This window comes from Triturus cristatus, chromosome 1_2 (genome assembly GCF_964204655.1).
Source record: "Triturus cristatus chromosome 1_2, aTriCri1.1, whole genome shotgun sequence".
In the NCBI taxonomy this organism is placed as follows: domain Eukaryota; kingdom Metazoa; phylum Chordata; class Amphibia; order Caudata; family Salamandridae; genus Triturus; species Triturus cristatus.
Genome location: NC_140580.1, coordinates 1,086,648,219 through 1,086,792,397, shown reverse-complemented (window position 1 = coordinate 1,086,792,397; position 144,179 = coordinate 1,086,648,219). Strand labels below are relative to the sequence as shown.

Below are 144,179 nucleotides of genomic sequence, written 5' to 3'. Positions count from 1 at the left end.
ACAGCCGTATAACTGAGGCTGAGCAGCGCATCTCCACCCTCGAGGACACCACCTCAACAGGCTGAGAGCAACTCCAAGGTATGGAAAAACTCCTGAAAATTATCACAGCCAAAAGTGAGGACCTGGAGGCAGAATCACGCAAAAATAACGTGTGCATAGTGGGTGTTCCAGAGTCCACTGCCACAGGCCGCATGGAGGAATGTGTTGAGGGTTTGCTGCTGTAGCTCTTCGGCGTGGAGGCATTCTCCAAGGTGCTGGTGGTAGAGAGGGATTATCGCTAACTTTATGCCAGGCTGATACCAGGAGCACCTTCTTGCCCCATTCTGGCGCGCCTACTTAACTATAAGGACCGGGACACAGTATTGAGATGGGCAAGGTACAAGCGTGAGCTTGTGCACGAGGGTAACAATATCTCCATATACCCGGACTTTACTATTGCCGTGCAAGAAGCGCGTAAGAAATTTGTGCCGGTCAAACGTAAGCTCCAGCAAGCTAATATTTTATTCTCTATGCTATAGCCTGCTCGTCTCCGTGTCCCATATCATGGGAAAATACACATATTCAATAGCCTGCAGCAAACTCAGGACTTTCTAAAAACCATAGGATGACATGCTCCCACCACCCAGGATGACGATCCTGATTCCAGAATGCCATCTCCGTCACCAGAAGAGCAATAAAGGAGCCGTTCACACAGACTGCGAGGACATACTCACCTGCTGGGATTATAGGACTAACTTACTGCATGCCTGTCAAGGCTGCGACCTTCACTCCACTGGAACACTCCTAGATACCTCCTGCTTGGCTTCACGTCGACGCCGATGCTGAGGTCAGCTAGATGGCCACGTAACACTGACTTCCCGGGCACCCTCGCACCAGCGAGGCGCAATGCCAGCCTCTCAGGCACATATCCCCAGTGGGAATTCCCTGGACAATCCAATAGTTTGACTTGGATCTCCCTCCCCTCTCTTTCTTTCCTGCTGAGGCCTATCTTGTCAGCTCCCTGTTTATACACTTCTATTTTCCCTTCCTTCTTCTTCCCCTGTCCCTATCCCTTTATATCCTTTTTCAAAGCTCCTCTTCAGAGTTTACCCCACTTTCAACTATTTGTTGGGATTCTGGGTGGGTCGATGTTCGCCTGCGGGATTGGGCCGTGGGTGTGGGGGGGCAAGCGGACTCTTTCATTGTATACAGCAGCATTGCACGCCACAGTCCTGTTTCTGCTTAGAATAGACTGGGCACAGACAAACATTTAAGTTCTAGCCATAGTGGACATAACAAGTCCTTGCAGTCAAAAGGGTACATTCGGATCAGTAGATGCACCTAAACTGAATACACACCTTTCCTATAACTTCCTGACATGGAACGTACGAGGTCTCCGAGATCCCCGCAAGTGCAGGCAAATCCTTAGCTACCCTGATAGGTACCATGTGCAAGTGGCAATGCTAGAAGAAATGCACCTAGATCCTAAGATGCCACCCAATTTCGGAAGGAAATGGGCTGCACACAGGTGCTTTTCGTCCTATTCAGTATATGCGGGAGGCACGGCAATCCTAATCAAAGATAGCATAAAATGCTGCCAGATTGGTGCTTATCAAGACATGCAAGGCAGATAGAGAGTGATGAGGGGCAGACTGGTGGATCACTCTATCTCGTTAGTAAACTGTTATGCCCCAACATTGATGATGCTATTTTTTTTACAAACTCTGAGGGCACATCCTGGACATCGGCCCCATCTACCTCATATGGGAAGGAGACTTCAACATAGTACTAAACCTCAAGATTGACCGCTCACACGCAATCCCCTCTCTGCATTCAAAAGCAAACAAGCACCTCAACGGTATTATCGCAGATCATCAGCTATTTGACGCTTGGAGGTCCCTTCACCCCAAACAAAGAGAGGACACCTTCTATTCTAGTGTGCATTCCAGTTGGTCCCGCATTGATTTCTGGTCACTCTCAAAAGGCCTGAATACATGGCTTCGAGACATGTCACATTTGGCACGCACTTTCTCGGACCATTCCCCTGTATTGATGAAATTGTCCCCTCCAGGCAATGTATCCCTGTATCGCTCCTGGAGGCTCCAACCCACCGTGCTACTAGATGACTGCTTCCACAAGGAAATTCACCAGGAAATTCTTCAGTTTTTTCCTCGAAACATAGATAGTGTCCCATCGCTGGCTTGTGTTTGGGAAAGCTTTAAGGTCACTATTAGGGGACTCTGTATAGCAAAGGGAGGGGGGATCTTGCGGGATATCAGAGGGACTTTGCACAGACTGAAAAGTGACATTAAAAGAGCAGAGACTGTCTGGCTGGTGACCCAGCCCCTCAGCAGTGGGCACACCTCAAAGAACTACTAATAGAATACTCTGACAAGACAGAGCGCCAATCTCAGTTCCGATCTAAATATCACCTTGCCCGGGCATATGGAGAGGGTAAACACCCTGGTAAGGCCTTAGTTGAGGCAACTCGCACTCCTAGATTTGTCAATCAGGTTCTTGAAATAGTAGACGAGGACGACACTAGGCATACTGATTCAAGGAAGATCCTCAGTACCTTTGCTGATTATTATGCGCAGCTATACAGCACACATAGAGGGACCACACCTGACATGGCTTCTTACTTGGAAGACATGACTCTTGGCTGGATTAGCGACTCCCGTAGAGAGTTTCTGGCAGCCGATATTGAGGAAGATGAGATACTGGCTGCCATAATGAACCTGCGCTCTGGCAAGGCCCCAGGCCCAGATGGTCTGCCTGCAGACTTTTATAAATGCTACATTGACCAACTAGCCCCTATTCTTAAACAAATCTACGAGGAGGCCAGGGAGAATGGCACCCTCCCCATGATGATGCAGCAAGCAATGATCATTTCCCTGCTCAAACCAGGCAAAGACGCCACCACATGCGAGGCCTACAGACCCCTTTTACTGATTAATTGCGACACCAAGATATTGGCTAAAGTTTTAGCTAACAGGCTGACAATGCCGATGGAGGAACTGGTACTATCAGATCAGGTGGGCTTTATACACCTGAGAGCAACTTTGCATGATCTGCACACCATATTTGCGCTGATGCACAATATAGATCCAGAGTTCTCAGCAGCGTTTTTTTTTTAGATGCCACAAAAGCCTTTGACTCCCTGGAATGGGACTATATGTTCATGGTACTGGGCAGAATGAGCCTCCTATCTCATTTTTTATCATGGATAGCATTACTTTATTCTCAACCAGAAGCCATCGCACAGATTAACGGCCTCGACTCAAATCCGTTCTCCATTTCAAGAGGCACCCGCCATGGGTGTCCTCTCTCCCCTCTACTTTTTGCATTGGCAATTGAACCCCTTGTGGCCAAACTCCGACAACATCGCAGAGAAAATGCGATACTGTATCCCTCAAGGCAAATATTAGTCTCACTGTATGCAGACGATATTACCCTCTATATCCGCGAGCCACACACAAGCGAAAACCCTATCCTCAGGGAGTTCATCCGCTTTGGCACCCTGTCAGGGATCAGTATCTACTGGAGCAAATCACAGATATTTCCCCTCACGCCCAACACCACCAAATTCCCCCTAGACTAGTCACTAAGCTGGTGCGCTTTGGAAGTTAGATACTTTGGTGTGGTGATGACGCAAGATCGAGAGGAAACACTCCGGGCAAACTAAGGCACAGTCATTGAAGCAGTGACAAATTGGATCGCTTGTTGGATTACACTGCCGCTAACACTAGCAGGCAGAATCTCCTTAATGAAGATAATCATCCTACTTAACTATTATATTTATTTCTTAACATACCCTATTGTACCAGCCGTCCCTTTTTCCGCACACTCCGGTCGCTGCTAATTAAACTTGCATGGGGCGGAAGGCAGCCCCGGGTATGCTGGCAGACTCTGACACAACCATTCTCCCAGGGTGGCTTCGAAGCGCCAGACATGGAACTATACTGTCTATGTGCCCAAGCCCATTATGCAATGTACTGGCTCCATCCACCACCATTCATGCCGCATATGGCCATCGAACAGGGATATATGGATCCCACACCTACAACCTCCTTCCTAGGAATGAGAGTCCCCTGAGAAGGGGTCGCCCATCACACAGTGACATGCACCAACCTAGCATGGGAACGGACAGTTAAGATAGTGCGTAAACCTGTGTTGTACTGTCCGCTTCTGCCTCTCCCATGCGCCAGTCACCCGTGAGACCGCATGCCAGGATATGCTCAGAAAAAGAGGCCTGACCACTGGGGGGGGGACCTCTATCATAAGGGTATTTTTAAAGACCGGCAGGCACTTCTGAGTGGCAAGAATGACACATCACTAGAGGATTTCTTATGTATCAGACTTAGGCATAAGGTCGGGCTAACATCCCTGGTTTCCCTCATGAACCTCCCATGCTAGACACTCTGCATACTATGCTGAAAATGGCAGGGCCAGCACACGCTGTATCCAGACTTTATCGCACTGCCCTGCTAGAGCATCCGCAGGCACAACATGACATCAGGAAGGCATAAGACCACAACTTAGATGAGCCGCTGACAGATAAACAGAGGGTGTACTGCTGTACGCTGACAGGTGCCATCACAGCAAGCAGTTGTTTGCGGATTATACATTTTCAGTTCTTACACAGAGTTTATTATACACCAGCGTGCCTATGCAAACACAAACTGAGAGATGATGACTGATGTGACAGGTGCCCGGCAGGAGGGAGGGAGCGGGGTTTTTACACCTAGCATGGCAATGCAGGGAGGTACATAGCTACTGGCAGGAGGTGATAACAGCCCTATCCACGGTGGTTGGTTCCCCTATCCCTCTGTCACCGGTGCTTTCACTGCTCGGATACATGGTGGACTTAATAACACCACATAAGAAGCTTGTTGCTGTAGGCCTATTACTGGTGAAGCAAAAAGTTGCATGCATTTGGGGCAGAGGGCGTGCCCCTAAGTTTTAAAGACTGTTTTTCAGATATTATATACTGTAAAGCAGTGGTTCCCAAACTTTTGACTCCTGAGGACCCCACTGAGTCACCACTAGAACTCGGGGACCCCCAAGCAATTTGTATGATTTAAATTTCAAACGTTAAAACAGTAATTCGAATAAAATAAACACGTGTGCACACAAAACAAATACTCGAAATACTAAGGATTTTAGGCGCATATTTACAAACCCCTACCACCATGTAAGCATCACTTTTTGTAACGTTCGCGTGTCGATAGGGGCTTCGCCTTATTTACAAGGCAGCGGTAAGCCACTTAATATGGCTTAATGCTGCCTTGTAAATAAGGCCCCCTTTCGCGCAATGCTTAGCGTTAAAGGGGTGGGTAGTGGGTTTTGCAGTGGGCATTCCACCGCAAAACCCATTGATTTTGATGCTGCCCCCTATTCACAGGGGCAGCGTAAATAGGAGGCAGCGCCAAAATTAACACCAGGGAAAACCAGGTCTTAACTTGGCGAAACGAGGAGGAATGCTTTATTTCTCCTCATTTTTGCTTTTTCCATGTGTGCTGCCTTGTGCAGCACACATGAAAAAAGCAAAACGCCTTGGATTGTTTATGTTCAGGAAGGTGACCCTTCCTGCACATAAACAATCATTAAAAAAATGGCATTTTGTAACTTCCATGTGTGCTGCATTAAGCAGCACACACACAAGTGACAAAACCCCATTTCAAGATTGTTTATGTGCAGGAAGGGGGGACCTTCCTTTACATAAACAATCTTCCCCTGCACACAGACACCCTTGCACTGTGTTGCAAGGGTGCCTGCGTTGGCGCTACACTGCTAAGTGTAGCACCAGCACAGGGCAAAATGTAGGGCTGCACCATATTCTTGTAAATATGGTGCAGCCCTGCGTTTCTGAAGTGGCGGTGCGTGTCGTTAAGCCACAGAGGCTAACGACACGCTCCACCACTTCTTTTGTAAATATCCCCCTTAGTATTTTATATTGAAAGAATTTGCAAACTAAAATTTTAATGGGAAGGTTGGTGTTGCATCTCTGTGACTAACTTTTAAATGGTTGGTTTTATTTCGCAGTACGAGGTTCCTACTCCTGCCAGGGCCAGACTGGAAACCCAAAGCTGCCCTGGCAAATGTTTTCAGACCAGTCCCCATACGGTGCACACCAAGTGCATTGAGTGTGCCTGACCACTACAAAGGGGGCTTTGGGAGGCTCTCCCCCCCCCCCCCACCCACCCCCAAAGAAATGTAGGAAACAATGGTGCAGTCTACAACACGTTTATCATTTTACATCACACACATATAGAGACAATTAATCATAAGTGTAAATCAGTGTATAGAAAATGTTACATAGAGCAAAGGGGACTACAAGGTGTAGGATTCACATGTCATTTATACTGGTAGGCATTTTTAAAGAGTGCTTTGTCTGGAGAAGCACAAAAAACTCGGGATTCAGAACATAAGACAGTGGTTAGCATTGACTTTAACAATAAAAATGTATTTCCACCCTAATAAAGCTTTTTAGCAGCATCGGGATAATGATAGACAGGGAAAAAACATACGTTACTAACTTGTAGCATGCAGTTTGCAAGCAGCTCTTTGATGACAGTTTATAGGTCACTGTGCTAGATTACGGTTGTCACTTATGTACTGCACAGTAACAAAATAATCTTTGTGACAAAAGCAGTAACCCACTCGCCTATGCACATAAAATACTATTATTTAAAATGCACAGTACACGTTCTTTGCAATAGGCATATTAACCCTCTGTGCTACATTAGGTAACTCAAAGCTGGCACAGGACAAAACTCTCATCTCTCTCCAGCAGGTACATTAATCACTGGTGTTATCTTGGCACTTTTATTGTTGCTGGAAAACTGCTAATTATACAAGTGCAGTGCTTTTTAAACTGCTGCCTGCGGACCCCCTGGGAAAGTGTCAGGGACCCCTGGGGGTCCCCGGACCACAGTTTGGGAAACACCGCTGTAAAGAGCAGCTGTCGGCTTATGCAGAGCTTCTACCAGCCTTATTTGGGAACCCCTTTTAGCATATCTGCATGAAAACTCAGATTGACAGATTGCATTTACCTGTTCAGATGGCTAAGATCCGTATCACAATTAATGCTTTCCATGTTAAGGTACTAATAAGGTCTAAGTAAATAGTATGCTAGCGGTGTTTTATATTGAGCAATAATGGAAGGCCTGAAGCCTCCGTTATGTTGTGAATGTGCCGGGTAGGCATCTATGTCCCTTAGGCCCTGCATGTAGATTTTATGATCTGCTGTAGGTACCACTCTAGGTGCGAAACTAAGATGTCTGTATGCCCGTTGACTGTGCTTTGCTCTTCTTGTTTGGTTTTTTTCTGTTACTGCTGTATGTTTTTGAAAAAGCTCAATAAAAATTTAAAAAAAACACATAGAAAACGTAATAGCTGAAGATTGGTTTGATTTGTGCATTAGCCACATGGTCTGTACATATTGGATTGACAAATTGGACAATAATAACATGCCTGCTAGAGGTGTTCATAACAAATTGGAAGTTTTTCCAAGTCCTCTTACATCTCAACGTGTATTAGAGCATTCTCATACAGACAGTGCATCCCTTCCTGGCAAATGTTAGAATGGAGACCACAATTAAGAAATGTCCTCCTTCTGAATTATTAACAAGTCTAATAGGTAATGTTGTGCATTTGCCTTTGACTATTACGGAGACTATTGAAAGTAGAGGTGTAGATCAAGAAGAAGAAGAATCACTAGTGGCTCTAGTAAATAGAGTGCTTACTAAAGACTTAAAAAATTGGCAGGAACTTGCAAGCATTGATAGGGTTAAGAAGCATTTGCAATATCTTAAACTAGAAAATGTGTTTTACAAAGATGTTGATGTGGAGGGACATGCTACATGTGTCAGAACAGAAAGTTCCACCTCAGCTGTGTCTGCTCAGTTTGAAAAACTTGACTTCGGTAAAGCAGAAGAAATATATGAGCATTATAGCATTCATCCAAGAGACATGATGGATGATGCTTTAGAACTGTACCAAATGAAGCAAACAAAAGGAGAATTGGTAAGTGCTTGGGAAAAGAGCTTAGAAGCACAGTGTTTTCCAATTATCTTCCCTACGGAAGAAGGCTGTTGTTATGATGAACATCCAGTAAAGATTCCTGTATCAGAATATAGATCAAGTAGATGATGTTTTGAAGATCCCCAGTTTAGGCAACCATTCCATAAATGTTCCACCTTTTGTTGAAAGTGTTCTGTCAGTGCTATCTCATGCTGTGGCCATGTTATGAGAACAGGGACATGGTTTCATGAAATCACTGTGAGCAATTTTGTGGAAAACGTACATGGGAAAGATGAGGTACTAGAGGGTAATTTGATGAATATCATGGCTTGCCAACGTGGTATGAATGAATGTTAGTTGCGTGCCATGGTTAGCTACAGTTTTTGCTAAGCAAGCTGGGTGCACCTACCGGGTTTGTCACCTTGATCTTTGCAGTTAAGCTTGGTGTTAGAACTGGGGGTCTCTAGTTGGCTGAGGTAGGTACCTTAGTCCAAATAGGGACCCTTGCTTCTAGTCAGGGAAAGGAGGGACACACTCTTAGATAACCCCTGCTCACCCTCCAGTAGCTTGGCACGAGCAGCCAGGCTGATCTCCAAAGCAATGTGTAAAGTATTTGCAACCACACTCCAAGTAACACAGTGATAACGCTACAAATGGACACCACACTGATTCAGGAAAATAGCGGTATCTTAATCAAGAAGAAATAAGATGAGACCAAACAATAAAAATATCCAGCATATGTATATTCGTAATATTTCACTGGGCCGGTTATTAGGCCAACAATCACTTGTAGGTTCGTGCGGTATTAATGAGCAGTTCACGATGATCTAATGCAGTCCTAATGCAATGCTATGCAGTTCGTAATGCAGTTTGTGATGTAGAAATGAGACAGTCCTTAATGCAAGTACTAATGCGGATTGTCAAACAAGTAATAATGTAAGTCCATAATGCAACTAATGCGGATCGTAAAAACAATTAATAAGGCAGTTCGTAGTGCAAGTGCCAATGTGGATCATAAAAGCAAGTAATAATGCAGTTCGTAGTGCAAGTACTAATGCGGATCGTAAAAACAATTCGTCACCAATCGCGTTGCTCCTGAAGTTCTCTATGCCACTCCTGGCTGACTCCCGGTCAGCGGTTGCCAAAATATGCCCCCAATCCTGTTACGAAGGAAACAAAGTTCAGCTCCCCAATCTGACCCCGGTAACTGCCACTCCACGGCGAGTACTGGCCGCGATACTGACTTGAGCGGAGGCTCGCGCTGCAAAGATGGGAAAGGCTGAGAGCGGTCTCTCGTAGCACGCACTCTGCCCCCGGCGGCGACACATGCACGCTCGCTGAGCTTTACCTGGGGGGGGGGTTGCAGTTTCTCTCGCCTCTCCTCGCGGCACGCTGTGCGGTTTCGGGTTGGCGGTGGCTGCTCCTCACAGTGCAAGTCGGGCTACCAGGCGATGGCCTCGCAGCTGATCGGCTCCCAGCACGACTCCGTTGATCTTGGGCAAAGGACCTCAGACCCACGATGGTGAAGGTTCACAGGTCTCTCCATGGCAAAGGCAGGCTCGGGCCGGTGGCGGTGATTTCTCACAGCTCCCCCTTGGGACGACAGTCCGGGCCGATGGCGATAATGATCACAGCACTTCTGGTCACGCTGTTGATTGAAGCAGAGTGCAAGACTGCTCCAGGGCACACGGTCACGGGCCAAAAAGAGCACACACACAGCATTGCTGAGACACACCTGGAAACTTTTATGTTCCTGAGTTTCCACAACAGGGAGCCAGCTCCTCTCGGGCCCTTGGAGACAAGTTACTTCAGGACACAGCACACAGCAAAGTCCTTTGAAGCAGGGGGACACACAGCAAAGTCCCTTGTCCTCTCCTTAGTCAAATCAACAAACCGCAGGCCAGCCCCAGAACACACAGCAAGGGCAGTCCTTCTCTTCAGTCTCTTCAGCTGTTCTTCCTTGGCAGAGGTTCCTCTTGATCACAAAGTAGTTTCAATCCTTTTTCAGGCTTGAGTTTAGTCTTGAGTTCAGGGGTTTCAGCTCTCACATTCATACCCCTAAATGCTTTTGAAGTCTTTGTGTTCAGGGGCCTCTGAGCCCAGTCCAAACCAGACCTGGGTGTCTTCCGGCCAGTGCACACCCTCTTCCTTTGATAGTCAGGGTCTGGGCCCCAGATGCTCGGCAGGAGGTGGAGTCATCCTTTGGTGGCAGCAACACAGCCCTCTTCACATCCAGGGGGCTACTCTTCCCCCCACGTCAAATGCAGGGCAGCCTGTTGCTGTCTCACCTACTCCTCCCTGGTGTGAGGACACTTCCCAGACCCTGTCACATCCAAACCCAGACAGGCAATACACAACCAGGCAGAGGCACACAGGATGGTTTAAGACAAGAAACCAGCCACTTCTAAAAGCGTGGTTTCTAAACACACAATTTAAAAATCATATTCACAAAAAGATGTGTTATTAAATTCCGAATTCGGCACACTGAACTCCATCTCTCCATCTTATGCCCATGGGAAGATATGCTGGAAACATGGGACGCAGCATTCCCCTTTCTGTCCTATGGGCAAGATGGCCTTGCAACTGTGAAAAACGAATTTGGCAGTATTTCACTGCCTGGACATGGTACACAGCTCAGTACATGTCCTACCATTCACATACTCTGCACCCTGCCCAAGGGGGTACCTTGGGCCTACTATAGAGGTGTCTGATGTGCATAAAAAGGGAAGGCTAAGGCCTGGCAATTGTGTGCACTTGTCAGGACAACAAGGCAGTTAACAAACTGCGTGCAGGCACTGCAGTGGCAGGCCTGAGATCTCTCTTTTTAGGGCTACTTGTGGGGGTGGCACAATTAGTGCTGCAAGCCCCTAGAGGCATTTGCATTACCAGCCCTGGCACACATAGTGCACTTTACTAGGGACTTTACTGTAAGACAAACATACCAATTATGGACAACCAATTACCATAACACTTTATACAGGGAGCACTTGCACTTTGACACTGATCAGCAGTGGAAAAGTGCCCAAAGCATCTAAGCCAGCAAAATGAAATCCATCACAGCATCAAAAATAGAGGAGGTAGAGGCAAAAAGTCTGGGGCAACCACGCCAAGAAATGCCAGGTCTAACACTTGGGATGATCATCATGAGTTTCTCAGGCAAGCAAATGCAAACTTCACAAGGATTAATTTTGAAGACTCCTGGTGAATTGTGTTTCATTGATCCTGCAAATACTTGTAGATTCTTTAAGCACAGATTTGAAGCCAGGCTCCATTTTATCTGCATGTATACAATAAGGAGCTCTAGAGGGAAAATAGCCCAGGTCGCCCTCCACTCAAATAATCTAACACAACAAAGACCTGGGTATCAGAAGGTATTTTGAGCCATACAGGTTGGTTCCAACCTTGTGGGTCTTAGGTAACGCCCCGAGTCAGAAGATCTTTTATGGGGTAGTTGCCAACTAGTTGGCTACCTTCACTTTCTTAAAAACCATAAAAAGATGAATGGTTTTACTCTCAGCAGTCTCTCCGATGATCGTAAAGGTGTCTAAACTTAAATGTGATACACCTAGGGTTTCTCAATACAGTAAACTAATGAGTAAACCGTGAAAAGAACACATAAATGTGAAAAAATGTGAAAGAGACGTGATGGCACCTCACGTGCGCAACCCCAATTGAGCTTGCTGGCTGGTACTCGTCAGCATTGCCCACTCTTCTCATCATCGGCAGCCATCACGCTCAAAAATAATAATAAAGAGGAAGTGTCCAGAAAGAAAAACAAGTTGTGTGACTAAATAGTGAGCGTTAAAAAGTGAAATAGGTCCACCCACTACAGGTTCAAACTTTATTCCTCCTTAGGAGTGCACCTACTTCAATGTTTAAAAAGGTTGCTAAAAATGCATACCCTCCTTAGATGCCAACATGTTTCATCGCCTGGATTCTTTAAGGCGATTTCGTCAGGGCAACAACAGTTGCTTGGCACACGATAAGGACACTTCTTAAAATCACATGCGGAGACCTCGTGGAGCCTTGGCCTCGCGTACCAGCTCTATGAATGAGGTATCCAATACCGACCGGCGGAGAGAAGGAGCTCCGTGAGGCTTTAGGTGGTTGGCATTACGGGGGAATGCCACACAGAACCCCGAGGACTCACATAGGGAGCCTATTGGATACCTCATTCATAGAGCTGGTACGCGAGGCCAAGGCTCCACGAGGTCTCCGCATGTGATTTTAAGAAGTGTCCTTATCGTGTGCCAAGCAACTGTTGTTGCCCTGACGAAATCGCCTTAAAGAATCCAGGCAATGAAACATGTTGGCATCTAAGGAGGGTATGCATTTTTAGCAACCTTTTTAAACATTGAAGTAGGTGCACTCCTAAGGAGGAATAAAGTTTGAACCTGTAGTGGGTGGACCTATTTCACTTTTTAACGCTCACTATTTAGTCACACAACTTGTTTTTCTTTCTGGACACTTCCTCTTTATTATTATTTTTGAGCGTGATGGCTGCCGATGATGAGAAGAGTGGGCAATGCTGACGAGTACCAGCCAGCAAGCTCAATTGGGGTTGCGCACGTGAGGTGCCATCACGTCTCTTTCACATTTTTTCACATTTATGTGTTCTTTTCACGGTTTACTCATTAGTTTACTGTATTGAGAAACCCTAGGTGTATCACATTTAAGTTTAGACACCTTTACGATCATCGGAGAGACTGCTGAGAGTAAAACCATTCATCTTTTTTCTGGTTTTTAAGAAAGTGAAGGTAGCCAACTAGTTGGCAACTACCCCATAAAAGATCTTCTGACTCGGGGCGTTACCTAAGACCCACAAGGTTGGAACCAACCTGTATGGCTCAAAATACCTTCTGATACCCAGGTCTTTGTTGTGTTAGGTCCATTTTATCTGCAACAAAAAGAACCCACCAATGGGTGAGGTTGTGCACTTTTTCTGCAGAAAAGAATGCCAAACTAGAGGTGCACCACATATACATATGCAATTGAGGGTAAAAGATGCACCAAAGTTTGGTCAAGATACTGATGAGTCAATGTTATCATTCATTGAGCAGTATATAACTTGTGGCATTCCAGAAGACTCTATCTCAGAACAGAACTCTTAGGCAGCAAGTCTTGCGATTCCAGTCCCATAAACGTGGCAAATATAGTCGGAGGAAATACTACACTTGGGGGGATATTCTCAAGAATGTGTGATAATTATCGCAAAATTAGCTTAACGCAACTTTGCATATCGCAGTCTAATGCGGGAAAATAACGCTGTGTTAACGTTGTATTCTCAACCCGGCGGCACCATGCGATAGTCTCACGATTACGCGTCAAATGACCATGTTAAAACTAATGCGACGCCGAAAAAACGCAGAACACGGACGCAAAAAAGTTGCAATGTGGTCAATCGCATTAGAAAAATCAGCGATAACCAGCGACAGGCCTGCAATTCACATGCGTCATGCGGCAAAATGCAGAACAAAAAAAAATGGGGAAAAAAATAAACTGCGTAGCACCATGGATGCCCCCGGACCGAGTGCAGAGGACAACGCGAACCCCACAAGCCCCACAGACCACCAGCAAGGAACCTCAGGGTCAGGGAAGGCCAAGGAGAAGAGGAAGACGCGGTTCAGTCCGCACGAAAACAGGATCATCGTTACGGAGGTGATAGAACACTACCAACAACTGTTCGGCACCTTCAACGTGTCATTGGCAACAAAGACGCAAATATGGCAGACCATCTTGGACCATGTCAATGCAGTTGCAGCGTTGAGGAGGACAATGGAAGAGGTCAAGAGGCGCTGGAATGATGTGGAGGGCAAAACCAAGAAGAAACTCAATGCCAACATGAAAGCAGCAACGCTCATTGGAGGTGGGGGTCCAGCAGCACACCAGGAGCTGGATGACCTTGAGAAAATGTTGGCCACAGTCATCAGTCGGGATATGGTGCCAGGAGTTGGGGATCTGGACACTGCCCAACATGACCTGACACAACTTCAAAAGGGTTAGTACCGACCAGGGACTGGGGGGACTGGGGGAGATAGGCACAATGGCACACATGCACAATTCAGTAGAGCACACTGCACGCCCACAATGATTCCGGACTATGTCCCTGATCCCCGTGGCACACTGCAGCACACATACAAACACCAAGAAGGGCCCCCGTATCCTATGCCCCCAAAGGGGTCCCACCCCACACATCACCAATCTCAACACCAACACATGCACACGTGTGAAACCCAGCAAAGATGCGTATTTGTGAGCCACACTGACAATGCAAGTGAAACTACATGACGATTAGCATGGCTGCAGGCCAATCATCATGACATAATTCACGCCATGACACTGAGGTGGCTGAGTGTGGACCACATGCGTTAAGTAGCAGGTCACACTCTGACACATCCACATGCATCAAACAACCCCAGACGGCGACAACACATCTGCGGACATACCATGCTCAAGAGTCACAGCTCGACCAAGAGCCCAATTCACCCAAGTCCGCTACATCTCAGCACTGTAGAAGCACAGAAGTCAAAGGCACACCACCTGAAGGGACAAGGGGCCACCAAATCAGAGCTGCAGGGGCGACTCACCCACAATGCAGCACACACACATGACAACAATGTGGTATAAACTGCAACACTTTCACAACAGAACACAGTATACAACTGGTGCCGCATGTGTGTACAAAATGGCCAATCACATCTGGCATAGCAGGAAACTGTGAGATGATAGGGTACGAGTACAACCTCACATCCCTGATGTAGTAGAAATGTCCACTGTCCAGCATCAAATAGGCATCTCCCCACAAACAGTCACAATGTACATCGTCATGCAGTCTGTATGTAAACTTCACCAATGCGTCACTTGCACTCTTACGGCACACCATTGTCATGCCTGTCTGTTCATGTCCACAAGCCTGAGAATGACACTGTGATGTTGTGCATAGAAGGTGAGCGGCCACGTGTGTGTAGGTCTATGGTAAGGATGGGACGGACACAGATGTAGAGTTCATGGCTGGCTGAGCTCGCGATGAACTCGCGATGCGGTTGAGGGTAGACCTTTGGCTAAGGCTGCGGTAACAGCGACACACACAACAGTTGGCATGTATGATACCGGAGCTCGAGTGGGCTTGCGCTCCCTCATTTTCCCCTTCAGCCGAGCCTGCACTCCGGGGGCATGCTACATTGCAACATTGTCCATTGCGGAACGGGTGGCACCGACACTATACCAGAGACACACGCATTAGTTACTGCCTTGGCAAGGCCATAACGTAAACAAGCCCAGAGCCCTGGGTTGATGAACCACACCCCTACGCTGGACGGTCGTACACCAGTCCACTCCGCTTAAGCTCATGGGGGGTACCACACAGCTACACGTCCCAGGTCTACCCCACTGCCTGAGATGACATGGTTGCGTCCGCTGTACACAGCACAATGTTATGTGGTAGGGCCCGGGGCCCTCATGCATACATAATGACCACACGGACACACTCAGATAGTTTGTGGAACTGGCTATGGGCACGTGCGCCCGGCCCCTTTTATTGCCAGATTCACATGTCCAGTGACGCCTGTGCTGGATGGCTGTGGGGTGAGTGTAAGCCAGCCCTCAGGGAGTGGTTGGTGCTGGCAACAACTACAACAGTGATCAGACAATCAGAAGTTCAAAGTTTAAACAGCAAGGGTCCATGACTAGAGCTGCACAGAGTTAGTGGCCCCAGATACACTGCAGCCGGCACAGGCACACCGCCACCGGACGGTGACTTGCGGTGCACTTAGGTAGGGACACGAGAGCTGAGCGGGTCCTCGTCGATGTCCAAGGTGAATGTCGCGGAGTGTTTCGGGGGACAGTGGAAGGTGTTCTTCCAGGGCATGATGCAGAGGGCGGAACCAAGCAGAAACAGGCAATATGGAGGAGATGAATGCTACAGACTTATTCTTAACACCAAGTCAGTATTAGCTACATGATGATGAAGACAACCCCCAGGCCATATACTCAGACGCCACCAAAGTTCAACCACAGAGTGTCCATGAATTTCGGGGCACAGAGTTAGATGCACCAGAGCTGAAAGGGGATGCAGTCTGCGATGAGGCCTGTACAATGACATAAACTCTGCCAAAAATAAATTAAGGCTCAGATCCAAATGTGTGCCCTACTCGACCGCAGTGTAGGCCAAAGGCAGTAGTCAGCAAGGGACCACAGACAGATGTTGTTCGAATGCTATGCACAGAGTTGGTGGCAACACATCGAAGGGAGTACAGTGAAATAAATGCTGCCATGAATATATGATCTCAGATATCATGAAATCAAGACTCAGTTCCACATGTGTGACCTTCTTGACCACAGTCTAGGCTGGAGGCAGCGGTAAGCAAGGGCCAACCGCTGTTCAGCCAGCTCCTCCTGGAACTCTCACACACGACGTTGGAATGGCATGTGGCGATGATTTGTGGTTGACGGAGGTAGAAGCACCAGAGCTGAGCGTGTGTGCAGCCTGCGACGATGCCGTGTCCTGCCTGGTCCATACAGTATTGGATTAGTGTGAGACCTGCTGGACCGCAGTGTAGGCCAAAGGCAGTAGTCAGCAAGGGCCCACAGACACGTGTCATTGGAATGCGGTGCACAGAGTTAGTGGCACCAGAGCAGTTGATGGTAGTTTTCGATCACCTCCGTAGCGAGGATCCTTTTTCCCTCCGGACTGAACCGCGTCTTCCTCTTGCTCCTCTCCTTGCGTACAATGAAATTAACTCTGCCATTAATGAATCAAGACTCAGTTCCAAATGTGTGACACACTTGACCGCAGTGTAGGCCGGTGGAGTACGTCAACGAGAAAGGAGGGCTGGGGGCTTGTGTCGCGGAGGCTGTGATGGTCTGAGGAGGCTGCCAAGGTCGCGGGCCTCGGGTTTGGAGCTTACACAGGCACATGGTGGACCCTCTTTGACACACGCAGGTGTCAGCAGGTGAGCGCTGTGGCCTGGTTGCACAGGGGAGGCCAAGACATGTCTGAGGACCTGCGGCCTGGGGTGCAGCAGGCACACATGATCGCAGGCACTGCCGCTCACGGCATCAGCCTCATGGCGGGGTGAGAGGCGCCGCCCTGGCAGACACGTTGGCTATTCCGGAAGAGGACCATGCCCAGAGCAACGGGCTTTTTATTCACACCCCTACGCTGGCCTGGTATATGCCGGACCAGCCACTCTGCTGACGCTTACGGGGGGACGTAACAAGCTACATTTCTGCATTCTTCCCCACTGCCAGGGGTAACATGGTTGCATCCACTGTTCACTACACTCCAATGACCAGCAGTAAATGTCGACATGGAAATGTCTGTGGCAGCACATCCATGCCACACTTGGCATTATGTACATTCTCATTCATGGGTCACTTGCCTCCTTCGCACATGCCTGGTTCCCACTTCTCACCACAATATGCTATTGTGTGGCTGAGGTGCCATGCCGTTGATGGCTTATGTACATGGCTATCCCAGGTTGCCACAGTAAGTTGTGCTGTTGTGTCTGGTAGGTAGGCATGTTGTTTGGCATGTTATATGTGAGTTTGTAACGTGTGCATTCCCAGAGTTGTGATTTGCATGATTGTAGAGTTGAGGTGTGTGGTGTGTTCATTTGGTACTTACCAACGAGCAATGCATTTGCGTAGGTGCCAGCCTCAAAACACTGGTTGATGATGGACTGTCGGACGATGAAGGAATCATGCACACTGCCTGGGTAGATGCCGACGACATTGGTAAAGAGTCCTAGGTGGTCCACTATTGCCTGCACATTGATGGAATGCGTGTGCTTCCTGTTGCGGTAATTGTGTGCGGTGGCGGCAAGGGGCACGAGGAGTACATGTGTGCAGTCGATTGCCCCCAACACGTGCGGGAATCCAGGTATGGTGTAGAAGCCTTGCTTGGTGTCCAGCTGTTCCTGCGCAGTGTGTGGGAAGTGAAGGTCCCAGAGGCCAACAGGTGCAGCAAAGCTAGCAGCTTTATCTGCGGTGGGATGTTGCTTGTCTGCTGTGTTGGTACCATCAGCCTGTGGGCAATGATGATCAGGATGCGTAGGATGGTTGTCCTTTTGAACCTGTAATGGGCAATGACATCCTCTGGTGTTAGTTAGGTCTGTGAGGCTGGTGCGTTTTTTGAAGGTCTGCTGTCTTTGTCTGCGCTGCCTCTGTGGTAGTGCGGGGGCGGAGCAGGGTCCCGGGGGGTGGTGGGCCTGGGGGTGGTGGCGGTGGGTGTTGTGGCCCTCTTGGGTGTCCGAGCTGCATGATCAGTAGCTCTATGGCATCTGTTGTTCTTCAGGTGTGGCTCTGGGCTGGGCTCCCATTCATACTGCAGGTAGTCGTCCGACTTAACACCAGGTAGGAGCAAGTGTTAAATCCCTACTGCTATTGCGCCTTATCGCATGTTTTATGATCTTATCGCTGATCTGACTGGTCATTGAGAATGTTGCAAAGTGGTGTTGTCGCTGCTTTTTGCGTGGGAATGCCTACTCTGCATATCATTAGCGTTAGTTGCTGGTGTCTTCCGTGGCGATGTTTTTTGCAGCAGCTATCGCAGGAAAACTGGTCATATGGGCTGTTAGCACCAGCTTGTGAATAGGGCGATAAATGTATCGCCACGTTGGCTGTGATAAAGTGCCGATAACTCGGCGATAAGTCCTTGAGAATATGCCCCTAAGTGTCATTTTGGATGCCCTAGTCCTGTCTTGTTCAAAGGGAGAGTGAACAGTTTCATGTCTGCAGTCATACACATTGTTACTGAAAAATCACCTAAAACACAAATAATCTAAAAAGAAGCGAGGCTTCAAAACTTATCAATGATCACGATCCAGTAATTCTGTCTATGTGGAATGCCAACATGGATATTCCGATTGTAGCAGACAATTCTATTACTGTAGCTCCATACGTCACTTCATATATCACAAAGACAGAAATTAAGGATGTCTGGCAAGAGATGGCAGCAGAGAAGTCTTTAAGTAAAAAGCTTTACAGTTTCAGTTTAAAAAATTTCCCACATAGAAAAATTGGATCTTATGAAGCTTGTGACAAGCTCCATTCTACTAGGTTAATCAGTGTTGGACTTGGCCCTTTTTGAAGGGTCATCTCTGAACTTTTTGCCTTCCTTCTAGTCTTTTTTCTGACCTGGTGCTGGTGGTTTTAGGAGTCTAGGCACTTTAGCACTGCTGTCCAGTGTAAAATGTGTGTTCTCTGTGGTAAACATGGTAAGATTGGTCTACACCTGTTTGTCTGGGCCCAAGGAGAGGGGCTCCGACCTTGCCTGTGAGGAGCACCCTTGTGTGAGGCAGCGCTGGTGGTCTACCTAGTGCAGGGAAGCATGGACCTGGTGTTGAGCCCCAGGAGTGGGCCCCATCTGCCACAGTGCGGCAGGCGCCGTGGCCCAAAAAAGGCACAATCGACAGAGACTTTCGCTCCGTGAAATTGCGGCGTGCAGGAAGCCATGCGGGCTGCCTGGTTCTGGGCAGAGCTGCGCCACGCACTGGAATGCAATCAGAGCCGACAGGTCTTGGAAGAGGTCGGGGCTCCCGTGTGCAAGAGAGAGCCACGTGTGTGGTGCCAAGTAGGCGGTGGGGTCAACGGAGACTTCACTCCGTGCTGAGGCGATCCCCGCGTGTATTGCCCAGAAGAAGCAGGAACTCGCAGGCTCTCCGCTGAAGTCACACTTGGTGGCCGGTTACATGAGAGGAGAAAGCAGGAAGTCAGGCAAGCTCGTGCCTGGAAGAGGGTGGGGCTCCCTGTTCTGAGGAGGAGAGGCCCACGTGCCGGCATTCGGAGAAGGAGCCTCGCGGGCTCACCGGGTCCCAGGAGAAGAGGACTGGAGCCTCACGGGCTCCCTAGGTGATCGCCTCCATTCCGCTGCCCGCATCAGCCACCCGGACAGCCCCGGTGAGTGGGGCTGGGAAGGCACATTGTTGGTGCCAGTCTGGGTTTACAGCTACACCGCCAGATCGCGGGTAGCTGCACCGTCCGAAAGAGGAGCCCCGGAATGGGGAAGCTCCCAAAGCACTTTTGGTACCAATTTTTCCAGCTGCACTGCCAGATTGTGGGCAGCTGCAACAACGGGGGCATCTCTTTTAAATAAGAGAGATAAGGGTGAGTTGCACCCTGGCCCCGTTGGAGTATGGGCCGGTGGAGGCCATGTGCTCCTAGAGTCCTGACTTTGTGGAACAAAGGACATACAGGACAGACCAGACGGGCCCCAGAGGAAGGCCAGTTGGCCTGGGATCACTTTGCGTCCTGGGGGGGGGGGGGGAGGGCGTAAGGCCCTCAGGCGATGTGGGTACCTTACTAATGGTACTATGGTGCACTGCTAAATGTGAATTATGCATAATGTATTTATGCCTAATGGGAATGCATAATGTGTTTATGCCAAATGTGAATGCCTAATGTAGTTTATGCATAAGTGCCAGTACCAGTAGTTGCTGGTTGTTTTATTTTGACTACTTGCATTCTAATGGTTATGACAGTGGCCCGATTGGCCATCATGTATATAATCCCCTGTAAAGTTATATCTCGTGGCAGGTGGCGCAGTGTACATATGTGATTATCTGCTAATTTGTTTATGAGTAATACAAAGGCTATTTTTTATATAACCTTGTGTGGAGTTTCTTTTGTGGTGTGCCAAGTGTGTTGCTGCTGTGTGTGTGTTTCGCGCAAACGCTTTACACATTGCCTCTGGGATAAGCCTGACTGCTCGTGCCAAGCTACCAAGGGGATTAGCAGGGGTTATCTTCAGCGTGTAACTCCCTTGCCCTGACTAGAGTGGTGGCTTCTGCCTGGCTTAGGCGCATGCCCTAGCCAACCCGAAATCCCATTTCTAACAGACGGGAAGTCCAAAACAATAATTTGGGCCAGTTTAGGCCTGGCATCAACACAAAAATGTGTGTTAAAACCCTTTCCTGAAATTGAGTACCTTGCTCAGTTTTTATCCAGAAAGTACTGAGCTACTTAAAACAAACATGATGGACACATATTAACCTAATCAAAGTGTCCATCAAGAAAACCTTTGTTTGTATAAAGTAGTACAGTACTATATATACAGAAATACTATAGATGAAAACATTGAACGAGGAAAGTTTGGTGTGACTGGCTGTAACAGAAGTTTAGTGGGACAATCAAAACCAAGTCTCATTAATCATTGTAAACTGAGCTGTGAAAAAAGGTGAGAAAAGAGAATTATTTTATCTGGTTCTTTTGCAACTTTTTAAACCTTGGCGTTCAGAGACTGAATTTGTAGGTGACTATGACCGTCAAGTTGTTTGTTTTGCCTGCCTCTCCGTCTCTTTGCCGCCACCGAGGAGTTTTAGGGACTCGCTGTCCCAGGAGTGCTATGGCCTAAGAAGGAAGGACCAGTTTACCATGCTGTGCATGTAAAAGGGCCTGTTGTCTCCCGTGGGCCAAGCCCGGGCCAAGGACAGGCCCGCCCCGTCAGCACCTTTAGAGACCGGAGGAGGCTGGGCTGACCCCCCTCTTGGTTCTCTGAGCCTTGGGGCATTTCAAAATTGGATACTTGGGTTCCTGCCCTCACTTCCATTATCAATGCCGCAGTCAGGACAGGCCGCCCGGATTCCTGGGCATTATCCACCATTGTTCCTGTTTTCAGAAAGGGAGTTCGGGACAGTACTCATTGTTATAGGCCCATCTCTCTTTTGGATTCAGTGGTGAAGGTGGTGGGACGTATGGTATTGGACAGGCTTTCGAGCTGAGTTGATGATAACAATAACATTGCCGACGTCCAATATGGTTTTTGCCCTGGTTGTTCTACGGTGGACCAGAGATTACATCTTTACATGATTGTAAATAAGTACACCGTCGTTCATTCTGGCACTAACTACCTAGCCTTCATGGACTTATCGTCTGCATTTGACTGCGTTAACAGGTCTAAGCTCTGGCAGATGATGCTCTCCATTGGTATCGATAAAGAAATAGTCTTGTTTTTAAGGGCTCTTCACAGAGACATCAAAGCAGTAGTTCTATATTCTAAAGATCTTAAAGTCACATGTGAGTTCCCTATCCAGAGAGGCGTCTGTCAAGGGTGCATCCTGTCCCCAGGTGGGAAAGCTAAGTTTGCCCATCCTATTGTACGCAGATGACACTGTCCTTATGGCAAGGACAGCGAGGGGTTTACCATCTTTGCTGGACTCCTTTGTTCATTTTATGGGGGACTTGGACTTACTGGCCAACTATAGTAAATCTTTTCATAATGGAGGTGGGCCTCCGCCCAGCTAAGCCCTACACATTTTTGGTAGGGTTTGTGCTGGGCCCTAGGACCGATGTTTTCGTTTACTTGGGGGTAGTGTTTGATGCAGCTTTGAACTGAGGCCCCCTGATAAGTCGCAAGAAAGGGGACTTTGTAAGGGCCATTGCCGCTGTTTTTAATTATGCCTCTAGACTGGGCAGTAAACCCATCAGGCCCTTCTGCAAATTTATAAGGCTAAATATATCTCCAAGGTAATTTATGGTAGTGAGATCTGGGGCTACATTAAGCATGATGCATTGCAAGTTGTTGAAAACCCTTTTTTGAGACGGTCAATCTGCTTACCACAGGGTACATCATCTTTTGTAGCCCACGAAGAATTAGGTATGGCCTTTCTCTCAGACACCTTGGCTTTTCGTCCCTTATCGTTGTGGTTGAAAATCTGTCTCAAGAAGGGAACTGCCCTAAGTAAGGATATCTTAAGGGACTTCTTTCTCTTGATTATTCCAACTGTATTTGCTGGCTCAAGTATGTTAGAGAAAGTTTTACCAGCTTGGGAAGGTAAGATCTGTTTGAGAACCCCGAGAAAATTTGCAGGAGGGCCCTGCATAGGGTAAAAGAGAATCTTTTAGAAAGCGCATTTGGGATAGAGAAAAAGTTGAGCTAAGGAAGCCCAGTGTCCAAGCGCATTACTTATTGAAAAACGTGCCTTTAACGGAGCCGTCTCTTTTATAGTCCAAAAGCATCAACGACTGTTTTCTATTGACCAGATTTCATTTGGATCTCTTTCACTACCTCCTGGCCCACCCTCGTGGGGCGCATAAAGGGCAGCACTTCCTACCTTGAGGCTGCAACAGGAAGTCACCACAGGACAGGATTCATTTTTGTAATGTTCTGTAGTTTTTATGAGGTACCAAGAAAGTCGTTTATTATTCCTATTCTTAAAAAAGCTAGTTTCAGGCAGGCCAAACCTGCTTTTATTTTTTTACATTTACTTGCAAACAATACTGTATTATATGTTCTTAGCTTTTTAAGGGCTGCAATCAGGCTCAGTTCCAGCTGTGACTAGCACTTCATGGACAAATCTTGGGCACAGTGTTGTTTAAGATGTTTCTTAATAAAGCCCTTGTTATTTATCTTGCTTTTTACGGGGCCGGGATGGTTGGTTATGGTTGTGACATGAGATCTCTTAGTTATTTATTTCACATCTTATGGGGCCATGATGGATGGTTTTATTATTTTGACGAGACTGTTTTTAACATAGTCCCTGCAATCCATCTTGTATTTTATGGTGACTTGATGAATGGTCTTACTGTGTTTGATATTATATTTTGTTCATTCCGCATTTTTTGGGGTTGTGATTATGTCATTTTATTTCCGGATTCGCTTACCTTTTAGATATAAGTGTTGGGGATATGATGGATACACAGTATTGCCTCTTTTTAGCATGTGATACTATTTTTTTAACTGTGTTTGCTTGGCTTTTATGGTTTCTTTGTAAAAAACGAATGAAGTTTTGTTGATTGATTGACTGAGTGACTGTTATGGAAATGCTTCCAATGTAGTTAAAGATAGTTTTCGATGTGAAGTGTTTCCCAAATATCAGAAAATGTTAAATGATGAAAATCAAACAAGATAAAGCAATTGCTAAAGGGGTTGCAAAGGACAGTTCACAAGACAGTCAGATCTCAGGGCCTAATAGTCAAGATCCAGTTGGCCAGCGCATCATCAGAAATGAGGCATCCATGGTTATGAATGAAGTGGAAAATGCTGGTGGCCTAGTGAGGAGTGAGTACATTGATTTAGAAACTTTGATCTCTCAGCTGAATTAAGAAGAGCTAGACATTATTCAGCAAATAGAAAAATCTGTAGCACGTGGACTCCTACATGATAAGTATGATCGTTTATGTAGATCATTTAAGCCTACACTTCTCAGGTAGGTACAGGAAAAAGGTTTGTGGTTACTTCATTTGTTCACAAGAAGACTAGTTGTGATCGTTCATGTGTTGTGACTGCTCCTACTGGACTAGCTACTCATGACATTAAAGAAATCACATTGCACAGACTACTGATGTTGCCTATGTAACATGACAACAAACTAGAGTATTTCAGTTATCCGGTGATGCTTGTCATGAAGTCTTCAGTGTTTTGAAAAAATTGAAAGTTCTTATTATTGATGAGGTTAGCATGGTATCAAACCTGTTACTAGCTTTCATTCATCTGAGGATGCAGGCGGTCCTTAGAATTGACTATGATGTTCTGTTTGGCGGTACACACAACAGTTTTTGGTGCTCTTCTACAATTGACTCTTGTTAAAGGTCAACCAGTTTTTAACAAACTGCTTCATGAAGAAACTAAAAAGTCATTAGGGAGTATTGGAAATGTTGCTATATGGTTAAAATTGGATCACTGACAGAAGATCAGAAACTGAAATATCTGGACATACTATAGTGTCAAATATATCAAGGACCAAAATATCTAAAAGGTCATTGCAATCAGGTAAGCATTGACTTATTATTTTTAACTCCACATCTACGTACCTTGGAGATATATCTCATCAAAGTATGTATATGTGGAGTTATAAATAGTAAAACTTAGCTTATCTATAGAAACATACCTTCACAATATTTATATTCTCGATACTTTTCACACAGCATTTTGGTCCACGATATGTCTGTTTCTGATATTCTGTATGAATACCGTAAAAATGTCAGTACACTGAGTTGACACAAAATATTAGACAAGCTGCAGATGTGCAGTATGGCACAAAATTAAAAGACATTGGGATAGGAATTATTAGGAAAGAAGGACAGAAGGCTCTTGATTCTCACATGTTTAGCTCTCTGTTCCCCCACAACAACTCACCAGCTTCTGTAATGCAACATATTATGGAAACTCATAGATTGTGTGTTTTGTGCCAACATTGGACGAGTGAGATCAATTTATCCTAGAAATGCTTAATTTGGAAAAACAAGACATTGTCCTTCGATAGCAACAGGTGCTGGCTTCTGAGCAAAACTTTGTACACCGGCATTTATTGCTTTACAAATTAAGCACTGCCTGCATTCACATTCAAAACTGTGTGGAGTCAGATGGACTGAGTGGGTTGTCCTTTATCGCAATCATATGTGTATGTAAAATGAATCCTGTTCTGTGTATGTTATTCAGTCTTTATGAATTTGAATACAACATTGTGCAAACATGTAAAGAAAGTGAAACAACTAATGTGTTCATAGACTAGGATTTCAATACATGAGACACAGATCGAACAATATTATCATTTATTATTCTGCATCTTCATGCGTATTTTCTTGCACATACAGTTTTTTAATGCTGCATGTTCAAGGGTTTGTGTAACAGTCCCCGCCTGTCACTGTGTGTGGTGCATTCTCACTCATGTGGATCCCTTGCATAAGTTTACAAACAGATTCAAAGTTACTTAATTGCAATGTATGCCATCCGCTCGCCGCCTCGGATCCAGCAGGACTTGTGACTCCCCGTGCAGCATGTCTCCAGGAACGGCACGCGCCCCTGCCACAACTCTGCAGCCACAGCCCTCGCTTCTTTTTTTTTTGATTGGTCCCCCGGGTTAGAGAGCTTGTGTTGCAGGTCTAGGTACTTGGTGGCAGCTCCGGTGGGTGCATGAAGGCTGCGGAGGTAAGGAGAGGGGGGGCCTTGATGTTTCTTGATGTTCTGTACCTATTGTTGCTGGTGTATGCCAGGTTTTGGGGAAAGCATTTTTGATGCTTGACTGGACCAGTTTGAACTTTAAATGAAAGATATAGGCAGACCCTCAAACCCCTTTCTAACTTTGGGTCATAAATGTTGAGGGCCCACTGCAATGAGAGATCTCTGACTCACAGTGGACCACTGCCCACAGATGCTCCTGGGGATAAGCGATTTTTGAGTCATGCACAACATTAAAGAAAAAACTTCACCTGCCAGATTGCAACGTGTTGCTACCTGGCGCGTCTTTCTCAAATGTATAAACCACGTGTAGTGCGTGTTCAGGTCCACTTTGGCTAACACGCCTGAATCCTCATAGGAAGCTGAGCCCTTTACCGCAGTATAGATTTTTTGTTGCTTTTCCCCTGCCCTTCTCTGTTTACATTTGCCTCTTTGTTTTTCTGCAAACTTGGCATTTTTAACTGATGCTTTGTTCTACCCATGTCTATATGAAATTACCTCTTGTCTATTTTCCAACGCCCGGGCTGACCCTTCCCTGCCCAAAGATTTCAGGTGTTTCCGTTTGAATCGTCGCTCTCTCCCTAAGCACCAGCTACTGCTATTTAACTTTCTCTGTGATGCTGACCCTGATGTGGTATTCCCAACAGAAACCCGGCACCACAACGCTTCCTCACCTGATATAAGTTCTGCACTTCCTGCCAATTTTGCCCTCTTGGGGATAAACAGGCCCCTCAGAATAGGTGGAGGCATTGCTATATTTTTTTTAAAAAAGGTATACAAGTGCAGTATTAACGACCTCCAGATCCCTAACCGTGAAGCCCTTCTATTTTCTCTCCTCTTCTCCCAGAAATTTACCTTTTCAGGGGCTCTCATTTATCATCCCCCTGGGCCTCCCAGTAATTGGTGCTTATCTTTACCTGATTTTTTGGCTCAACACATTTTGCAGGTAGCAAATTTTACCTTCCTCGGTGACATCAACCTTCATCTTGAGGATGCCAACAATAACCTAGCTTCGACCGTCATAGATGATTTGGGCTCCCTCAATCTTTCCCTTCTTAATTCTGCTTCTACCCATATTGCGGGGCACCTCTTACACCCCATTTTTTCCAATCTCACTACCCTTTTCATTGCTCCTCCGCTCCAACTTTGTTGGACGGATCAATTTGTAGGGTCATTCAGTATTATAGCTCCTTACTCGACCTGCTCTGTAACCTAAAATCAGGCACTGGTCTAAACTTTATATGGCTGAGTTAAATAAACTGCTTCTTAATAAAATCCCTACCCTCAATTCTCAACCTGACCAAATCTCTGTGCACCAATGGTTTACGGATGCTACTGTCTCGATCCTGCCTCTCATCTAAAATGCAGTGCAGGATGCACCCTCCTGCCCCTTGGTTCACTGAGGCCCTCCGACCTGAAAGAAAACCCTGTAAAATCCTTGAAAGGTGTTGGAGGAAACACCATGCCCCTGAGGCTAAGTCAGATTCTGTAGCTGATTTGAAAAGATGCCATGCCTCTTGTAAATCGGCCCTTGCATCTTATTACACGGAGAAGATTGCTAACTCCCAACACTGCCAGAAGACTCTGTTTAAAGTTATGAATGGACTTTCGGCAGCTAGCACCTTTCTGCCACCCCCATCCCTTTCTCAACAGCAATGTGACGACCTAGCCACATTTTTTTAAAAGTAAAGTAGAGTCAATTCACTGTCAAGTAGACGCTGATGCTTCTAATCTAGTGAATCTGGCATTTTCTGCCACCCAAGCGTTTAGTCACCTGGACCTAAACCCCTTTGACTGTAAGTCAGATGAACCCCTGAAAATTAGGGCTTGGCCATCCTTGGAGCGTGCGTTATTGCATACTATACTGGGTTCCATCAAGTCTGGCTTGCCGTTAGATCCCCTTCCTCCTTCAAAACGTAGACTCTTAGACAATGACGCCCTCACTGTAATTCTTGATCTCCTCAACTCATCCCTGAGTACAGGATACGTATCTCAGAACCGGAAGCACGCCTTGGTACTCCTCTGCTTAAGAAGGGTGGCCTTGACCCTCTATGCTGCTTACATTTTTGTCCAATCTCTCTTCTCTGTCTTCTCTAAGATCCTGGAAAGGCATGTCAATACCCAACTTTCCTCCTTCGCTGCTACCTGCAACTTACTCCACCCATCTCAGTCTGGCTTTAGAGCAGGTCATAGTACTGAATCCGCTTTCCTTGGGGACACTGAATGTGAGAAGTTGGCCTGGTATATGCTGTCCACTAATTAAAGTGGGCACCTTGCACCAGTCCAAACGACCCTTATTGATGATTAGGTTAAAGACAACCTTTATTGAAAGCTATCCTAGTGGTAGCTATGTTAGAGCAGCCTTCAGGCTAAGTCTCGAAGGAATGTAAAGCAGCTTGTTTTACCAGATCATAACCTCCTGAATGGCCAAATGAAAGGAGAACCACACAAGTGTTATTATAAAAATATGTATTTATTACTAAACACTCTTTACTAATTTCTTTATGAGATTAGAGCACAAGATATACCATATCAAGGGGCATATCAACAACGAGGCGATAGAAAATTATCGCCGCTTTTGCGTCCGTTTTCGGCCGAAAAGCGTCGATAATTTTATCACCTAATTAGCAAGGTCACGCTAACACGTAAAACCTTGCTTTAGCGTACGAAATCTTAACGCCCAGCTTTGCATCTCTAATGAGATGCAAAGTGTGCGTTCCAGACCTGACATGACAGGAGAAATGTCGCTAAGCGACATTTCTCCTATCATCAAGCCCCACGCTATGAAGCATAGCGGCAGGAAAAGTAGCGATAACCCCTGTTATCGCTTCTTTCCTTACGCCTGCTTCAGGACTGACTTAACCATGATATCCTATTGAAGGAGGATATCATGGCTAAGTTTGTGAGTCCCTATCAACAAGCTAACGCCACATTTCGTGAGATTATCGCTGGGTTTCCAGCGATAATCTCACTTTAGGCAGTTAGCGCTAGGTTTATCGCTTTTGAGATAAGCGTTGCTAATAGCACGCTATCTCAGCAATACAAATCCATGCTAGACGGTGATAATTATCCTAGCGCTAAGTGCGCTTAGCGATAATTATCGCCGGTTGTTGTTGATATGCCCCCACAATCACTAGAACAACAGTAAATAGCGCAATACACAGCAGGCTCAGGGGGAGACTGAACCACATACTAAGAAAGTGGTATACCAACCCTGACTTGACTAGACACAGTGCCTAGAGCACATAGAATCACTGGGACCCTAAGGAACCACCCAAGGTAGTTACACAGGGGACCCACGGAGGACGGGTGCAGAGTGGGAACACAGACGCGAGTTCCATACAACTCTATGGGAAAGTCGCAGTTGGAATTTTAAAGATTAAGGACACTTAGGAGAGGACTTCAAGCAAACCCTTTGGAACATAGATGGTTCTAAGGCCAGCACCCTTGAGAGTACCGAGGTACCTGTGTTACCTATCGTAGAGGAGCCGGGTGCATAGGGGTCAAGGGGTGTCGGAAACTCTCGTTGATTTCAATGGCGTGATGCAAAGAAGTGCTGCTGCCGGGAAGATGAAAAGTGCCCGGTGTGATCCAAGCCTGGATTAGAGCTAAGAACCTGAAAGCAGAGGGGACAGAGTCCAGGGGCACGATGGACGAATGCCCACCGATGTGGGGTGTTTCAGGTGAGAAGAGGTGAAGCTTGACTCTGCAGCCACGGGGACCAGGAGACGTCGACGATGACCCAAGTCTGCAGGTGAGCTGCCCCACAAAGGATGTTGAGTGCTGGGGGGGTCAATGTCCAGATTGAACACCAACAAGCCTTGGCATCTGCAACGCACACGGTCAGGGGAAAGATGCTTCGGTGAAGACCAGCAAGGTCCTGGGGACTCTCCAAGCAATGGAGAGTCAGGGCACGTCTGGTGCAACCAGAAAAGCCCACTGAGAGATAAAGTTGCCTTTTCAGGGACCCACAGGCCAACGGACCAGGGATCGCAAAGGGACCTCGAGCTGAATCACAAAATACCTGCCCACGAAACACTTGTGGAGTGTAGGTTGGAAATCTTTGACGGAATTACTGCTCGGGGTCAGGACTACAAGTAGCCCACAGCACAGCCTCAGGGATCGCCGAAAAGCATATGCTGCTGCAAATGGACACAGTGCACAGGAGTATGGGTTGCACAGTCCCCACGAGGGATGCGGGTCTCAGGATTGCTGAGAGCACTAGTCGACCTCTGGGATACTTGGGAACCCACCTCCTGTGTTGCAGAAATCTTCGGAGTCCTCAGGAGCTCGGGAGGTGCAAACCAGTCAGATGCGTTTAAGGTGCCTGCCTTGCAGGGGAGTAACTCCTTTACTCCAAGGGAGATTCTTCAGTCATCCAGCATAGTGCAGATAGTTGTAGTACTAGGGGGCATATCAACAAGGGCTGGCGATATAATTATCGCCGCTTTAGCGCCCGTTCTTGGGCAAAATGCGGCGATAATTATATTGCATTATTTACAAGGACACGCTAGCGCGTGTTTCCTTGATTCAGCTCCCGTTTTGTTTGCGCCTCGCTTTGCATCTCTAATGAGATGCAAAGTAGGCGTTCCCTGAAAAAACTAATGGGAAATGGTCGCTAACTGTCCTTCTCCGTATTTACAATACGGCCCAGGACACTCATAGCGATATTAAAAACAGCGCTAACCGATGTAATCGCCGGTTTTGTACGTCTGCTTTTTTTATGACTACCCTATCTTTGACATAGGAGGTGGAATCAGTGGCTTAATCCACATCTCCCTATCATCAAGAATCTCCCTAACGCCGCGGGAATATTGCTGGATTTCCAGCGATATTCCGGCATAACTCCGCTTTTGATGGATTATTTATCGCTCTGGAGAAACGCATTGTTGATAACGCGTTATCCAGGCGATAAATTCCAGCGATAGGCGGTGATAAATATTAAAGCCCTAAACGCGGTTTGCGATATTTATCGCCGTCTGTTGCTGATATGCCCCTTGGTTTCTGTAGCAGAGTTTCTTCCAGGTAAATCCAAAGTCCTGTAGTCAGGGGATCCTATTTTATACCCAAGGAAGGGGTGGGACAAACTCTGGTACCCACCTATGGGACGGTCAGGACAGAGGGGTGGCTACACCCATGTTCTTTGTCCAGTTTCGCACCAGAGCAGGGGCAAATGGCTCCTGCAACCGGTTTGAGCTGGACTATGCACAGGGACACCAAATGTGCCCCCAGTGCAGACTTTCGGGCACTCTAGTAGTGCACCCACCCAGCCGAAATACAAAAAGCCTGTCTGGGAGGTGGTCACACATCCCTGTGACAGGAAACCTATTGTCAGGCCATCCTCTGCTCGAGTTTTGTCCAGCAGCAAGAGGGCAGACTTGTGTCTGTGGCTGGCAGCATCCATTTTGTGATGCCAGGGTCTGTAAAGCTGGTACCGGGTGTACCAGTGTTGTCATATTTCTCCCTCTAGTAGGGTGGAATCATATCTCCCCCACCAGTTACTGGTGTGGAGGTCTGATTCCAAGGTGTTTGACACTGAACACGACATGTTTCCATGGAGCCGTTTTAAAGTTAGCATTTACTGCGAGGTTATAATGCACTGAAGTATATATGGTTGGATGCATCACAAACAACCCCGGAATATAGGTTCCGAAGGCTGCAGAGTGGCTCTGCTCATGCAGGAGCACCCTCTCACATAAAACCCACCACCCTGCCTTCAGGATTGATAAGACCTGCCATAGGGGTGACTGATAGGTTTATACGTACAGTGATACAGGATAGATATAAGTAAGGGGTGTATGCACCACCTAACACAGGCTGCTGTAGCAGACCTGTGGTGTAATTTTGAATGGTCTCCCAGGGGTGGCATAATAGGTGCAGAGCAGGAATATCGCCGGAGAAATTACGTGGGACATAAATATCGCCGCAAAAATATCGTGGGGAAGAAATATCGACAACAAAAATATAGTTGACACGAATATCGACTGACAGGTAAGTAATATCGATTACAAAAATATCGTAATAAATATCGTTTACAAAAATAAAGTTTACAAATATATCGATTTATTAATAATGTTATGTATTTTAGTGTTTTAATGAGAAATGTTTGTCATTTTATTATATGTTTTAGAATTTTACTAGTTATTAATTTATTTGAAGTTTAATTCTGCGTTTTTAGTTCCGTAGCAGGTTGTGGGTTTATAGGGGAATAGGGTGGGAATTAATTTAATTATATAGATTTAAATAATAATTTATAGTAGTTACTTTTGTTTTTTTAAATTAGAATTTTGCCTTTTTAGTTCCGTAGCGGGTTGTGGGTTTATAGGGGAATAGGGTGGGAAGTAATTTAATTATATAAAAATGATTGAATAATTAATGTGTTAATTGATTAATTAATAATAGTTTAATAATTCGTCGTTAATTAATTTCAATTAGTCAACTAATAATTAATTATGTTAATTGAATAATTAATTTTAGGTATGTGTTGTGGTGTTTATATGTGTAAATGGTGTGAAAGGTGATAAGAGATTAATTTTTTATCGATTAATTAATAAATAATAATAAATTAATTTTCATTAGTTAATTAGTAATAATACATTTAATTGTGTAATTAATTTTAGGTGCGTGTTGTGGTGTTTGTATGTGTAAATGGTGTGAAAGGTGATAAGAACTTAATTTTTTATTTATTAATTAATAAATAATAAATTAATTTTTCATTAATGAATTAGTAATTATTGAATTTAATTGTTTAAATAATTTTAGGTGTGTGTTGTTATGGTATGGGTATTTATAGAGCGCATGGCTGCCCGAGCAACAGGGCGTCCCAGCGCTAGCGGACAGGTGGGCAGAGGGGGTGAGGCTAGATGGAGGAGAAAAGACAGGTTTTAATCAATTTCCTGAAAGCCCAGTGGTCGTGGGTGCTGCGGGCAGCCAATGGGACAGAGTTCCATAGTGCAGGGGCCTGGGCTTTGAAGGAGCGACCCCCAGCTCTACACCGACGGACACGTGGGACACACAGCAAATGGTGTTCAGCAGAGCGCAGTGCTTGCGAAGGAACATAGGGTGTGCAGAGTCTCTGCAGAATTTTGGGTCCCTGGCCATGTACTCTTATGTGTAATGCAGAGGGTTTTAAACAGGACTCTCTGTTTGATTGGCAGCCAGTGGAGGCGGCGGAGGAGATTGGAGGTGTGGCATTTCCTAGGCAGGGAAAATAAGGTACGTGCAAGGGCATTCTGTACCCGTTGAAGTCTTGAAATGACAGTTTTATTAGCACCGATCAGAAGACCATTGCAGTAGTCAAGGCGTGATTGGACCACTGCTTGGATTATCAGTTGGCGGGTGGCTGCATCAAAGAATCACAAAATAGGTTTTAAGCCGCGCAAAAGGGCGAAACAGGTACCGGACACTTTTTTTGCATGGGGCTCGAATGAGAGGGTGGTGTCGATCAAGACCCCAAGATCTTTGACTGCATTTTTTGGTTGGGGAGCGGTGCCCAGGGTTGCTGACCACCATTGATCGTTGTGGATATTAAAATGTTAAATAATGTGTAATTAATAATTTTTCATTATCTTTGTTAATAATAATATATTTAAATTAATATATTAATTATGTTGATATTGGAAATTAAATTTAATAAAAATGTTGATGGTTTTGTTTTTTATTGTTTTGGGATCCAGCGCTTTCCCTACTGTTGCACTCACTCGAGTGGGAATAGTAATTTTTACCCCTCCGCTATCCAACGCTTTCCCTACTGTTGCACTCACCTGAGTGGGAATAGTAATTTTTACCCCTCCGCTATCCAACGCTTTCCCTACTATTTACTCACTGGAGTGGGAATAGTAATTTTTACCCCTCCGCTATCCAGCGCTTTCCCTACTGTTGCACTCACTGGAGTGGTAATAGCAATTTTTACCTCCTCGCTGTCCAACGTTTTAACTACTAATGTTTTTATTTTGTTATTAAATGTATGTATTTATTTTTTAATAGTTTAATGTGTTATTAAATATTGAATATTTTATTTTATTTAAAATTATTGATATATGTGTTTATTTTATTTTTATATAATTAAAAATGATTATAAATTAAAAAAGATAATAGCTAATAAAATGTATTTAAGTAAATATATGTATATGTACACTTTTTTGTGTTTATATTTATTAAATTAAGTGTATTTGTTATAATTAGTTACAATATATATTAAATTTAATTTATTTTGTTAATAATATTAATATTATTTAATTTATTACATTTAAGTTATGTTATATTTTAAAGTCAATATTTTTTACATCGATATTTTTGAGTCGATATTATTGTACTTACCTGTTTAAGTATAGGGATTCGATATTTATGTAATCGATATTTTTACATCTATATTTTTTTCATCTATATTTTTTTAATCAATATTTAAACATGGAACCGACATAATACATGCTGCAGCCCCTGAGGCGTCTCTGGGGTAGCTATGCCCTGGGTACATAGTATACCATATACTAGGGACAGATAAGTGTACCCCAGAATCCAATCGGAGTGTACTTAAAGTACATGCAATCAATTTAGAGGAGAAAGCAGCTAGACTGGGGTCCTTGATAGCATGATCCCAGTCAATCTAAGTCGAAAACAGTGAAACATCAGCAAAAAGTGGGGGTAACTCCTTAGGCTATAACTCGACTCTGGTGGTAAGGCCACCCTCATCCTACTTAACTTAAGTGCAGCTTTCGATACAGTTTCATATTCCATCCTGTTGGGACACAGTGGAGGCTTTAGGCATTGAAATATTGGTTTTGAGGTGGCTGACCTCCTTCTTAAAAGATCGTAATTTTCAGGTCTCATCAGCTAATATTACATCTAAGAACCTAGCACTCACCTCCGCTGTTCCTCAGGGATCCATTCTAAGCCCTCTGTTCTTCAACATTTATGTTCGCCCTTGGGCGGACGCGATTGAGAAGTCTGGTCCCAAGCTTTTCTCTTATGCAGATAATATTTTCATTATCAGATGCTGAAAATCAAGATCCCTCGCTACTCAGGCTAGGTCTGACAAATGTCGCCCTTCGGATGAACAGAAATGCTCTAAAGCTTAATGGCAATAAAACTGAGGACATGGTTCTGGGAAACAACCCCAAACTCTAGGGCATCAATTATTGGCCTGATTCTCTGGGGCCATTACCCACTCCGGTAAATAAGGTTAAGACTCTTGGCTTCATCATCTATACAAACCACTCCCTCAAGCTGCAGGTGTCCAAGCTCACAGCTTCCTGCTTCTCCGTTCTCAAGTGGCTCAAGAAGATCCTCTGGTTGATTCCTTCGGCTGCCCAGAGAACATTGTTGCAGGCCCTGGTAACATCCAGATTGGACTATAGGAATGTACTGTACCTAGGCGTTGACAAATCCTTGATCGGCCGCTTGCAGATCATTCACAACGCGGCTGCACACCTTCTTTTTCGGCTGCCCAGATATGCTTCTGTCTCTCCTCTGCTCCACAAAGTACACTTGCTTTAGGTCGATAAACATATTAAATTCAAGGCCTTATGTTACATGTTTCCGAGTCAGGCATGGCCTGGCCCCTTTACATATCCAAGGATTGGTGTCATCCTATGTGCCCACCCGATTGCTGAGATCATCCAACCTCTCACTGTTTATTACACCCAGGTTTCGTCTTGCCCTCATGAAGGGTCGTTCATTTCCCTACCTGAGCCCAAAACTCTGGAACTCTCTTCCAGTAGCTCTCAGCAACTGTCGCTCGGAAAGTGTATGCAGCACTCGTTTTTTTGCTTGAAAAGTGGTCATTATAAATGCGTGAAAAGCAGTATTTCAGTGGCTTCAAAATTGTCCCTTACCTGAAAAGTACAATCTGAAAGCTAGGAAGTAAGGATTGTGCACGTCTGCATCCAAGGAGATCCCAAATAGAGGAGCACCTCTCCATCACAGCAGTCTGGGCTTAGTGTCACTTGGCTCTTATATATGTTTTCTATGGGTTGTTGCATCTGTTGCTGTGATTGGTTGCTAGGACTAGTACTTCTATAGGACTAAGGGCCTAGGGTTTGTGTCCTGATTGGTTGTTTGGGCTAGGGTTCTGATTGACTACTAGGGTTAGGGTTTCCTATTGGACTGAGGGATTAGGGCTTTGGCTTTGATTGGCTGTTAGTGCTAGGGATGTGATTAGTTAATATGCCAGATGTCCCATTGGCTCTAGGGTCAAGGTTCTGATTGTTTAGGGTTAAGGCTAGGGTTCCATTGGCCAATAGGGCAATTCTAAGCATAGGGCTCAGGGTCAGAGATGCTGCCCAATGTTCACTTACGAGCTACCACCTTAAGCCCTCAACATCCACCAACATCTAAACACAGTATCAGCAAAGGCCTTCTTGTCATGCACCACAAACAAACCTCCTGCAGATTATAATGTGCATTGAACCACTACACAAACACTACAGAACCCCACAAACCACACCCAGACACAATTCTACCCCAACTACAACACAATGGCACCTTCATTCTCACACAAAACACAACTCTGTTCTATTCCACTAACACATCCACACATCACCAAGACAACACAAAGCCACATTATACATAAGTTTAATGCATCCAGACACACTCTCCCTGTTCAAGCAAAACACCAGCTCTATCCTCTACTTGCTCCTAACAGATCCTCTTTTATGATGATGAAACCTATACTCAGCCTTCCATCACACCATCAACCAACACCTGCCTCCTCTTTTTACCAATTACACACAACCATACAATCCTTGCATGCCACTCCAGCACATACATTACCTGGTCCAGTGATCAAATCTAACAAAAACACTCATAACTCTTGTTCATACACTCTTACACACCACATACTCTTCTCCAAAACACATCACCGCCCTTGTACTATTCTAATACCACTCACCAGCAGAGCTGCTCATACACATCTTTCACAGAAAGCCACTACATCAATATCTCCTCTCACTACTCCACAAAAACAAAACACACAAATCTCAATATATTATATTCCTTACACATATATTCCCTTACTACGCAAACATGTATCTATATATTTATTATTTTAGTCCTACTGTACAAGGAAACAAAAATCTCTCTAAAGCTTTACTCGGTCCTACTATCACCCTAAACCTCTATCAATGTATCCTCTATCTTCACTCTCTCTCATCTCAAACCCTTTCTACTACTATGATCTCCAAAATAACCCTTCCTAGACTCCTCCCTCCTCTACACCTCCTGGCTCACCCCATACATCAGTTTACTGCTATGATCTCCCAAGCAACCCTACTAAATTCTCCCACATGTTATCTCTCCTTTGTCTCATCCCAAACCTCATTTTTCTACTCTGATTCTCCTTCTCCCTAATCCCTTTCTACAGGCTCTTCCCTCCTCCATCTCTCCTTTACTCATCGTAGACCTCAACTCACAACAATGATCTCCCAATTAACACTTCTGCTTTTCTTCCCTCTTCTATCCCTCCATCACTCTAGTCAATCCAACTAAAACACCAACATGTCCTCCTCTCAAGTTAACTTGTACCGCGATATAATAATACGATACTCATATTTCTCTATACTAATCCTTCACTAATCCTTTTGGGTACCAGAGTAGCGTGCTACTCACCGAAAAGTGCTGTGATGCCTCATCAGGAGTTGTAAGTACTATATAAATAAAATTACAATACAATTAAAAAGCATTTCAAACAGAACAAAGTAGAAGTGCAAAACAAAATGTGCACAACACATGAAGACCAAATCATCAATGGGCTTCGCAAACACAAAATTGCAAATAAAGTAACATTGATAAAATTGTGTTTATTTAACGGCTATAAGGAAGTCACCTACCAAAATGTTTGATTAACGCCTATGTACAAAAGTGCGCTGTTGAACAGCCCCGTGCCGGAGATTGGGCCAGGAAGTTCTTTTCTAGTCTGAAGGCAACATTTTATATTTCACAGAAACATTTATATAAAACTATTTAATAATAATTGGTATTCTTTTACTATCAAATGGAAAGAGAGCGGCCAGAAATCAGTGTAATTTTTAAGGAAAAATCCAATATCAAGTGCCAGCCCTGTAAAAAAAAAAAAACGTCAAAAAATGAAATCTAATATGAGGGTATTAGGCAAGCCCTTTATCATTCATGGCAACATTTCTAGGAAAAGAAAATAACATTTGGCCAAGAAGAAAATGTTGGTCATCTTGGTCATTGCAGCCACTCACTTTGCTCTACTTTGAAGGCAGAGTCAGACATTGCTCGGTGGAAGAAGCAGCAACAGCCTCAGATCCTGGGTTGTGGCATGTCCTGGTTGTGCTGTCTTCAAAGACACATCAGTGGCTTAAGGAGCCTAGGAGGTGCTTCATGGGCGTGACGGAGAAGTCAGACTGTGGAGAAGACTATCCCGCCACCTCCAGCATGGAACGGCAGAAGATGACATTGGTTGAGTCTACTCTTGGTGGGGCAGAGCGTGAACATTATACTACATCAGACATTTGTCCTATGTCTCTTGTAAGAGCGTGTAAAATTGAATATTTTTTTACGATTGTTAGCGAAATTCCTTGAAAATTTGGGGAAATTAACCTTTGAGAATGAAACGTGGTTTGCGGTTATCTTGTGTGACTTTTCATTAAATAACATTGCACCTAGTGTTATGAGACATCGTCATGAGACTGGTTCGAGCAGAAAATATCTCTCGCAAGACATTTTCCAGTCTCCACGTTGCATCTTGCAAGATTTTTTTAATGTGAGGTACAAGCCTGTTTTTGAAATTACGCAAAATTGCCTAACACTCAATCTTCCAGAAATTTCACAGAATACAAAATGTAGGTACTTCACAAATCTCCGCGGTGCAGGGAGACGCTAGATCTCTTTATTCAGAACATATTCCCCTAATGGGAAATCCTGCAATACCAACACCTCCTGGCCACATGTTTTTCATCGCTGACACTACCTACAACTTAACTTTGCTACTGACTCACATGACTCCGCCTCACCCTTACCCCAAACTCCTCCCCATCCTTAGCCTTTGAATCAGATCACACTCATAACGATATGTACCATATGCATATACAACTGACACGCACCCCTCAAGGCTCACCCATATCCCTAACACCTATCGCTCCATGCCTTACCCACACATCAGCTTTCTAGTTTGACATAGCAATCCCTTGGCATAGTTTCAAGCACTTAACACTCTACGAAACTTGGCGATTACGGTCATAAGTATCTCATTGATGTAATGTCTTGACATTGATATTTACTTCTTTAACTTTTTATCCCCCCCCCCCTTTGTTTTACTCTCTCTAATGTTTTCCTTATTACTAAAAATGGCAATAAAATATTTTGAACACAAAAGAAAATATCCAAGGCCTTGCCTCTTGCTGATAATGGGTTAAACGTCGAATAAGTCTGGCTGATGGACAGTATTTTGACATAGGGCTGTGGAAGGTTGCCTGAGGTCAAGAAAGATACATTCTGGAAATTCTAAAGCACCCTTACTTTTTAAAAACAAAAATAGATTTCTTTTTAACTTTTTTCACACATTCAAACTCATGCGTAATGTGATGAGAGCTGAGGCTTAAGTAATTAAAATATGGATGTATTCTACTTGCAATTGAAATATTTTTCTGCATACTCTCTTTTACATCATTGACACATTCAAAAAAATCGATAACAACTTATGAAAAATATTTTCTCCCATGGCAGTTCCAATTAGATGATAGACGGCATAGCTGGTGGCAGCAGAGTTCAACCCTTTGTGGGATAATTTTCTGCCAAGGTGCTGTGGGGGGGGACTGGTAATTCTTTCACAGTAGCAAACCTAATAAAATACAAATGCCTTCATAGTGTTGCCAGACCTGTGTCCCGGTGCAGCATTGTGGAGCTAGGCGAAAGTTTGATGAGGTTTGAGAGATTGTTCAGAAATGGATGCAGCTCCTGCAAAAATGTATGAGTTTTTCTGTGTTAAACTATTGTAAACATCTCCTAAATGTTTCCAAATAGTTTGTAAATGTTTCCAACTATAGAGAACTATCTAAACCTTAATTCTACTGAAAGCGTAACTGTTGTATTCCGTTGCAGCATGACCACTCTTTGGGGACCAAGTCTGTTGAGCTACGATGGCAAACAAAGAGGGGATCATGGACGACATCCCCAAACGTACGTGTGGCCAGGTTTCACAACATGTCCTCTTTGAGGAGACACTGCATATCATTGTTCCTTCTGAACAAGTCCAAGTGAGGTTACTGGGTTTGCAAAAAGGGCCGGCTAGCCAATCTCTGCTGATGAGTCTGTTTCCATCTCTCTCTGGTCCACCTTCCATGATTCTCCACGACTTCATGCAAGAGGTCGATGAAGTTGTATTCATTGTTTTCAAGTAGCTTGTCATCCGCCGGTGAGCCTGTGTGACCTGCTCTCTCCTTTATCGCGTCATCTTCATAGGAACTGCCTTGTGACTCTGGTGGGCTGTGGGTTTTCTGCCTACTTCTCGTAGTCCCTGCACCTTTCGTTGCTTTCCTTATGGGTGTTGTGTAGGCCCTTTCTAGAGCATTTCCTGCCTTTACTCCCTTTTTAGTAGATGGTAAAAACTTACTTCTAATATTTGCCTGTTCTTTTGAACCTTGCTTTTCGCCAAGCTGAGATATCTGGAAAGTCTTTAAACTGTTCAATACCAGATCATAATCGGAGTGGTCACCCTCTGGAGAACGGAATGCCTTTTCCAGCTGTGTTTGGCATTCCGCTTTCTTTTCAGCAGTCAGTGCCATCATATCGTCTGATAGAGTTTGTTTCTTCAATCTGTCTGTGGGATCAAATTGTGTCTTCTCATATTTATTTAAACTTCTTTCAGCCAAATCAAAAACCTCAGTTTGTTTACCTTCTGGATCTGTTACTGCGTTCATTAATGGGTCTGGGTCTGTTACTGCATTTGCCATAAACTGACCCCATTGCTGACTCAACACACTATGCTTCGCCTTGAGAAAATCCTCTTCCAGCTGCATATGACCCTGGTCTTGGCTCTGCTGACGTCTCACTTGAGGCCATGTCAAAGTTCTCCTGATTGGACGAGCTCCAAGGACAGCACCTACAGGAGTTGCACTGTGGTCTACACCATCCTCAGTGTGTCTGCTTTCTTCAGGTTCGCGGTCAATGCTGAAGTACAGCAGAGGTTCTGTGTTGTCTGACTTTGTAATCGCTTCTTGACCATCACTCCTCAATCCCTCCTGAGGTGTTTGGGGGTGCATTGCAAACTGCCTCATTCCAGCAGGATCCTGCAGCAGGTAGAATTGTTGGACAATAGTTGTCAGATCTGCACCATCTCTCCCAAAGGGTTTTCTTTCCACTTCCTTCAAGCTGTTGAAGTACCACTCCTCCATGGAGTTGTCACGTCCCCCATGTCTCCCGCTGTGCTCCGTCGGCATCTCATTTGTATGTTTTAAGGGTTCCTCTTTCTCAGGATTAGGACTTTGTTGTCTCACACTTGCTTTTGGAAACTGAGATCTCAACAGTATGGCTGAAGCAGACCTGGCACGGCCTTTTGTTGTTCCACTTGGAGCATCGCTGACTCTCTGAAGTGCTTTCCGCACTCGTTTCTCTGGACCAGTGACGGCCAGAGGACCCTTTGAAATGATGAAAATCTCAGGCTCCTTTGACTTCTCTCCCATCCTTTTCCCCAAAGTGTGCTCTCGATCTGGCTGCACTTGTTTTGATTCCTGTTTTTTCTTCCAGAGCATGAGTAGAATCCAGAGAAATATGAGAAGTGCTGCAAGAAAAAAAAATAAGAGCAGATTGAGAATGAAAACTGCATAATTCGGAAGGCGTGCCTCAAACCAATCAATCAATCAAGTTTCCTGTTCAGCGCAATACTCACCCAAGAGGGTCTCAGGGCGTTGGGAGGGGGAGAGGTGCCTGGATACCCCGCACGGGTGATTAGACACACTCTACAAATTCACATTACATTTACAAAGATTGGCCTTCTGCTGGTGCCATCCCCCACAATCATGATGAAACAAGGCTGCCTTGCACAGTACATGCTTTACATTAGATGTGTGCGGGTTGTTTGTTTGTTTTTCGTTGAGAAATTAGCACATGTTCCCTTATTTACATCTGCTTCAGCCTGCTTTCAGATGCAAAACTCGGTCTGGCTAGCTTAGCATCTGCATCACAACTTATGGCTGCTTGCACTGAGCCACCTCAGTAATGCCCCTTGATGCAAAGCGGTACAAAGCATTCTTTGCATTGCAAAACTTTCATCTTTCCGATGAAAAACATCTTTTGCATTAGATAGTAAATGGCACGCGCAGCAATGCATCCCGCTGGTACCAGAGCAGATCCGAAGTAAATCTGGGCTTGGTTTCTGGATTTTTTTCTATTTCAAAAAACCTTCCCATGAGGATTGCGGTACAGCCATACTATCTACATCTTAAAACCACTTACAATCTGCCAGGAAGGGGCGTTTACAACCTCACTGCTGTGGGACCAACAAAAGTCGCACACTTTTTAGGAAGTCTAGACCAGGTGCACAATTGGGTTCAGGATATTTTGAGGACGTTGTCACGTGAATGTGCCTAATTTTTAATGTGTACTAACCCTTCTACTAAATGCTCCTGTGCATGTTATGACTGCCACTTTAGGCCAAATTATCCACATCGAACATTCCATTTGACATTTTCCCCCAAAGGTACCTTTAAAAAAGTCCGGAAACTTTTGGGTGAGCAAATGGCAACACACGAGCGCTGCGTAATTTAACATATTTTTGTGACTCTCAAACCTATTAATACTCATAAAATATAAGCTGAATTTCTCACGCACAATGTGCTATTAAACACACACTTGAAGTGTGACATGTCACCATAATCTTTCAATGTTCAATCTTTCAAAAACCTTACTCCCGCCATTTTCTGTACATACCCGTTTGGAAGATCCAACCCTTGGTTCTGCGGTAAAGTCTGTACATTTTACTCCTAATTCAAAGCTGGCTTTGAACTTGAAACCCTCGAGAGCTGATCGAGAGCACCGCGCAGACAGGAAGTATGTGTAATAAATAGATTATTGTACATATTTACATCTGTGCACATTTTCAGCATATTGGTAAAAGTGCTGAATGTAATTCACATTTTCCTTGTCAATGGTTCGGTAAATTTACATTACATCATGAGAAGAGCGTGACGCTCGCTGCTCAGCAAGATCTAGCTGTGATTATGGAAGCAAACATGATGGCATACTCTTGCCATGGATAGAAGTTATAGGCATTTTGGAAAGTGCCAACCTGCACTGAGGAGTGGGTGGGGGTATGGGGGCCGGGGGGCTCTGCTAGGGCATGTTTTACGATGCACTCCTGCATGAGCGGTGCCACCGTGGAGGAGGGCGCTAGGCCTGTTTTCCTCAGCGAGACAGGGGGGTATGGACCCGACCCCCCCCCCCCCCCCAACCCCCCTCTCTCCTTCCCCCCGACGGAGGAGACATGACGACATCAGTCAAGTTATAAAGGAACAGTTTATGTGATAAGTTTGGTCTTGGCGGTGGGGAGGTAAGGGGCAAGCAGGGGAGATAACAGTTTTTAACACATATTTAATTTACAAATAGTTAACTGTGTTTCCAAATAGCAACTCTTCTGTACTATGTGGTCTCTTTCATTTTTGGTACTGTTCAATATGTATGAATTTTATCCTTATGAAGATTATCAATAAATTGCTCTTTCAAAACAAAAATAAATGTTAAAATATGTGCCTCATTTTTCCCAAAGGACATAAAGTCAGAAGGTAGAGGGACTCGGTCTCCCTCTGAGAGAAAGAATTAGGGAGCCGAGATAAAATGTTGTGCCTCCAAAGGGTGGTGTTTAAATCTAAAAGTGGCCGTGCTTTCTCAATATCAGGCTGACTACGCGGGAACTCCTTCCCCTTCAGAGTTGAGACTACAGCATGAGCCCAAAATTTCAACCTTTCGAAAGGACCGAAAAGTACTCATTTTAAGGTAGTATTATAAGGCGTGTGCCAAAAGTCCTCAGATTTGATGGCAAATCAAGGGCTCTCAATAAATCCGTGATGAAGTCAAATCGTAATAGTGATACGATACCTGATTTAACCCCGCGTCATCTAGTCGCGCCCTCCCTTCCGTTTATGCCTTGTGTTCCAAATGAACACTGAAGACAGACCTTGAGTCATAAGGGACAGCAGTAGCATGGATGGGTTTGTGATAAACTAAATTCGTTCCACGTTAAATTTACAATTATACCAGGTGTAAATGAAGTCACATTATCCAATGTAAATCACACATGTCCAGTATGACTTTCAACTCGAGGTTCCAAATGTATTCCTGGGTTTTACTTATGCTGGATGCTGAACCACACCTGCGACCCAATAAAGGGAGTGACTCCTTATACGAACACAAATCATGTTTTGATCCCATTTGAGGGAATAATCGAAAATTGAATGTAAAGGTGGTAGACTGTATTAGCTTTTGAATTGACACAGAGGTCTTTGCCAGAGAAGATGTGAGCATGACACGCTACAAAGGACATTTTCTATAGGTGCGGCTAACAGGTATTGGCTTATTACAGATGACCTGTGCACACGTTATAATATCAACAGTATGCGTTACTGTATGTAAGGAACAAACAATTAAAACAGTGGTCAAATGGTGTTTTCCTTCTTTGTGGATTTATTCGGCGATCAGATGCCCAGCCAACACGTGTTTCATCAGGGTGTAAACCCACGACTTCTTCAGGGCTACAAGATGTGTAATGGCAATGTATTAGCACAGTATACCATAACGTTAAACTAGCATAATCACAGAATGGCGATACAATGTGACAATAACGTGACAAAAAACAGGTACTGTCTTACTTCAACCAAATCCTACTCATTTTGATAACATCAAAATGACGAAAGGCTTAGTAAACCCATCGTGATTTGAATCTGTAACCTTCATGTTAAACACACACCCTGCAGAAGGTGCATTATCCCACTGAGCTGCTGTATGTATTACCTATTGGAACAAAACAGTATTCACTATGGCATAGAAGTCCTATTCATGTCATCAGGTTAACACTGCGCATTAGGTACATCTGTGCAAATTAAAAAACTGCAGGATGACCCTGACGTCATACCTAGGCCGACCACGATGATGATGGGTAACCCAGCTTTACGGAACAAGTTGTCCGTGGAAGAGGAAGTGATGTCAGAAGAACAGTTGAAGACGGAGACGTTCCATACGTGGATTCCCTTTACCTCAGGGGGGCTGTGACAGGTGACGGAGGAGGCGTCTTCCAGCCTGCTGGCGTTCTTCAACTCTGAAACATTGTCAGCACTGCGTCAGTATGTTACAAACACAAACACAGTGTATCTTCAGCGGCCATAACTGCACAACAGAAAAGCTACTTAATGTATTTACAATTCATGAAACTGATAATTTGCATCATGTAGAAAGAGAAACGTGTGGTCTGAAGCGCTATTAAAAAAAGGTAACATTGTTAATAGCCTAAACATCACCTGCCAAGGAAACCCCAGCCCACGGCAGCCCTTCTAGCTCATCACAAGGAAACATATAATCAACACAAGTGAACGTTCCTGTTGCCTGTGTCAGTGTTTGTTTACTTTATTCATGAGAGTCTAGAAAACTAAAGAAGCAAGATCTAACAATATTCTGAGGTCTAAATTACCTAAAGTTTCAGTGGCAGCTGGCAGAGGGAGTGCAGACGGGCGGTGGCGCAACGCGGGGGGTGGTCATACAAACGGGCAGGAGTAAAGTAAGTAAATAAATAAATAAAACGATTTACCTTGCGCTCGCTGCATCGCCAACTTGGAGATGCAGCGAGCGAAGGTAAATAGCTTTATTTATTTATGAACTTACTTTACTCCTGGCCGTCGTATGACCGACTCCACTACTCCTCCACCCTGCCCTTCCCACGCCCCACCCACCACCCCGCAGCACTCCCTCTGCGAGCCGCAACTGTTAAAGTTTGGTGTAGGAACTTGTAGGCTCGGACTGGCCTACAGGGCGATCAGACATGTGCACGGGCTAGTCCGATAGATCATGTGTGGGCCAGCTTTTTGGCTGTTTGTGGGACGGTTTTAGGCTCTGCTGGGTCGGCTTTTACTGTTCTTTTACTTGATATTAAAACAAACATTGCCTGTAGCAAGCGCAAATCCACACAGTCTTTCATACCTTGCAAAACAATTATACAGTGTGTCTTTACAAGTCAGAATGTCCCCAATTTGCAGCCATGGACCACTCTTTATGCATTCCAATTCACTACTAGGGCCCACTTTAATTTTGATGCCTGGGCCTATTTTCAGTCCCAAATTCGATCCTGGGCACTTACACAATGGAGGTGCAATATAATGCAAAGCGCGCAAACAACAGCGTCCTTCAACTCACACAAGCAAAAGGAATTTCAGATCCATACGAGTGCAGCGCTCAAACCGCCCTGCGTTGCGTAGTATGATACCTCTGCTAACTCCATCTAGGGGTATGGGTGTCGATTCACCAAAATGCCTAGGGTAGCGGAAGTGACATAACATACCCTTTACCCTTAATGACATCACAGGAAGTATCGTCGTATGACCCTCAACCCTGTTTTTTTCAGGAAGTCATGTCACATGACCTTAACCCTGATGACATCACAATAATTGACATTGCTGAAGCACCATTATAACTGCATGATTCATATTATGTGACAGACGACGTGTATTTTAGATACCATCTACAATATTCTGCTAACTTGATCTTTGGAAATTCTGGGATATAACACTGGCTCTGAATTGTAGTGAGAAAGCCAGGCCATTACTAGGGGGCTTTTACAACCTGAGAAATATTTGAAAATAATTGTTGTCAATGGTGTATGTTGCAGAGAACTTCCTTTAATATGCCATTACCTTTATATTACCATGGGTGTCCATTATGTTAAGAATTACCTTCAGTGTGCCAGTATTTTGTCGCAGGGGTCTGTCATGCTAAGAAATGCCTCAAGAATGCCATCACCGGCATGTTACCATGGGTGTCTCTATCGGACACGAACTTGCAAGCACAACCCCACATTTTCACTCACATTCACTAACTCACACTAAGCCATCCATTCTTAATCACTCTCTCGAGCACTCCCTTACACTGATTCCTAGTCGTACTCTCCCTTTTACACTCATTATGACTCACTCTTTCTGACACTGAATCTCCCCCAAACACGTTTTAGACATATATTCACACTTGCTTACACATACAGACTCCTTCTCACCCAGAAGCACACCCACAACCTACATTTAAAAGCAGTTTTTACTTTCCTTAGCTGCCACCAAAGGTTCCATTCCATTGCGCCCCGCTTTTTATCGCTCTGATAATGAATACTGCGCATGTTCTGCTTATCACCTTCTTCATCTTTTTAGCAGTGTTTCCTTTTTCTGTTTCTACAATGCACGTGCCTGTGCGATCATTCTTCAGGCAGATCTGAGCTCTCTATCGGCGCTCATTGTTTACTTGGGCATCCAATGGCTCCTGGCAGGAGAATATGCCATTCGGAGGCAAATGAACTATCTGAGACACCCTATGAAGTGAAGAACACCTTTCAAAGTGAGAGTGGCGGCACTGAAGCAGGGCTCTGAAATATTAAGAGCTGCTTTCTCGAGGGTGCACTGCACTGGCAGAAAAGTAAGATGCTCAGGCTGTCTTTTTCCACAAACTATTGATTAGGCTTCAAATAAGAAACCCATTTGCTGCTTTAAAAGATCTCAGAGCCCAAGCAGTAATAGTGCTGCAGTCACTCTCAAAGTTCCAAGGGTCACAGAGACCCCAGAGCAGGTCAGAGCAAACCTACGAAACAAGGGCTTGAACAGCCATGGAGCTGTGGAAGAAAACAAGTGACAGCAACAACCTGTAGAACAAGCATTTGCAATGCAATAGGTCTCGCATTTGCGAGACTTTAAGCCATTGGCATTGTAAAAGACAATGCCTTTTATTTATCTGTTTTCATAATTAACACATAACAAAGTAATTGTCATTTACAATGCCAATAGCTCAAAATCATGTAAATGTGAGACCTATTTCACTTCAAAGAAGCAACCGCCAGTGTCCCGACCTGCAGGAGGAGAAAATCATTAAAGAAATAAGTGCTTACAGACAAAATAAGACATACTGTGTAACAACAGAAGTAAAAGGGCCAGTCCTCATGGGAGGTTACAAATGAAGACAAGGCAGTACTAAGGAGGGACTAACAAGCCTATTAAGGAATCAGAAACCTGCATTTACAAAGGACAATGACACAAACCAATGAAAGTATGGGTGGAGAGTGGGCGGAGCTTCAAGTCCAAACTCAACTACAACATGCCTCACAGAGCAGTGCATGCGCTGCCCAGGTTCAACCTAAAACAATGCGGGCCTGGGAAGGCAAAGCCAGACCCTGAAGGGAACCGCAACTAATACACCCCTAGAGTGGCAGGTAGAAGCGGGCATTCTGGCAAAAATACGCAAAATGACTTACACAGCATTGGCCGGTGGAGTTTAAAATAGCCAATCAGGGGCAAGGGGTGTGGTGATCACGGGGCAAAAGAGAGGCTGGAGCAAAGGTTGACTAGTGTTTGACGCGATTGTCAGAGTAGGGGAATTATTGTGCTAAGAGAGTGGTGTGAGGAGCCCTTTGTCTTTTAATTCCAAATTATTTGGGACATGGTGCACCTCCAATCTGCTGTCTGAACTACAACTCTCATTCAGTATAGTGCCACTCAAAGTAGACAGCTAGCAAGACGTTGCTCCTTACTGCCATCTGAGGGAGAAACGAGGTGCTGCACCCTGCAGAGGGCAACATATGATCTCCAGATGTACATAAATGATTGTTAGTGTGTGTGTGTGTCTGTATGCACCAGTGTGTGCCTGTGTGAGTTAGTCCATGTGTGTGTGTGTGTGTGTGTGTGTGTGTGTGTGTGTACAAGTTGTGCATGGATATGCATTTAATGGCGGTGTTGATCCTGCTTGATCTCTCCGCGGCCTTTGATACGGTTCACCATGGGGTTTTGATGGATCGTTTATGGGGTTGCGGAGTGAGAGATAAAGCTTGGTCTCTCCTTAAATCCTTCCTCTCTGATAGAAGCCAGACTGTCTCACTAGGTGAGTTTGTTTCCAAACCTTTCACTCTTCCTTGTGGGGTGCCTCAGGGGTCTTCCCTGAGCCCAAAGCTTTTTAATGTATAAGTCTCCTCCCTTGATTGAATCCTTCGGCTTTGGTTTAACATCTTACGCCGATGACACTCAAATTGTCATCTCTTTGCAACCAGGTCAGGAAGAGGCAACAGGTGAGAGGTTTCACGACTGTATGGGGGCAGTGGCAGACTGGATGCTGCATAACTGTCTAAAATTGAATGCTGGCAAAACAGAAGTGATTCGGTTTGGGAACAATGTTAATCTCTGGACCCCTGGCTGGTGGCCTGAGGCCATGGGTACTCTCCCAGTACCCTCCGGGAAAGTTAAGAATCTGGGGGTGGTGCTGGATGAACACCTTGATATGCACGATCAAGTAAATACTGTGGTCTCTGCCACCTCTTACACTCTCAGGACCTTGAGGAAAGTTTTGCCCCTGTTGCCGGCAGACTGCAAGCGGACAGTGGTCTCGGCCTTGATCATGTCAAGACTTGACTATTGCAACAGCTTCTATTTAAATATTCACAAACGCAGCGTACAAAAACTTCAGATGCTCCAGAACGCAGCTGCCAGGTTGCTTACGGGGATTCCGAAATTTGCCTCCATCTCGAGTACAATAAAAAAACGACACTGGCTGCCAGTAAAAAAACAAATACTTTTTAAATCACTCTGTTTGGTTTTCTGAGCTCTCCACGATATAGGTCCATTCTATCTGATGCAACAATTTCAATGGTATGTGCCTGGAAGATCACTACGCTCATTGGGAGCCAAACTCACTGTAGTGCCCACCTCTAAGAGAGTCAGATGGGGAGGCAGAAGCTTTTCCGTTGGGGCAGCCAAGGCCTGGAATAAACTTCCTGTTGGTTTAAGAAACTGCAATGATTTATTTACTTTCAGGAAGGCGCTTAAAACATGGTTGTTTTAATTCCCTCTGGTCAATTCTTAGGAGGACTGTAGCAAGCGCCGGGACACCTTCGGGTAGCTGTGCGCTATATAAGTTTTTCTAACATAACATAACATAACACTTTACTTGTGGCTAAGCTATATTGAAAATGCCTTGGTGAAACATTTATCCACTCCATGGCTCCCCAAGACCATGGAGAGGGTAAATGTTGAACGAAGGTGGTAATTATACTCCATATTGCACATTCAATGTTCAAGCTATGATGTGTCCAGAAAAGACAACTACAAGAAGGAAGTAAAAACTTATCACAATGCCATAAGCGAGGCAAGAGTCAACTACTTTACCTTTTAAGATTTGCAACGCTGCAAACTCAGCCAAAGCACCTGGTGAGCAGTCTAACGAATCCCGAAAAGAGCAAATCTGGCTCCCCTCCCTCAGAAGCAAGATGCAACATGTTAGCTGTCTCCTTCTTGGAAAAGGTTAACAAAATCAAATCCTCCTCACACTTGGAGCTTGATAATGCAGCAGCTAAGTCCCCCCCACCCCCGGGTGACCAACATTTGACTACTTTTCCAGAAATCACCCAGGAAGAGATGAAAGAGATTTTTAAATCTCTAAATTCAGGTTCCCCACTGGACCCTGCTCCTCTGGACATTTTGCTCAAAAAAGGAAGCCCCTGCCGACCCCACAAAGTGTGAAAACTATAACCCCATCTCCCTCCTGCCTGCCTGGACCTAGTAAACTTCTATAAAACATTGTCAACAGAGACCTCTCGTGACATCTAGAGACAAATGACATCCTACACTCATCTCAGACAGGCTTTAAACCAGTTAGCTGCACGGAAACAGCTTTGCTTGTTGCCACGGAGGAGCTTAGAGCTATCCTGGATGAAGCTGGGACAGCGGCCCTGATCCTGTTGGATTTTAGTGTGACTTTTGACAGAGTCCCCCACCCTGTACTAGTAAAAAGGTTGGAAGAGGCAGGTACAGCCAGAAAAGCTCCTAAATGGCTTACCTCCTTCCTCGAAAACAGAACTGTTACATCTCCCTGTTTACTAAAATGGTACATTCCAGTTTTCCCCCCTCCTTTTCCCCTGTTGGTTCACCCCTCCGAAGCTTACATTGGAATGTTGGCATACCGATCAGTGAGGAGAGTGAACGGCCAAATAAACGTACTTCCAACAAGAACCTTTCAAGTTTGTGAGGAAACCACACTCCCGGAGGTTCACTCCCTAAAATGTGGGGTGCTGCAAGGGTCCTCATTGAGCCCCACATTGCTCAACCTTTATGTGCCTCCACTGGCAGAAATCATAAAGGCCCATGGTCTCTCATCAATATCCTACGCTGATGGAAACTCCCTCTGCCATCAAACAGATACAACATCAATCCGGCTAAACAACTGCCTAAAAAATTTGATAGACTGGATCGCAGCCAGCAGTCTCAAACTAAATGGGGAGAAAACAGAGATCCTGGTAGTCGGTAACAACCCTGCCAGATGAATGGAGCTCAACTGGCCAAATGTTTTGGGAAATCAACCTACACCCAAAATGGCGGTCAAGAACCCAGGCGTCTGGCTGGACAATTAGCTCAAAATGGCACCACAGGCAAAAAAACTATTAGCATCATGTTTTTGCCCGCTAAGAACCCTAAGAAAGCTATTGAGATGGCTATCTGAACCTTCATTGAGAGTGGTGGTGCAAGGTGTAATCATCACTCGACTTGACTTTGGGAACTCCCTGTACCTGGGAAGCCACAAGTCAGTCATAAAAAGACTTCAAGTCACTAAAAATGCCGCAGACCACATATTAATGAAGATCCCAAACACCAATCTGCACTGGCTTCCACTACTTAAGAAAATTAATTTAAAAACCTTATGCATTGGTCATCGAGCTATGTCTAATAAGGAGCCAAAGCTGATCCAAAGACTGCTTACATCCCATGATCCAATAGGAATGCTGCACTCCACTCCAGCCACCAGCTTTTCGCTATACCAAGGATTAAAAGAACAAGGCGTGGAGGCTGCTCCATCCCAGTTTTAGCCCCCAAGCTCTGGAATGCCGCCCCTCAGCAAATAAGAAAGCCAGAGTCAGAAGTAAAATTCATAAAACTGCTAAAAACCTCTCTCTTCCGCTAATTTGGTTGAACATGAGTGTTACCTGTAATCTATGCTGGGAAGCCCTGCCTGGTAGCTACATTCTCTACAAATCCCATAGAATAGAATAGAATAGAATAGAATAGAATAGAATAGAATAGAATAGAATAGATGTTGGGCAGATAGAGGGAGTTTATCCAGTTCCTGGATTCTCGAAGGCTGAACTGTTTGCCATCTCTAAAGGTGAGGCCCTAAGGGTGAGGCTTGTCTACTGCTCTGGAAGAACTGCTTTCTTGCTGTGCTGACCTGCTGCCTACTACCCTCCTTACCTGGGTGAGAAGGACTTGACCTACATCACTTGAATCCAGATTGACTGCAAGGGCTTGCTGACGTGCCTCCTGATTGCAGTCTCAGGGACATAAGTAGTCCTCCCCAGGGCCTTGACCGTTGGCTGCCATCAGAGACAACTCCTCCTTACTCAAGGCTCCATTAAATCCGACATGAAGCCTTGCAAAACCTCGCAGTACTGTTCATCCGAATCAACGCCAGACAACGCAATGCCTCGTAAATCAATGCCATGTAGTCCTCGCACCAAGGACACAATTCTCAATGGGCCAAACATAGTCCTGTGCCCACACTGTGCTCCATTGTGGTCGGCCAGAACTTGTAACTTCGCACCGGTCCAGCAAAACCAGATGCTCACAGCTAACGCTTTTTGCTTCCTGTTGCTATTTGTACTTGAAAACTTTTACAATTCATTACTCCAGTTATAATGATTAGATTCAATTTGTTTTGGTGTCATTTTATCCATAAACATTTGTGCGATTTTTCTAAAATGGTTTGGATGTTTCTTGTGTTGTGTTTTGACTTTATTATTGTTTGTGTGCTGCATAAATACTTACACAGTGCCTCTAAGTTCAGCCTGAGGTTTTTTGTGCAAAGCTAATAGCGGGTTAAGCACAGGTTAATTTAGTGACTTTTGTGGTTCACTCTGATTTACTACTGTTTTGGGAAACTGATCATTATATACCCTTATTAAAAAAATTAACAAAACAACGAGCAAGTTAAAACCTCTTAGTAAAATGAGTACGACTAGGAATACCTTCAAAGACATAGCAGACATGACTTAGGGCCCCGAAGTCCAACTATCAAGCCAATAATGAATTTATTTGGCAGTGTAGCACCACATACACCCTCCCTCCCCCGAAGCTAAGCCTTGGAACAGGCCACCTTATTCAACATTTTAGTTTCAGTGGAATTGGGTCTGTTCTTGAAAATAATCCAACACAATGTGCTTCAGACTTTTAGTGCAAAGAACATAATGTGTCATTATGCCCAGAATCTTGTGCAATAAAGGCACTAAAATTATTTTCTAGAGCAGGGCCTCTTCATATTGGGTCATGACTGAGGCCACATGGTTTTAACAAGAAGATGTGCAGTGTCATTTCTGTAATACTGCCCAGTGGTGCATTTTCGGTGAATCTTGAAGATTACATGGAGCTGTAGTTGTACAACTGCTTCCTCTAAGCATCCAGTGGTCGAAGGCTCTATGATCAATATAGGAGAGTTGTTGAGTTTGAAGAAAAACAAGACACAGTCAGCTCTCCTATAAGGAGGCATGGGTGGGGAGGAAGGGTGTTAATGAGCATGCATGCAGTCAGAAACAACCACAAAATAGCTATTTCTAATGTACATATACCAAATTGTGATTCAGTAACTTGTTACTGAATTGCAGTTTGGTTTAATGATTCAGTATTTAGAAGGGGCGTGTTTAGGGCGTCCCTTCCAAATGCCAAATCGTCGTGGTGTGTATGAATGTTATGCAACCCAATTACGATTGCAAAATATTCATTTTTTTAATACACCTCAGAGGAGGTGGTAACCATTTGCAAATGGGAAGAGTTCTGCAAGGAATCCATTCCCCTTTGAGAATGTTCAACAAAATATGTTTAAGAGCAGGAACTGGTCCCTGGACCACTGCCTACTCTTAAACAAGCAATGGCATAGCCAATAAGTCTCACTTGTGGGCCCTTATACGTATTTAGTTATGCGGCACAATATCCTTGGTGCAACAACATCAACTGTTGCATGGCTAAACACTTATAAGGTCCGAAAGGCGAGACCTATTGGCTATGCCAATGCTTGTCTCTTCAGCGACTAACTTTTGAACCCTCGGGCTGTATATTTCTTTTTAATCACCACAGGATTAATGGACATTTTTGCACCACTTATGGTCATTCTTAGCTGCTATACTATCTTTGTTTCTCGCCTTTGCAGTTATCTAAGATGCTGGAAATTCAGTTGTCCTGTAGAGGACTCATTGATTTGTCTGTCCAAAAAGAGCAGAAACATCAGCATTATACAACTGGCATACTACTGGACTCAATTATAAAATGTTGTCTCTTGCCCTGCTAACTTTTTTTGCCACTGGTATATATTTGTTTATTTGCAGACCAAAACATTTTTTAAAGTGCCTCAAACTGTTTGGTGGAGTTTCTTAAAGTACTGATGCGCCTCTGGAGCAGACGGGACTTCATCACAGGCATATAGGGGAGCCCACTAGTAATGCAGGCGAGGGGCGTGAAGCACGGTGGGGAGAGCACTAGTAATGGGCACAGCTGGGCGTCCATCACTCTCTTGTGGGAAGCACACAGAGGAGTGCACTAGTAATGCGCGCGTGAGTGCTCTCTTGCGAGAAGCGCATCTCTGAGGGGCAAGATCACGAAGGGGTCGAAGCACAGCTGGGGATGGGTGGAGGTACTCCAAACTCGGATGAGCAGTACATCAGAGGGTGGAGGAGGGCGAGAATCACGCTAGGATTGATGGAGGCATTTGCCAGAGTTAGAGCTATTGGTGTTCTAAATGTATATGTTTTTATTTATGCATACTCGTTTCCTTCCCTTATTGTACTCCGCTGCGCTAAGACAATAAAGGCGTGAAGTACACTCTGAAAGTACCAGATGTTAAAAAAAGCTTCACGTGGCTTTCGGGTTCCTTCAAAAAGAAAGTGTGGGGGTGGGTTGATTTAGAAACAGAGGAAAGCGAGAGGAGGAGGAGGGTAGTGGGTTTTAAAAGAAAGGCAAGCTGGTGGGTTTTAAAATATCAGATGGGGCGGGGGTGAAGTAGAGGGCATGAAAATTTTGCAGAGCTCCTGTTTTCCACAGAACATTACAGTGTCTTTGTGCTACCCAAGAAGCCATATAACCCAGCTGTGAGTGCAGTGCGCAGCTGCAGACATGTTGATAGAAGCAGCGACGGGAGGTGGTGGTGGTGGGAGGGCAACGCATGGAGAGATGGGGTAGCGACTAGCGGGGGTGAAGTAGAGGGCATGAAAATATTGCAGAGCTCCTGTTTTCCACAGAACATTACTGTGTCCTTATGCTACCTAATAGGCCATATAACCCAGCAGTGAGTGCAGCGCGCAGCTGCAGACATGTTGATAGAAGCAGCGACGGGAGGGGGGGCAACACATGGAGAAATGGGCTAGCGACGAGCAGGGCACAGAAGACACTAGCAGCTGCAGGCATGTTGATAGGAGCAGAGACCCATTCCAGCAAAACACACAAGCACATGTTAATTTAATAGCAAAGAGTGCCAGGAACCCAGCGCCTAATGTAAATAATGAAGAAAGAACATTGCACGAACCGTGTGTTTGTGAAGTGTGTGCCCCTTACATTAAAGCACGGCCACACTTCCAAACAGAAATAATAAAAAAAATATAATGTGAAAGAACATCGCACAAACCGTGTGTTTGTGAAGTGTGTGCCACTAATTACATTAAAGCACGGCCACACTTACAAACAGAAATAATAAAAAAAATATAATGTGAAAGAACATCGCACGAACCGTGTGTTTGTGAAGTGTGTTCCGCTAATTACATTTGCTCACTTTGCCACTGGATTCAAGCTAGCCTGGCTGATGACGGCTGATTAGCCAGAAACCGGTCCCAGGATGCTTGTTTCCAGTCCAGGGAAGACATGGCTTGGCAGTGCGGGCTGGACTGTTCCCATGAGGCACAGGGTCAGACTGATTTGCAAATGGCCATATCTGAACTGGGGTGGCGGAGTGAGCTAAAGAATGATGATGGATTAAACCCAGATCAATTGACTGGGGGTGAGTGCTTGCAATGTTCAACACTCCATCCATCATCCCCTTTGGTTTTGCTTTGTTCGCCCTAAGTTGGTAGGGTATGTCCAGATGTGGGTCCCTTGCTCACTTTGCCACTAGATTCAAGCTAGCTTGGCTGATGACAGCTGATTAGCCAGAAACCGGTCCCAGGATGCTTGTTTTCAGTCCAGGGAAGACATGGCTTGGCAGTTCGGGCTGAACTGTTCCCATGAGGCACAGGGTGAGACTGATTTGCATATGGCCATGTCTGAACTGGGGTGGCGGAGTGAGCTAAATAATGATGATGGATTCAACCCAGATTAGTTGACTGGGGGTGAGTGCTTGCAATGTTCAACACTCCGTCCATCATCCCGTTTTTTGTTTTTCTTTGTTCGCCCTAAGTTGGCAGGGTATGCCCAGACGTGGGTCCCTTGCTCACTTTGCCACTGGATTCAAGCTAGCCTGGCTGATGACGGCTGATTAGCCAGAAACCGGTCCCAGGATGCTTGTTTCCGGTCCAGGGAAGACATGGCTTGGCAGTTCGGGCTGGACTGTTCCCATGAGGCACAGGGTCAGACTGATTTGCATATGGACATATCTGAACTGGGTTGGCGGAGTGAGCTAAAGAATGATGATGGATTAAACCCAGATCAGTTGACTGGGGGTGAGTGCTTGCAATGTTCAACACTCCGTCCATCGTCCCCTTTGGTTTTGCTTTGTTTGCCCTAAGTTGGCAGGGTATGCCCAGACGTGGGTCCCTTGCTCACTTTGCCACTGGATTCAAGCTAGCCTGGCTGATGACGGCTGATTAACCAGAAACCGGTCCCAGGATGCTTGTTTCTGGTCCAGGGAGACATGGCTTGGCAGTTCGGGCTGGATTGTTCCCATGAGGCACAGGGTCAGACTGATTTGCAAATGGCCATGTCTGAACTGGGGGTGGCGGAGTGAGCTAAAGATTGATGATGGATTACTCCGTTCATCATCCCCTTTGGTTTTGCTTTGTTCTCCCTAAGTTGGCAGGGTATGCCCAGACGTGGGTCCCTTGCTCACTTTGCCACTGGATTCAAGCTAGCCTGGCTGATGACGGCTGATTAGCTAGAAACCGGTCCCAGAATGCTTGTTTCTGGTCCAGGGAGACACTCCGTCCATCATCCCCTTTGGTTTTGCTTTGTTTGCCCTCAGTTGGTAGGGTATGCCCAGACGTAGGTCCCTTCTTCACTTTGCCACTGGATTCAAGCTAGCCTGGCTGATCACGGCTGATTAACCAGAAACCGGTTCCAGGATGCTTGTTTCTGGTCCAGGGAGACATGGCTTGGCAGTTCGGGCTGGATTGTTCCCATGAGGCACAGGGTCAGACTGATTTGCAAATGGCCATGTCTGAACTGGGGTGGCCGAGTGAGCTAAATAATGATGATGGATTAAACCCAGATCAGTTGACTGGGGGTGAGTGCTTGCAATGTACAACACTCCGTCCATCATCCCCTTTGGTTTTGCTAATTACATTAAAGCACAGCCACACTTCAAACAGAAATATTTAAAAAAATATAATGTAAAAGAACATCTCACAAACCACGTGTTTGTGAAGTCTGTTCCGCTAATTACGTAAAAGCGCAGCCACACTCACAAACAGATATAATTTTAAAAATACAATGGAGTGTGCAAAGTAAACATCTAGCACAGAGAAGGGCACTGTAATACATGCAAACAATGCCGCTCCGAGGCTCATTAATTCCAATTGAAATTGTTTTTGGGCAGCGGGCGGAAGCCAATTGAGAACAGCCTGCTTGTTCTGTTTACGCCCTGCCTGCAGCTGTGGGAAGAGGTGGAAGAGGCAGCGGGCGCTATGAGGAAGGAAGCCGTTTTAGGCAACTTCCCTGTTTGCGCCGTGCCTGCCTGCTGGAAAGAGATGGAAAAGGTTAAGGGTGCCGTGCGGAAATAAAGGTGCGCATGCTGTGTAATAAAGCGCCACGCTTGTAACAGAAATCAAATGGCACACTATAAACAAGCTGTCACCATTGCACGAAAAACAACAAGGACGAACGTGAAAGCAAAGACGGGGAGAAAGAGAGAAGAAAGCTGAACAGGGAGGGTGTAGGAAAACAGAGTGGAGGAGTGGGGAGAAAAGGACGAGAGGCTACGGGGCGGGAGGAGGGAAGCATGGTCAGAGAGGAGAGGTGGGGAGTGAGACAAGCTGCGAGACCCTCTCTGTGATGGGGGAGGGGCATTGAAGCGAAGCGCGCGCGCTTGGCCGAGCGAGAGGAAAGCCAGATGGCGCTTCTGCTCGTGCCTGTGCGCGTAACCGCACACTGTATGCCACACAAAGCTGTGGTCGGACTTTTAAAACTACACTCTTAAATCTCTCAACAACGCAGCGCATGCGCTGGCTCAGGCGGGACCTAAAAATTTTACTGAAAAGATGACTTTTCTTTGTTTTGAAAATGCATTTCGTTTTCCTTAAAGGCTATTCAAGACTTGTATTTTTTTGTACATTAGGAATTGTTGTTTCCTAATTAGGATTAAGTAAGAATCGCAATTAGGAAATCGCAGTCTCTATATTTTGGACATATGGCTCACTATCCCTTAATGATATTCAAAGAGTTGGGTACGTTGTGGCTCCCTGTTCGGGGCCTCAATGACGATAAACAGACTACTTTAGTGAATCCCTGTCTGGTTGCTTGACGAGTATAAACATTCTGCCTTATACTAAGAATGCATTTTACTTTGGGCACCTGCAGGTTGTGGGCAGCCATGGAGCTGCTTGGCACTGGTTCGTCCTTGTGTCTTCACCCAGAGCTGAGATTGTGCCTTTGCTGGAGTCTCCTGTGCCCTCATCTACCCAGGAGCCCACATTTGCCGGAAGTCCCTACATCTGTGGGTTCTCACATCCCGCAGTCACTAAATAACTGATGTATGTGTCTCTCTTCTTCATTGACTTTCTAGTTCAGTGCCTCTCCCTCGTGACACCCTGCAGCCCTTTTTCTCTGTCATCTGTCTTTGATTTACAAGTTGTTTTTATTTTTTTTAGGTTTGCAACAACAACCTCATCTCAGTTTAAAAAAAATATTCGCCTGTGATGGAAATCTCTGCAGAAGGCAAACGTGGCATGAAGATTGATTGTGAGGTAGTTTCTCAGATGAGCGCTGCTCAAGAATGTACCAACGGTCTTAAGGACCTAAGGCAGGTTTTACTAACATTTTGCACTTGTTCGCATCACAAAAGTGGCGCAAGCCAGCACAAAATGTTGTCTTTCGTAGTTTACTTTCCAGTGCAAAACTTGTTTTGCACCAGAAAGTAGTCTAAAAGTCAACCAAACCAGCTCAAAGCAATGCTTTGAGTTACTTAAGGCCAAGGGGGTGTTTCATGGGTGGTTCTCGAGCGTTCCCAAGCAACCACCCATGCTTTTTGATACAAAAACCCTATCTACTCACAATAGTAGTTAAAAAAATTAATGCAACTTCAAAGCAGACATTTGAAGGAGAAATTTTCAATTTCCCCTTTCTTTTCTGAATTTGCTTGTGCGCTGCACCTCCACACACCAGTAGAGGATACTCTATTGCTTTCCTGAGAGATTATCTTCACTGACTCTTCTATGAGGCGGAATAACTGGCCCAGTCTGATTGGTTGGACAAATGAACAGTAAGGTTTCCCTTCCCAGCAGCTCAGTGACCATCTTGCGCACCTGAACCTAGCTACATCCCGTCGCTGTGGTCAATCCTGACCGTGGAGTTGGTGTTCAGCCCATTTTATTGAAGGTATGACTATGCCTGAAAGCCTTGCTGAAGGTCTGCTGACCTGCTCTTCTGGAGCTGCTGCTAACCTAACTATGCTTGGAGGCCCAGGCAGCCCAAGCGACCTGAGATGCAGACAAGAGCCTGAAGTCTCCTCACCCCCTTACCACGATTCTGGGGGTCACTAGCTGAAGGTGCAACCTCAGTGAAAACTGATGTTTGTTAACATCTACTGAGCCCCTTAAATTCCTCACCAAAGCTGTGAGAGTGCAAAGAGTTTGCCGCTACTGAGTGCTAGCAAGACAGACAGTGAAACACTCATTGTACCAACTTTAAATATTTTGTTTATTGCTTCCTGATGATGCCCAGCGAAGCAGTCTAGCACTTCGTTGCTTTTACATTTACACTCTCTGCTGCTGTACACAATGCACCTGCCCCTGTTGTGTAGTGAAATGCACCTTGACTCCTGGTCTCGTACGCCACTCCCTCGCTGCTCTGCTCCTCAAGACTCTGCCATGTTCTCTGCCCTCGAGGCATCAGGTTTGGTCCTGCTGTCTGGTGACCGCTGCCTGGCTTGGTATTTAATTTTGTTGGTAATCTTAGTCTGAAGTAATCTTTTTTGGGTGCAACTTTGTTTTAGTTTTGTTTAGTTCAGTGTTCCTTGGCATCTCTGTTTTAGTTGCTTCATTTAGGGGTTGGTTTTCTGCCCCCCTGCTCCCACCATTTTAATGCCATTTGTACCATTCCCTCTGGTTCCCTGCACCCACTATCTCAACTCCCTGACAGCCCCGCCCACCTCCCAGGACTACTAATGGAGGCTGCTTTGCGACCACGCTGCCAGTACGCCAAAGGCACATCAAAGGAAAGTCCGTCTGTGCCAATCTGTGCCTGGACTGTGCCCAGTGACAGAACACCTGACGCTCCCACCACCCACCCGCCGATACACCACCGAGGAGCTCCTGGACCTGGACACCAGACATCAAAAAAACAGTTGCTGCACATCCTCCCTGCGATCAACCAAAGGACCCTTCACCTAAAAACCATTGCCACTTCTACTGTAACACAGGACTGCCAGCCTGCACTGGATCCTGCACCGCTTCTGCCTCAAGTCCACGAACAACCCACAACCACTCCAATGCATCCTATGCAAACATGCCATGGAATATGGGACACTATCACCACCCTCTACCCAGAAGTTGCCTTCATAACTGAAACCTGGCTCAAACCCTCCACGAACCCTGACATCACCACCGCAACACCAGGCAACTACACGACCACAAAAAGAGGCATCCTCGCATAGAGACTCCCCGGGCCCCAAACAGCTTTCTGCAAAGCCATCTCCAATTTCATCGCCCCCTAACCATCAACTCCTACCACTACGTCCTACCCTGAGATCCCAATTTCCATGTTGACGACCCCAACAACACCAACTAAACAATCCTACTGGAGAACCCTAACTGGTCACCGAATCCATGGACAAAGCTGGAAACACTCTCGACTTCGTTTTCACCTCCTGAAACAGAATCAAATCTAGTCATGTCACAAAAGTAACCTGGACTGACCATCATTCACATCATCTCCGATGCTCAGCACACCATCAATAAGCATCACAGCTACTCCCACCTCAGCTCAGCTGGAGCAAGGTAACTAAGACAGTGGACACAGGCCCTCAGCACAACCCAACTCAAAGCTTCATCAAGCCTTTACCAGGCCGTCCAGTACTTCTCTGCATGGATCACCAAATGCACTGACAGAATCACCCCACTGAACCCAGCAAAAACCAACAAAACCTCAAATAAGCCAGCTGGTACACCCCAGAACTCAGAGCCACCAAGTACAGCTGCTACCAACTTGAGAAACAGTGGCGAACCACAAGGAACCCCTCCAACAGAGCTGCTCACAAAGCAGCCCTCAGCAACTACCATCTGTGCATTAATGATGCCAAGGAAGCAGTCATCTCAGCCAGTATCAATACAGCAGCCAACCACATAAAAGAACTCTTTAAACTAGTCACAGAGAACACCATCCACCCCCTTCCAAGAACTCTGTGACAACCTCTGATTACTTCCACAGCAAAATTGCCATTATCTACAACAACTTGGACCCCCAACCCACTGCTATCAACCCGAACAGCCTCAACCAAACATCGCATATCAGTCGAATGATCACCACCTGGTCTCCGCTCACCACTCAGACCACCTTGGCCATCATGTCTTCCATCCACTCAGGGGCACCCACTGCCCCGTGCCCCCACCAACTCTTCAGCTTCAGAGCCAACATAATCAGCACGGAAATCACCAGCATCATCACCACCTCCATCTCCACATAGCCTTACTGGACAGATGGAAACACGCAGAGATCAGACCCCTCCTAAAGAAACTCTCTGCAGACCCCAGCAAACTCAAAAATTATCTACCAATGTCCCTGCTCCCTTACTCGGCCAAAGTACTCAAGAAGGCCATCAACCAACAGCTCACCGAATACCTGGAACAAAACTACCTACTTGACACCTCCCAATCAGGATTCTGTGCCAACCACAGCAGTGAGACCATGCTAATCGCCACCACAGACAAAAGCAGAACCTTCCTTGACTGCAGAGAGACTGTGGCACTGATCCTCCTTGACCACTCTGCTGCTTGTGACCCCGATTCCCACCACACCCTCATCATCAGAATCTAAGATATCGACATACAGCAAAAAATCCTCAAATGGATCGCCTCCTTCCTCACAGGATGCACTCTGACCATTCGGCTGCCTCCCTTCATCTTCGAACCCAAGGACATCATATGCAACATACCCAAAGGATCATCCCTCAGCCTCACCATGTTCAACACCTACATGACCCCCTTCGCAGACATTGTCAGATCCAACAACCTCAACATAACCTACTATGCAGATGGCACACAACTTATCTTATCGCTCACCAAACACACCTCCACCACAAGAAACAACTTCTGTGATGCCATGACCAACATTGCCAACTGTATGAGAGACAACTGCCTTAAACTCAACTCTGACAATACAGAAGTTCTGATCTTCTGGAAGAACACTTCCGTATGGGACCACAGCTGGTGGCGAACAGAACTTGGACCAACAACCACACCAACAGACCAGGCACGCAACCTCAGAATCATCCTTGACAGAAAATTAACCATGAAATGTCCAGTCAACGCAGTTGCCGCCTCCTGCTTTCACACCGTTTGCACGCTCTGCAGAATCTTCAGATGGATCACAGTAAACACATGAAAGACCGTCGCTCAGGCCCTCTGCACCACTCGCCTTGATACAGCAACACTCTCTATGTCGGCATCCCCACCTAGTACATCCAAAAACTCCAGACCACACAGAATGCTGCAGTCAGACTCATCCTGGACCGCACCCAAATGGACCCGCACCACCCCCACCTTAGAAACCTCCGCTGGCTCCCCATCCAGAAGAGATGCAAGTTCAAGTGCCGCACGCACACCTACAGAGCCCTACATGATCAAGGGCTGCCCTACATCAACCAACGACTGAACTTCCATCTACCCGCAAGACACCTGTGCTCCTCCTCACTAGCCCTGGCGCACCCCCTCATCTGTCGCAGCTGCAGTGGCAGCTGCTATTGCATCGCCACCAACACCTGGAATAACCTGCCTCTCCATCATCGAACAGCACCCTCCCTGGCGGCCTTCAGAAAGAAACTCAAAACCTGGCTTTTCGACGGAAACGCCGCACACACCGGGATATCCTTGGGGGTGGCAGTGCTGTGCTATATCAATGCTAATTGATTGAGTGATTGATTGATTAAATGCCTGACATGAACTGCAAGACCCTGTTGTCTTCCTGTGAAAGTACCAAGAATACTTTAACTCGAATTTCTGTTGTTGCGTATTCTATGTGGTATTTAGATGTGTGCAAACCTCTAGGTTTGTGAAATTTAACTACTACGGAATTGCTACCAATTAGCCATATTTGTGGGATATAGTGATCTCCCTTTGTTAAAATGTTATGTCTTGTTATCAACTGAGCTCTCCAGTCTGCAACCCTTTGTAACTGTAGTAACAATTTACACACTGTGTTGGATTTGTATTTCTCACGTTCACAGAGCATTCCAAGCTACAAAAAGATTTTACATTCTCACTTTAGTCCTTTAAGTCCCAATCCATAACAGAAGTACACTTCTAAAGCCCTCCTGGGCCTCAAGGAAGGCACTTACTGACTCATAGGGTGTCAGGTAGAGTCTAGTCCAGGTGCCACTGATCAGCTGGGTACTTGCAGAAAAGGCCTGAAGGAGTTTATGGTGTTGCTGTAGCTTGAGCAGGAGGTCAGCCTTATGAGCCTTGGCCTCCACTTCTTTGTTCTGGGTTCCGGAGGGAGGTAAGGGCACTTAGGCTCTTTTAAAATCTTACCAGTTTCAGTACTCTTGTGATCTTCCACAGATTCAGGAGTATTTTGGGATGGGTACCTACAATGAGCTAGTGGATTGGAATGACCCACTAACCAGTAACCAGGCTAACCTTACCCACTTTGGCCCTTTTTAAGATGACTGAAGTCTTCAGCCACACTCAAATTGGGCTCGGAGGGCTGGGGTCTGTGCATGTTGAGTATACTATGGAAATCCTAGTGTTCTCTCACAGCTAACACTAAAATCCAGTTTCAGGCAGTCCAGTACCCCCAACAACCTCAGAGACAGAATGCTGGTAGATAAAATGTTGCGTTTTCAGCAACAAGACAGTGGATATACTCATTTTGCTTTGGCCTTCTCTTTCCCTCCTTTGAAGTGAACCCACATTTTATATGTAAACCCAGCTCTGTGTGATAATGTCAAAAAGAGGCCCAGTGTGATTATGGACTGACTGGCTGGTGGGACAAAAGAAGGGCCCTGCCCAAGTGTCAGGCACATGGGCCTGTGATAGGAGAAGCCTGTTGGAAGTACGCCCAAAGTGTCATATGTTGACACTCCAGCAGGATCTGACACTGATGTCAAGAAGAGGCCCACTGTGACAGAAGCCATTCAGGCTGGGGGCGCCTGAAGCTGACTGTCTCCTTACAGTTTGTTCATCATTTCTCTTGCTTTTAGTTCATCTTTTTCAGTTCAGATTTGTAATTAATAATTTCTACACTTAGAATTTGAGTACCTCCTCGTTTAAACAATGAAAACATATTGGATAAAAACACTATAGTAAGCACACTTTATATTTTCACGAATACAGAGGTACATAAATAAGGATCCTTGTTCGAGGTTAAGGGGAGCAAGGGTTGAGCTGGGGAAACAAAATAGGTCCAACATAACTCCACTTTCTTCCCCATCTAACTCATTAGAAAGGTGATTTCAGATTGCTAGCTTCAGGAAGCTGTGACCTGCAGAATTGGACTTTTTAGATCTGTATAGACATGTTTATTTTGTGGCGCCCTCGACTTGCTGACTCATGGGCACTAAAAACATACTCAACAGGAATCAACTCATGAGCCAAGGAAGCGCAAGTGAAAGTATGTATATATGAAAGAAGGCACACATAAAACAAGAAGTTCAGATTTTAGGTCTTTTAAAAGAAGGCTGCAAAATATGTCAGGTTTTCGCTGTATCTGTATAGACTCGTGATAAGAGGCTAAAGCATGAACGAAAATGCTTCACTCTCCCAACATGCAGAAGAAACTAAACTGAAAAGTAATGCATAGTCTTTAATTACAAGTTTTATTGTTTTTTGTTGGTTTGATTTTTTGAACGCCAACGGGTTGCCCAATGCCAATTAAAGGACAATGGCATTGTCTAAAATGGTTGGCTGTGGTCATACTCTTTCACGATGGTCGAGGACATCCAGCTTTAGCAGGACACATAACCACTGTACAGTTTCCTGCAGGTCTATCAGTCTGTGCCATTTAAATGTCCCTTGTGCACTCTGTAGATCTCTAGCAACAGCAGAGACCTCTAAAGCACTGCTTAAAAGGGTAAGTCACTCTACAGTGTAGGGAAACTACGGTCCATAGTATGGCCTGATAAATAACTCCCCCCTCATAGCAATGACCACCACATAGGCCCTGATTCCACATTGTTCTTCACTGTTTACACCTATGTATGAAGAACATGCCTAACTTGTATGAAATTCTTAAAGAAATCGAGAGCGGGTGTTGCAAACTACAAAAGTCCTCGTCTTCCAGGAAAACTCGCACCTGCAAAATTTACGCATGTGAAATTTCCACCAAGTGGAACGTTGGTCAGATGGAATTTTGTCCAAGATGTGTGATTGATCACGGATATCTGCACCTCAGTCTCTTAGTGAAGTCATCAAATATATTTCCCTATTGGTAGTATGGGGCTTTGTTAGATGAGTTGAAGCGTTTTAAGGGAGTTAACATCAGAAATACATTTCAAAGTTGTGAAGCCAGTGTGACTTCACGATGAAGACCGGGAAACAACTAAATAAAAAATAAAGGTTTATTTTAGGACATTTATCCATTTGGTATATAAGCAAAGTAAAAAATTGATTCAAAAGGTCTACTAATATAGTCTGAATATGCCAGAAAGTTAAATTGAAATAAAATGTAGTACAAAATAGTAACAGCCACAATACAAAGAAGCCCAATTGTTGCAATAAAGTGTTCCATAAAAATCTTTCCTTTTCTAGGCTAAACATGGAGTGAGACCAGGATTTTCTGAAGGGGATTTCTTGCCAGAAACATAGAAGGAGTCAGCATGGAGTCAAACTTCTCTGGAAATCCAGGTAAAATAAAAAGAGTGTTTAGCATGAAGCATTACACTCAAAGGAAACCCAGTAGAGAGATCTGTTCCCTCTCAGAGTCAATGGAAAGCAGTGCTTAATTTGTAAAATAATAAGTGCAAGTGCTCCCAATGTTTCTTAAGAGGCCACGCCCACTTTCCCCTGCTCCACCCATTCCTTCAGTGGCTCGGCCCACATCTAACACTAGTGCAGCTGAACATCCGGTGTAATGCCTGATCTGAATTCCAGTGACCGAGCCTTCCTTAAGTAAAGTTTTGCTAGGAGGTTCTCACCCTGATTAAATATGGGGGGGGGGGATTAAAGATAAAAGTGCATTTTATAGCACAATTTTGGCACAAAATGGTAGTTTGGTGGAATAAAGCACTTTTCTGTGGTGACATGATTTGAGCAAGCAGGGTAACGGTGTTTGACCTCAGGTTCTCAAGTTTCACACTGTGCCATTAAGCCAAAATGATTAGATGAGTATCTCTTTCTGACAACACGTCTTAATGCTTTTTCCTTAGTTCATATCGATGAGAATCGAGCAGAGGTGACAAGCAGAATCAGCATTTTATTTCTGGCAGTTTTTCATGGATGCGATACCCGGCTGAGGGCAGAAAAGCACTTCTCAACACTTCAGACTACATTATACTTGTTTTCATCCAAAGGGAGATTTGTCGGATTCACAATGTGCTGAGCCCAGGAATTCAAACTGGGTTCCTTGTGTTTCATGATGGGCAACTACAATCAGTAGACCATATCATCACATCTTTTGAAAGCTCACCATTTTTTTTGTGTGGGCATGCTTTGACTAAATGAAAAAAAAATATCCATGCACAATTTAAGCTGAAAAAGTACTCAGACCCCTTCGCAATAACAAAAGTTTAGTGAAAGTTGGATTTATTTGAAAATCCCCTATTTTGGCTCAGATACATTTTATATTTTAAACAAAAATTGATTCTGCAGCTACAATACAGCAAGTTTTTGGAAATTATATGCAGAAATACTTTCATGCCATTAACTAACCTCCTGAAGCCCATCAAAAGTGAATCCTTTTTATTGTGGAAGGTGGGTACCGTTTTAAAAAGCTTTTCTTTGCTTATGGTTCTCGTCACCCCATCAGCCCGTCTTTTCACTTCAGTAAAGTCAAAAGCAACTGGAACATTAGAAATGGCCTTCTCATATAGATATCTGCTATTCCTTTTGGCCAATGGCGTAACAAAAGCACCTGCAGCCCCGGTGAGGGGGCCCCTAGTTCCAGGGTACCCCCTCAGCACAGTAACCTGGTCTGAGAGCACCCGAGTGCGGTCGGAGGGGCCCCCTCCATGTACTTTGTAGGGGGGCCCTCTCAAGTTGCAATCCTGTTTGCCCCACCTGAGGTCCGCAGACAGTGTGAATTGGTAACAGGCACAAAGAAAAGCAAACACTACATAAATGCGTCCAGTCCTTACATGATCCGTGAGGAGTGATTGCTGGTCATAGTGGGTCACCGTTGTGCGAATCAGATTAGTGCTCCAGTCAGCTTGTGCTGGCCACGCAGGTGTCTCCAGTCCCGCGTGCCATGAAGTGCCTGTAGTCCAGCTGCTCCCAGTAATGCTACCACGCTCATGCAGCAAAGCCATTAGAGTGCTGGCAGCGTTTAAAGAGTGCAGAAAAACACAGGCACACCCGCATGGGACAATGACTGCAGGTGGTGGTGGGCCACGAGCACATCAAACGCAGAATTATAGACAGCTCCGCCTGACTTCAGATCAGTGCGAGCTGATTAAAGAAAGCATGCTACGCACATTTAATTTGCTCTATGACGTTGTGGAAAGTTTGGTCTGAACTTTCCCAGCCTCTCTCAACCCAGCTCAGCCATGAGCCCGCCCTCAGCCAAGATTATCCAATGGCTATTACACGTGAAAGGCAGGCGTGCACTGCTGACATCACAGACGTGATGATGATGCACATTCAACATGCCTGGACCAAGGTGGGCCAGCCTGTGAAGACATAGCAGGCAGACACCAAAGAACGACAGGTACATATATTTTTAATTATTACCAGGCCTACCTCCCAGGGGTAGTGGTGGTGAGCACCAGAAAGCAGCGGCACAAATTAATCACTGAGGGAAAGTTTGCCTAACTAGCTACGGAAACACCAATTAAATATAACAGTAGCTTCAGAAACATTCATATCTCTCTCCCACCACCAAGGGCCAATTCAGTTTCTGCGTGTACGAGGAGCAAACATACTCGCTAAAGTGTCATCTCTGTAGGATTAGGCATGCAGCTGGTAGCCTTGGGCATCTCTTCCCCCAGGTACCCAATAAACAGAAGACCTCCTTTCATCATCATTTTTCTGAGTTTGTTCCTCACAGGCCTCACTATCAGTCATCTAATACAAACAACAAGCCTTTCTCTCACAAAAAGCACGATAACACACCTGTAGAAGAAAGGATCATGGCAACACAAAAAAATAAGCATTGTCAAGGCCAAATGTCAAGCTAAGCTCTCTCGAAAATCAAAATGTAGGACTGTTACAATACCAGTTACTAAGATCATGTCTGTGCAGGGAGAGAAAATAATCAGTAATGTTGGTTAACCATTGGTCATATCGGCCGTAGGTGCTGCAACCAAAGCTGAAAGTATTAAAATCCTACCTTGCAGAAACTCTGAAAAGTCTTGAAGCTCACAGGTACAGTTCCAGGGATTTCCTGCCAATTTCACCATGGGGTATCTACGATCATCAAAAACATTCCTTTTTAGGGTTGTAAGTCTATTGTCCGATAAGTCGATCTGCGTAATCCTAGGTAGGCTGCTGAAGCTTCCACTGGACACTGAACGAATTTCATTCTTTGCTAAGTTTAAAATTGTTAGATTTAAGAAGCCAGAAAGCATGTGTGGCCTGAGTTCTTGAATCTTGTTCCCAGTCATTGTTAGGTTGTCCAAGCGTCCTGGATTGAAAAACCAGGAGGGGACAAATGTGTTGAGGTGGTTTCCATACAAAGCCAGCTTGGTGAGGCCTTGGAAGGCATGTAGCGCCCCGGGCTCGATTCTTGTGATACCGCTGTTTGCAAGAGTCAGACTGGTCACAGATCTCAAATTTGCACTCGTGAAGACGGTCGAATTGATGACCCCGACATTCGTTAATATAAAAAGGATGGACTTCAGGTTCTCTGGAAACTCTACGGATGAAAAACACAAACATTCGTTAGGACAGAAAAACTGAAACACATGAAATGTTTCCAATTATGTAACTTTTTTCCAATTCTACAATAAAGTCGGTTTCTAATGTAGAATCTATGGTAGTACTGTGATTATTAAATGACTATTGTAAAGGAACAATCTGAAGGCACACTATACTCTGTCCAACACCAAAGCTGAGAAGTAGTGGGTTTGTGGTTTTTGTTAATTATTCCTGAGTGTCGTCGAAAGAGAGTTCTGTCAATTGAAAGGTCAAAGAGGATGACACAAAATTGCTAAGACCTTTTAAATGTCTTCAAAGCAGGGTTGGCTGCACACTGCTCTTTTTCATTCAATATAATCTTGTTGCCCTAACATATTTTCCCCAACCACCCTTATTCCTTCACATCCTGGTACCTGTTCCCTCTTCTGCGGCTCTACCCACCTCCAGATTTTGAGCACGATTGGGCCAGGTCAATGCGAGATCAGCCTTAGGATACCAGTTAATAGTGGCAGAAACTCACTATAAATATTGTAAAAGGGTCATGTTTCAGTTTATGGGAGCACACAAGGAGGCAAAATGCTATTTCGCCTAGAACACTGGAAATCCTTACACCTTGTCTAAGAGGGATGAAACTTTTTAACTACATGGGTGATGATTTAGCGGCGGGGCTGGCTCATAATCTGAAAGTGGGGTCATCTCACTGTGGATAGTTTGACCATGGTGATGTTGAAAGAGGGCTCTTAATTTATGGATTTTCTGCCAACTCAGGCCCCTAGATTGACAGATCTACATTAACATCTAAACCAGCTTGTCTCTGAGGCACTCCATGCCAAGCTGACTAGGGTGACCAACCATCCATAAATTTCACAGACCGTTAACTGAAAGTCACATCCGTTGTCTGTGACGAGCCCTCTTATGGACGCCTTTTGACCGTAATTTGGGGGATTACAGTGACCTACACTGCTCCCCTTTGGGAAGCCTCCCTGCTAGGGCTGCTTTGCACTCCTCTGTGCCCAACAGCAGCCTCTCACAGACTGTGATGGACCCATTGTCATTCTGCCTGCGGCTGATTGTGGCATACAGAATGACAATGGGCCAGTCTGGGCAATTAAGGCATGTGGTGAGCCAGAAGGCAAGGGAAAAAAATGTAACACATTAGATGGAAGTAACATTATCCAGTTACTTTTAAAAAACAAGCATAAGCAATTGGGTCACACATTTGTACAAGTTCGAGCTTTTGGCTCTGAAAATAACAATGTTTACCTAATACAAATTCATTTTGACTTGCACTTATGTTGGTTGTCTATTTACTTATATATTATTGTGTCATCTCCTCTGGTATGTCTGTAAACCTTACCTTTTTTCCCAAAGTTTTGTCTTGAATTTTGACCTTTTGTCCTGAATTTTTGTCCTGAATTTTGACCTTTTGTCCTGAATTTTTACACTCACCGTCCTGAATGTGCACCCATGCAGGTTGGTCACCCTAAAGCTGACAAATAAGGGGTTGGCACAATCCCTCTATTCGCTGGGCACTGAAGTGAGCCAGATCCTCACCGATGGGATCTGATTTCAGAGGCATAAATAGAACTATATCGGGCCCCCCGGTGTTTCATCTTCATTGGAAGACACCCCAAGCAATCGTCAGGAGCACCCCTCACAACTCATTTGGTTACCCGAAGACTTTGTGTTCGTAATATTGGAATCTTGTGCTTTGATTTAATTCACCCCCCGCCCTCCCTTGTAGAAGTTTTAGTCCTGGCCCATCTCAAATCAACTGATTGAACGAAGGTTACACATTACACTGGTATGTAGAAGGAAAATGCGGACTGGATTGCAGCGTTTCCGATGACATGGAGTCATCCTGTATTCTAATATTTTCACTAATTTCTGCCTTTCAAGTTAATTTTTTTTTCTTACAAGGTCACCTTTAAAAGTGGCAGGTATCCTCTTGCTAAACGACAGCTATGCTAAATTCCATAGAAAAAAGTTTTATAGTATATCCGATGCATACCTAACTTTACTTGAAATAAATTAGCTTTGACAACAGCATCAGAAAACGAAACAAACAGAGCGTAAGTTGAAAAAAAAAGGTGACAGTGTAAATACCCTATATGCAAACTCCCGATGAACTACATTGCTTTACCCCACCTCTATGGCCCGCACCATCCCACTTCCCTCTCTTTTAAGCTAAGAAAAACAGGTGTTGTTAGCTCTTTCTGGGAGAAAGCAAAACCCTCCCTCATGAATGATGATAACAATAAAATAACAATTAGAATGTTGTAACACATTATTTGTATTACTCATTGTTGTATTTTTCACTCTTCTCACTATTCTTTACATTTTTTTATCATTAATAATAATAACAATAATAATAATAGTGATAAAAAATGTGCATCCATTATATTACTACTACTACAAATAATAATAACACACATAATAATATTAGTCATAGAAACCAACTATTTATACCAAAATTAATGATACAACATAATATTGAACAAATTCGCTGACAATGAAATAATACTGGGAAGGTGTTATTATTATTATTTTTACTATTATCATTATTATTAGGAGAAGATGAAAATGAATATGACTATTTTAGCTTGTTCTAATGTGTCACTAGGACACCTTCAAGTCCCTCATTTATAAATAAGGAGGAGGGGCTTAATGAATCAGACTATGTATCTATGACTTTCAATTCAGGCCTTCTCCTGACACACGTCAATATTAATAATTTCTATTTACCTATGTACGCGACGCTTGTGTTTCGCAGTAAGTCATCGCTTGTCACAGGATGACCTGCCTGGTCTAGTAAAATTCTCAGACCAGAAGAATGATGCTGCCCCCTACAGGTAGTAGTCGAGACAAGTCGGAACATGCCTGAACACCCTTACTCGGCTCTCCCAACCTCGGATCCCAGCACTGTACATCCATGATCAAAACACTGGAAATTGACACCCTGAACAGGGGCGTAACACAGGCCCCCGCAGCCCCCGCAGTTCCAGGGGCCCCCTCAGCGGGAGCCATCAAGCACTACAAATCGTCAGGTATTTGCTAATGAAAAATGGTTACGTGCATGGCAGTCGTTCCTTGCACCAGCACCTGGTCCTCGCAGTGGCCTCTTCATATTGGTGCGCGGCGCGCGCGGATGTCTCCGCGGCTGCGCAGTATTCTCCCTTAGGGTGGGGCTGGTCTGGTGACCATTATCATGCGCTTCGCGCAAGCGTGACTGCTGAGGCGAGGCATCACAGAGGCCAAAGTGAGATGACTGAAAGCGAAAGGGACCATGCGGCCGCAGCCCGCAGGCCATAATTGAATTATTTCTGCCCGCAGGTGAGTCTGTCCATGCATCCACGAAGCAAGGGGTCCATGTTAGAGGGTAGGCTGGAATGGGATGCATGGTGGGGAGGGCGGGCGGCCGGGTTTAAAAGTGAAACGTCATATAGGCCTCGGTTCTGCCAAGTGGAGACGGAGACTGTAAAGATTGCTCCAGTGCGAGTTTTTATTCATGAGGAATCGGATTCAAAACTGCCAAAGTTTCAGATTGCTGTGTGTGACATTTTCATAATATCTTTGTAAATATGATTGAAATTTCAACGACTATGCGTGACACTTTGTTACGAGCAAAATTAAGCAATGAAGACAAGGGAAATAGATAAATATCAGAAATTACACAAAGAAACTCCTGTCTCTTAGATGATCGTGTAACTGCTGTAAAGCACCAGAAATGCAAGGGCGCTAACCTGCACATGCCAGGTCATGAGGTCAAACACAAGTGTTAGTCTTACTATATTTAAACTCAGCCAGCACCGGGAGGCAGCAGCAAATCCCGGGGCCCGGCTGCGGGCATCAATTTTAAATAATTAAATACTTCCTGCTGCCGCTTGCGCTGACCAGATCCTCCTCAAGCAGCATCACGAAAGTCAGTGACCGTCTACCAACATAACACCAGACCTGTGAGAGCCCAGGAGCCAGAGGCTTCATTAGAGAATGGAAGTAGCTAGAAAGTTTTGTGTGATTGACTACCCGCCATTCGTTCATCATGTTTCACCAGCGGTAGAATGTGAAGCCGCCAAAAGGTCACTGACAGTGGGGTTGGCGCCAGTTCCTTGCTTACCTCCGGCCTCTTCAGGAATCGCGTTGCCCTTTAATTATCCCGATTCGCCCCTGCACTGCCACTCTCTGGTGCATTGGCAACTGCTGGAGGTAGCTATCAATGGGTACTTCGCCAGAGTGACAGGGAGTGGGTTCAAGTGCCTAGCTCCCCAGAAAGTGACTGACACTGTGACACAGTGCCGCAGGCGGTGGTGTGCTGCTCTGGGGGCCAATAGGGGCACAAATTCCGTCATGTGCCTGTCCTGTTCAGAGTTGCCCTGCCGCAGGAACCAGCTGTGCAAGCCCCGCTTCAGCTGCCCCAGCCCTCATCATTAGCTGCTGTAAAGGCAGCTTTGACGTTTGCAGTCATTTCCCTGCTTTACCCTCAGCGTACAGGTGGTCAGACCATTAGTAAAGATGGTGATTAATGCATTTCAATGCGATGATGCGGACCACCACATTAAAACGCGTTACTCTAACGCCTGATGCGTGGTGCTTGGCAGGACTGATGATTGTCACAATCATCATGATTAAAAAATTTGATTTAATGCAGCCACGCAACGGTGCAAAGCCGCAACCATAATCAAAGGTGAGAACATAATATGGGCATCCAGTCTAGAAGTAATGGGCGTCCGTGTAGTCACCAAAGAAACATACCTTACAGCATACATAGATAGGGGCCTGTGCATTGTGACAATTTCTCATGTTTTACCTGATTCACCGAAGCGATAGGTTTACACGATGTAGCTCTACATCTTCCCTTACTGTTCTGGAAAAGGCCTTTCTGTATGATTGTTGCATTTTCGCGCTCAGAAAAAACAGAACGTGTAGGGCTGGGATATGTTCAAAGCCTCGTACAACCTTGAAAGTTGGGAATTTTATGTGCACTTTCTTACACTTCTGAGACCACTTATGCCTAATACATGCCTTTGGTGCCTTGGTGGGCTCTGCGATTGGAATCGCAATCGAAATGTCGCACATCAGCAATCTTAAAAACTTGGCTGCAATGCCACAGGTACGTAGGTACATTGTTTCAAGCGCTTGTTGGCAAATGCAGCCGGCTTTCTGGCAGCCGTGCTTCGTTTGTATCTTGGGGGTAATAATTTAAAACAGGTGGGTCTCTTCTGACAGTCATACTAGCTGTTGGTTTTGCCGTGAGATTACTTACTGCACAGCTCTTGCCTCAGCCTGAGGCTACTGCAGTATGGTGCCTGTCTGTGCACGAGTCAGTGTCACACTTAGGCAGCTAAGATGGATTTGTGTGTTGTAACTATTCACGTGGAGTCCTGGTGCTCCCCTGATGGATTGCTGGCACGGAGGGGGCCCAGTGTGGGCAAAGGTTGGCAATCTTAGGGGCGCCTCTGCAGCAGGCAGCAAACTTGTATTTCATAAAAGCACATGGGAATGTACAGGTTAAGTATCAGGAGGTGTTTTAAATATTCCTTTTACCCCCACATACAACATGGGAGTTTTCATACTGATCATGATGTGTACCACAAGCCATTTCATGTGCTTAAACCGTGTTCCCAGCAGCCCTGTGTTATAAAACACTCCTAATAACTTGACAAAACACACTTCCAACCCATAGGTTGCCAAAAACCTTTGATTTCTGTTTCCCGGCATGAGGTTTCGGTATGTGTTTTTTAACGATGTTTGGCCCCGGAAGTTAGTTTGTATCAAGGTGGTTCTACGTTGCCAGCACTGCGCCCTGTGTATTGCGGTGCAGTCTCTATGCCCTGCAGGTGTGCTTCTTCAAGGATGGCATGGCTTGGAAATGGCCCATTGGCCTCTGTGGAAGGGAAAGACAACACGCACAGTACATGACCATCTACTATACAATGAGAGGCCATACTGTGCCATTCCATGACTGAGTGCCCTTCCATTTCTGGTGCTTTGCACCATTTCTGGTGTTTTACGATCTTCAAGTTTCTTCTTGCTCAAATGGGTGTAATTTTTGATATTTATATGTTTTGATTGTCTTCGTTTCATAATTTTGCTCGCAAGAAAGAGTCACTCATAGTCGTTTAAATGTCACTCATAATTACTCTGAAATTATGAAAATGTCACACATGGCAATCTGAAACCTTGGCAGCTATGCCCGCAGCAGCCCCCGTGTTCCAGCCTCCTGGGGCCCCATCAGTGCTGTAGCGCACACAGGCAGCACTACACTCTCTCGCTGGCATTGGTTGCACCAGTGAGTTGCCTCATAACAGTCCTGCCTCATAAATTAAATGGTGCTTGCCACGTGCGGTGGGTGCAGGTGACCTGAGCTTCCAGGCCCAGCAGCAAGGGGGTTGAAAGCAACTGCCTTGAGGCCAGAGACCATTTGCAGATTTACATACCTTTGTAAACTGGTTACAGAGGCTATCTGGCACATGCATCATCCCAGACTTTTGCGATTCCTTAATTGCGATTTTTAAGGAATCGCAATTAAGGAATTGCAAAAGCCAATGCATGTAGGAATCGCTATAAAAATAGCGATTCCTACAAATTCCTTAATTGCGACTCGCAAATTGCGAGTCACAATTAAGGAATGCCGTCCCATTCATTCCTATGGGCCTCCAGGCCCATAGGAATGAATTGGAGATTGCATGAGCAATTTGCGAGTACCAGTAGGTACTCGCAAATTGCTCATGCAATTTAAAGGTTGCAAGGGTGTCAAAATGACACCCTATTGCACCCCTGAAATTGATCAGTGCACATATGTTGCACACACACATGCTCTAAGGGAATGTGTGTGCGCAACATGAATCTTTGAAAAATGCACAAAAGTGCATTTTTCAAAGTTTCTGCAAATTACCATGAAGTTCAACTTCATGGTAATTTGCTCCCGCTATTAGCGAAATCACTATTTTTTTTCCTTAATGCATTGCATTTAAGGAATCTCAATTTATGATTCCTTAAATGCAATTGCAATTTAAGGAATCGCAATTTAGGGATTCCTTAAATTGCAATTTTTGCATTTGGGATGATGCATCCCAAATGCAAAAATACCGGTCGCAAAGGGCAGATTCTGAGCATCTGCCCGTTTGCGACCGGTGTTTGCTTTGATGCATGTGCCCATTAGTTTGTTTCTGGTTCCAGTACCCCCTGGGCCCCCACTCTGCCAATTCCTTACATTTGAAATTTACATTTACTGCTGTAGTGTGAGAATGCATTCCATGAAAAGAAATATAAAGTAAGTTTGCCAAAAGAAAAATGCCAGAAATGTGTTGTTTAAAGAGCCTGGAAAGACCTCATCTTGACACTAAATAGGGTTATAAATAAAGTATGTATTGATTCGTTATGTGACTTTTCTGTCTTTGTTCACTTTAATTATCAGTCATGTATCATTCAGGCAGCCCTAGAACACAATTAAAAGTGCTTTCTATTTATATTTGTTGTTCAAAGTATGCACAGATAAGTGCTGAAAGCTTTAGGTGACTGCTTATTTTTTCCCCTTCTGGGATATCAAAATAATGAGCTGGCGACCCTAATCATAAGACTGGCTGTTTGTTGCAGGATCAGCACATGATTTATTTCCTCCACCCTCGATCCCTGATTAACGCCATAATAGCAATAGTTTAACTTGTATCTGAAATCCCTACGCCGCCATCAATAACATGCTGAGTTACTTAAAGTGTCTGGGAATGCACCCTGCATCAGACAACTCACTCCTAATTCTCGCCCTTCACTTTTACGCTCACCCTGCACTTACAGCAATCACAATGCACTCACGCTGATCACCATGCACTCACACCATTCACCCGCTCACCCTGCACTCACAGTGATAACTCTGCACTCACAATACACTTGCGCTGTTCACCCTGCAGTCACACAAGCACACTACTCACCCTGCACTCATGTCACACTTCACTCACCTGTCCCCCTAACTGCTCAGTCTGCAATCTCATTTAAAAAAGCCCATCACTAACCATGAGTTCTTTCATCCCACTCTGCACTTACATCCGCACCCAAATTCATATGGTCAACTCACTCACCCTGTCGTCACTCCTCTTACCCTACTCTCACACTGTTGCGTCGCTCACTGTGAACTCACATGGGCACTCCTGTCACCCACACAGCGCAGAGTTAATGAGCCTGCTACAAAGAATGTGTACCATGCAGATCACAGAACTGAGTGTGAGTAAGCTATGAGTAGTGCTATAAAAAAATTTAAATGTTTTTCAGAAAGGTGCTAAAGAGAGATGATGTGCATTGTTGGTGAGTGGTAGTGAGGGAATTCATGGAAAAGGAGGAGGAAGGGCGTGCCAAAAAAGTCTGTCAGATGCCATCCAGAGACTTTTTGAGGCATGGGCAAATTGGGCTCCGGCCCAGGGCCCCAGATTTTCTGGGGCCCCCTGATAAAACCAGCTCTGTTCTGTAGAGCCTTGCCCTGATGGCATTAAATGATTCTTGAACAGATTGTTTTAAATACATCTTTCCGTCACTTTTTTTCAATATTGGTGATGTGTGTCTATTACAGACATTTTGTAGAGGAATGTTTTGTTTCATGCAAAATCCCTAACATTTTCTTTTGGGTCAAATCAGGACCTCACACATATGAGAAATGGGAGAGCATCACAGACATTATTTGCAATAATATGCTGCTGTGTTACAATATTGAAAACACGCATCACTATCCATGATTATTGCATGTAAACATATTAAGAATTTGCACTAGTGTGTTTGTGCACAGTCTGTGACTCACCCAAAGAGGGCATGAAAGAGCTAAAATAGGATCATAAATTCAAAACTGTTCTTACAGGGGTCCCCAAAATATGTTTGGCGGTTGGCCCCTAATATCCTTAAGATGTTCCTGGTGTCATCTGCGAATATGAGGACCCTAATTACCACATGGGCTGGCACGTCTAGGTCCATGGAAAAGATATTTTGTGCATAATGTTCAGCAAAAAAAAAAGCAAAGGTGCAGAATGTTTAAACTCTGCATAAGTGTTTCTGTGGTGGTGCACAAACAAAAGGGGAGTAATTTGACTAGATAGGTTTGATTTATGTATGCTGCTGTTTGCTGTACTTGTTATTGTTTTACAAGTCACTTTGAAATATTTGCACCTTCATACACAAGCACAGACCAAAAGGTCATTGGTTGACTAAAGTGGTTTGATTTTTGTTTATTGCTGCCTGCTGTACTTGTTACTGTTTTGCTAGTTACTTTGAAATATTTGACACTTCAAAAAGGAAATTGTTAGTTTAAACCAGTTTGATTATTGTATGGTGTTGTAGTTGTTATTGTTTACCAGTTGCTTTGAAATATATGTGCCTTTATGCACACACTAAACGGGGGAATTGTTTGACTAACCTGGCCTCATTTTTGCATACTGCTGGACTTGTTGTTATCATGCGCTTTGAATGTATTTTCATTATGATGAAAGAAAGAAAGTTAATTGTTTTACTAAACATGCTTGATTTTTGTTTATTGCTGGACTGGTGATTGCTTTATTGTGCACTTTGAAAGTATTTGCACTTTTCTTTTGCTTTACCAACTACAGTTTGTATAGATTGTCATTAGGTACTTGCTGATATGGTTTGTTTTTATTCTACATGCAGTGTTATTTATGGTGTTGCTCGCACATGTCTGTAATATGTGTGCCTTAAATCTTGTGTCAATTCTAATTCAGACCCTTCATAGTTTTTCTACAGCCTTAGGCAGTTCCTGAGACAATAGGACCGCTCTTTGGCATTGTTCTGATTGCTGCCGTTCCTGAGACAATAGGATCGCTCCTTGGCATTGTCTGATTGCTTCCGTTCCTAAGACAATAGGATCGCTCCTTGGCATTGTTCTGATTGCTGCTGTTCCTGAGACAATAGTACTGCTCCTTGGCATTGTTCTGATTGCTGCAGTTTCTGAGACAATAGGACCGCTCCTTGGCATTGTTCAAACTGCTTCCGTTCCTGAGACAATAGGATCGCTCCTTGCATTGTTCTGATTGCTGCCGTTCCTGAGACAATAGGATCGCTCTTTGGCATTGTTCAAATTGATGCCGTTTCTGAGACAATAGGATCACTCCTTGGCATTGTTCTGATTGCTGCCTCAATTAAATAATCTCCTTCTGGCATTATTGTTACAAATGGGGTACCTTATATGTTAAGAGGGTTTCCCATTTTCTAATTAGAACTTTGAGAAAGACTATATAGAGGCATTTCATTTAAATGTTGGAGGTTTCAAATCAAAATATGCCAGATTTTTGGGCGGTGGGGCAAAGTGGTAGGAGGTGAGCCGGGCCGCCGGGTGGGGGCCCCCTCCCTGTGTTTTGCAGGGGGGCCCCCTCAAGTTTCGTTACGCCACTGACCCTGAACAGATCCTCAGAAGAACGCCTTCCAGTTTCGAGAGCCTATTGTGAGCAGAAATCGTTCACGACTCACAACCAAGCCGCCGTGGAGAAGAACTGATCCTGGTAGAATCAGGGCAGTGATGGCCCTCAACATTTTGAGTAGGAGCAGCACCAAATCTGAGATTTCTCAGTGCCTGAAGCACGTTTCTGAAGAGGTTGGCACCTACATTTCTGTCTAGAGCCTAGATACTTAGGCTGTGGCTGGGAGGCTTCAAATATAACTAACCTACTAGGTTACAGCTACGTCTCAATATGTGGAAAACCAAAGAATCTACACAAACTCCAGTACCTTACAAATGGCCACAAGCTTTCATTTTGCTCCATTTTCCCCACTACGTATGCATGTTTTATCGTGAAATCATCACTGCATCGATTTAAGTCTACAATTTTGTTAAGGTTTTTCTCTTCAGCCATCATAGGCAGGGCCTCTAGGTGAACGTTGCCAAATCGGAGGGCAAAGTTTTATTTTTACCCGCCTAATGTTCAAAAACGATCACTAAAATTTGAATTGGTGATAAGGAACATAAAACACAGCAACCCTTAATTGTCTGCCTCCATCTAAGGGAGAGCATTAAGGGTGAAAGTGCTTATAAGAAATGGGAGCTGAGAAAGGGAGAGATCTGAGCAATAGAAGGCAGAGTAAGGAAGGTTAAGGTCGAGTAAGGGGGGTTGTGAGGGAAAGGAGGATTTGTAGGATTAAAGGTAATGAATGCATGTGTGTGTTTGTGGAGTAGGTGAATGTGTAAGACTGCACTTGAGTGAAAATGGCATAGTAAGACGAGTGTTTGGAACAGAAAAGAAGGTGTCTTAGAGAAGGGTGTGAAAAGAAGGTGTTATAAATGAGGGTCTCTACTTGGCAGAGATAGGTACCTTTGTCCAAATAGGGACCCTTGTGTCTAGTCAGGGTAAGCGGATACACACTTAAGATAACCCGTGCTCACCCCTTTGTAGCTTGGCACGAGTAGACGGGCTTATCCCAAAGGCAATGTGTAAGGTATTTGTACCAACACTCACAGTAACACAGTGAAAATACCACAAAAGGACACCACACCAGTTTAGAAAAATAAAGTATCTTTATCTAAACTAAACAAGACCAAAACGACAAAAATCCAACAGACAGTTAAAAATATAACTTTCATAAGGTTTCAAGAACTTGTACCATAGAAAACTATGGATGTGTGACTTTTCGTCAAAGTACCTATAGATGGGTCAAAGATCCAAAAGCCAATCAGACGCAGAGTCGGAAAACAAAGAGATGCCACACTCCTGAGAATTTGGGGAGGCGATGCGACAGTTCTGCGACAGGTCTGTATGGGGAGTGATGCGCCGATTTATCGTGATGGTTCCGGTTCACAGGTGATGCATTGGGAAAGTGTGCCGCACAGGTACGATGCGTGGAATTCAGGGAAGCGTCGGCGATCGATGCGTCGGCATCGAGCGGCACTGCGTCAGTCCTCTTCGGCCGCCATCCCTCGATGCGTCGATTTTTTGTAGCAGCGACAGGTGATGCGGCGCTTTTAGCAGCAGTGCGTGGACATTCTTCTCGGGCCGTGAATTTGCGTCAGGAAAACAGCTGCAAGAAGAGCGATGCTTCGATTTCTGTAGTTCTTTGAGTTTCTTGCTTCCACCTCCCAAACAGCAGCAACAACCTCCAGAGGCCCAAAACCGGCGCAGGCACCTCTTGGCAAGGCAGAACTCACAGCAGCATAGTTCAGGGGGGCAGGGGGTGAAGTCTTTGTGTCCCTGAGACTTCAGAACAGGAGGTCAGCACACTTCAGGCCCTTGAAGATCTCCTTCAAGCAAAGGACACAGCACACAGCAAAGTCCTTCTCCTTTCCTTGGCAGAAACAGCAACTGCAGGCCAACCCCAGACACACAGCAAGGGCAGTACTTCTCCTCAGTCTCTCCAGCTCTTCTCCTTGGCAAAGGTTCCTCTTGACTTCCAGGAATGATCTAAAGTCTGGGGTTTTAGGTCTGATACTTATACCCCAATATGTCTTTGTTCTCTTTGTGCAAAAGGGTCTGAGCCCAGTTCAAACCAGTTCTGGGGGGCACTCTGCAAGTGCACAACAACATCAATTGTCAGTGTGAGCCTTGGCTCCAGACACACCACAGGGGGGAGGAGCCAGCATTGTGGAAGGCAGGCACAGCTCTATTCAGGTACAGGTGCTACTCCTCCCACCACTCCAAATGCAGATGAGGCCTATTCAGCCTAGTGCTGACTCATCCAGACTCCTGGAGCCACTGCAACTCCCCAGCCCCTGTCACTCAAAAGCCAGACAGTTAATCCACAGGCAGAGGCATACAGGATTGTTGAAGAAGAAAACAGCCACTTTCTAAAAGTGGTATTTTTTTAAACAAACAATTTAAAAAACATCTTTACTAAAAGATGTGTTATTAAATCTTGAGTTCAGGTATACCGAACTTCATTTTTCTATCTTATCCCTATCGGAAGATATGCTTGTAAAATGTTACAAAGCATTCCCCATTCTGTCCTCTGGGGCAAGATAGCCTTTCAATAGTGAAAAACGGAACTGGCAGTATTTCACTATCAGGACATGCTTCACACACCAGTACATGTCCTACCTTTCACTTACAGAGCACCCTGCCCAGGGTGGTACCTTGGGCCTACCATAGGGGAGCCCTATATGCACGACAATGGAAGGTTAGGGCCTGGCAAGTGGGTGCATTTGCCAAGTCGATATGGCAGTTAAACTGTGCACAGGCACTGCGGTGGCAGGCCTGAGACATCTTTTCAGGGATACTCAAGTGGGTGGCACAACCAGTGCGGCAGGCCCACTAGTAGCATTTGATTTACCAGCCCTGGCACACTCAGTGCACTTTATTAGGGACCTACTGGTAAATCAAATATGCCAATCATGGATAATCAATCACAATAACAATTTACACAGAGAGCATATGCACTTTAGCACTGATCAGCAGTGGTAAAGTGCCCAGAGTCCTATAGCCAACAAACACAGGTCAGGAAAAAAAAGGAGGAAGAAGCTAAATGTTTGGGGATCACCCTGCAAAAAGGGCCATTTCCAACAGAAGGTGATACTAGAAATATGTGAAAGATGTGATAAAGGAATGTATGAGATACAATAGTGAACAAATTGAAAGAGTATTCGGAAGAAATTATATTAATATTTGGAGTGGACGACTCACCATCCCAAGGGACTATCACAACATTTTGTCACAGTGAACTCTCTCAGTCACTAAATTAACCTGAGCTCAACAGTATAGTAGATTTGGTACAGAGCAGTCAGATCTAACTTAGGGCAATATGTCGAGTATTTATACAGTTCCAAAATATGAATAAATTTGAAATGCAAAACAATAAAAATCCAAAACTGAATTAGAAAACTAGACTAATAAACAACATGATGCAAATACAATAAGGAAAATCAGAGGTATGATTTTTTCCAAGTAGGAAAGGTGCCAAGTAGCATAAAGTGCCAATGATAGTCAATGGTTGCAGTAGAATGGGAGCTGGGCACATTTTGAGTGTTCAACACTCCATCCATCATTTCCTTTGGTTTTTGCTTTGTTCGCCATAAGTTGGCAGGGTATGCTCAGACGTGAGTCCCTTGCTCACTTTGCCACTGGATTCAAGCAAGCCTGGCTGAAGACGGCTGAAATGACACAAACTGGTCCTAGGAAGCTTGTTTCTGGTCCAGGGAAGACATGGCTTGGCAGTTCGGGCTGGACTGTTCCCATGAGGCACAGGGTCAGACTGATTTGCATATAGCCATGTCTGAACTGGGGTGGCAGAGTGGGCAAAAGAACGGTGATGGATTAAACCCAGATCAGTTGACTGGGGGTGAGTGCTTGCAATGTTCAACACTCCGTCCATCATTTCCTTTGGTTTTTGCTTTGTTCGCCATAAGTTGGCAGGGTATGCTCAGACATGAGTCCCTTGCTCACTTTGCCACTGGATTCAAGCAAGCCTGGCTGAAGACGGCTGAAATGCCAGAAACCGGTCCTAGGAAGCTTGTTTCCGGTCCAGGGAAGACATGGCTTGGCAGTTCGGGCTGGACTGTTCCCATGAGGCACAGGGTCAGACTGATTTGCATATAGCCATGTCTGAACTGGGGTGGCAGAGTGGGCTAAAGAACGGTGATGGATTAAACCCAGATCAGTTGACTGGTGGTGAGTGCTTACAATGTTCAACACTCCGTCCATCATTTCCTTTGGTTTTTGCTTTGTTCGCCATAAGTTGGCAGGGTATGCTCAGACGTGAGTCCCTTGCTCACTTTGCCACTGGATTCAAGCAAGCCTGGCTGAAGACGGCTGAAATGCCAGAAACCGGTCCTAGGAAGCTTGTTTCCGGTCCAGGGAAGACATGGCTTGGCAGTTCGGGCTGGACTGTTCCCATGAGGAACCGGGTCAGACTGATTTGCATATAGCCATGTCTGAACTGGGGTGGCAGAGTGGGCTAAAGAACGGTGATGGATTAAACCCAGATCAGTTGACTGGGGGTGAGTGCTTGCAATGTTCAACACTCCGTCCATCATTTCCTTTGGTTTTTACATTTTGAAACTGACAGCAATATAGCACAGGACTGATGCACCAAACATCATACAATGATTGTGTTAGCTTCTTTTTAAAGTTTCCATAGTTGCGGGTTACTATCATATTACTTCTCTATCTAATTTTGTACAGCCCATGTCCAGCTAATGGGTGTAAGTGTTTATGAAACACTTGTGCTCCTAATGTATTATAGCTGTGTAGAGATATTAAATGTCATCAGTGATCTTGTGAATGATGTAATAAATTATGTTATAGAACATGCCATAAGGGATGTAATATGTGAGGTCAAAAGCAGTGCATAGCGTGGGCATTGCTCAGCGGCAGCTCCTCCGCTAAGGCGGAGGAGCGTCGCCCTACTGCTTCAACTGCAAGCTGAATACAAAATATAAAATGATAATAACGTTATCATTTTGTTATTTGTATTCAGCTTGCAGTTGAAGCCAGGCGGGCGGAGCTGGTCTTCCCGTGTCACAGGTTGAGGAGTGGTGGCAGCACCTGAAGTGCACATGATTATGCACACTCTGCATGTTCTTCACCCAGGCTGCATCACAGCCTGGGTGGAGAACATGCACAGCCTGCCAGTCCCTGTCTGAGCGCTGAACCACGGCGCTCAGACCATTCACAATGCTGTTGTAAGGCAGCATTGTGATTCGTCAGGGGATTCTGGGAGTCTGTGTGCTTTCTGCTGAGTTGAGAGAGAAGAACAGAGAAAGAAGAGGCGACGGACAGCAGTTGGCGGTATTAAGGTAAGGGCCATTTTTTCCCCCACCCCTCTGTCCACCTCCCCAACTACACCACCCCTCTTTGGTTCCAGCGGCTACTGGCATTGCTAATTATAACTGGTAAATTGTGTGTGTTGAGAGCAAATCTTCAGTGGGCACTGACATATTCTCCAAATGCTGCAACAGCACAGAAACACACACTCCCATCAAGAAAGTAATAGACTCCAGGATAATCAGTTAGTGTTGTATTTAATCATCAATTTGCCAAAAATAAATATAACACATGTCAAGTTACCAACTTACTAGACCCGTCCTTGACACATGCTCTAGTTAGGGCCATACTGAGAACCAAAAGAAGTCCCGGTAAAAATGCTCAAACCTGCCCTACTTTTGCTTTTTCTCTTTCTCTCCTTCTCCCTCAATCCATTACCACTCTCTCCTTTCCCATACTGTGCCTAGTGCCATAAACTCTGGTGTGCTAGAGAGTATGACAGAGCCGGTTGTGAGCATTAAAACTTGCCACGGATGACTCCAGACCCAAGGGTTGTGACACCTGTTGTGTACTTTCAGAAATTGTTATTCAAAACCAATCCCCATTTCAAAGGATCTAAGTTTTGCTCTGCTCTTCACCTCATGCCTCACCTGATACCTCTCTTGTCTCCACTTTATCTGTTCTCAATCTCTTAATGCACATAATATTTCTCTCCACTTTTACTCATCCAAGGTGGACATACCTTAAAGCAAATGTACTCAAAGTATCAGCAAGCGAAAAGGGGAATCCACCATAGAGGAAAGTGGTGTGATTCTGTAGCTTTGCAGCTTCATATTTCAGAGTTCTTCATTTCCATTTAAGTTTTTCTAAACCACCAACTATGTCCTTTCTTTCAACACACAATTAAATCATTCAACCAACCCAATCCTTCTAGGGTGATACAGGATGGTTTTATGATGTTTGTTTCCAAAATTCCTTAGGAATTATTCCATTTCATTAGAAACAAACTGCAATTCATTATCTGTTACTAACTTCTGGACATCCTTCCCTTGTCGCCAGTAAAAGGATCCTCAGAAGGCTTTCCATTCTGAGACTAACAAGTACCTATTCTTGAATGGAAAATATCCAGAAAATACAGCGAAGCTATGGCAGAGTATAACTGACCCAAGTGAAATCAGGGCTCATTTTCCCTAAGTGGCTTTCCATAAGAAATCCATACCCAACCTTCCAACCATACAGTTGATTAATGTAAAACCAAGTTTAAACATACATAGCATACAATATTCAGCCCACCCCTCCATGACGGTTCACAACACTCCAACTAAGAACAAAGGGACACCCTCAAAAAGTAAAGCACTTCTCCACATGGGAACAAGGTCAAGAACATCATGGGTATGAAGTTCGAGGTCAGAAGAATCAAAGAGGCAAATAACTTAAAAGCAGGCGGTGCACCACAGTAGCCTTGTAGAGTAAAATGTGCATATAAAGTGTTATGTGACAGAGATCGCATGTTTCATCACTGTGATCACCATGCTGTGCTACAAAATAAATTGAGTGTGTGAATCCGTGTCATTCGGACACCCAGTACCATACAAAAAAAAGTTTTGCAGCAACATAAACAAGCATTTACAATGCAATAGGTCTCGCATTTGCGCGAGTTTGAGCCATTGGCATTGTAAATGACAATGCCTTTTATTTACGTATTGGTTTTGAAACCATACATAAAAGGCATGGTCATTTACAATGCCAATAGCTTAAATGCGCGCAAATGCGAGACTTATTGCATTGCAAATGTTTGTGTTACTTCGGTAACAAACTGTTTTTATTACAAGTGTAAATTAATCTGTGACATTAAAAAGTAATGGAAATATTGTCAACATAGTTTGCTTCATGAGTTGTCTCGTACAATTACAATGGTCTCCTTTCCATATTACAAAAGCATTATAAATCATTTAAAATGGCGCGCCCTGTTTTTCACAACAGTGCAAATTTCCAGTGATATTTATAAGATTACCCAAGTCGGCTGCAACTCTTAAACCAGTTTTCTTTCAGATGTCTGTCATTTTTAAAGCAAAGTCTCTCTGATAAAAACGAAGCCCAACTGTGCCCTCCTTACCTGACAGAGCTTGTCCGAAAAAGAAGCCATGCCGCTGAAACATTATGGGGTGGGGGAATGAAAATGAAACCACATGTTACATCCAGGAGGCCCATAAATGCTTTTGGCTGTTATTATAAAAGGTTATTTTACTTTTTGACAGTTTCCCCAGAGCTCCACATATCCTGAGGAGAAGCGGTGAAGGCAGGAAACACAGAACTGAAGCATAGACAATGTGAGGAGGGGGATTTAATAACCGGCGGGGGAAAGGCAAAGGAGAGCTGCTGAACTTTTATAAACTTGAAGTCTGCCACACCCACCCATTCCCCTCTGCTTTTAGTAAATGCAGAGGACAGCACTCTGAAATAAGACGGCCTGGTACATGAAGCCTTTTCCACCAAATGCCGCACCACACAATTTATGCCATTGTAGTTGTGTAACGAAACTGGTGCTTCTGTAAGATGCTCAAATACGTTCGGGTCGAGTACACGGTATATAAACAAGACCTATTGCATTAAAAATTCACCCACCTAGAACCAACGACTGAAGTTAAGCGATGGAACCAAAACCTAATTTCTAAGTTACGAGAAAAATTTGAAATGTAAGGGTTAGTTATTCTTTTACCTGGAGCACCAACAGCAGTAAAGGGTATCCTGGAACTGCACTCGCTGCAGAATGTGGGAGTTGTAATGCAGTGGGGGCCCAGCCCAGGAGTGACATCCCGGTAGAACTGCTGGCAAACCTCGCACCTAATTCCTGGGCCGCCCCTTTTCCTTATGAACAGGACCATGGGGGTCAGCTTTACCATGCCGACGATGACTAGGGGCAGGAAGTGCTCGAGTGCTGAGAGAAGCTTGGCAACTGCCTATCCTCAGACACTGACTCATGAGGTCACATGAGCACCTACAAAATGCTTTCGTATTCGTTTTATTGAACATATGGTAGGAAACTAAAGATGTTTTCTGTTGGATGGCCCAGACTCATTGTCCGGGCCATGACTGTGTTTTGTTTCCTTAAACAACTAAGTGCTAAAATTGTTTCTGCTGCTGAATGTGAAAGAAGATATCATCGTAGCATTTTCACATGCGATGAAAGAGAGACGCAGCCAAGTTTTGTCACTGGAATTCGGAGCTAGCTTGAAGCAGTCGCACTTGTTCCTTTGTGTACAGTAGCTGCTCCCGAGGCTCGCAAGTATCGTATGGTGGCAAAAGCAGCATTTTTTTAAAAAGTTGTTATAAAGTGCGGCTTCCTGTATAACATTTATCAAACCACCTGTACCTTGCAAGGCAAGCGGCCATTACATAAAAGCGCACAACGGGCGCTTAAACAGGGCGCTTGGTGAACAAGGGAGCAGTGGGGGCGGGGAGGGGTGAGTCCGGGACTGCGTTCGGCGGCCGGGATGCAAGGAAGCAGTGGGGGCGAGAACGGGTGAGCCTGGAACTGCGTTCGGTGGCCGGGATGCAATGAAGCAGTGGGGGTGGAGAGGGGTGAGTCCGGGACTGCGTTTGGCGGCCGGGATGCGCGTGCATGTTAATGCGCACTATTTTAAAAAAATACAATTTACGCTTAAGGATACTGAAGTTAGGCCGTGCTGCTTCCGGAATGAACGGAAGTTACGTATGGCATGAAGAGCCAATAATGACGCTGATAACAAAAAAAATACACAAATTAACCAATCGCAAGCCACGAGAAAGTAACAAGCAATGGGCGGAGTTTCAACACCCATATGGATTACTAGATGACTCGGAGAGACAGCGCATGCGCGCTGCCTATGCGAGACCTAAAAATGAGTAAATCTGTTTTGCACAAAATAAGATGCTTGTGTAAAGATCAATTTAATAGCGTAAAAATGGTTCAGACTCCGGTCACACTACTTTTGCTGTGGTTGCATAAGAACATTTTTTGCAAATACCTTTACTCCACGTTTTAATTGTAAATTATGCCATTAAGGTTTAGGCCTAATCAGAGTGTTATATTTTTCATTATGCAAGCAAGGAAAACCGAAGATTATAAGCCTATTCCACTGTTTAATCATGATTCATGACCAAGAATTTCGTTTCCTAAAACTCTATTTTGCAGATATAGTGATGTGTGATCAATAAGTGCATTGCGCCCGAAATCTGAATGTTTGAAATAATTTTACAATACATTTACTCGATCAATGAGATAATGCATCAATCTATATTTAGCATGGACAGAAGAAAATGCTTTTGATCATTACCTGATAAGCAATCATCAAAAGTTGGATTTGCTCGCATTTGCACTCCGTTGCAATTTTTATGTAATATGGTCATGTTTCCAAACCTGTGCTTTTATTTAATAAACTAAAGCACTGCGTGAGTAGTAGTTTTTGTTCATTTAATTTGAACGACATAAAAGAGAAATGAATCGTTGAAGACTGGTGACCTAAACACACTGGGCTGCATTCGGCTTCTTTCAGCAGAACAACATTTCATTTGTTTGAAATTCCAAATCCTACAATTTAAAAGGCAAGAGGAGAGGAGTTGGCCTAACGGCTAGGGTGGTCGACCTCGAAACTGGGGAACTGGGTTCGAGTCTCGGTAATGACGCTGAACATCCTGTGATTGGATAACAAAAATGGATGTGGCGTCATGTAACGCAACTGGTGCTCGTGTAAAGCACTCACATACCAGATACCTTTGGGTCAATTTCGCGCTATATAAAACTCCGTACAATAAAATTAAAAAAAAGTTCTCCAGTGGGTAGACTGCATAGCCCTATGCACACTATGTATACATGATAACTATAGGCAGCAGTGGAACCTTTCTTACCTTGCGGGATGCCTGAACAGAAATACTCAGTTTCCAAGGCGCACTGCGATGTAGAGATCTTCACCGCTCCACAAACCAAAGTCAGTCCTAGAATGACTGGGGACAAACAAGAGCAGCAGTTTATGAAAAATGGTAACAATACTTGTCACTCTCAACTTTCATTGCCTACCAGTTATATCCCTATTTCATCCTTTGACTCTTTTTATACAATTCACACTTACTGCATTAATGTAGTATTTATAATAAAGCATTCCACGGACTCAAGTAAAGTGTGGATTGGTGGGACAACTGCTGATTGACAGATTACTTTATCAATCGAATAGTCGTCTCGGTTTTTAAAACCTCCCTATGGCAGTATTTTTTTCTCTTCTTAGATTTTCACTTTTGCTTACATGCCAACACCTTTTTAGGTCTCGCTGAGTCAACCCATGCGCTGCTCTGCGAGACATTTAGTCAGTGACTTTTGGAAATGCTTCCCTCGTGTGCTGAGCACAGAGCGCGTCATCGCGATCGCGATCACTTTCGCTTTTTTCCATTTCTTTTCTGTCTCCTGTTCCCGCCCCAGTCACCGATATCCAGCCCGAATTTGTCCATGCTGAAGAAGAGTTTGAAGTCATCCTTTCTGTACATTTTGAAACCCCGGTTGCAGATGTCGTGTTTTTCTGTGACTGTCTCCATGTCACTAGCAGTAGCAGCACTTTGCCAACACAGTGGCTGGGACCGCGGAATCCCTGGGAAGGACAGCTGTCAGCATCCTTTACAGTGAATTTCACTAACAGTCCCGAGACCTTATGCTGGCTCGTTTGTCCTGTCGCACCCTGTCAGGCAGCATTGCTACGGTCCAAAGTGAGGAGCAGGCAAGCCTGAGCAACAGTGACAGCTTATCTTTGGGGGGCACGGCACCTACATTTGCTTAACATTGTGCAGAATCAGTTCATCCTAAAGGTTCCTACTGGCAGATGAGCTGGTGACAGAAATGATAAAGCAACGTCTAAACATTTAGCATTGATCTATAAATGCAAAAGACATGGGTAACTCATTTACAAAACAAACACGATGCCCTCGTCTTTACCATCTGTAACCTAATCCAAGCATTTTACTTGACTGATTTTACTTACAATTCTGTGGATTTAATACATGTTTTCCTAGTCACAATGGTATTCGAGCATTGCAGTCTGGCACTGTTTAAACTCACTCCACCACTCCCAGTGCTGTTGGTTGTAAATCACACAATGCTTTTGTGCTAAAATGCACTACAACTTCGCTGCTTAAATCCTTGTAAGCTATGTGTAATGTCATCTGAAGAAGTGTTTGGTGGGACCTCTACAGCTAATGCATTGTATCGCCTGCCATTTTGTTTTTGTTACTCCATTCAACACTTGGAGTGCCGGGTTGATCGTTAGGAAAAATCCTTCTTAGGTCCACTCCAAATTTCTACAGTTTCACCTGGTTGATGTTTTAGAGTGACCATGATAATGAGAGCAGGAGAGGAGAAGCAATTGTTTGACGAATGCAAGGTATGATCCCAACACCGGTATTTTTATGTTTCTACCGTTCTCACAGCAGGATCTCTGGTGAAATCTTGCCGAATATTTATTCGAGACTGAATTGTGAATAGTTTTAGAGTACCATGTATGTATTGGGTGTCAGTTATAGGTCCAGTATACTGCCAGAATGGGATTTCTGGTTGGCTAGGGCAAGCGCCTAAGCCAGGCAGAAACCACCACTCTAGTCAGCGCAAGGGAGTTACACACTGAAGATAACCCCTGCTCACCCCCTTGGTAGCTTGGCACGAGCAGTCAGGCTTATCCCAGAGGCAATGTGTAAAGCATTTGCGCAACACACTCATACAGTAGCGACACACAAGGCACACCACAAAAGAAATTCCACGCAAGGTTATATAAAAAATAGCCTTTGTATTATCATAATTACATTAGAATCATAATCACACAATATGCACTGTGCCAACTGGCACCAGATAGAAATTTACAGGGGATTATATACATGACCGGGCCATGGTCAGAACCTTTAGAAAGCACAAATTTACAGGAGATTATATACATGACCGGGCCATGGTCAGAACCTTTAGAAAGCACAAGTAATAACACAACCAGTAACTACTGGTAAAATAATGAACTCCGCATTATCATATTAGGCATAAACGCATTATGCATCCCATTAGGTCAGGCATAAACCACCCTAGGCATATATCCTAAATTAGCGGTGCACCTCAGTGGCACTTCGTATAAACACATTATGCACCACAAACATATCATGCCCCTTATGGATAAAACTACACCCCAGGCAATAGCTCAATATTGTATGGCCTAGACACCGACAGTAGTACACGTAGCAATCCCATTAGTGTGCACAGCACACATTGTCGTCATCTCCAAGTCAGGACACTCTCCAGCAGGGGCCCGGTCCTAGGCTCGCTCCTCAATGCCCTTTCCAAGTGAGGGCTTTCCCAACTACGTGCCCCTTCACGAGGCTTCCGCTAGCCCCCTTGGCAGTAGGAACAATGCCCGTAATGCGAGGGAGAGGCAGGGGTGCAACTCACCCCTGTCTCCTCACAAATGCCCCCGATGCTAGGACTTTCGTAGGGGTGGGAGGCAGCTGTCCACTGCCACCCAGGGTAGCTGCTCTACACGTAAGGAAAGGTGAAAAAGTAGGCACTACCAGTATCTTGTGAGCCCCCCTTCACCGGGGCTCTTTCAGTGCAACTCCCAGGAACCAACCGGATGCGGTCTCAGCCCCACTCACCGGGGCTACTATTGACTCCTTCAGTCTTCCTTTGATGGCACCAGCGTAGGGGCGTCTTCTCTCCTCACGCTGCCATACACCGTGTGAGAATCCGCAGATCCACTGAGGTGGTCCGCGTGGACCCCCATCCGAATGTATGGTGGATTTGCAGATCTACACCCCAATTAGAAACACATACACATATACAGGCATTCACAGACCCACTCACACACTCTATCGCACACCTATACAACCACTCACACATCCACTCACACATGAAAACACCCACTCACACACTCATACAGTCACTCACACATCCTCACTCACACCCATACATTCACTGACACATTGACTCAGACACCCAGAGAACCACTCAGACACCCAGAGAACCACTCACACACCCATGCACAGACCCACACAGGCACTCGCACACCAACTCACACAGCCAGATACACAACCATTCAGCCACTTACATGCCCACTCGCAGACCCACATAGCCACTCACACACCCATACAGCAAAACCACTGGCCCACCCACTCACACACCATTCTGGGACCCTCACAGCCACTTACACACCCACTCACAGGCCCATCCAACACTCACATGCCCACTTACACATCCACACCACCACTCACACTCCCACTCACAGATCCACACATTCACTCACACACCCAATCACAGATCCACATAGCCAGTCACACACACACTGACACACCCACCACACAATCACACACACTTACACACCACTCACTCACCCATATTACAGGGACGATATAGTTAGGAAATAGCATTAAAATATAGTAAAAATTCAATGGAAAAAACATAGATTACAGGGACCTTATAGTTAGGAAATAGAATTTAAAAAAATAGAAATTCACTTAAAAAAAAAAAAAGTTAAAGGGACGCTATAGTTAGGTTCAGATTTACACACACAAAACTATAACTTGTGCCCTAAGGTAACTGTAACTCATTTCCTCACTATACACTGCTAATTACTCCACATACTACATCACTCATGAAATCTTCTATGACATCATTGACAATATCACTGCACCATTTGCTGTGAAATTATTGATGAGAAAACTGTACTTGGCATGGGTGCAAGTTATAGTTACCTTAAGGCACGAGTTATAGTCACTTTAGATAACTCTAAACTGCCGAATTTCTATGGTTTTGTGCTGCCATTGCTGATGTCATCAATGATGTGAGTTAAGATATTATCAGTGATGTCATCTTTGAGGTTATGAACAATGCATGGCTCTTCCACAAAACTTTATATCGGTCAATAACTAATGCAAAGCTGTCAGTTAAAGAACGTCAAATATTCAGGGGCGGCTCCTCCATGAGGGCGGAGGAGCGTCGGCTCACCGCTTCCTCGCAGTGCTAGAAGCAGAAACAAAATTTTTTATTTTGAATACCATTTTATGTTTCTGCTTCTTGCACTGCAAGAATGCAGAAAGAAGGGTTTGGTTGGGGGCGGGCGGGTGTGTGGTCCTGTTGCAGGGCAGGGGAGGAGTGGTTTCCCACTGTTGTGGGCGGTGTCTGTTTTGCAAGCCCCAGGGCCAACCAAACCAGTCATACGCACTCTCCCGTTTTTTCCATGTAGGCTGCATGAAGCCTGCATGGAGAAAACAGCCTCCCCATAGATGCCTGTGCGGTCAAGTCCCAGTCAATCACAAAACTGCCATTGCAGCATTGTGATTGGCTTAGGGGAGGAGTGGGAGGATGCCTGCTTCCTGGGACTCAGAGCAAAGAGAGGAGGAGACGCGATGTGGGTCCGGAGGCGAAGGTGAGTTTTAATTTATTTATTTCCTATTAGTCCCCATCCCTGCCAGCGCGAACACCCCTCCCCGCCAACCCCCTCCCTGTGCAACCCACAAAACCCACAAGTCATGCCAGCCGCGACTGCAAATATTATTTATCTCTTGCAAAGGTTGTATGCCCAGCATGTCATGAGTTCATGATGTAAGAGCAATCAGACAGTCCTTCCTGTTGCGTCACAGGACAACACAATCTCTCTTGACATTCTAGCAGCTGCATTGGTTCTCAGATCGTATTTTGAAAGGAGCATCAGAAAAAATATATCCTTACACTCCTGTTCACAAGTACTCCAGGATGAGAGATGGTACATGGCACCCAGTTTCCAGTGTTTATAACAAATCTGTCCAGTCTGGTATAGCGTCTGGCAACCAGAACTGTCTCACTAATTACGAGCGCAGCAATCTTTAAAAGCAGTGCGCGTGCGTTCCCTGGCTCGGTTTGCTCTGGTCATTTGAATATTTCCACCAGCAGAGGTCTGTGATAAGAGTCCAAAACCAGCACTTTCCCCACTCTTTTTGCACCCCCAGGATCATTAGCCCAGCCCTTCTATGTGAGATAAGACCCCTGAGTCATTCCAAATGCTCACTGCGGGCCCAAACAAAACGCGATCCACCAGTCACCCCTGTAACACAATTTATAACGTGGAATTATTAAACTGCACAACATATAGGACCATTACATCTCCCCCTTATTAATTCCTTATTCAGTTGCAAATTCTCCGTTGTTTCGGGATTATAACTCAGTTCACTTCCAGGTTTTGCCTGCACGATTTTCTATAATTGAAACCTGGCGCGACAGTGAACAGTGCGAGAATGCACCCCACGAGGCGGTGTAAAACACATCACCCTACAATCCGAGGCCCGAAACTGCGAATGGTGCGTAATTGTGCGCCTTTTAAATACTAGCAGGGACTGTTATATTTATGGAGTGTGCAATTACCACTGGAGCTCAGTGAGCCCAAACAGGTGAGTCTACCGCAGGCCTCCAGTGCTCCAAGGACACCGCACAGTATCTTCTCCGAACAGTTATCCCCGGCAGATGGAAATACTTACATTTCATGCTGAAGGCTGTGGCGATGCTCTGCAGAGGGGACCGACCATGGAGCTTCCCGTGGAGTTGTGAACCCTCTCCTCCGGGAAGACCCCTTTGGATCAGACTGTGTAGGATACAGGCGCTCTTTCCAGGCAACAGGCGAGTCGAGACCTGCCTGCTCGGAGCCTTTACTCGCTAACTTTGATGCTTGACTGCGGCGACGTGGTTGAGGGAGGGCTGCGGCGACATGTGCGGTTAATGGAGTGCATCAGCGAGGCCTGGGGAGAGACCGTCCACTAAAGATTAACGCGCTCCAGCCAGGCTGTCTCAAGTCCAGGCTGTTCTTAGAAACGGACCCAGATTTACCACTATCTGAGGCAACGCTGCACAGGGACCACAGTGGCTGCACTGCGTTATGTCAAAGGGAGAGAGTAAAAATGCACCCTGTCTCCTAAGATGTGGCACATTTGCACATTTTTCTCTCCCGCACTTTTGGCTGCCGCGCACCAATGCACACACCCTTGCCATAGTGCAAACCTTTTTCTAAGGCAGAGGGTTTGTACTGGAAGTGAATCCTTCTAGTACATAAACTGGCCTTTAAAACGTTCCCCACTTTGTGCAAGTGCTGTACAATGCAGAACACATGCACAGTGTGAAAATGAAAGGGAAATGAAAACAATTCTCCTTTTTACGCCTGCCTCGAGGAGGCATAAGGATATGGCGCACATCTCTGTCAATGAATGTTAGTAGATAGAGATTTGCGTCAAAACCCATGGGTGGTTGCATGGGAACGCCCATGTACCACCTATGGAATGCCCTTGACACACAGTAACACAAAGCAGTACATACCACAACTTTGCAATACTTTGAGATACTTTCCAACGTAAACCCTGGTTTTCATTGGAGAGTACATTCAACTCCAACACTTTCTTTCAGGTTTACGTTACTAAAGTGGTGCAAACCTGTCTCAAAGTGATAGTAAATCTGCACGCTGATGTCTTAACCAGCGGCATAACACAATAGGATGAAGCCCTCCTGTAAAATGTGAAGAGGGGGCCTTGAGTATCCTATATCTCACAGATATTCATTGGCCTTGGGCTGAATGGCTCCCCTGAAAGACTGGCGGACGGGCACCTGAAGGGTTGGGGGACCCTCTGCCCTGCAGGGGCTGCAGGCACCTGCATTACGACCCTGGTTTCAACCCACATATGACTACCTATAGGAAAGGTTGTTACTTCAGAGACATTTGAGGAGTTTCATAGGGACGCAGATAATAGGGAATGATTAATGAAATATGGAAAACTATCCATCAGATTTCCACCTACAATCTACCTAGTTTTTATCCTTTTCCTCAGTGCACCAAAGCCCTGGGAGTAAACTTCAGAAGTTTAAGATTTTTATACATTTCTATCCACTTACTCTTATGCGTTGTCCATGTTACGGACAGATCTCTGGAATAAATATGGAAAAATGTGCATTTGGACAATGTTTCCATATAAAGCACATACATGTTTAGCCACTTGGAAAATATGTCTTATCTAATAAACTATGAGGAGTATTCTGGGACCCTTTGTGCCCAGTGTGAACACTGGACCCAACCTATTTTCATAGTTGTGTATTTTTTCCCCAAGTAAAGCCTCTTTCATTTTCAACCAAAGTTTCCACAGTAAAAATGCAAAAGGCCAATAGAAATATTTGTGAATGCAAACATAAATTAGACGGTAAAGACATTACCACACATATGCAGTGATAGTTTGCTTGAAGAAAAAGCCCCGGAATAGTGTTAATTCCATATTCCTGTGAAAATCCGAACGTTTTTTCATATAACAGTTGAGGTCTTAAATACCCTTGGGGACATCACTTGAGATTGGTTCTCTTCAGCGTGCCATACCGCAAATTTGCGGACCTATTACCATTTGGGAAATGTTTCCTGGGACGCCCTTCTTTGGCACCAGGACTACGTTGCCCCCCCCCCCTTCTGTCCTAAAGAAGACCCGCAGAGGTTACAAGCCACCCTCTACGCACAAGTTAGATCAAAACATCGACGCATTCCCCCCAGCAAAGGGCCTGTTCCATACCCTTCCCCCATCATCAGGTGCTGCATTCATGCACTTACAGAATATTGCAAAACGTGTTGTGAATAAATGTCGTGGACAGGCCATACTGTACTGGTTTTTCTCATAAACATGTTTTTTCTTGGAATAAGGAACAGTTTGCAACTCTGAATCATGTGATTCTCACTCCTTTCCCTCTAGCACGAGCACCATCATCTCCCTTTCTTTCGAGCAACCTTTCACTGCATATGCGTGGTAATGTCTTTGCCGTCTAATTTATGTTTGCATTCACTGATACATCCACTCAGACACCAAATGAATTTACTCAACTAAAGTATGGGCGCAGTTTGTAAATACACATTGTGTATTTTGAGAAACTCTCCTTTCTTTTCTTTTTAGGGTGTGCATTTACAATCAAGAAGTATTGATTACCAGTGGTTGACCGTTATGGCAACCCCCATATAATAAAGTTTCCCTCATTATTGTTTTTTCTAAGGCCAGTCAAGGACCACATTTTTTCATATTACATTGTACCCAGGTCCTGTGGCGATTATCGGGTTACCCCATTAATTTGTAACTGCCGGGACCAGCAGCTCTCAGCACTGTCTGTAGGACTTAGAATGGGTAATTACCGAAGAGACCAGAGAAGCAACAACCAGCACTTCCTGGAGGACTTAGAATGAGGAATTACAATTGGGAACAGAGACTCAGCTGCAGCACGGCCTAGAGGACTTAGAATGAGGAATCACCACTGGGACCAGAGAAGCAGCTGCTGCACTGTCTAGAGGACTAAGAATGAGGAATTACCACTCGGACCAGAGAAACAGGTCGCTGCACTGTCTAGAGGACTTAGAATGAGGAATCACCACTGGGACCAAAGAAGCAGCTAGCAGTACTGCCTAGAGGACTAAGAATGAGGAATTACCACTCGGACCAGAGAAGCAGGTAGCTGCAATGTCTAGAGGACTAAGACTAAGGAATTACCATTGGGAACAGAGACGCAGCTAGCAGCACTGCCTAGAGGAGTTAAAATGAGGAATTACTGACAGGACCAGAGTAGCAGCTAACAGCATTGCCTAGAGAACTTAAAATGAGGAATTACTGACAGGACCAGAGTAGCAGTGAGCAGCACAGCCTAGAGGACTTAGAATGAAGAATTAGCGATGAGCCCAGAGAAGCAGCACTGTGTACAGGACTAAGAATGAGGAATTACCAGTGGGAACAGAGACGCAGCTGCAGCACTGTCTGGAGGACTAAGAATGAGGAATTATGACTGGGAACAGAGACGCAGCTGCAGCACTGCCTAGATAACTAAGAATGGGGAATTAAAACTGGGACCAGAGAACAGATGCAGCACTGTCTAGGGGACTAAGAATGAGGAATTACCACTGGGAACAGACACACAGCTGCAGCACTGTCTGGGGACTAAGAATGAGGAATTCCCATTAGGAACAGAGACGCAGCTGCAGCACTGTCGGGGGGACTGAGAATGAGAAATTACCACTGGGACCAGAGAATCAGATTCTGCTGCCTAATTGTCGTACTCAAATATAAGCAATTATAAGATTTTGAGGCTGAACGGATGACAGCTGAGTTTGGCAGTTGGAAAAGCCTCGCACACCTTGTTGCCATTGTAGCAATGAGGGAAAAGGCAAGCAACGTGTGGTGTGCGTAGTGGGAAAATGTATTTTAAAAGTCACGTATCACCCATATCTGCCTGATGCAGATTATACACTTCCTGGATAATGCCGAATATAAATGAATTTGTGCTCCGCAATGAAAGAATATAAGGTTTGCCGGAGGGTACCAGAATGGCGAAGAGAATCCGTTTTATATTTAAAAAATGCCAGCGCTGAAATATAAAAAAAAAACACTGATCCGAGCACACAAAATAAGAAAGGGCCCCAGATGAATATTTTCTTTGTGAATGTATTTCACAATTACTCCAGTGGAAGCTTTTATTAATTAAATATGAGTTCTGTCTTGAAATTAGGTGTTATAAATCTAAATTATAAGAAGCATCCAGTAATTGAGCTGGCACCAACATGGTGACAAGCAAAGCCATCTTTCGCAGTGTCACGTGGCGGCGTTCCAGACAACCGGGGTAGGGAACCTCGCAGAAAAAAAGCAGCAGCTGAGAAAAACAGATTTCTCATTTGAGCCCTTTTTTTATAGCTTTTAAAATCGAAAATTGAAATGAACTAACCTTGGTCCAATCGTGACAAAAGAGCAAATTAAACATGCAATCCTAGAACAATCGGGAAGCCCTGCCAGGGGACATTTTTGAATGGAACTGAAATAATGCCGTCTCTTCCTGCACAAGTGCAAGTACGCTGGCTTCATACATGTTTTATACAAAAGGGAGAAACCCAGCATTTCCCAATGGCCACAGTGGTTACAGTTGTTCTTGAAAAAAGGAGCAGCTCGCTGCACTGCAGGAGTTTACTGGATAAACCAGAATTAAAATTAAATAATCTACTGCGTGTTTTGGGCAAAGTGCAAACCCAATTCAATGGGGTTTTATTCTTTACTTTCTTTTTCCTTAAAAGCTTGGGAATGCCTGTGAAATTAGAGCACTTCTAATAGCAACGGCCAAAGAAGAGGGGGGACTACGACCTGTATAGCAAGAAGCCGACTGTGTGACCCGGTCGGCAGGCTGATTAAAAGATAGTTAAACCTAGGGCATATTATCTAGGGCGGGCGATAATTATCGCCGAGCGCGCTTAGCGTGCTTTTATTCATCGCCGGCTATCGCTGGAATATCTCGCCAAGCTAGCGCTGTATTACCAACGCTCAGCACTATGGCGATAAATATTCCAGCGATAGCGGGGCAAATGGCCAAACATCGTCTAAAAAACAGCGATGTTAGGCCCAAAACGGCGATGATCTTGGTGATAAGGCGCTGTGGCCTTAACCCCATAATCCACCTCCCATGTTAGGTATGCCTAACACAGGAATTTAGCAGACGTTAAATTACTGCGTTAGGCCAGAGGTAGCACGATTATTAACATCGCTACCCCTCCTTGTTAATATTGCGAAGCTGCCTTCGCGATATTTTCCAATGATGTTTCTGTCAGCCACACCTACTTTGCATCTCATTATCGATGCGTAGCGAGTGGTGACAGAAACGGGAGATAAATCAAAGATACACGCACTAGCGTGTCCTTGTTAATAATGCGATCGAATTATCGCCGCTTTTCGCCCAAAAACAGGCGCTAAAGCGGCGATAAATCTTTCGCCAGCCCTAGATAATATGCCCCCTAGTTTTTTATTTGCTGAAAAGGTAGAAGTGTGCTGCAATTGCTTTAAGTGCATCGCTCTTCTACCTTTCAAGGAAATAAACAAAAGAGCTTTCCAAAACGCAAACATGTACAAGTGCCTGTTGACAAAGTTTAAACAAAATTAGATTTTTATTAATGTCAACAGCGTGGGTGCTTTAGAAAACTAATTGTTTATTTGTTTGAAAAAAAATGTTTCCTTAAAATGCATCGAGCTTCTGCCTTTCAAACAAATAAAAAGCGCTTTCCAAAGCGCACACAGTCTCCCTAACGATAACAAGCATTGGCATAGCCAATAGGTCTCGCCTTTGGGATGTTATAAGTTTTTAGTTATGTTTTATTTTATTGTATGTGCCTTGTGAGACGGGCAACTGCAGCGTATTTTCTTAAACACGCCCCATGCCGACGGCTCGGAGAGGTTCTATTCCACTGGTAGGCTGAGCGAGTCGAATAAGGTGTGAACCAGCAAGTCTATCAGCAAAGAAAGTGGCCATCTTTGAATGGAAATCATCCAAAAGAAGCATCCACCAGGCAATATAAACATATATATTTTTTAATTTCAGATTTCATTAGGTTCTTCGCAAAATGACTTCAAGAGTCACAATATCTACAGAAACGCACTGTATTAAGGCACCCGTTAAGTCTAGCGAATATTTTAAAACATGTAATTTAAAATAACTTCTAAAAAAGAAAGGCGTGTATGATCGCAAAATGTGATCAGGATTCTATTCAAATATTTAGAAAAATATTTCTAACCATGGTGTACACGTGCACAACAGTCGGAAAACTCTACAAAATGATGTCCAACATGGCCGCCTGGCTCACACTCGAGAAGCTTTCCCCTTGCCTACTATTGGTTAATCAATTGACCTTTCCACCCCGCCCGTTAGCTAACGCGCACAATCAAATTGAAGGCTGCTGTTCCGGAGCGCAATAGTGAAGCAGGTACATCAGGTCAAAACTCCCTTCATCCCGTATTAATTTACAGCACAAATGGCTTCATACGCCACTGGAATAGCCCAAGCTATGCTGACTGCATAGAGAAGAACTGCAAGTTTTACTCAGGCAGGCTGAGAGCATGGGTGATTTCCAAACCCAACAACATTAATACAATTAACGCATGGATTCAACCTTATTGTTTCGGACATTACTCTGACGTGACAACTCATGAATAATGCATGCCACAAATACACACGGTTCAGTACATCGGCCAGTTAAAATAAATAAATGAGTAAATATAGCATCTCTGCGTCAACTACCATTCGCTCAAGCTCTCAGACAACTGCCAAACCCGTATTGAATTAGCCTTGCGCAACAAAATAACTGCTAACGCCTCATTGTTGCTGATGCAAACTTATACCGAGTTATAGAAGTTTCCCAAATACGTATATATTCAATTTAAGGTTACAAACATCAATCGTCTCAGTTTCAGAATCACAATATACATTTCTTGATTTGTAGGTGGCAATGACCACAAACAGGAGTTCTATGAAAGTTAAAGGAGAAGACAAGAGATCAACTAAACTTGTGCCAAAGCGCACATTTACCCTTGAATAACTGTGCTCTTCTGACCCTGGACTCCTGCTGATTTTGGGCTGTGCGTGTGCATGTGGCATGTGAAGGGAGGGTTGGTTAAAAAGAATGGCGTGCGAGAGAAGCGGGGGCAAGTGAGCACGGGAGCGCGGCGAACACGAACACGCTAATTAAAAACAGATGGTGACATGACCCCGAACAGATGGCGCCCCTGCTCGTAACCGCAAGCCGTTGGCCGTGGGCGGGTACATATCCTGGGAAAGGTGGGACATGTACCCACCTTTGCCCAATTGCAAGCTGTCTTTTTAGAAAGATGAACACAAAGCCCAATCGAAAAAATGATTCAAAAGTCCAGAGTGATTCCAAGAGGTCGTTTTCCTAGGGCAGCGCAGACGCACTGCGCTAGGCTCGACCTAAAAAACGAAGTTGGTTTATCTTTGCCAACGCGCATTCCCTTTCCAACATAAATAAACAAGTACGATCTCTGTTTCTGGCGAGATGAGTTTGAAAGTCATAAATTGAAGTGATGGCAGAGCTGAGTGCCCGGAGCATTGGGACTGCAGACCATCTGTGTAGTGGAGAGATAGCTTGTGACTCGGCTCTGCCATTATTTCAGTTTAAGATATTCAATCTAGTAAGCATTCCTCGGTGTGTGTGTGGGGTGGAGGTAGGTGGTGCTGAGGGCTTGGAAGTTAGAGGCCTGCAAAAACACAAGCAGGGACAGGCAAACTAAAACAAGTTAGAGAGCAAGGAGGAGGGGCCATCACACGCTGTACAGTATAATGGCCAACTAAAATGTTCTCTGAGTGAAATCACAGGGGAGGGAGCTAAGAACATGAAGGAGGGACATTTACACAAATGCACCAATACCAAGCCAGCATATCTGAATGCCACAGATAACAACCAATGGCAATCAGTGGGCCAATCCCTACAGACGAGATCTAAAAGGTTGATCGAAGCTCGACCTAAAGAAGCCCATCACAATGTACACAAACCAATAAGAAGAGTTGCATTACATCTCCTGTAGAGGATACCCTGAAGCAGGCTGAAATATAACCAAAGAAACTTCAACAAGCAGTCATAGTATATCACCTTTTTCACCTTCTTAACCTGAGAAACGGCAACTGAAGGAATTGATCTCTTACCCTTCAGTGGGAGAGGCTAAAGCTTTAACCATTACACCACAGTTCACTTAACCTGCTATAAGAGAAAAAGCATGCTCTCTATAAAGCAAGAGCTGAAAAGAAGGCCACAAACCCTCAGGCAGAAGGACCAATGTGGCAGAACCATAAACCAGCCATAATGTATCCACAGAAGGTAAATAAAAAGGCTGATGAAAAGGTGCAGTTCCTCATCTCCTGCTTTGAAATGAGTTAGAGGCCATACCGGGGCCAGTCATTAACCACAGCTAAAAGGTGAGCCCTGTCCACCTGAGATAGTTTGTCTGACAACACAAACAAAAACCAAGAGCCTGACTGGGCCTTCCAACAGACACTTGACCACAAGAGAACAAAGAAAAAAAATCAAATAATAAGCAACCAGTGGCAAAGCCAATAGGTTTGGTATCAGCCACTAGCCTTTTGGATTTGGAAATTTTGTTTTGTTCTGTCATGATTTGTGCAAAGCTTTATTACTAAGGAAGCAAATGGACTCTCAATCTAAAAAAGATTATTGGGTAAAGAGAAAAATATTGTTTATTGTTTAAAAAAAAGCACACCTTACCATAGTAGTCCCTGACACAGAAGTGGACTACTTTGTGCGTGGAGCTGCTCCTTGTGAAAGGGCAGCATGCTGTAACTCAAAGTGAAGTCAGCCAGTGGCTGAAGTTTGCTGAACCATTGCCTGATGATGCATGCTGGAGTGGCTGCGAAAATCAATCAATCAATCAATCAAGTGACTTGTAAAGCGCAAATACTCACCCGTAAGGGTCTCAGGGCGCTAATGGGGGTGGGGCTGCTGATCTGTCGAAGGCACTGTGGTTCAGTCTTTGAGCCAGGTCTTGAGGTCCTTACTGAATTGAGGCAGTGACAGTGATTGACTGATGTGGAGAGGTGTTCCAGGTCTTTGCTGCAAGGTAGAAGAAGGATCTTCCTCCAGCTGTGGTCTTGCACATGCGTTGGGACGGTGGCCAAAGCCAGTTGGGAGAGTCGAAGATCTCTGGATTCTTTTGCTGACCGTGAGGCAGTTGAGGTCTCTCAGGTGGCCGGTGATGTGGCTGTGGTGGGGTATATTGAGGATAAGTCTGGCGAAGGCATTCTAAATGTTTTCTTGAGGATTTCTTGAGGATTTTCTGGATGATGCCGGCGAAGAGTGCTTTGCCGTAGTCGAGTCTGCTGCTGATGAGTGCCTGGGTGACCGTCTTTCTGGATTCGGTGCGCATCTACTTGAAGAGCTTACGGTGCAGGTGTAGCGTGTGGAAGCAAGATGATGAGACAGCATTGATCTGGCGGTTCATGGTGAGCGAGGAGTCCAGGCTGATGCCATGGTTTCATGCGTGGTCTGTGGGTATGGGGGATCCAAGATCTGTGGGCCATCAGGAGTCATCACAGGCGGAGGGGGTGGAACCCAGGATGTGGACTTCGGTCTTCTGTGAGTTGAGCTGGAGGCAGCTGTCCTTCATCCAGGTGGCAATAGCCTTCATTCCATCATGGAAGTTGTTCTTGGCGAATGTGGGTTCGTTGGTGAGGGAGAGGATCAGCTGAGTGTCATCTGCGTAGGAGACGATGTTGAGTCCATGGTACCCTACAATGGCTGCAAATGGAGCCATGTAGATGTTGAAGAGTGTGGGGCTCCAGTAGGAGTCTTGAGGCACTCCACAGCTGATATCTGTGGGTTCAGAGTGGAACGGTGGTAGTCTGGCTCTGTGTTCGGCCGGTGAGGAAGAAGCGGAACCATTCCAGGGCTTTGTCGTGGATGCCGACTTCATGGGGTCTTGTGCAAAGGGTGCGGTGGCAGACAGTGTCGAAGGCCGAGAGATCCAGGAGGATGAGGGCTGAAGAAAAATGTTAATGACACAGCAAAGAATCTGACTGAAAACCCTATAATTTACTATGCTATACAAATAATATTAGTCAACTCTAAATGTCATGGCTAGCTCCAGACTTAAAAAGCCAATTGGTCTGGCATTGATTGCCAGCCTCCTGCCCTGATAATGCTTTTTTGTAATATGTTTGTAAAACTTTCTTACAAATGTATAACAAGGACTGGAAAGACAGCTAAAGAGACTTGGAAATGAGATAAATAGAGAGAGTTGCAAAGATAGATAGATAGATAGATAGATAGATAGATAGATAGATAGATAGATAGATAGATAGATAGATAGATAGATAGATAGATATGCAAACAAAGATAGATGGAGAGAGCTGTATAGCCAGATATATAGTTTTGCATAGATAGATAGATAGATAGATAGATAGATAGATAGATAGATAGATAGATAGATAGATAGATAGATAGATAGATAGATAGATAGATAGATAGATAGATAGATAGATAGATAGGCAAACACAGATAGATGGAGAGAGCTGTATAGCCAGATATATAGTTTTGCATAGATAGATAGATAGATAGATTCGCAAGGATAGATTTGCAAAGATAGACATATAGTTTTGCAAGGATAGATGCTTTGCAAAGATTTAGCTGCACAGATAGTTTCACAAAGATAGGTAAAGTTGCAAAGATAGATCGTTTTGCAAAGACAGTTGCAAAAATGGATAGAGTTGTTAAGAAAGATTATGGACAGACTGCTAGATATATAGATTTGAAAAAGTAGATAGATAGATAGATATAAAGATAGATAGATATAAAGATAGATAGATAGAAAGATAGATAGATAGACAGACAGACAGATAGACAGACAGACAGATAGATAGATGAAACAGGGAATTGGAATAAACACTAGAGTTTCATTTAGCAAGATAATTGCTAAATATCTATATAAGCATGACATACAAAGAAACCACATTAAAAAGCCATACAAGCAGGACATACAGACTAAATTGGTTTACAATTAAATTAAGACATACCATCATAAAATACAAGAGTGTAGTTATAATTGCACTTCATTGCACGCATGCTAAATAAAATGGCAACATCATGAAGGACAGTTTCAAACGGGCGTAATTTGGTATGCTATGAAACAGCAGCAGTCAGATGAACAAAGGCCACTCCAAGAGAAATTTACAACATCATTAGCAGGAGACAGGAACTGATAGTTCTGGAATGTGCCATGTGCTCATCATGGAAGAGCTGGTAGAAAGAACTCTGCTGTCACAAGAGACTTTAAACAGAAAGGTGACATCAAAGTAATAAAGTAAAAACAAAAACACTGGATTTGGCTTCGTGTGTAGATGTGCTCCTTGTGAAGTGGCTATATGTAGTCATTCAAAGTGAAGTTAGTCATTGTTTAAATTGGACCGACGCCCTGCCCCATGCTGAATGCTGTAGTGGGCGGAACCATAATGTGAGTGGCACAACAACAGACCAATACGATAAAGAAAGTTGTCCGAAAGCCTCTGTAAGTATATTACACCTATATTTTCTTTTAAACCAAAGGGTGCTGCCTAACAGCGGACCCAAAAAGGTGTGGAAACAAGTAAAAAGAGTCAAATGGGATCAGAACAAGAATCCTTTATGCTGCACTCTCAGGAGGTTCTGATTCTGGAGATGCTCTTGCACCCCCTGGGAAATCTAGAGGTCCTATAACCCCAGAAGCCATCAGAGAAAGGAGCCAAAGGGTCCCCGTGAATATGGTGATGGAGTCCTTTGAAGTGTCACACTGGTGCTCCTCTAGCCACTGCTGCCCATGGTGCAGTAGAGTCTAGAGAATGAAGCTCCAGCGTAGCAACAATAAGTGCCACAGCCCCCCCCCCCACCCCACCCCAAAGTGATGCAGACAGCAGAACTGTCACCGCAGCAGCAGATTCAGCCCTCTGATGTGGGGGTGCAAGGGACCCTGGTGGCATGCAGCCTGAGGGAGGAGCGGCTATGGCAGAAAGGAATGAGGACAGGGGCTGGCCGAGATGTGGTTAAGCACCCCCCCTATGCTAACTACTTTTAATGTATTTCTTTTATTGGGGGTATTTATATTGGAAATACGTCACACTGGGGTACAGTGCAGCACCCTACACACAATTGGGCATGGGTACAAATGTACACAGGGGTGTGCACAGAGCTCAAGGGAGACACATATGGACAGGGCAGGAGGTTATTAGAGAGGGGCTCGGTAGGGTTAGTGAGTGAAGGACAGTGAGCCTCAAGTGCAGCCTCCTCCATTCCACTCTCTCATTGTGCTCATCTGGAAGGCACTTGACCTCTACAGCAAGATATTGAGACCCGTCATCCATGTGCTGCTCTTCTGAAAACAGATAATTTTACAACTTTCAGATCTGTCGAGGAATATGATTCCATAAATGTTTATAAAGAATAAAAGACGTATAGCCTTCATTAGAGCTTGTTGGACAGGATACTTACGGTGTCAGAATGTGGGGTTAATACACTTGCAATAAGGGAGGCGGAATATCTGCCACTTTTGTGATGGATATCTCGTCTGCCTCACCATATATAAGGCCTGATTTATTAGGTTAGTGTCTTCCAGGACTCACTTTTGGAAATAGTGGTGGCCATCTTTGAGAGAGTGAAGTACTCATTGAACCAACGGAGACCCATGCTCAAAGCCCCAAGACCCAGACACAAGTATAAAAGGTTGCTCAAGATGCACCTATAGAAATGATGCCAAAAAGTCCCCCAGGAGCAGAAAGCCATCATGTAGTACTTTGATGAGCTAAATCAAAAATGTGATACATTCTTCACAGTCCAAGAATTAAAACAAAATGTCCAGAAATAGAAATGCTGAGCTCAAAAATGGGGCTGTAAGAACGGAATGCTGGTGGATATGTGCGAGGCATTCCAAAAGAGCCCAGAACAGGGAATGGGTTCAGCCAAGACTCAGCATGATGAAGAGGAACATACCAAAGTACCAGAACGGAACTTAGGTTTTTACAAAAGCAGTGAACGAAGGACTATCTATTTTGATTAAGAAAAAGGTCTGCAATGTGGAAGTATCTCTGTGAGTGATTGGGGGCACATGTTTCCGGCCTCTCTGCGAGGCCTTTCCTTTGGTACCGGGGCAGTCAGAGGTTACTTTTAGATGTCTTGTTTTATTTACTACTCGTGTTCCAGGGGCACAAAACTGGTTCACTCCAACTGGATAACCAAGAAACCACCTTCGAACACTAGACTCTGCAAGGGGAACCTATTTAAGCAGTCAAGGCTTAATGTAGGAGGTGGTATTGTTTAGAATCTAACATAAAGTGTGACACTCATTCTAGGGGCAAGATGACATCCTAAAGACATTTATGCTCTAGGTGCCATATTTTAAATAACATTGAGCGCTGTGGCCCTAGTCACCCTACGTGGGAGCACTTTGTTGTTCTTGAGCCCATCTTACTGAGTTTCCAGTTAAAACAATTCAAACTTGACAAGTAGGGTGCAAAAGCTAATTTGCAGAGTTAGTATTCAATTTAGTGGTACTACCTTGGAACTAGTAGGCTAGTATCCACTCTGGACACACTTCAAGGTAAAAAATATAGTCAGCTGTGCTCTGTGCATGATTTACTAGCAGACAAAATAGGAGAATATGCTCCCCTGCACACTGAGCAGCTCAGCTTCACTTCCGGTCAGGCACAGAAGCTAGGATTCTCCAAAGTACAGAGGATATTCAGAGATTAACACGTCAGGATACTTGAAAAAGATATAGAAAAGCACAAATGCCCAAAAATGTTCAAACCATCTTTCCTAGAGAATAAAGTGAGGCAGGGGTTGGAGAAATGTGCATAGTTGGGGAAGAGAGAGGACTGTGTGTAGCTGACCGACCACCACCAAAGCAGGCCTGTTTGCAATCCCAGGGAAAAAATGCTACTAAATGAAACTTCAGCCAAATGTGCTTTATTATTATCTCTAGACATCACATTATCCCATCAGCCAGAGGTCAAGGAGCTCGACTTAAAGCTCGAATCTCAGGATAGCCATGCAAGATGGATTTGCATAACAATGAATCAATGAATCTAGAAGAAACTAATTTACATAGTTGTTATCCTAAAGATGTGATATGGATCAGGCATCCCAGGACATGTGTTGGATACTCTGCCATAAGTTCATCCTACTGCAAGCCCCATAAGACCATTCTGTAAACTTTGAGGCAGAAAAGTCCCACGCTTTGTCGTTATTTGTGGAAGATAAGGGGAAATGTTGACTCTGTGGGGGGGGGGGGGGAGCGCGCAGCTCCTGGATGTACATGGTGATTCGTAGAAAAATCCAGGTCATGATGTCCTTCAAGAACTTGGAGAGTGTTGGTGTCTGCCGGAGGTGGCCGTGAGGAAGGAGAAGGAGCGCCCTCCTGCTCTGGTCTTCTTGATGTGCGGCACCGTCGCAAAGGAGAGCTGGATTGAGCAGGAAGAGGTGACAGCATTGATTTGGTGGTCCATTTTGAGTTTGGAGTCCAGGATGATTCCGAGGTTGCGTGCATTTCGTTTAAGGCATCGGGGTGTGGGTCCATGATGAGTACTTCAGTTTTGTCCGTGTTAAGTTGTAGGCAGATGTTCCTCATCCACCTGGCGACTGCTTCAATTCCTTCTTGAAAGTTGTGTTTGGAGATGTTCGGTTTGTTGGATAGGGAGAAGATGAGTTGGGTTTCATCTGCGTATGATACGATGTTGATTCCTTGTGCTCTGACGATGGCTGTGAGCTGGGCCGTGTAGGCGTTAAACAGGGTGGGGCTGATGGGGGATGCTTGGGGGACTCCGCAGGTGGTTGGTGTGGATTCTGAGAGGAATGGAGGTACCTAGAAGGGTAACTTGGTGCTGTATAATACTTGTTTATTGATCCACCAACTCAATAGTACTCCAATTTTATCAACCTCGAAACGATGAAAGGCAGAGTAGACCCTCCAGGATTTGAATTTGCTTCCATAAAGTCAAAGATCCATGTAGTAAGTGCATTAGTCTACCGAACCACCAGAGGAAGCAGAGTTTAGGCACTGGACTATAAGTCATTTGCTTTTATGTAGTCGTTAATTACAGTGCAGAAAGGATAGTTTCTAGGTTGTTGCCTAGGTGCTTACACCACATAATGCATGGCAAAAATAGCGTCAATTTATTCATCATTTTAAAGTGCTGTGTGCGCGGTGCTAAATTGTGTTGCGTTGCTTTGCGCAAGTGTCTGTCCAACACTAGCACATGATTGCCAATGCTTTCAACTGATTGCAGCAAGTTTGCTGGAGTGGGCAATCAGAGCAACACGGAGAAAACTCTAAAGAAGACAGGCCTATGAACACCTCAGTCCATGGGCATCTGTCGTTCCTGATTGGTGAACTCATCGACAGCAACCATTCTGAATTCTTCCAATCAGATTCATCAGGGCACGAGATTGGTCACCTCTGAACGCCAAGGTCAACACAAGGATGTTGATGACAGCGAAGAATGACAAAAAATCAAAAAGTTGCAACTGAGTTTTTGTATGATAGGTATTGCAGCAAAACCTGCAAGCTCCAACCCCGATAACGCGAACAGCAAACATACAAAATGGGGATATTTGAGAAATAGGCACCCGTAGCTACACAGCTGATTTTTCGCTTGGAATTTGGGAATGCGTAGATTATCCACAGATTTGGATTAAAAATGGGATGCAATGACACTGTAATCTGACAACTGAATCCTTACAAAATATGTCAGACAAAGCAATCTCTTTCACTCCTGAAGTCCCAACATCTCAGATCTTCACAGAAATATTGTGAAACTATATTGTGCAATTACAGTTCATTTGATTCCGCCTCCCCGCCCTAAAAAAAAACACACCACAAAGCATTTAAATATACACAGTAACAAAAAGAAAAACTGTTCAAAATTACAAACTGAATGCAATATCAAAAATACTAAAACATTAAAAAGGCACTAATAACCCTAAAGTCTCACAGGGGCCCTGATATCAGCGAAATACAATCTACTAACCATGCATGTTGAAAACAAGGACATGTCAGAACGGTGGAATAGTTCAAAGCCTTCTTGAAAATGAGCTAAACTAAATGAATCTGATAAAGACATCAAAAAATCAAAACAAAACAAAAAGAAGACAGGAGAAATTGCCCAGTCCGTATGATAGGACCATTCGCTAATACAACATATGTTATTATTGCACATTGCTTGTTTTGCTAACTTTGATTCAGTTCCAGTAAAAATCAATTCCCCTCTTGGTGTCTTCGGATGCTGGAGATGAGGGCAGCAGACCCTCTCCTCTCAAAGAAGGGACTGCATGTCTGGACACGTTCAGGGCAGGAGTTCTTCGGGCTGTTAATGTTTGACTCAGCAGACCTCCTTCGAGTGCTCCAGATGACTCATTTCACGTTGCAAAGTGATGGTTTTAGAAAAATAAATCTTCAACCTCATTGGTTCACCAACACGTGCCCTTTCTTTTCTTCAAAAGCAACACTTTTTAGATCCATGATTGAATTAGTAATATGTGGTGGGGCGGAGAGGGGAGGAACAGAGAAATGTAGCTAGGAAATGTAAAACATTATTTGAAATTAAAAAGGAAAACCTCCTTCCCATTTCACGCGAAATTGGAAAATAGTATTTTCTTGGTACTCTGCCATTTTAATTTAGAAAACAATAAGGTCCGTTTGGTTCCCAACAGCAGTAACTGTGGTCGTTGTTCGTTCACAGTGGCGGAGTCTCCGGCCTTTGTCAGAAGGACATTTCACTGGACAGAAGACAGCTGGGCTTGAGATGGCGCCTGAGTTTGGAAGGCAGCAAAGGTATTACGGTGCTCCTGTTCCTCTCTGTCCAGCTAATGACGTCACGGACAACAGTCTGGCATTTATGAGCACACCAAGTAGTACTTCCGGGCTATTACTTCACAGACTCATACATGTCTGCGTGAGGTAGCCCCAAAACGTGAAGATGGGAATATTTAGAGAATATTCATGAACAATTCGAGCATAGCCTGCTCAGTACTTTTACTAATTGGGAGTTGGGCATCTTGGGGACTTATTCAAAAATGCTTGTGAGAGTATGTAAACGAGTACTCTAGTGGTACTCCTTTAGGTACTCATGCATGCCTTTCTGAATACTCCCATCGACCACGCGCAAACATTGCAGTGCAAAAGTTCGAGCATCAAGCAATCCCCATCAAAGACAGCAGGGCTGAAATTGCATAAGGGAGCTCATGAGGAGAAAGAGACTTGCACTTCTGAGGGGATCCCGTGGGTTAGGGCCCCTCAAAATTGTCGAAATACAGCCAGAAACAAAGACTCAAAGAAACCAGCATTGGCAAAACTAAAAGATCTGGATTTGTTGAGCTAAAGCATGCAACGCTAGAAAATTGTAAGGAGTCAGCAGGAGTGAACAGAGGGAGAAAAGTCCCTTAATTCATGCACTCGAGTGGAAGCTGAAGGATACACCAAAACAGCAAATAACATTAAGGGAAGGATTACTACTCCTCTGGGCTGAGCCACGACGCGATTGACAAATACCCAAGCCAACTCTGAAAGTGTGTGGTCCAAGAGAGTCAATGGTTTTCAAAGCCCAGTAGATCTGTTTGCGAGCCGCATCGTCTGCACCCAGAGCTAAAGATGGCAGGGATGTCACAGTTGCCAGGATGATTCTGGGCTTTCGTCTTCCAGGAATGCCTTTAGGTTGTTTCTAAAATGTCAGAAGGATGTGTTACATGTGAAAACCAAAAGAGACTGCATTCAAAATTGTTCTTTCAGTTCTGGAAAATGTATTTACTTTAGAGCTTGCTCGGTCCTGAAATTAGAATCTTCCAGTCTTCACAATGCTGAGTTGCTGAGTCTTTATTTAGTTGTTTTCTAGAGCATGGACCACACCTCAGGGGTGCTGGAGCGCTTTACAGAGTGAAGTCCATTTCATTGTTACAGATAAGAAAAGTCAATAAGGGTATGCGCACATTATCAATTCCTTAACTTTTTAGGGAGTTTCTCACGTGTTGAAATCAGTATACGGTAGTGTTAAGCAGTGTAGGCAGGGGGAGGGGAGTTCGAGGTTTGGTAACCCACATCAATCGAACATTAGTTCAGATGGAGATCCATAAGTTCGCTCAGAAGATGCATTGATGCAAAATAAGAAGTTGGTTGAGATCGAAATGGGACGTGTGTTCGAAACAGCAGGGTTTCAGCCCCCATTTAAAAGAGTTGTAGGCTTAGCTTATTTGTAGCTTCAGTGGAAGAGAGTTCCAGATCTTGAGAGTAATTACAGAGAAGGACAGAGCAAATGTTTGCTGCTTATTGAAGAGAGGAGTTTCCAAGTGTAAAGAATCTGTGCTTCTCAAAGGTCATTGGTTGCCTGTGCTGTGTGGCGTGTTTTTGGGACAATACTGCTCAGTTCGAAGATCCTTCTTGTTTCAATACTTAGTCATCATGGAGTGATACGTACAGATGTGATGTGGTCAAAAGCTTTAGTGCCTCAGACCAGCTTGGTTGCACCCTGAATAGTTGCTTTCAAAGGTGTGAGGTGTGTCTTAGAAATCCCAGATAGTAGGGACACCCTGTAGCTCAGTATGGAGAGAACCACGCTTTGGGCCACTGTTTTGACTTCAGATTCAGGGTTTGATACTTCCTCGATAGCATTGGTTGAAGATTGACATTTATGTTGGCTGGCATGTTGTGTTTCTTGTCCAGTGCAATACTGAGAGATTTGGTATAATTAATGAACAAGGGCTTGCAGACTAAGTGCAGGAAGGTAGGTTATTAGTAGGAGGAGGTAGGTACCTTCAGCTAGTAATAATACCACAATCACTAATAAGGTCCAGTCAAGTCTCAATCAATTGATCCTTACTCAAACCTTGGTAGCTAGCAACGAGAAGTCAGGCTGAACTTAGCAGACAGGTGTGTAAAGCATTTATGTTTATCACCAAAACAGTAAGTAATTAAAAAGATGAGAGAATATTTTTATCTGTAAAATGACACAAAAATGACAAAAATCCAATGTAGGAAACCAGAGATATGAATTCTTAAAGAATAAACTGCAGTGTAGCGCCTAAAAAAATAAACCGCCAACCCCAGCTATCTGGTCACAATGGACCAGGTCAAATCTACAAGTTCAAGCCATTTGCGATGGAGAGCAGCTCGGAAATAGTTCCAGATAGTCTTGCTGAAATGTTACCTTTTCAAGTTCTGTGCAAGGAGTCACATTTGCGGCTGCGAAGTTAGCCAGGAGCAGGGAGAGCTTCGCTGGTGATGGTTGGCGGGGGGCGAAGAGCAGGCCAGGCATCACGGATGGACAAGCTGGAGCCTAGGGATGGTGATCCATGCCGAGGACATTGCTTGCTGTTCGAAGAGACAAACGTGCGCGTCTCGCACTGATTCTTCGGGCGAGCAGTACAGTTCCGGGACGAAAGGGCCAGTTCGCATTCGCAAAGACCTAAAAGGGCTTGATTTTAAGAGCTACCGATCCACCCAAGGGCTCATGACCTGAGAGGCACCTCTTGGGGGTAAGGAACTGGTGGCAGACGGGTCCAGAAGATATAGTCTGGTTAACTACATTGCATTTTCGACGTTTTGGTGAAAATTTGAAGATAAAAATATTCTCTATTTTTATAAATTGGTGTTGGCTTCCTATTGTGTTGTGTCTTTTATTTATTTGCTGTTTAACTGATATTAAAAGCTTTACACTCCTTTCTCATTAAGTTAAGCCTGACTGCTTGTTTGCTAAGCTACCAAGGGTCGAGCAATGATTACATTTATTGAGACTTGGCAGGACCATATTAGTGATTGCGGTATTATTACTAGCTGTAGGTACCTACCTCCACCTACTAATAACACCACCTTCCTACAGACTGATAATGAGCATTTCAAGCCACGATTCAACCAGAACGGAGGACGATAAGGAGAAACTACATTTTGAGTGGGTTCAGTTAGAGGTGATGTCTGCTTGGTGAGAAGTTAAGTGTGTGATGTTTTCCGGGGAGGATGGTTTGAGAAATAGGTGGGTGATATCAGTGCATAGCTGATAGACTATAGTGGTGGGATGAAAGATAGAGCTGAGAGGTTTGATGTAGAGCCTGAAAAGTGTTGGTGAGAGCAATGAGCCATGGGGAAAACCCTGTTCTATAGCATAGGGGTCTGAGAGAGCATTGTTTACATTAATTTGTTGGTTTCAGTCTGCGAGAAAAGAGAAGAACAGGCTTATGCGGTGTCCAGGAGTTGGCTGTGCACAGAGAGAAGAGGGTTTAGTGTTCAAGATTATATTCGTCGCCTCGAAAAGTATGACCTCTTTGAAAGAGAATGAAATCTATGCAGGTTGCTCCCTTGTTAGTCGGTGAACTTGGTCTAATGTGCACGATGGAACTGCAGACATAAAACACTCAGTCTTTGTTATGTTATCATTGAAGAATTGTGCACATTCTTTGCTTTTTCTGTGTGGTTGTTCAGTAGAGGAGGGGTTGACTGGTTGTCTGTCTGATAATTTCAAAAACTTTCTTTTTGTTTGTTTTTGACTCGTCATAGGTCTACTCTGAAGATGTACAATTTGCTTTATTTATTGGTTTTTGTAGACTCTGTGTCCTTGGTGTAGGCATTCGAGGTTTTTTTAACAGATGATGTTTGCTGCCAAATATGTTCAGTGGCTGTGAGGAATGTCCTTGCTTTGCCAAGATGTTCTTTTACCAGGGAGCCGAGTTTTTCAGGTCTCTGCCTTTTAGTCCTAGAGGTGCAAGACCTTTAAACATTGTTGTCATAGGCTCGCTGGAGTGCTCTACTAATGCATTAACTCTGTGTCCTCGGAGGGGTGTGATGGTCCTTTCCAGGGAGGACACAAATGCATTTCGTGTCCCTTGCTCAGATTTTTGGTCTCGCACATTCTGTCAGTGTCACCTGTAGTAACAATGAACATCACATGTACTCGAGGAACAAATGAATAGGCATGAGGATCCGGCAATGACATAATAGGTGGCTGGTAATGGGAAGCAAAGCCGACATTTTTGGGGTGAATCAGATTTTTAAGATGGTCTGGTTAAAAACTAAACTTTGCGATCAAATTTCAAGAGTTATATAATATTAGCTTTGATAAAAATGTAAATGTATCTAAGTAATTCATTTTAAATGAAACGCAAAATGAGAAACTATATACCACACCGTCTGTTGCAGGCATCCAATTGCCCTTTTGAAGAAACTCTATAGCGGGTGCAAGATTGGATACTAAAGAAAAAAAACTATATTTGAGCGTAGACCACCCAACCATGTCTGAAGGGTGAAGAATCCTGAATAAAAAAAACCATTCTACTCTCACATGAAGGATCTGCTTCTATGTCTCCCAACCCAGCGTGTTTCTGACCTTCCAAATTAGGGTCCTCTGATTGACAACAATTTCCTGGATGATGCTGAGGGGAGGAAGGAGTCTGGTGATAAATCTTTCTGACTTCTCTACATGAACAGTCCCTGATCCTGCGTGATTCTCCTTCTGCTGAAGGTGCAATGATAGTCTGCATGTCACCAGCAGAAAATCCCACTTGACCAGGGCTGAGTTAGAAGTTCTTTGTTATTTGGGCCTTCTGGCAGTGGAGCTGAATGGAGTGGACTTTATGCACCTTTCGATTTGAATATTCGACTTTTCTGTACTTTTTTTTTATATTACCATCCCTGCCATGGGAAGAAATATGGGGGCTGCATACCAAACGGAAGTGTTCTTCCTAATTGATACTGATATCCTGTTTGAGGGACCTTTCCATGTTTGGAATACCATATGTATGTATGATTAGTCCGAGGATTCAGACCAAACACCATAACATTTAACACATCCCATCTGGCTTTGCAAGAGACCAAAGAACCCTCGACTCCAGAATTACCACTCAAGAAGGGACACACAACGAGTCGGGGACCTCAGATGAACATTCCCCCCCGCCCCCCCAGGTGTGCTAGACATTCCCGCTGCAGATTCTCACTTCAGCTGCCCTCTCCTCTCAAACGCATTCACATTTGTCACCTATAAAACACATACATTATGGATACAGACTTCAGGATGGGCACATCCAGTCACTGAGTCCCATACCCTGTGGCACGATTATGCCTGCAGTGCTGCCACCTCTGGGGCTAGTAGGAGACACACAGGGGTATATTTACAAGGGAACAGCACCACCAGAACGTCACTTTTAGTGACGTCACTTTTAGTGACGTTCTGGTGGCGCTATGTCCTTCTCTATATTTACAAAGCAGTGTTAAGCCACTTGATGTGGCTTAACGCTGCCTTGTACATATAGCCCCTTTACACGCATTACTTTGCGTGAAAGGGGCGTGCAATAGGTGTTGCTGTGGGCATTCCACTGCAATACCCATTGCTTGTTGACGCTGCCCAAGGATTACAAGGATGTGGTAATCTGAGGCAGCGGCAAAATCTAACGCCATGCAATAGCAGGGTTAGAATGGTGAAACAAGGAGAAATCCTCTTAGTTCTCCTCTTTTTTGCTTTTTCTATGTCTGCAGCACACATAGAAAGAGCAAAACACCATTCCCTGCAATGGAGGCGACCTTGCACTGTGGTGCAAGGGTGCCTGCATTGGCACTAGGCAGCAAATTGTAGTGCCAGCGAAAAAACAGGGGGGGGCAGTATTCTTGTAAATACGGCGCATCCCTGTGTTTTGGAAATGTTGGAGTGCTGTGCTGCCAAACTGGGTGCAGCTCTGTGCTCTGACATTTCCTTGTGAATATGCCCCCCAGTGCTCACTTTGAACATGTGGTTGCACATGAGGGTCCACTAGCACTCATTTTTGGGGGCCATCACTTATTTGTCTCAATCAGTTTTGACCCAGAGCAAGAGAGAGGAAAACACAAGAGGTACAAGAAGAGGATGAGAACCGCGGAAAACCTGTGGCAAAGGGAGAATGCAGGTATGAAAAGGAACTTGCAAGAGTGAGGTAAAGAGAGAGCATCTGGTCGTGGAATCAGAGGCATGAGGTGGAATCAAGACAATCCAGCCTTGGTATTTGGCACCTTCAATCGTGCCAGGCCTGGGCTTCTGAGCCAACGCTTTAGCCCGGACACTTATTATTTTACAATTCAAGCAATGGAGACTCCCACACACATCTGGGACCTAGGGGGTCACAGAATTGTGTGGGAGGTTCTCTCATTCCCTTCACAGCCATTCTGGTGGGGGTATCTTACACCCTATATGATGCAAAAGGACCTTACCACCAAATGAAAGACCCAAGCTGCTTTCTAGGGACTCTTTTTTATGGCAGCTGATCTCAGCAAACCTAGTGCCCTGAAGCTGCAATCTCAGGGTAGTCAGATGTGGCACTGAACATTCAATATGGGAGAGCCTTTCATCTCCAAGTCTGAGGATTCCTTTCTAGACTTTGTTCTAAAAGTTTTTTTTTTTTTTAAATGTCCCATCTTCCCCCACATTGACAATTCACATCTTGCCATGATAGTCTGTTTTTTAACTGTATTATCACCTAGGCTGCTCTAAGGTAAATTTTGAATGCAGTGGAGGCTGAAGGTACCGTCCCTTTACCAAGCACAGCTGCCCCCCTATTTGGTACTGCTGGTTTACTTGGCACAAAGCCGGCCTAGGGGCAGGAACTGGGCATGGCGAAGGCAGTGGCATAAGTTGTCAAACTATTGAAATGGTTTGTGACATCTGGGTAAAAGAGGACCATGTACGTGGGTTTATGCAGGTAAGGGGGAAGCTGAATGGCAAGCAGTCTGTGTGAGGGCTGCAGATGGAATTCCAAAGGCTGAGGCAGAAGATTTGACCTATGCTATGAACTTATGAAATAGGCAGAGTCCAAGGTATGTACACCTGCCATAGTCTACGTTCCTATGGCTACCAGAACCTTTGATGTCAACTAAAGTGATAACAGCTCCTACACACTTAGATACTCCTGGCTTCAGGCATGCCTGAGGATTTTGCGAAGCCTGGGACAAAACTTCACGTGCCCACAAAAACTTAATCTGGAACACCCTCTCAGCAGGAGTTTAACATTGCACAAAAATATGTCCACGGGTGAAAGGGAAAACATGGCAGACCTAGCCCCATCTAGTGGTATTAGCAATGTGAGCAGTTTAATCATTCTTAACCAGAACGCCTTGCTTAAAAATATATATAACTACATTTTAGAGCACGAGGGAGGGTCCTAAAAGCTCGGGCCCTAACGAAGTGAAACCATCTGTTTGGTCAACTCATTTGGTCGAACATAAGAATTGCTGTTTGGTGGGAAATTATTTCGCAGGTCAAATTAGGTAAACGTAATGAAACCCTGACCACTTACTGTATTCTTTTTTTCCGCATGGCACATGGCAAGCTTTGTTTCTGTTTTTATTTGATAATGATTTTCTAACACTGAAACATGAAGTGTCCAAGTAAAGCTCTTGGATCTGGGACTGACTATAAGTAGTACACATTGTACCTCTCATTAGCTATGAGGCTATTTGAGTCAGGCTGTGGTTTGAAAGGCCATAATACTGCTACGTTTACATTTTTTATACTTTCGTGCCCTCTTGTGGCGAGCAAGAAGAATACTGGCGTGATGGAAACCTACCAGGCAGACAAGTCATCGGAAACAAACAGAAATAAAAACAAGCATTTGCAATGCAATAGGTCTCGCATTTACGCAAGTTTAAGCTTTTGCCATTGTAAATGACAATGGGTTTTATTTATGTTTTAAAAACGAAAACAAAAATGAAAGGCATTGTTATTTGCAACGTCAATAGCTGAAACTTGCGTAAATGCGAGACCTATTGCATTGCAACTACTTGTTATCCAAGTGAAGACTGCAGTCTCTCCTACTTTCAAGGACTCAAAGCTCAGAAGAAACATGGCTCTGAGGACGAGGGGGGCTAAAGTGATGTCCCCTTTAAACGAGTGGCTGCGACCCTTTCTACCCAGACTCTGCGACATTGGGTGTGTGGGGCGTCCTGCAGGGGCGTAGCACAGGCCCCCGCAGCCCCCGTGGTGCGGGGGGGCTCCAAGCTCCAGGGGGGACCCCCCCGCACAGCACTCTGGCTGCAGGGCTCCTGGTTGAGCCCGGAGCCCCCCCAGGTGCCTTGCAGGGAGGCCCCCCTCAAGGTCCGTTACGCCAGCGGCGTCCTGGTTTGTAGTGTTATTGGGGGGGGGGCTTTTATGCTCTCCTTTGGGAGCAGGTAACTGCAGACCCCCTCACCCCCAGCTCATCCTATTATCTTCCAGTCTTTCATTAATAGGGTCTTTCACATTCTTCTCTGTGACAGGTGAGCGTGCACTGTAAGTGTGGTGCAAGGTGAGAGGGCAGCTGTGTAATAATACAAACACATATAAATTTATAAATCACGTCAGATCAAACAGCTCACTAAACGGAGGACGTTCATTTGGCGCTACAAAGAGATATGTGGTGCTGTTCTGCAGCACTTTGAAATGAGAGGGTTAGAATTGTGTGTTCACAATGTCACGGTTTGGCCTAGAGCTGGCCGGGGTGTGGTGTGTGCCTTGTGTTTGGTTGTGTATATTGTCTAGAAGCCTTGTACCAGCAGAGCTGGGCATTAATTACATAAGAGCAGTGGCTCACAGGTGGGTAACATACACATGACCTGGTGACCCTGGAGGCATGAGTGGTAGGACATTGACACACACCCACACATACGAACAATGACGCCAGCTGCATCATGTCACAGGGACCTTTCAGGATGTGTTGTAGATAGAAATGCACTTCCTAGTAACAAGAGGATGGGTCGGAAACATGACAGCCAGGGATAAGTTGTTCATGGAGTCGGGGGTGAGGCAGCTGGGCATGTGTGCGTGTGTGCTTGAGCCTATGTGCCTGGCAGTGTGTCTTTGTGTGTTGTGTCCTTGTGCATGCCTATCCGTTTTCACGTGCATTTCTTCTGGGAAGGTCAGTGTGTCTCAGTCAGTCTTTGTTAGAAAATGTTGAAGGGACATATGTTTGTTGAAGTGTTTGTGTGAATCTGTGGGTGCGTGCGTGTGTGTGTTTGTTACTGTTTCCGTGTGAATGGGTGCCTGTGGGTGTTTATCATTATCTGTGGGAGTGTTTTTGCAAAACATGTATGTTCGTGTGTGTGTGCTCGCACGTGCCTGCGTTTATGTGAGTGTGCATGCTATTGTGTGCATGTGTGTGTGTCTATATGCGTGCGAGTGTGTTTCTCTGTATGTGTCTGTGCGCGCGTGTTTGCACCATTGTGTGCGTGTCCGTGCGTATGTGTGTGTTGAGCTGAAAAAAAAACGGTTTCCAATCTCCATGTGTGATTTATTTAAAAATGGTGGAGTTTCGATTGGCTGCAGTGAACCCCGAGACTTTCACATTTAGAGGAGAAAGGCTGACTCAGTGGGCGCATATTTTAAAGTATTCGAAGGCCTCTTCAGTTTGCAAAAAGGCAGCGTGTTGTGTAATTTCACCACCCTCTATTTATAAATCCCCGATACCTGCCAGAGCAAACACACAACCTGGACCTCGCATCCCGTATGCATCTTGTGTAATTGTACACATGACAATTCACAGAGATAAATGTCGACACTACACACTACACATTTTTGTTCTTGAAAAAGCTATAAAAAAAACGTTACTAATTCAGCACAAAGCTTGAAACGCCGTGGAGCCGAGGAATTCATGGCTTGTGCGCAGAAAATATTCCAGCTGGAAACTTAAACAAGTAAAGCTACATCCAATATGGCCGTCACACCCGTTTGGCTATTTAGTAGTATGTGGTCTAGTTTGTCAATTTACTCCTCCGCCTTCTCTTTAGAGCCGCAGGAGTGAGTGAGGCAGTGGCTTAGGCATGCGCGAACGCTGGCAAAGCGGTAGCTGAGGCGATGCGTGGCAACAAACACTGAACATACGAGCACGGTGGCGAAAGCGGTAGTAGCCGAGGTGGCGTCTGGCAGCTCAGGGGGTGGTATGGTGCACTATAAAGTGAGTATGCTGCGTTTCAGTATTTGCACGCGTTTTTTTTTCCCTTCGTGCGTCATTCTCTCACTTGTAATTAAATCAATTGCAGTTTAAAGGATAGCTTGTTACCAGCCACGGCTTTGTTATGCTTGCAATTGACATGGAGGCTTTCAGATAAATTGCATGTTGTACATTTAAAGCGCGACGCGCCGCGCTTGGAGCGCGCGAGCGCATTTAAAAAAAAAAATTACAGGAGGCTGGTGGGGACGAAAGTGAAACTGCATGCTGGCTTGCGAGGGAAGGGGGACAGGAGATGTGCACGCCGCGTGGCTGTAAGCGCGTACACCAACTCAAATCCGCCAAAAGCCTGCGCGTGCCCATCTCCTGTCCCACTTCCGAGGCAAGTCAGCAACAATAGATCTCGCTGGCGACAGCGCTTCGCGCTGCGTTCGCCAGGCGAGACCTAATAATCGTAATGCAACATTTATATAGGGTTTACTAACCTGTATGGGGTGCTGAAACGCTAGCCTATATGAGTAGCACGCTGCACCGCGTAAGATGCGTAGTTGGAAGGATGTCTTTGTTTTGTGATCCTATGTTGGAAGTGTTTCCATGTCCTGTGTGTGATGACCTCCGAAGAGCAGTTATCGTGTTATGGGACGCAACATGTAGCGGTGTGTTTGTTGGATGATGAGGTGTTAGAGACAGATGCACAGTTTTATGGTTTTAGACTTGAACAGCTCTGCAGGTCCCTTTATGGCATTTCATTTAGTATAAACTACTTAGATTGTTATTGCACCGTGTTGTTCAATCTGAAACGTTGTTGTACTGAGCTGGCATAGCTGAAGGGAGAGGGAGTGTAGAGATCAGTTGGGATAGGAATTTTTATTATCATCTCATATCTGAGTGACTTTGTGAGATGTAAAGAAGTCAGATTGCATAGATATTTGGGACCTGCAGTGCTGGACTATATTAAAGTCCCCTGCATTGTTCAGCAGTGTGCAACAGATCTCTTTAGTTATTCCATGCCTGCTCATTTTAAGATAGCTGTGTTTTTTGACTATTCAAAGCTGGTGATGGACAGCCTCTTGTTTTCTGAACTCTTTTTTTGTTGTCATTAGGACTCTATGCACTTTACCACTGCTAACAAGAGCTAACGTTATTGTGCTCTTTCCTTTAAACATGGTGAAACTGGCTTCTACTCAATTGGCACATTTAATTTACTTGTAGGTCCCTAGTAAAGTGGTATAACATGTACCAAGGGCCCGGTGGCTCTAACTTGCTTCAAAAGGACTTAAGAGTGGACTCTCTGCAAGCTACAGGTTAACATAGCTCACCTGGAACATCACCACCAAGAATCCTCAGTCTGGAGTACTGCCAGTGGATTTGTAAGGGTTTTGCCCAAGTGGATTGTGGAAACTGAAGTCCCAAACTTTCAAGAAACATCTTGGAGCTACCAGACCATTGGAGTATGTTTTGGACACTTTGGGACCCTTTGGGGTACTTGAGGAAGAAGTTTGAGATGTTTGGAGCAACTTTGGAAAAAAGCTCCATAAGTGGACTGACACGAACTGGCCAACAAAGCCAGCGACCCTCAACTGCGAGCCAGCCTGCCACCCAGGTTCATCCTGCAGAAAAGCTCCGGAGTTCCTACTTCCAGAGTTTGCCCAGGAGTAAGCTGAAAGCCAAACCGGCGAACCCTCGCCGAAGCTGGCCTGGTGAAGAGCATCGAGGGACCACTGAAGAGAAAGCTCCATAAAAGTTTCTAAGTCTGAAAGTAGGAAAGGTGGCTGGGACCAACCGCGAGAGCCAAGACGCCCACCTTCAGCTGCGAGCCAGCTTGGGTCTCCGGTTCGTCCTGCAGAAAAGCTCTGGAGGTTAGACTTTCGCAAGTTTGAAAGGGAGCTCATCGGAAGGCAAGATGGCAAACAATCACCAAATCCGGACTGGCTGAGAGCTTCGAGGGACACCAGGCAGAAAAGCTCCAGAAAAGTTTCTAAGTCAGAAGGTAAAACCTTTGACCGAAACCTACCGCAAGGGGTAGCCGTGCAGGGCTCAAACATGGTTGGCCTGAAACTTTGGCTTTCACCCAGTCTAGCGTGATCAGATATCCCAATAGGCGCTATAGGTTTCTCTGTGCTATATAGTGCTAAATCTTTAAAAATTTATATGTCCGGTTCCCTACATTGGATTCTTATAGTTTCGGTGTCATTTTAAAGATAAAATTATTACCTATTTTTATAAATTGGTGTTGGATTTTTATTGTGAGTTGTGTCTTAATGATTTACTGAATTGGTGTTTTTAAATGCTTTACATAACTGTCTTTGAAGTTAAGACTGCCTGCTCACAGCCAAGCTACCAAGGGTTGAGAATGGGAATCATTTTCTAAGACCTGTACTGAGCCCTATATAGCATTAGTAGCCATATTATCAGTGGTAGATCTACATTTACCACTGCTAATAACCCACTTTCCAACAGTGGGTGAGAGAATATAGTGCCTATTTACACACATAGTTCAAGGTGGCAGGCACAGACAATTATTATTGCGCCCTTATTTTATGTTTCAACATCAGAATTAGACCCAGAGGACGAGAGAGGAAGAAAGGAGGACTCGAAAAGTAGACACCTTTAAGGACCTGAAGAGATAGGAAATGTAGGATGGTGGATAAAAGATGTGCGAAGGGCAATAAGGGCCATAAAGCCTATGTGTTGAACAACTTCGGCATTCTGCAGCACTAGTGGAGAAATTCTAAGAACACTTTAGGCCTCTGAACTGTTTTTTTTTTTTTTACACCAATAAAGTGCTGTGTCATTGTGTGTCTCCTACACCTCAGACACCATATCATCTATTACCTAATCATATAATGTCACTACCAGATAAATGGGTTGATTTCCTGGGGATATTAGAAGTAGTTACCAATTGGTTGAGGTATGTATGATTATACTGGTATGATATGGTGACACCCATGCCAATGATAGTAAGACCTACTATTTATTAGATGTATGTGATGTCTAATCACAATACCAGCAGTACAGCCAGAACTGGACCTATGATGGCAATGCCCGTCTTATGAAGTCAGCACCTGGGTATATGATTGTATAAATGTAAAGAAGAGGGTGTACCCGGACATATGAAGGCAACGCCTGTTATTGATTGGGTGTACCCGGCATCTTATGACAATGACTGACACATGAAGTTTGTACCTGGGTATATTATTTTAACTCCCCGACATATAACTGCAACAGTACTGATGCATGTTTGCTTTCTAATTGTTCCTTAAAGAGAGTATTAACTGTCAAAAGGCTTTTTTTTGTCTGTTTTTCTAGAATGCACTGTTTGATAGGGTATTACATAACATATGAAGAATAGTGGGAATTATGTCTCCAGGCACATTAAATAATCCTTAAGTAATTGATGACAATATGACATTTAAGAATGTTATGTTTTTCTGGTGGAGAAAGGAATAATAGGGGGGCACGATGTCATCAAAGCTCCACCAGTCTGCCACTGCTGCTCGGACTCCTGAATTTGATATGGAAAATCAAAACTGAATGTATGGGAATGCAAAGAAATAACACAAGATAAACTATGCACTTGCCCAAGATCAACTGTTTTCTGCACCACCCATAAAATGTTTACATATGTCAGGCATGGTAGTTCATCCACTCATTTTTTGGTACCTGTAGTTTTGCCACTATAAATGCTGAACTAAAGTTACTTACCATCTTTTCTGGTAGAGACTATCTAACCACAGTTTACTCACTTTAGAAGATTCCCCAGGTGTCAGACTGGATCTTGAGTAGTACCTATGCAAGCCAGTGGGTGGTGTCAACCAGTCCACATCAGCATTGTAAGTGACATTGCAGTGCTCATTTAAGTGCTACTCCAATGCCCTGATGTCAGTTTTTCCCATGACTTATTTCATGCCAAAAATGCATAGCTGAGTAAAAAACAATGTTTTGACCAGTGTGCAGTATCTAAAGGGAACTTTAGGGTGAAGAGTTTTTACCAGAAAACGCATTACCAAAGGTAAGCAACTTGGTCTTCTGATAAGAGACTTCTAACCTCAGATTCTTCACCTTAGAATAGATAGCCAAGCAATGCCTCCCAGGAGGTGGGCCTGCAAACTGGCTTAAATGAAAAAGTCCTGGAGGACTGAACGGGCAAAATGCCTACATTGCCGGATTTGACTGTCAAAGCATTAGTGCTTTGTGAACATGTGCAGTGACGCCCAGGTAGCCATGTTGCAGATGCCCAGGGCAGGTACCCTGCATGCTTACACTGCAGTAATGGTGTTGACCCTGGTAGAATGGGCCTATAAGTCCTCAGGAGGCTGCTTCTTAGCTAATGCATAGCAGATCTTAATGCAAAGTACAATCCATTGATAGATGGCCCACCCCTCCACAAGTTTTGCCATTTTCACTCCAGTGAACCTGATGAAAAGTTGACTGTCCACCCAATGGTCTTTGGTGCGATCAATTTAGAATCACAGAGCTCTCTTTGGGTCCAGGCAATGAAGTCTCCCCTCTTCCTTGGATAAAATGAGGCAGGGTGAAAAAGGTAAGCTGAGTGATACTCTGGCCAACATAAAGCGGGTGACCACCTTTGGCAAGAAGGAGGCATGCATCTGAAGGACCAGTTTGTCAGGGAAAAAGCTGGTGTAAGGAGGCTGGACTGACAGCTTGAAGCTCTGTGACCCTCCTGGCTGATGTAATAGTCACTATGAGGACCATTTTGAGAGTCAAGAGTCGTAGAGGACAGCTGTGTAGTGGCTTAAAGGGAGAACACATCAGGAAAGTAAGGACCAGAATGAGGTACCACTGGGGCATCACAAAGGGGGTAAGGAGGAAACAAGAGTTGTATACCTTTCAGAAAATGAGTCATAACAGTTGACTTGAACGAGAAAGGTTGGTCCGGCAACTGCAGGAAAGCCAAAATGGCCGACAAGTACCCCTTAACAATGCCCAGGGCAAGGACTTGCCAGCTAAAGATAAAACAGCAACAACTCTGACAGTGGTGCAGATAGGGGGTTCACATGACAGAAGCAGCACCAGGCCACAAACTTATCCCAATGGCAGGCATGGACCATTTTTGGTGGAGAGACACCTGGCTGCCAAGATGACAACACAGACTTCTGGAGGATGATTGAAAACTCTCAACTGCTACTGCTCAATCTCCATGCATGAAGGTGAAGTGTGACCAGATTCGGGCGCAGGACCATGCATTGCTGCTGTGCCAGGAGATCCTCCTGAAAGGTTAGCCGGATCAGAGGACCAAGTCTCATGCTCAGGAGTTTGGGATACCATAATCTCAATGCCAAATCTAGAGCCACTAGGATGACTTAGGCCCAGCCGGGCCTGACCTTCTTGACAACTCTGGGCAGGAGTGGTATCAGCGGAAAGGCTTACAGGAGTCCCGAGTTCCATGCTAAATGGAATGCGTCTTCGACTTCAAAGAGCAGAAGTACCAACACTGAGCGGTTTCAGCGGCAGCGAACAAATCGAACCAAGGTTCTCCCCATTTTTAGAAGAGACCTCGTGTCACCTCTGGGTTTAGATGCTATTCGTGATCCACAATGCAGCAACAGCTTTGTTCGTCCACCCTAGCATTCAAAGAGCTAGCCAGGTGCGGTATCACCAGAAAAATGTCCTATTGATCCATTCCAGGCCAGAGGTGCAGAGCTTCCTGACACATACTCCATGACCTCACCCTGCTCTGTTTGCTGTGATATCACATGGAGGTGACGTTGTACGTGAACACCAGAACGAGCCACCCTTTTATGGATGGCAGGAAGGCTGTCAGTACCAAGAAGATTACTTTCAGCTGCAGAAGATGGAGAAACTTTTTCTTGTAGTACTTTAACGTACTCGATGTGGAGGAAGAGGTCTTATGATGCAAAGACAACTGTCCACAGGAACAGAGAGGCCAGAGGTTTGTCCCAGCACCAGGATTGGCAATGGCGCAGACTCTTCTTCCACCGCTTGGAGCTTCATTGCCTACTCACAAATCACCTTCGGGTGCATCAACTTGCACTGGATGGGGACCTTGGAGTCCTGATTCAACCCCAGGCACCAGGGACAAACCAAGTGGGGATCAAACACAGACATCTGCGACATTACCCGCAAGGGTTTACATGGGACATGTCCCTAGCACACTGGGAGCAATTGCTCAAAAATGGTCGACAAAAGGTCAAAAAGTTGGCCACAAAATGACCTAGGTAGCTCTCCAGATCCCCTCTGTTGGCACAGAAAGAAAGGAACTGATGTCAGTGCACTGGGGTGGCACTTATATAGGCACCGCAATGTCACTTCCAACGTGGAGCCGATCGAAGTGCACGGAGCTACTGCAAAAGATTTTCCAGGTCCAGTCTGACACCAGGGGAATATTCTAAGGTGAGGAATCTGCAGCTAGAAGTCTCTTTCAAAACAGGAAATGTAGGACAAGAGCAAACACATAATGGGTGAGCTGCTCATAACCAGACATAGAATAAAGCATATCCTGGTTGTTCTTGTAAAGTACTTGCTATGTCTGAAAGTGAGTCTTGCATTTCTTCTTGTACTTGGGTACATGGGGTGAAGCTTCCGCTGCTGCTTTATGCATTGTATCTGATCTGTTTGGGTCAGGAAGGCTTGCTCTACTGATGCCTATTCTGCATTTGTTAAGTGGTTTTGAGGGAAGCTTGTACTAGTTCTCCAATGCTGCCTTCCATGCACCATGTCGGTTTCCATCACACCTACTCGGTAGTGAAAGATGGAAGACCATTCTTGATGCCCATTCAACCATTGGTCTGTTTTCTGAGTCTTCAGTGATACCCCATTAAAAGTTTAGATACCCATTTATACGGAGGCCCTGCTGCTACCGAATAAAAAGAATAGCAGTCCTGCTGAGAAGTTCCAGCGATGTTCCACTAAGGACATGAAATAAGACCAATATCACAAGCCTAAGGGGGTAGCCCTGAGGATCCAAACATATTTAAAGACCAGCAGGGCTTCAAAGCAGGTTAGCCTTTGTGCATCTGCATCTTTCTTGGGAGAAGCCTCAAACACTAATAGGTTTTACATCTTTGATGTATGGACATCTGCATGGGGCCTAAAGCACACCGCTCTCAAAAGTGTGTGTAAATAAAAAGAGTATGCCTAAAGTCTATTCACTCCCACCAATGATGTACTGATTCAAGTGCTGCCCATCTCTAGAGCCACAATATGCCATAGAACATTATCATTATAGAATGGCAAGAACTATTTGAGTTTCATCATAACATGGATGTCTGAAATATGCAAAGATTTATTATCAATATACCAAGGCCAGCCAATACCAGCATTGAGCAGCATCATGCTGAATGAGTAAAATATGCCAATAATTATCATTAAGCTGGGACCAGCACTATAACAGGTGAGCGAGCCTTCATACCAGGAATGCACACAACGTGCAGGAGAATTACCTACATTATGCCTGGGTCAAGGTTATCATGCCATGGATTACCACCACTGTGCCAGGGCCATCCCAGTACAAGATTGGGAGCCATCATGAGAGTTGGTGTTCATTTGAACTAAAATGTGCCTTGATACCAGTTGCTCCACACCTCAATTCACACGTGTACAGTGACATAGAGCTTTTGCTATTGAAACAAAATCATTATGATGTTAAAGTGTGCTCTTTCTGGCTTAGGCAAACTAGGCCTCAGTTAGGCTTTGACGCCATTTTGTTCAAAATGGATCCGGTATAATGTTGTTCATTCTGGTTTTCTCGCCTGAAACTACATGCAGCAGGACATGGATTGTTTATTTCTGTATGACACGGTTCTCAAAGAGCTCGCCAGAGATAATAATTTTGCTACATCCTCCAAGATTCTCCCTGTTGCACACTAGTACATTCATTCACAATAGTTCTCTGTTGTTTATGTTGCTAGTTGGTTCTAACACCTCCGTACGATATTGTGTAAGAAGAGGCGAATCAGTATTCATGTCTAGTGGGTAAATGCTAAGGAGATAGGGTTATGTGACATTCTACAGTGTGATTTCAAGGATCATATCATGCTGACTTTGCAGTCATAACAATGTCTATGCAAGAAAACTGTACAGTAAATCTTGAATTTGTGGGTGATTATCGACCATTATTATATTATTTTGCATTTGTTCGCTTTAATGTCAAATGATTTCTATGTAATTCAATGAGTTTCCTGCTGCATCTGCATTTTATTATTTCTGTATTGTACCTTTACATTTTGTAATAAATATTCATGGTTTTCTAATTTCTGATCTCATACTCCCTTTTTGAGTCAGTCCTTTCTTATTGCGTGTATTTTAAAAATGCTGTTTGAAGCTTGAATCTAAAGAGACATTGTGTCAGTCTTTGAGGTTAGCATTATCCGAGGTCCACTCAACTTTGGATGCCCCGCTGTCATGCAGATTTCCTGGTGCCCGGCGTGCCAGAAATCCTACTAGGGATGCCCAAAAGACGTCCATAATCTCCTCCATTATTCTGGAGTCAGCGCTTTAACATGTGTAGCCTTCCCCCCCCCCCCCCCCCCCCACCCAAACTAATGACAACCCACAATATGCCAAGAGTTACCACCAATTCTAGAGTCTGGGTTGTTAGATGGATGGTGCTATATAGTCATGGATATTGACAATATACAAGTAATGACCCTCATTTTGCCAGGGCCAGCACTATAGCAGGAGTGGGAAATGGGATGCCATGCCACTTACATGTAAAGGATTACTAGCCAGTTTTCAGTTTTGGAGTGCTCATGATATGCCAAGAATTACCACCATTATATCAGGGCCAGCTTTATCCCAAGGGAGGACACGATCAGGCCATGTGTGCTCACAGCATACAAAGAATTGAGACGATGCCGGACCAGCACTGAACCAATTGTGAATCCATTCGAGCTTACAATGCCATGAATTACTAATTTACCAGGGACAGCTTTACAACAAGATTGGGCACTGCTATTCCATAGATGCCCACAATATGCCAAGAATTACCACTATTTCTAGGAAGCACATTATATCTCATGAGGATGCTCAAATATTCCATGAATATCACCATTTTACCATGGTCAGTATTCTACAAATGAGAAACAACATTACAATAAGAATATTCACAAATCAAAACCACCAAGAAAATCCACCATTATGCAATTGTCAACATTGTCCCATGGATCCGCACCATCATGCCCACATGTGCCAAGAATGCAAGAAAATATGTCAGGGCAATAGTAAGTGAGGGTTGAGCCTACCTTTCTCTCATTTGCAGGCAGAGACATAGACTGCAGTAGCATTCAATTTTTTTAAATTGTTTTTTAAGAACACTTACCCATATCCCGCTCTGTCTGTTCCCCCTCCTCTACTGCTACCCTCTTGTTTCCTGCTGCTTCACTCTCTCTGTTTCATCACATTGCTCTGGTACTGCATCACACTTAGGTCATGATTAATAGGCCAACACAATGTGCACCTGCTAATTTACAATAGCTTGGTGTGCACAAATTAGTCACCCCTCCCACAGGCTCCCAACAATATGAAAGCTGTGGTGTCCCAGGTGGATCGCGGCACCCAAAACTTGCTTGATACTGTTTAATCATGACCTGATTACTGTTTTTTTTAGGTGGTGTTTCTCTGACAAAGCCGCGAGGCTTGCCTTCATATATTGATGTGGTGACCCCTTCAGAAAGCCAATAGGCTTGCCTTATATATTAATATGGCCACACCTCCATAATGCCAATGGGCCTGCCTTTTACATATTGATGTATTGACCCCTTGACAAAGCCAGTAGAGTGGCCGTATTTAAAACACCCGGTTATAGTGCAATAAGCGCGCTCATTAGCTGGCATTCATGGGGTGTGGGAAACTGGCCATCCCCAGTGTTGTTGGGTGCAGGCCCTGTCCGCTGCAAGCCAATGACTGTATGGTAGTAAGATCATGCTTTGGTTTTTTTGTGAATTTATGGGGGTTTTTGTAATGTAAAAGTTAAAGTTACGTTATAGTTAGGTAGGATAATAAGATCAATCTTTATGTAAAAAGAAATTCAATGAAAAAACCAAAGGTTGAGATAAAAATGGTGGACATGCCAGTTTTAAACTAAAGAAAATGCAAACATTTGCCAGTTATAGTTTACTGAGCTAACTATAACTTGTAAATGAAAAATATCCCAAGTCTAGGAATCTGCACACTGGTCAAAGCCAATTTGATGTTGGGGCTCTGCGATTGGGAGCGCGGAGAGCCACGAAAGCCCCTGACATCAATGAGTGGAATTGGTGCCTATATTGACCCTGCACGTCATTTCCAGAGTGGAACAGCATCAGTGTGGAGTGAACGCACCACCCATGGTCACGCAGAAGTACTGCTAAATAGTTTCCAGGTCCAGTCTGACTCCTGGTGACTATTCAAAAGGTGAGGAATATGCGGTTAGATGGACTCTCTGCCGGAATGAGCATTACCAAAGGTAAATAACTTGTTCGTCAAGTTATACTTGCACGTCTCCCTACTACACGCTATTTAATAAGGACCAGATAGAAAGTGCATTTCTCCATTTAGTCATGCCTCCAGAAATTAGAACTCATTTGCTATACTGGTGGGCGACGCAAAGGTTAGCGTCTATAGCCTACATAAGTCTGTTACTCAACCATTCCCCCATTTACTTTCTACTGATTCTCTCATCTGAATGGGTAGAACCTTCTTCCAGTGCCCCTGCTGTGTCTAAACTACTGGAAGAATATATGGACATTAGGAGTCAGACAGTACAGTGGTTGATTTGTGGGCTGGAATTTCTACTGTAATATGTTTTCTGATATACGTATGTATGTTAGTGTGCATGTATGTATACACGCTCGCTGAAATAGCCAAACGTGCAAAGGTTAAATAACCAACCCACACAGAGGAAGACAACCCACCCAGAGGCAGTCAACCCCCCCACAGGCAGCCAATCTCATGCTGCGCACAACCTTTTGTCACATGTGGGGTTGGCTATCCAACCCCCTAAAGGAAGCAATCCTTAGGCAGCCAACATCATGTTGCGCATGGCCTTTGCTCATGCGTGGTGTGGGGTTAGCGGCAGGGCCTGTGTTGTAGGCAGGCCCTGCTTCCAACTCCCCGCAGGCAGGCAACCCCAAAGACTGTGAGCAGCGAGGGGTTGGTAACAGGAGTTGGCCTGCCACCAGGCACTGTAACTAAACCTCACGCAGGCTGCAAACCCTACACCGTGCACAGCCTTTGGTATGCGCATGGTAGGGTTGACCTTCGGGCACCAGGGAGCCCATCCCCTGGGGTCAAAACATATATATATTAAGGGGAAGGGGCGTGCAGTCCTGCCTCCACCCCCTAATAGGCCCCGGGGCCCACAACCTCCGGGGGCAAAATAGAATAAAAAAAGGTAGGGTAGTCCCTGAGGCCCTTCATCGCATAGGACCAAAATCCAAGGTAAGAGAGACGTGCAGCCCTCCACCCCCCTCCCTCCAAGCCTTCTTAGGCCCAAGGAATCCCATCCCGGGGGCAAAACCAATGAAAAAAGGGGAAGGGGGCTGTGTGGCCCCAGAGACCACAACACCAGGGGCCATTGTTTATTTAAAAGGGGAGGGGGCCAAACGGCTGCCCACCCCCATCCCAGGAGCCAAAGCCAATTAAACCGAGGATGGGGGCATGCAGTCGCCCTCCCTGAGCCTTATCAGGCTTAGGGACCCCATTGTTCCCATGTTGCTGGCAGCATGTCAGAGTGCTCGCTCCAAAAACTACTGAACATATTTACACCAAATAACAAAAAGCACAATCTGCGGACCAGGATCTAGCTTCCCGCCAAATTAGGTGCAATTCCGTTCAGCAGTTTTTGCGCTAGAGCTACTTAATGAAGTCAGTGGTAAATGCCTGTGGATTTTCTGTTTTGGGAAACTCCTTTTTTCTCCGCCCCCATTTAACACATCACCCCAACACTTTCCAAGCACAAACTAGTCAAAAGTAGCACCTTTTTGGAAGGTTTTGTTGAGTTTAGTCAATAGTGGCCAAAGTTATTAGCAAAAAAAAAGGCATGCTGACCTAACTAGGACTACCCTGCTACCCTGTACTCTACTATTGTTACTCTCCATAATCTCATTTCCATTCAATTTAATTACACATTCATCCTTTTTCATTTTTCTTCGCGGGCAATGTCGCAGGTAATATCTTGGCTGGAGTGCCAGCATTATTCACGAGATGACCATTAACAACTTGTCCCTCCACCTCAAGCTCCTTTATTTTTCCGGCAGTGTGTCTGGAAATTGGAGATTTCATAATTGGAGCTTGAACCACAGGTAGGGTTCTTTTAAACTGGTCTCAGAAGCTGCTACTGGGGTGTATTCTCTCATTATGCAAGAGAAAAGTGAATACTGAGGACAATGGTCCCGGCGCCCTGATGCCTGCCTCACAGGCAGGTTGGGGATGTAGCAAGGAAAATTATAGTATCTATCCTAATTCCACAGGAAACCACCTTCCTCAAAGTTTTTACTGCGCTTCCTAATGCCAGAAACGGCATACTCTAATTGCTTGCTCCCCAAAAGGACTTTCCCCGTTGTTCTCATTTCTAACCCTCACTCTTGTAGCAGTTTCCCGTTTGAATTAGTTTTTAGGTCTGGCGCGAACCAAGACCTTTTGATTTTACTAAAATTATATTTATAATAAAATTATTGGAAGAGGCTTTCAGCCACTGGTCTGTTGTGTCATTCAAATTTTGTTCGGCCCACTACAGCATAGAGCAATAGGTCAGCCTAATTAAGCCACTGATTAACTTCACTTTGAGTGACTGCATTTTGCTCTTTCACAGTGAGCACATCTGCTCATAAGGCAGTTCCTCGCAGTGCCAGTGCTGTTACTTTAGAATTATTTTAGTGTTGCCTTTGTGTTTAGAGCCTGAAGTGAAAGCAGGACTTTTCTACCAGAAGCGAGCTGAGTCCACACTATCAGTTCTTAAATCTTGCCAAAACTGTACATTCCATTTGAAGAGCCCTTTGTTTATTTGACTGCTGATATTTCACAGATTGCATCCATTTGAAACTGTTCTGTATTACGTTTTCCAGCTTTTAGTATGCATGCAGTACACAAACAAAAGCTTTAATATTATACATGCAAATTGACAATTCTTCAGAAAACGTTTATTCTGGGCTCAATTTCACCAATTTGTTCTTCAATAAATTTCTCTCAGGAAGAAAATCATTCTTTATCGGGTTTAATTTGATTTGATTTGAGATTTCTAAAGCGTAACATATGTCCAAAGGCGTCTTGGCGATGTACATCTGCTATGAATCCTTTATACCGTGCCGTGTCAGAAATTCAGATGAGAGAGTAAAAATCCAGGTTTTCAACTGTTTTTGGAACTTCTGCAGATTGGATTGTCCTCTCAGCAGCTCTGGCATAGAATTCAAAAGCTTTAAAGTATGGTACACAAAACCTCTGCCTCCCCAAGAGGCCCTATACATTCTTGGTTCTACAACTTTCTTTGATGCCACAGATCACAGGTCCCTCTTAAGTAGAAACCAAGAAAATCTATTCTTACAAAATTCAGGACCTTTCAAATGAAGAGCTTTATGGGCTATGCAAAGTGCCTTAAAGGCTACCCTCTTCTTAACAGGGAGCCAGTGAAGTTTGGCCAGAGGGATCAAAATGGGATCGAACTTCTTAATATTATAAAGTAGGTGTGCTGCTGCATTCTGAATTCTTTGCAGTTTTTGTAACAGCCCGGATATAGGGCATTGCAGTAATTCATGCTCCAAAAAAGTAGAGTGATGATAACCGTCTTCCTGAGATCGTATGGTATGAAGGGAAGAACCTTCTTTAAGGATTTTAACACAAAGGAGCATGACGACATTCTGTTTGGTCTGTTCCACAAAAATGAGTCTGGAATCAAACAGAATACCCACATTTCTCACTGATGTAACAGGAGTAGGCAAAGTGCCCAGATCTTGAGGCCACCATGTGTTGTCCCAAAAGGAGACCTCTTTACCAAAGATCCGCACCTCTGTCTTTTTGGAGTTAAGATTAAGACAGTAGGTGCTCATCCATTTCACAATGGCTCTCATACACTTGTTAAATTGGTCACCCACTTCCTCTATGCCATTGGTGGTAGATACCACTATTTGGGTATCATCGGCATAGGATGTAGTGGAGAAACCAAAAGATCTCATCAATTTGGCTAAAAGAGCAAAGTGCATATTAAATAACGTGGGACTTAATGATGACCCCTGTTGGATGCCACATGGCAAGGTAAAGGATTTAGAAGAGAAATCTCCTAGGGCAATGGATTGTTCCTCATCATCAAGGAAGAAACAGAAAAGACTGAAAACTGACCCTCCGATTCCTACTTCTGTCAGCTGAGGTTTTAACACTGGATGACTAACGGTGTCAAAGGCTGTGGACAAGTCTAAAAGCACTATCGAGGCCTTCCCATTTTTATCCATTATGTCTCAAATCTCCTCCGTGGCTGTCACCAAGGCCGATTCCGCTCTGTGGGATTTCCTAAACCCAAACTGGCCCTTGTCCAAGATCGCATTTTGATCCATTAATTTTGAGATTGAAATATCTAAATGTTTCTCTAAAGTTTTTGCTACAAAAGGGAGACACGAGATTGGGTGGTAGTTCTTCTCTTCATTGGGATTTAAAGAGGTTTTTTTTTTAATAATGGAAGGATTGATGCCGGTTTCCATTTCTTAGGAAACTTTCCTGCCCTAATAATGGTATTCAACAGTGCAGCAAGAGGTGTGGCAATACATCCCACAGTCTCATGTAGCACTCTAGGAGGGCACGGATCTACAGGCCCCCCTGATTTGATGGTCAATATCAATTCCTCTACACAATCAGGTGTAAAGAGTGGAAAATTGCAGAAAGTTAAACGATTTTCTTCTGAAGGATGTTCCTTGGCCGATGGACACCCATCCCTCTGGATCACACTTAACTCATCATAGACATCCTCAACCTTTTCGTTATTCTTTTCTCTCCAAATCATCACAGAGGTGTCTACTTGGGAGTAAGGGGCTAACAAAGGACAGGCATGCAGCACTTGTAACACTTTTTATTTCCTTCTTTCCTTCATTATTCCTTTCTTTCTGTTAGAAAGTCATTGTTTTGCCCTGTTCACCCCCATTTTTTGCTATGATACTGGTGGTAACTGACTGACTGTACTATGATCTTTGCTAACCAGGCCCAGGGCCGATGCTATGTTTAAAAAGGTACATGTAATAGGGTACACTTACAATTGGCAGTAACAGACCCTATAAGTCCCTAGTAGATAATAAGCCCAGCTGGGGCAATCTACCTATAAATCCCTTGTATATATTAGGGCATAGAGTTTTAGAGGCACAGCAGATTTCCTGAACTTGCATGCGTGCGCTGCTCTGTGCCTGCAGCCTGTTTAAAGGCAGTCCTGCCTTGCAGCCTGCCTTTAAAAGTACATTTTCACAATTGGTACTGAAAGATCCTATTGGTGCCTCATATATAATGGCTAGGGGGTTCAAATTCCCTATAAATCCCTGGTATATAATAGGGCATGGACATTTAGAGGCTGCGCAGATTTGTATGTGTGCACTGCTGAGTGCCGGCTGTCAGCTTTAAGGCAACATTGTTTTGCAGACTTTGAAAGTAAATTGTATGCAAACTAGACTGTGGTAGTATGGGCACTTTAAAAGTGATAATCTACCTTATTTGTACATATTAGGCGCTCCCCAAAGTCTCCACTAGGTGTCCCAGGGGTGGAGGGCCATGAAACTATAAGCAGGGACCAGATAAAAGATGTTTTATATATCCTAGTGAGGGAAAACCTGCCCATTTCATTTTTTACCCATTGTAGATACTTGGCTCCATGGGCCAGCAAGGCAATATTTGATTTAGGTATAACTATTGCTAGGAAAAGAGGAAATCTCATTCAAAGACTTGATACATTCAACAACTTGCCACTGTTGAATTTATCATGCCTAGTACAGAAGAGAAGTTATAGAACTTTCTCTTTAGCAAGCCAAAATCCAACCTTCTCGTAGTCTATGCTGATTGGTCAGCCTTAACAGACTTAGTTAGGCTGCTTTGATTAGATGATAAGGGGACTTGCCGGAGCAGAGGTTATCTGCTACAGAGGATGGGTCATACAGAGGGGGCTGGATAAATCAAACTAAGCTCAAACAGAGAGCAGACAGTAAGGAATGTCAGGCGTACCTACCCCCACATCCTGTGCCCCAGCCAGATGGCAGGCTTTGACAGAAATTTGCAGAGGTCAGGGGAAGGAGAGCAAATAGAAATGAGCCACACTGTGGTTTGGTTTAACCAGCTCTTACTCCTCTGGTGATAAATCATCCATGTTGGATTTTGGAAGTGCAGTGCTTTGTGGGACAAGAAGATGCCACACTTTGGAGGAAGTTGTGATGCTTTTGGGTGGCACCCAACATCTCATTGGACAGAGGTGCTCTCCTGATTGGCGTCCCAGAACACTGAATAAATATGTGAGAGCTGCACAGTCTCTCTGATCTGCTACCTGAAACTCCAAGGAGGAGGGCTACCCTGCTGGAATCTGGATCTGCACCCAATGGCCTGCACTCTGAATAATTGCGCTTGCTACACAATCTGGTAATACAGTCTTGGGTACTGTGCATTGCTTCAAGAAGGATTAAGGAGTGGGCTCCCTGCAAGCTACAGGTTAACAGAGCGACCAAATGTCCAACAGTGGTGCTATATGGGTTTTCAGCAATACAAAGTGGTTAATCTTTGAAAATTCATATCCCTGGTTACCTACATTGAATATTTGTCATGGTGTCTATATGTTCATAAAAATATTTCTTTTTCTATAAATTGGTGTGGGGTTTTTGTATATTGTGTCTTACTTGCTTGATGTTTTGCTGTTTTCAAATGCTTTACACTCTTGTCTCCTAAGTTAGGCCTGACTGCTCATTGTCAGATACCAAGAGTTAGGCGGGGGGCTAATTTAGTGACACCTTTACAGGACCCTATACTGTGTTGGTGGCCTTTTTACTGGTGGTAGGTGCATACGTAACCCTACCAATAGCCCACTTTCGAACACTTTCCTTATCCCTCGTTTCCTTCTTTCTTGCAATGTTTTCTTCCTTTCATCTTTTTTTCCCCTTTGTTTGTCTTTCTTGCCTTTGTCTTTCTTTCTTGTTCCCTTCCTGAATTTTTTCCTTTTTCCTTTATTTTCATCTTTCTTTCCATCTATCCTTTCTTTCTATACTATGTTTTGCTTTGTTTTTTCTTCTTTCTTTCCTTCTTGATATCCTTTGCTTTCTTTCCATTCCTTCCCCATTTCTTTGTTTTTTCCTTTTTCCTGCATTCTTTCCTTCCTTTCTTTGCATTTCCTTCCTTCTTGCCTTTTCCTTGTCTTTTCTTATTTCTATCCGGTTTGCTTTCCTTCTCCTTTCTTTCCTCCTGTCTTAATTTCCCTCTTTTGTTCTAACCCTCATTCTATCATTTCTTTCTTGCCTCCTTTCTATCTTGCTTTCCTTCCTCCTTTCCTGCTTTGTTTCCCTCCTTCCCTTTTCTTTTGTTCACTATTTCTCCCTTCCTTTTTACTGCTGCCTTCCATCTTTCTTTCCATATTTCTCTCCTTTCTTTTTCTTCATTTTTTCTTTCCATGCCTTTTCTCTTTCTTGCCCTCTTTCCTTCCTTTTTGCTTTCTTTCACATCTTTCTTTTCTTTCTTTTTTCTTTCCTTCTGTCTTGCCTTTTGTTTTTCTTCCTTTCCTTCATTCTCAAATTCAAGAGGCTGGCAGCCAATGGCAGAACAAATGGCCCTTTTAGGTTTTTATTAAACAGGACCTTTTGATTTAACATGGTTACTTATAGGGGTTTGCAGCCACACTTCATCTATTTCTCTGTAGTTGTGTTATTTACATTATTCTCCAACCCACTCAAGCATGCATCAAGGGGCAATGCATTTTCCCATTTCAGCGATTGACTGACTTCACTATAAGTTCCAGTTTGCTGCACTTTCACAATGATCACATTCACACACAAAGTAGTTCCCTTCAGTGCCAGAAAGTAGTATCATAATGTATGCTTTCAAACATTTTGCCTTTACCCAATGGTTTTTTTTTTAGATTGGCGAACACACAGCAGCACCCAGAACAAAACATTTCGCAAAAAACACGACAAAACATAGCAAGAATTGCCAAAAAAGCTGGTGAATAATGCCAGGCCTATTGGCTTTGCCAACGCTTGTGCTATATGAGCTCTGCTTCTCACAAGCTGATCTGTTGTGGAATCGGGTGCAATATTAGTATTCACAAGTCTCTCCAACAGGCAGGCTCCCACTCTACATCTCCCCCTCAAGCATTGGGCACAGGCAACATCAACCTACAACTGTGCACATTAAAGGGAGCCCCTACAACCATCATGTGCTCAGCATGGCACGTGAGGGGCGTTGGCCAAGTATTTTCCATCTAAATGATCTACCCATTTAAGTTATACTTGCTCTTCTACATCCTATGACTAATCTGCTTGTCAACCATCCTTCAGTAAAAAAATTAAACCTACCACACCCACATAAATTTTTTTATTCAGAGCCACCTGAAAGGTAAGCCTCAAAAGAATTAAACAAACAGCAATTCACATGAAGCTGCACACATGCCCATAGTAGGGTCTAGCTGAACACTATCAATTTGAATCCAGGAGTTACAAGAAAGAATATTGTCTACTCGAACCTTGCCATCCACATTTAAACGATACCAAACCAAACCAAACACAATATCAACAGACTACTTTAACTCCAGTCATTGTAACTCCCAGGACCATGAAGGGAGCCCGAATTCTGAAAGTGATTTGGATCCATATAAATTGTGGAAATGGACTAAAGAAAGGTACATTGCAATTAGTGTGACCATTTGTTGAAGTGCTCCACTCATAAAAGATTCTGCAAGCCTTCCCAATACAACATGCACTTGCACAGTTGGTTCTAGTTCCTTGCCGAGTTGAATTGCAGTCAATGGAGCTGGTTTCAATGGAGCTTGAGACAACTGTAGAGAACTAACCTAAAGCATGGTTGGAGGACAAGAAATATGCAGGAAACCCCAGGTCCAGCAAGCTCATAAAAGAATGAATGGATCCTGAGATAATTCAGAAGAGGTGCGGGAATCACCTCTTGAGTAGTAAACAATGTTTGCTGAGGGGTAAAGCCTCCCCGGCCATGGACTCCAGCACTACTCCTAGCAGTGGAATGTAATGGTATGGCATCAGCGAACATGTATCGATACTCAGTAAGAAGCCGGACCTGTAAAGGAGAAGGCATGTGTCCAAAGTACCTTCCACATCACTGCATCGACCAAGTGAAATGATAGATTTACTGTTTGTGGAGGTTGACATTACCTTTGTAAGTACCAGGGGTGCCAAGTGGAGGTCAAAGGGAGGCATAGAACTCAGAATATTCACTTTCTACCACAGATTACTCGACCTTTCTGTACCATCAACAATGAAGATGCAGAAATGTGTGTTTTATATGTCTAAACAACACACCCTGTCCTTAAAGAATGCAAATGAATTTATAGTGCACTGCATTGAGCTCTTGAGGTATCTTCAGGAAATAGGAGTTTAACAGCCACGGGTCAGTGAATGACTTCAGAGTGAGGAGGTAGGGAAAAGTTGGGATTTAAAGTCTTTCCAAAAGAATTGATTTGTAACTTTGTGAAGACCTAGAGGAAGACTATTCCGTGCTATACCACCAGTTTATCCACACACTGTGGAACAAACACAAGGAAGGTCGAAAAGGATGGAAGCCTTCTAGCCACAACTATTTGACGATCACACATTTTACTATTTTTAAGGTACTTCGTAATGAGCTAACTGCACGGCAGATACATCTAGCTATAGTCTAGAAAAGGGATTGCTTGGAAACTATGCACACATACCATTTTCAATTCTTGCTGGTTAAGATCTGCCCACTTCAACTGCCTTTAAAAAACACAATCAGCTAGGAAGACACCACTTGCCTGGGCGCCTTAAGTACCATCAACAGTGCTAAGGGCTTTACCTATGTGGGCCAGCCCAGAGTAGGATGGCTTGGGTCGTCCTGCTACTCATTTTGCACTAGTCTGCTATTGCCTCATATATCCAGCAAGGCTTATTTATGGCTACCTAGTCATCACTCTTATGGTGTCCTTAACCATTATTTATGTCCTCTCCTCAGCCGCCCTGCTTGGTGAGCATGTGCTGTCCCTCTATTATCTGGGGTCATCTCTCCCTCACCTGCTACATGGGGTGTTTGGAATGTTAACTTACTCCAAGAAGTACACTTCTACTATTGGTCTCTACTTTTGTTTTAATCTTCTGCTCTATCGTATTAGTGAATACAAAGTTTCTCTGATCTCAAACAACATTCCTATGGAAATGGCAGACACTTCCATTTCACAACCTCTTGCCTAAGTCTCTCTTGTTAGTTTTCCCACTTCGGAATTCCTTTCACATTCTTCATTTGCCCTTTTCCTTTATTTATATTCTTTTTTTTTTTGTTTAAGAAGTTTTTATTGAATTTTCAGAGAAAGAAAAAACAAATGATACAATAAACAAATATTCCAATATAATGCCATAAAGAAATAATATATAAACGAAATTGGTTTACAATAACTGGGCAGTCAAAAAAAAAAAAAAGGATCAATAAGAGGGTAATTAAGGAAAGGGCACTGGTAAATAGGATAGGAGGGAAAGGGGGGAGGAAAAGAGGAAAGACCGAAGAGAAGAGAGAGAAAGAGAAAAGAGAAAGCCAGAGAGAAAAGAAAATGAAAAGAAAATGAATTATCACATGGGAGGGTGCGAGGAAAGATAAGTAGTAAAAGGGAGCCAAAGAAGATCAACTTTGATTTTTTGGGAAACAGAAGAGGAGGAAACGGAAGCAATCCTATGTTCGTCACAAATAAAATTCCACCAAGTAATTGACGACAGTTTAGAATTGTCTTTCCATGCAGACAGGATCACTTTAAATGCTAATGCAATAAAAAGATCAAATAACCTAGAACTAGGTAAAGTAGTTTCCATATCAGGGGCTAAAGAACCTAAAAAGATATTTACAAAAGTTAAGGTAGCATTAAAATTGAAAACTAACATGCATACATTCCAAATTGAATTCCAAAAAGATAGAACAGATGCACATTCATATAGCTGATGAACTAATGTACCAGTTTCGGTAGAGCAGGACCAGCAAAGAGGAGAGGATGTAGGGGAAAACTTACAAATAGCAACAGGAGTAATAATGGCTCTATGATATAGAAAAAACAGAGATTGGGTAATCCTGGCTGCAGCCGAAACTTTAAATAATTTCGACCATAATTTGTCCCAACTATCAATAGAAAGAGAGATGGATAGGTCCATTTCCCATGCACTCTCAATGTTGGATTTAGAACGAACATTGGCATTAGATAACAATAACTTATAAACAGTGGCAGCTTTAAGTTTATGCGCCGGGAATAGAGAATATAATGGTGAAGAGGGTATTAAAGGGGGTGAAACTGATGGGAGAGAGTAAGTAGCTAATTGGGTTTGCATAGCATTAGAGATAATAATGTATTCCTTGTAAAAGGAGTCAGGGAGCTGATATCGTGTCTGTAGTTCCTGGAAGGAGATGATAGAAAACCC

At 44.5% G+C, this 144,179-nt stretch overlaps 1 protein-coding gene across 1 annotated transcript; it reads right to left on the bottom strand.

Moving 5' to 3' along the window:
- Nucleotides 1–39,328: 39,328 nt before the first annotated feature.
- Nucleotides 39,329–95,999, bottom strand: LOC146868716 (uncharacterized). Its single transcript, XM_085616055.1, has 5 exons — nucleotides 95,876–95,999; nucleotides 90,260–90,355; nucleotides 69,172–69,696; nucleotides 44,985–45,167; nucleotides 39,329–41,639 (listed from the first exon to the last, which is right to left on the bottom strand). The coding sequence occupies exons 1-5, from the start codon at nucleotides 95,880–95,882 to the stop codon at nucleotides 40,123–40,125; spliced, it is 2,328 nt and encodes a 775-aa protein (XP_085472181.1). The 5' UTR covers nucleotides 95,883–95,999; the 3' UTR covers nucleotides 39,329–40,122.
- Between the last annotated feature and the right edge of the window lie 48,180 nt (nucleotides 96,000–144,179).

Coding starts and splice junctions, on each gene's coding strand:
- LOC146868716 (XM_085616055.1), bottom strand. Junction 69,697..90,259: donor CTGTTCAGGCATCCCGCAAG/GTAAGAAAGGTT, acceptor TTTCATCCGTAG/AGTTTCCAGAGAACCTGAAG. Junction 45,168..69,171: donor CTTTTCAGAGTTTCTGCAAG/GTAGGATTTTAA, acceptor ACAATGTTTCAG/AGTTGAAGAACGCCAGCAGG.